The following is a 144179-nucleotide window of genomic DNA, read 5'->3' as shown; positions in this document are numbered from 1 at the left end:
TCAGTAAGAGATGTGTACACATGTTCTGAGATTGAGGAAACTACCTATTGTTAGGATATCTGTCATCATTGCATCATATAACATTTTACTTGCTTGTTTTATTTAAATTAAAAAAATGAGTCCTGGTTCTCTGTAGAAAAAAAAAAAAGATTAAACATTAATCACAGAATATCTAATTCCTCTACTTTCTGTGCTCCTCTTTAAAGAGGAGAGAATGTAGTTCTCCAGCTACCCTCAAGCGAATCATTTTAAAAAGAGGAAGAAGGGGCGCCTGGGTGGCTCAGTTGGTTAAGCATCCCTATTATTGATTTCAAGTTACATCATGATCTCAGAGTCCTGAGCTCAAGCCCTATGTCTGGCTCCATGCTCAGTGCGGAGTCAGCTTGGGATTCTCTCTCTCTTCTCTCTCTTCTCCCTCTCCTCGCCCCCTCCCCCAGGTGGCTCTCTCTAAAACAAACAAATAATTAAAATCTTTAAAAAAATAAAGAAGGAGAAGGAGAAGAAGCAGAAGAAGGGGAGGAGGAGGAAGAGGAAGAAGAAGAAGAGATTAGCTCAATCTTTTATAATAGCCAAGAAGTCCATGGAAATCAGTGAAAGAAAATTCATCCCTCAGGGCATTTGTGGGTGGCAGGGAAGCAGGTAGAAGAGAAGACAAAGGATACTCTCCCCAACTCCATTTTAACCAAATTCTCTTATCTGACATGATTAAATCATAGATCTCACTAAAGGAGTGTTTTCTGACCTTCTTTATCATCTTCTCAGACCCTAATGGCTAAGAAATTCTCTGAAAATCTGAGAGGTATCACTCTCCTTAACTGGTACTCTTCCTTTGTTTAGGGGGAAAAAAATGCCATAGAAGTGACAGTAACTCAGTTCTCCAGTGACTTTGCTCCCTGCTGACTGACCTCATTGGTAGGGGACAACAGTTTCTCTCACCTCATACGCTTCCTATTTAATATAGCATTGGCTCTGCCCTTGGCCTTCAGTAGTTTAAGCAAAGAGCCTCAGGACAGGAGATAGGAGCTTGAGGAGGCAAAAAACATAGTCCACAAAGGGCGGGCCCTTTCTGAATTATCACTCATTCTTCCCCAGCATGGTCCCTGTTTTTTTTTTCTTTTTTGAAAACATGAAGGATGTATAAAGGACACATAAAACTTTAGTCAATAGGTCCATTATTATGATTGGCTGAAAACCATAAAATGCATCCATCAAGCCATTGTGTTGCATCTTGTGTTAAATTATGGTGATAAATAGTCCTTTATCCGTGACGTCACCTACTAATCTATTCCAAAAACTATTCACCACTGCCATTATGCATCACTCATGTTCCTGCCAGCTTGCTGAAAAAAAATCTTCTACATGATAAAGCCACACACAATATTGTGCTTGATTCTGCAGATGCAAATATTGTCTGTTATTTTCATGTCATACTGTGAAACAATTGCTTCTTCGGTTCCCAAAGTTATCTCAAGTGTGCAGTAATGTCCTCAGCTCTCAGCTCCGGGCATTGTAACTCTTGTACTTTTAATTGTTTATAATTTACATCAGAACTGGATGGAGTCCGTTTGCACCCATCTTGCTTTGTAACAATGGGATGACATATTTTTGCCACCTTGCTCTGGATTGAATTTATCCAACTGACAAGCTTTAACATAGAAATTTGGTATGGATCACCTTAATATTCTCAGGAGTTACATAAAAGGACGTATGGCAGTTCCTATTAGGATGTCTGGGATTTGGATCAGATTTTACACAAAATGTCCTCATGAAATTAGACATTTTTTGTTCTCAGAAAATACTATTTATTACAATGAAATCAAAAGAGGAAAGTATGAGTGTATTTCAAATTCCAGTCTTAAGTCTAATAATCTGTTAAACACACACACACACACACACACACACACACACACACGATAGCATTATGTAGCTTTCTCTTCCTCATGTTGATGCTATAATATTAGGAGATCCTCCTCTTAAAAAAAAATCCCCCCAAAAACCAACTACTCTGACTCAAACAAGAAAAGATGAAATACAGGGTCAAAGAGACCACTCACTGGAATTTAATTCCAAAAGTGGAGCCTAATATGCTTAATTTACTTTTAGCTTTAATTCAAAGAATCTGGGGAATTGTCTCTTGCTGAGCAACACAATGGAGGTATCTTAGCTCCTCCTTATTGTTTTAATCACATATGAGATGATTGGCTCACAAAGAAGAAATAAACAACTGCTCAAGCTTAAATGAGTTATATCCCATACCCATCTGCTATGCTTATTTATGTACTTTATTTTTTTAATTGCTTTTTTGATGGATGCATGGAAAAGGATTCACTAATATGTTATTGGGGAGAAAATAAAACCAGATTTTTTCCCCCTTACTATTTTAAAAGCCCAGTAGAACTGGCAACAAAGTATCATTCACCTGAAAGTTTCTATTTAATGCACTTTCAATCCAACCAGACACAGAAAACAATAAAAAGTCACATCAATTCAAAAATAGTGGCTTTCTCCCTTCATTGACCTCCTCCCAATTATCATCACTTACAGAATCCAAAGGAGTCACATATTGCAGGAAAGAAAGAAGTTCTAAAAACTGAACAATCTTCAGCCAGTCTTGACGGAAGTTTGGCTTCAACTCAACACTCAAAGTAAACTACATTCCGTCATCTCCTACTCTAATGTTCACACTCACGTGTGGTGTCTGTACAAAGAGTGGCTCTTGCCTTCTAACAGCAGTGGAAGGGGCCTCATTCAAAGGCCATTGTTCCAGTTTCCTCTCTTTATATATTTTCTCCCTTCTAGCTCTTTCTCCTATTGCAAAAACTACATTTATTGTTGAGCAGAATCATATTTTAAGGACATCGAAATATCAAAGTTTGCTTATCCTCACTGCTGAAAACACACACACGCGCGCGCACACACACACACACACACACACTCACACCATTCTTTCTCACTCTCGCCTCACACCCATATACTGACAAATCCCTGAATCCTCACCATTGTATAGTAACTGCTGTTCTTGCCACCTTTTTGCTTCCTGGTGGGTCTGTAATTGTCATCTCATCCCTGGAGCAACATCAGGATCACTCAATAAATTGATTGTCAGGGGATATTTGAAGAACAGAACAGCTTGAGCTCTAGAAGCCAAGTGCCTTATGGCCTCCAGCCCAGAAAAAGGAAGCAATGAGGATGAACAAACCTCATCCCACTCCATTCCTATAACACATTAATGAGAATTAAGTAAGTGAATTTCATTCCCTATTTCTACTCAGACAGAAAACAACAACATGGAGAAAATTAAAGAATGAAATAAAACTATCCCTGACATTTCTTTTCATTTAGAAGAAAACTGGGAATAAGATAGCCAACTCCTGGTTTTAAAAAAGTTTGCTTCATGTGAACTTCCTCATGTACCAGCAATTTGCCACTTCTTATTTTATTTTGTTTTTTTTGTTGTTGTTGTTTGTTTGTTTGTTTGTTTGTTTTTTGCAGTTCTAGCAAGACTTCCCATTCAAAAATAATGCTGTGGCAGGAACTCTTACATTATTGTCCCTTATTGGAAATACTGTTTAAGTGGTGTATTCCGAAGCTTCCAACTCTTAAGATTCTAATATGCATCTCTTTTAGAATCCTGTTATAAAGGTGCCTTCCATGGTAGCGGCCTCTGTTGGAAGCATCTTGTATCTTTTGGTAGGAAAAAGCCTGAGGAGACTAAATCTACATTTCAAGGTAGCCTCTGAGCAGCCACATCTGATTATGCTTATGGGGAAAAGATCAAGTTTATGCAGAACTTCTGAACTCATACAAACCTTATTTCCTTTAGAAAATCATTGCAACAATCAATACAAGGAAGTCAGAACAGAGATAGGAAAGTAAGAAGTATCAGTGCAGTGTCCACTCTGTGGTTTAGCCATTGAAACTTATTAAATCATGCAAGATTGACTCTGTTAACCCCATTTTACAGACACGGAAATAGATACTGATAGAAATTAAGAAGATGAACAAAGTCAAGCAAATAGACTCCAAAATTTATATTTTTTCCATCTTCTTATGCTGCTTTTCAGATGTGATGAATCCTAAAATTAGAGCAGTGTTGGTGGAAATGGTGAAGAGGGAATGAAGGTAATACCATTTTGATAAAAATGAGAAGAAAAGATTGAATGTATTAATCTATATATGATCTATCAATGCAAACTCACAATTACACCTTTACTTCAATAATAAATCAACAAGTATTTATAAAAGGTGCTTTTGTGCCAAGCACTGGACCCATTCTGGAGTTATGGAAGTGCATAAGACACTACCTTGGAGCTTATAATCTAGTGAGGAAGACACTTAAAAGATCATTTCTAGGTTGTAAGTGCAGTTTGCATACAAGTTTAAAAAAAAAAAAAAAAAAGGTAGCACCAAAGTCGAGGTGCCAGGGAGGGAGAAGCATGTCAAGTAGAGGAAACAGCAGGCACAAAGTCACTGGGAAGGGTTTCTCATGAAGGTAGAATTGTAAAGCTACATAGCACACACTGGCCATTCTCTCCACCATTAAAATGTACATAAAGAAACAAATACATGACTAAACAAATATGTGAATAGACAAAATCCAAAGGCATAGCCATGTTTAAATACAAGTCAGACATTTCTGTGACCTAAAAACAAATGAGTATATAAATCTTTCAGGCCTTGTCTGGAAGCTATGGGTCTGTTGGAGCTGTGGTTGCCAGCAGAGGAAGCTAGAAATTCATGCTTCTGTGAGTAGATTGAGATTAAGAATGCCTCACATAAGACTAGACCCAGCTGCTGGACTACAAGAAAGCCCAGTGGTTAGTATCCCTTTTCCTGTTCAAGTTCAGGGTCAACTGGGAGAAAATGAAAAAGAGAGGGAGAAGTCATGAAGATAGATTTAAAAATGTATGCTCTATCACAGATAAAAGCTGGATTAGAGAGTGTAGCTTAGGTGTATAGCCAATTAGACTTCATAACAGTCCCTCTAATTAGACAGATTTGTCCACCTTGCAATATCAGAATAGAGATTATATCTTGGCCAAGAAAGCAGACCAAAATTTTCCCATCTCTGCCCACTCCTACTTGCAGGCAATTAAAAAAAAAAAAAAGAAAAGAAAAAGCCTAGAAGAGCGGAAGACACATATGCTCACCTCATATCAAAAAGTCTCTAAGCAAATAAGTCATTTCCTCTGTCCTGGGGAGGAGTGAACAATAGGATGGGGAAGCAGCTAGAAACATTACTTTAGTGGACTTCTCTATCACAGTCCTTTTTTCCCCAACAACATCCTCTCTCTAGGGCTATTATTTACAGAGTTTGGTATGTAAGAGGCTGGAAGCGGCAGACACAACCTCATAGCCCTGACTGACTCAGTGGCAACATCTGTTTTTATCCTTTTCATCGTGAGAAAAAAATGACACAGTGCCCATCAAAGATCTACTTGTGAACTGGAATCTGGGTGAGCAGGTAGAGACAACTTCAAAATAGGGAGGGACATTAGAGAGGGATGAACACAGAGCGACAGAAAGAAAATAAATGCCACTCAAGATCAGCCTGAAGGCTGATTCCAAGCCATATGAGAGACAAAAAGCTAGAAGAGCAAATTAAAAAAAACTCAGTAATTAGAAGAACACATCTTGAAAAATGAAAGTAATTGGACAATTTGTAAGTAGTTTTAAAATAATTATATTTAATATCCTCAAAGTGATAAAGATATAAATAACATTAAGAACAAATAACAAGGGAAAATAATATTTTAAAGAAGGGTAAATAGAAAATAAAGAAGAGTAAATAGAAATGAGAATGGATATCTGTTTGAAAAAAGACTTAAGAGTTTCAAAAATGTGAAACAGTATTTGAAATAAATAAAAGCAATAAACTGGATAAGCCCTAGACAAACACTAGCTGCAGAAAGAATTGAAGAATTGGAAAATATAATCAGAAAATATAAAAGATAAAAATAGGAAAGGACAGCTCTGAGACATTGAAAATTGAGGACCTTTACTACAGACTCATGGACATCCAAGCAGAAGAGAACTGGAGGAGTGACAGAAAAGCAGTATTGGGAAAGATGATAACTGAGAATTTTCCCAAACTGAATAAAGACCAGGTCTTCTCAAATTGAAAGTGCGTATCAAAAACAAAGCAAAGGGGTGCCTGGGTGGCTCAGTAGGTTAAGTGTCTACCTTTGGCTGAGGACAGGACCCTAGTGTCCTGGAATAGAGCCCTGTATTGGTCTTGCTGATCAGGAGAAGCCTGCTCCTCCCTCTCCCTCTGCTCCTCCCCGATCCGACCCCTGCTCGTGCTCTCTCTTTCTCAAATAAATAAAATCCTTAAAAATGAAAACAAAAAGCCAAGCGAGAAATAGAAAATAAATTTACACCAAAGAACATTACAAAGTTACCAAGGAAAGAGTGCAAGCATGATGATAGAGTGAAACATGAGGATTATGGTACTCATAAAGAGAGAGACATTGATTGGCAAGATATGAAAGCAGAACAAAGGATTGCATAATGAAGAGTCACAATAGGTAGTATTTTATCCCATACTTGAGAGGTATTGCCAAGAAAACTACACTGAGAGAGGGAAGTCTGGAAGGAATGATATCAACTGAGTTGGGAAAAAAAAAAAAAAAAAAGGATGCTAAGGCCTAAACCGGCACAACATGAGGGAGAATAGAGAGGAAAGCATGATTTGAATGTTATGATAGGATTTCACAAGTTGTTAGAAATGGGGAGTGGGGGGTGGGGAGAAAATGAGGACATCAAGAATTATTCTCAGGCTCTCATTAAGGGTGTTACCATTGGAGAGAGTGAATACACAACATGGAATACAAAAGACAAAACGGGTTCATGGGAGATGCTAAACTCAATATTATGCATGTGTAGTGTGGGGAACCTGGGGAGAAATTACTGACAAAATTATCCAGATATTTTGTTTTGCAAACTAGGGGACAGTTCTAGACTAGAATAAAGTCTTGGCCATCATCAACATAAAGATCTCTCCAATATTGTCTACAAAGGTCATCAATATCCCCAATTTACCAAGAGGATCTTATCAGTGGCAGCTCACTGGCTTTATGTGGAGCCATTTCCAGGGGAGGCAAGAGGTAAGGCATTGTCTGAGTAGGCTGTGTAAATGATAAGAAACAGATAAAAAGAGAAAAGGGGTTTTGATGACAGTGAACTTCAGCCGTAGGACCAGCCAGGCAGCCAGCAGGGCAATGCTGGTAACAAAAAAGCAAACAGGTAAAAGACTGGAAAACCAACCCATACTGCAGTGATGGATCAGGGCTGAAATGAAAATGGCGGTTGAAAAACAGGAAGTGTGAAGGAGCTGAAAGAATAAGGTTATAAAAACTAAGAAAGAAGGAAAAAACAATTGTCTGCACATGAGGCAGGCAATTGGAAACACCTGGCGAAGGTGAACTTTGTTTTGGCAGAACAGCAATAGCTGCTGATAAAAAAAATATTCAAGATAGGTTCCCAGGTTAATTTTGACCATGACTTTAACCTCTTACTGAGTGAGCACCAGAGACTCCATGCAGTCCTTACAAATAAGAACTACACTTGCCCACAGAATATAAGTGTATTGCTATTGATTTTGTTCCACTATGACAATATGTGAATGAATAATGAAATGAAAGTTAGGATTTTTGAAAGCTAACCAGAATAAATCTTTACTTTCCCAGGATGAATGGCTAAGTGGCTCTTTTCAACACTTGGATAATGGTTTCTAAATGAAGGAATGAATATCAAGAGCTTAGAGTGTTAACTCAAGCTAAGACTTTGAGGAGACCTTTGGAAATATTTAAAAAGATAGATTAGTGAAACAGTGAGGCAGAGATTAAGTGAACATGCTTTCAGATCTGTCATGTGGCATTGCATCTGCCAGGTTATTTATTTTGCAGTGCCTACCTCATGATGAATCAAAATCACCTTTAGGAGAATCCTTATTGAATAACATTGAAAAAAAGAGATAGTGGTCAGCAATGCAATTTAATTCTTCAAGCAATAAAAATATTTTAGTACTTTCTTAGAATTATAATTGCATAATTACTACTTGATATATTTTTTGGAGATTATTACTTTTTTAGTAAATAAGATTCCTACTGTATATACTTTTTTTCTCTTTTGTGCTCATTTCAGAATTCAAAGCCAAGATAAAGATATAGAGGTCTCTTAGAATACATCTTTTGCCTAAAATGATCCTTGAGGCAGAAAGGAGAAATGTACTGTTCCCCTAAGCAGTCAACATTTAGACTGGAGAATAAAGGAATTGTTTCAAACAAGGCACAGATTCCAGGGCTGTCATGGATGTCTGTGCATACTGTGCACTCCACACCTCTAGGAGGCACCATTCACATGGAGTCTTTGCGAATGGTGCCTCCTGAGGTCCTGCATGCATATCAGGTACAAGTACATCTGGTGGCCCTAAATTTTCCCCTCTTCTGCTACACTGTCTCTTAGATGGATAAGGCTTTATATGAGGAGAGTAGATAAAACCCTAAATTTGGAAGTAAACACATAGGGGTAAAAAAAATCAATTTTAATGTCATGATGGCTTTAGTTGGAAAGTCAGATAGATCTGGGGTTAAGTCTTAACTCTGCTACTTGGTAGCTCTATGAATTTAGACATACTATTTTAATTCTTTGAGGCCATTTCCTCTGTAAAGTAGGGATAATAATCCCTTCTTAATGGGAATTTTGGAAGGGTAAGATGTGATTATGCAGCAGCTTTCACAGTTCTTTTCTCAGAGTAAGCACGAATAAAATATTAGATGATGATGATGATGATGATGATGAGGTCATAGACCTCTATGTGAGCAACCTTTGTAGGTTCCTACCTCCATTTCCATTCCATTCCATTCCATTCCATTCCATTCCATGCCATTCCATTCATTCATCCAACAGATTTGTAGTAAAATCCCATTAGAAGCAAGCCACTTGCAATAAAGAATATAAAGATGAATCACAGAATGCTACCTGTATGGATAGGCACTCTAATAGGAGTGATCAGACATCATAACTACATGGAGTGGGAAGTCCTCATTGTAACTGAATGGCCACAGAACTGGGAAGCAATAAATCACTTTTGATTGGGATTAACTTAATACAGGGAATTAATTTAAGCTGGGCTTTGAAAGATGAATAAAGTTTTAATACCAAAGACTGAAAAAAGAAGCAGGCATTGTAAGTACAGGAAAGAGACACAATATAAAAAAGATATCACTATCATTTCTTCAGACTTTAGGATAATAACATTCTATCATATATTCAGACCCTAAAATGTCTAACCCAGAGGTTTTTAAATACATCTTCTTTCCATGTGTGCTACTAGTGAGTTCTTAAGAGCTGCTCAGGAGTTCCTGGGACAAATCGTTTGGTACTGCATAGTGGTTGGGGGGCTAGTGAGGACCATGGTACCATAGCCTATATACTTCCTAGCTGTACAATCTTAGCAGAGTCACGTATCATTTGTGAACTTTAGCGTCTTCATCCACAGAATGAGGATGATGACATTATCAATCTAACTCTGCAAAATGAGGTATCTAGAGAGCTGCAGCACAGTGCTGCTCTTACTATGCAAAGTGTTCAATAAAAGTTAACCATTGTTAATGTTTTATTTCTTAACTTGAATTATAGGAACCACACATAAGTATATAAAATATCTAACTACCAAATGCAAATAGTCCTGAAATTTACATTGTAGGCATTTTCCAATGATTTAAAAAAAAAACTTTAATTTTTGTCCTTCTTCTTTTGTCCTTCTAGAGTATCCCTCTAGAAAGTAGAAAAGGTACTGTGTTTTTAAAGTTACCACATCACATGGCTTTTGTTGAATTAAATATTCAATATATTATCTTTTCTAGAACTGTATTTATTCTTCTTGAGTGAACTGCTCAATAGATACTGGGATAGTCTGTGAGTGAGTGCAGTTTTGGCATCACTGTCTCCCTCATCCTGACCCTGGTCACTCCCTCACTCTGCTGAATTCTTTCTATGGACTTCAATGTACAGCCATGTTAATAGGCAACAGAAAATGAAGTGTGTGTGTCAAAAATAATTTTAACTCTAATAAATACAATGCCTAATAATATTCAATTTTGAGTATAAACACAGAAAAATATCCGAGGGGTAAAGGATTTTTTATTTTCCATTACCTCTTTTGACCGAGCATGAAATTCCATCTTTGGGAAAAAAAGAAAGGCTCTCATAGAAAGAACATGTGCAGCTGACTTCTGTGAAAGGTAACATGGAGACAAAAAGGCTGACGTCAATGATTGGCATTTGAGTGGGTACCAAGTCCCCCAAAAACTGATATATGATACAGTCCAGTTGGGTAAAGCAGAGCTTGGTAAGGGGTAAAAAGGTAAATGGAATTGCATAAAATGAAGCAGAACATCACACAGAAGTTAATTTCCCCTCAAATATATGTTCCAGGCTTGATCCCAAAGCATTTCCATTGTATTCCACATCACCCCAAATAGCAATATCCACTCTTCATTTGACCATTCATAACATTCATACTTAAATGACTCCATAAAACAAGATATTTTTCTTTAACTGGCAAAGGAAATCTCTTACCTTAATAACAATTTGAATTATAGCAATGGAAAGCCGAGAGAAAGAGAGGAAGGATAAAAGTTAAGAAGCAAGGAATAAAGTTAAGTATATTTTTAATTAATTTAGTCCAACAAAGAGGAAAATTCGGAAATCAAAACTAACTTAATTTTATCTGTATCCATATTAAATAAACACTATTTGCTTCCTATTACTTAGATAAAAAATAGCATTTGTGTCTCTTTTTAATAGTTGTGCCCCCAAAAGTACAGAACTGGAAGTCAGGAGTTCTGGGGTTGAGTCGTACTTCAGTCACTATCTGTGCTCCTGGGTATAAATCATGTAATATCACTAGGTCAGCTTTCTGTCAACTTGAGGTAGTGGAATTGGGCAACTGCTACATGTCCCAGAAATCTAACATCTAATAATGATCTCTTCTGTGTGGATTTATTTCATCTGCACCTACCTCTTCTTTTTCTCCATAGAGAAAATAATAGTACATCACAGTTAAACCAACAGGAATAAGATATTGTCCTTACCAATGGTACTACGTAGGGGTCACAGATGATAGGTCTTAGAAAGGTTTTTTTGTTTTTTGTTTTTTTAAAGATTTTATTTATTTATTTGAGAGAGAGACCATGAGAGGGGAGAGGTCAGAGGGAGAACAGACTCCCCACCAAGGAGGGAGCCTGATGTGGGACTCGATCCTGAGACTCCAGGATCATGACCTGAGCCGAAGGCAGTTGCTTAACCAACTGAGCCACCCAGATGCCCCGAAAGGGTTTTTTAAATATGTTTTTATTTTAATTGTATATATACTATAATTATACAAGTAAATGTATATACTGATATATAATTGATATAGAGCATTATATTAGTTTCAGGTATGCAACACAATGATTCCATATATGCATAATATACTGTGAAATAATTACTAATAGATCTAGTTAGCATCCATCACCACATATAGTTATAATTTTTCTTATGTAAAGTAAAAATATATATTCGTATTTCCTATACTTATTTAACTATATAAATATACATAATATAATACAGAGAAAAAGATATTTTAACTGTTGTAATTTTAATTATATATATATTTAATAATTTTGTACTTTTTAAAAATTTTATTTTTTTTTAGTCAGAAAGAGAGAGGACACAAGCAGGGGGAGCAGCAGAGGCAGAGGGAGAGGCAGGCTTCCCACTAAGCAGGGAACCTAATGAGGAACTTGATCCCAGGAACCCAGGATCATGACCTGAGCTGAAGGTCATGGTCATATATATATATATATATACATACACACACACACACACACACACACACACACACACACATACATATATATATATATATACACACACACAAAATTTAGATAAATATCCTTTTTTATTACTTGAATGACCATGATGTAACCTAATACAGCCACTAGTATTTGTGTCATTTGTTATATCACTGGGAAAAAGTAAAGGTTCAGAAAACTCTTTTAATGCTGTTGGTAAACATGAATGGCTACCCCATAACTAAAAATTCGTAAATGTAAAAAAAAAAAAAAAAAAAGCAATGATTGCCCCTTACGTCTTTGTGTATATTTTTTTAAACAGTTGTATAAGCCAAACTTATAAAAATTCAAATTTGAAAGCCACTGTTACACCATATACTTTATTTTCTAAAGTTAGTGCTTCTAAACTTGGGGGTCACATTCTTGTATTTGAGAAACACTGGTATATAATATATATCATATGAACAATTAAAGTATAATATAAATTTAATATTTCTTCCCATGTAGATTTTTTCTTAAGTATTTCTATTTAGGGGCGCCTGGGTGGCTCAGTGGGTTAAAGCCGCTGCCTTCGGCTCAGGTCATGATCCCAGCATCCTGGGATTGAGCCCCACATCGGGCTCTCTGCTCAGCAGGGAGCCTGCTTCCTCCCTTCTCTCTCTGCCTGCCTCTATGCCTACTTGTGATCTGTCTGTCAAATAAATAATAAAATAAGATCTTTAAAAAAAAAGATTTAAAAAAAAGTATTTTTATTTAAATAATTGAGAAAAAATAGTTTTTGTTCTAAACAACTCTATAAGACTCAAGAAAACCTCTAGGTACCAAAAGACAACTTTCACATGAGCTAAACACTGAAAAGTCAACAGAAAAAAAGAGTATGTTCTTTCTATAAAAGGGGAAAAACTGAGTATTATTCTATCAGATATAAAGGCCATGCTACTCTCCCATAAATAAACACTAATTCTATCTTCCTTGTTCTGAGTAACTCAATAGTGTGTTTGGGGATCATATTAACAATGTATCTCACAGAATAACAACTGCTTTCATCTGTAATATCATATTCATTTCTGAATATACATGTAACAATAAAATATGTCCTCTTATAGTTCCCTGACTTCTCTGTTCCTTTCAGGTGTTTCAAAATCTGAATTGCATTGCACAAGTTATCTAATAAACCTGATTCTCTTCCAAATATCCCAGCAGGCTGCCCTTCTCCCATAATGCCATCCAGATGGCCTTCAACCCACATGAAGCTATTAGAAACACAATAATATTCCTAAAGTCCTTGTCCCATCAACTCCCTCTTATGTTCTGTTTTTTTCCTCTGATCGTGCTTGATGAATTTTAGATGAGCTACAGGAAAAACTTTGTAAAAATCACAGGCTTAACGGAAAACCTCTACTATTTTTATGTTGGTGTGTCCTTATGGGTTTCCCCCTCAGAAAAATAATGAAGGAAGAAAAAAGTGATGAGCTGGATTATAAGACATTGCTAACCAATGAGGAAAAACTAGAGGCAACTGGCATGACTGAAACCAAAAAGATGGCTTTATGTCTACCAAATGCCCAGTAACACCGCACATTTAAGTGAGCACCTAGAAAGGAGGTTGCCTCAATATATCTCCCACAGATGAAAAAAGAATTATTTTCCAAAGGTTTATAGTAGTTCTTCATCTTTAAAAGGCAGACAAAAAGAAATAAGCCATAGCACAGTGAAGATTCCACAATGAGAGCTGTCAGCTACTGGAATGACAAAAAAGTGTTTGGGCCAACATCTCTGAGCTAACTAACTTTTGGTCAGGTTAGTCCTGACCAAAATGAGTATAGGTGAATTTTATGACAGCTCAAAATCTCTTCAGTCCTATATTTCTCTAAGTAAAAGAATGTGTCTGACTGGGCAGATTCATTAAAGGTCAGTACTTAGTGAGTTGTACTTACTAGTAGCTAGAAGTCTCTAGGACTTCTATTTCTTTGCCCAAGGAGTGCTCAAGAAGGAAAAAGTTCACCTTGAGGTCCCTAGACATCACCTTTATCCTTCTTACCCCACAGTCACACCCATTAGTGACAAGTGAAAGTAAATTCTAGATAGGTAAATGTACATAAACATCTAAATATACACAATTATGTAGTACTGCAGGGAAAGTCAATGGAGGCAGGTGTAAAACAGGGTCAAAAACTTCCTTACAATCCCGGTAACGAAAAATGAAACTGGATCCCAAACCATCATCATGCAGATGGGCTGGCTTTTGTCACTTGTTTTTAAAAATGTTCCTGAGCATAAAAACCAGCAATCAACAATTTCTTACTTTGGCCTAAGTACTGTGGGTGTTTTTCCAGTCCATTTGTTGACATATAGTTTACATGCTAATAATAGCTAATTATTTGGCAAAAACAACTAACAACCTATTTTCCCCCGATCTCACATAATTCAAGTGGCTTAGAAAAGATGATTCTCACACAGCAGTGGTTTACTTATTTCTCTAATGAATTACAGAAATTCAAAACTAGACTATTTGATCAAAATCTGAAGGCATTCTTTTATAGCATTTTAGTCTTCAAATGTTTAAGGAAGATACATAGCCTGCTTTCTACTTTTCCTTAAAAAAAATCAAAGCAGACACAAACTTGAAAACTGAAACATTGGAAGAATACTTTATTTTATCTTTGGTGTGTAAAAAAAAAAAAAACAAACAAATAAAACAAAAACCATTTAGGAATTACGTGTCATTTGCCCTGGTAAACAGCTTCAGTTCCTTTTCTTGTACCTCCACTTTTTGGGTGGTGGGGGTAGGGTGACTGCAAAATATGTCTGTAAAATATTTGACTGAATGACTTATTCTCATCTAGACATTTTTCTTATGTCATAGGAATCTCAAGCCTCCTTCCACCGCAAATCAGTTATGAAAAAGAACATTAAATGTACAGCAAGGTCGGAAACTAGTAGACAGAGGCTACATAGAAGCAGATGCTGACCCCTGAACCCTAGACCCCCTTATGACCTAACACCAGTCTTTTGATTCTCTTCTACCAAATGTCCTCAGTGTCTACTCTGCCCTTTTCCTAATCAGGGTTAATGACCTTTTTGCCATTCCAGGATGACCAGCTTTCCCAGAAACTATAATATTGGGCAAAGACTAATACATAGGTATGTTTTTATTTGAATACTGTCAACCTTCTTCTGTCATCCAACATTCTCTGTCAGGATTTCCAAACTTTAGCAATTCTTATCTCACCATCCTGGTTCGTGACATTTCTGTGCTACTATCTATACTATTACTATACTATTATTTACTCTATGTTAACTTTCCTAAAAATCTTATTCTTTTTTTTTTAATTTTTTTAAAATTTATTTATTTGTTAGAGAGAGAGCGAGCAAGCACAGGCAGACAGAGTGGTAGGCAGAGGCAGAGGGAGAAGCAGGCTCCCCGCCGAGCAAGGAGCCCGATGTGGGACTCGATCCCAGGACGCTGGGATCATGACCTGAGCTGAAGGCAGCCGCTTAACCAACTGAGCCACCCAGGCGTCCCTAAAAATCTTATTCTTAAAGGAAATTTTTCATCGCATTAAAAGTGGAAAACCAATATTTCTCTATTACAGTGGTCTCTAAAGTTTCTGGTTTACATATCCTGTAAGTACAATTTTTGAGCATGTATATCCAGTCATGTACTGTTTTATCTATAACAAGGTACCCATGTTACTATACAAATATACTTATATTTGTGTATGAACACAAATATATATGTGTATATATATGTACACACAAATAATGTATTTGTATATATTTGTACACAATTTGTATATTATGTACAAACATAAATATATACAAATATATTATTAACATTATAATAAACAGAAAAATGTAAAGGATAAGTTAAGAAAGGAAAATAAATAGAAGTTCAAATATTATCTTCTTGTACCAAAATAGATCATCTTGTATAATTCCTAGAGTTTGCAGTGTCAAATTTTGGTGATCATTTTCCTAATACACATTAAAATAAAAACAAACTATTAAAAGTTCTTAAAAACAACCTGAGGGTTTTGAAGGGGCGGGGGTGGGAGGGTGGGGGAACCAGGTGGTGGGTATTGGGGAGGGCACGGATTGCATGGAGCACTGGGTGTGGTGAAAAAACAATGAATACTGTTACGCTGAAAATAAATAAAAAATTTAATTAAAAAAAAAAAGTTCTTAAGAACTCTATATATTACCTAAGATCATCTAGAGTACCAGCAGTAGTATGAATATCACATTTTTCTATTTGCAGCAGAAATCATTAGCATCACAAAGAAACTTTTCATGTTCTTAAAAAGCACATTAGTCTTTTCATTTTCAAATCCTTAGCTTATTGGATGACTCCAACTTCTGAATGAGAAGATGAGAAGAGTGGCCCTCATGAAGCTAAAATGTTCATCCCATCCTTGTATCTTCCACATAGCCCATGCTGACAGCCACAGACAGAAATGTGATCATTATGCTGGATAAACAAAGGTCTACTTTCAAGAATTGTGTAAAGCAAAGATTCCACTTCCCAAAGGTTATCATTTCCAGTGCTTCAACAACCCCAAAAAAGGAAGATACTGATGCTAAGATCCAGAGAGGAGCCTACCAAGCGAAGTCTTTCTCAATTTATAGAATGGATAGAATTGACTTGGGCTTTGGGTTTTTGTTTGGTTGGTTTTTATTGGCTTTTTATAGCTTGAAAATCTTAGGAGAGAGTGCTTCAGAAACAACTAAATATTATTGACTACTGATCCAAGAGCCTAGGTTTGTTTGTTTGTTTGTTTGTTTTTTCCCAAATGAGAAAACTAAGGGTCAAATTGGTTGTGATTGATCTAAAACCACATGCTGGAGCCAAGATTCAGAAACCAAGTTTGCTTGTATTCAAAGCCCCAGCTCTGCCAGTACGTAACAGTGCCTCTTTGCTTATTCCCAAATAATGCTACAGACCATTTACAAAAAGCTTCCTTATATCTCATCTAGTTCATTGGTTTACTTCTGAATTTCACCTATTGCATGAGCAATGTTATAACAACAACAACAAACGAATGTTACTCAATAAAGAAACTCACCATATTAAAATTAACATAGCAACTATTTTCATTTTTCCATGTTCTCTCTGTTATCTATACCACAGGCACAAAATTAACTATAGATGTAATAATTAAAGATAAAGTTCATATTCAGATTTCTTAACATTACATCACACATGTCTTCCATATTTCTGTAACATCTTCAAAATGGCTATTTTAATGCCTGGATAATCCACAGATTTCATGAATTATGATGTCATTCTATCACTAGGCATTTAGATTTTTGCAATATCATTTTGGTACATGAAGCTTTCTTTTAGTTATTTCTTCATACTAAAAACTAGGAAAGAGAATATAACTCTTGCTTGATCTATCATTTTCTAAGTGCAGTACCCATGGCACTGTTGGCAGAGAGCCTGCCTAGCTCACCACAACTTTACCAAATTAGAAACTCTTTCTCCTTCCTCCCTCCCTCCCTCCCTCCCTTCCTTCCTTTGTCCTTCCTTCCTTTCTTTCTTCCCTTCCTCCCACCCTCCCTCTTCTTTTTCTAATTTAAGAGAAGTGAAAGTAAAAGCAAAAGCATTACTTTATTGTATGGCATTTCTCCTTTACTAAGGATGAACAAAGTTCTATATATTTACTTCCTAACGTGTTTCCTTTTTGTGAATTGTGACTTAATGCTATTTTCCCATTCATCATTTAATAGGATCAAATATTCCTTACTCAGACTATCTATGGTATGTTTGTTAAGCTTTATCACTCACAGATGTATGATCTTGCAAAAGTTATTCAGCTCCTTATTACTGGGTTCTGAATCTAGAAAATGAAATTTTCATCTCATAAAGTTGTTTGAAGAATTAAATGAACCAATACATACCAAATTCATAGAACATTTTTTGGTACAAAGGAAACCCTCAATAAACATGGCATATTTTGTCTAAAATAGTCAATATATTGTTTCTTTGTAAAGGCATCTCTCCAATCTGTGATGGTTCTCTATTGATTCCTTTATCTTTCTATACACTTATAAATTCATTAATCTTCCAGACAGCAAAATAATTCTGCTTATATTTAATTCTTGGTAGAATTACTCTAATTTAGGGGACTACATTATAGATTGATGGGCCATTTCAGGATTACAGAATTTTAAGTCCAGTCACAAGCTGTCAGGGTTGTACAGAGACACTTCATGGTTCTACAGGGCTGATCACCCACCCATGAATATCACTAGGGGCACTGAGGGTTATGGATCAATTTCAAGATGTGGGCTTTTACGCAAGGATCATCCTAGTGGGCCCACACACAGGCTATAGAAAGGATGATTATGTGCTATTTTTACAAAACATTTCTTAAACACTTCCTATATATATATGTTACTGAGCTATGAAGAGAAAAAAAGGTGAATTATCTGACTTCAGTGTTTCTTGAATTAATTCAATAAACGTTTCTTGAATGCTATGCTTTATAAATATCGACATTCACAATGAGAAGTACAGAAGTTGTGCAGGTTTAGAGTTTGGGGGTAAGAAAAAGGTTGAATTCAATTTTATAAATCTGAGATTCTGGGCCAGACAGACATATTGAGTAAGCAGTTGGAAAAATTGGACTGGAGATCAGATAAGGAGTATGGACTAGAACCAGAGACAGTAGCAAAGCCACAAGAATGGATGGGATCAAGCAGGGAAGTCTGTAGAAAAAAAGAAGAGCTCAAATGGAACCCAAGGAAGGCAGACTCATTGAAGAAGTGTCTGCAAAAGAGGTGAAAAGAAGTGGAGGTAAAAGGAAAAGCAGCAACTAAGTTGCCATGGATTTCAAGGGAGAACATTTTAGAAAGAAATGACCAACAGGATCAAAGCATTGTGAGAGATCAAAGAACACTGTAATTACAATTGGCCTTAAGTTTTATGAACATTGAAGAGAATTTGTGGCTATGACAAAAACACTTTCATCGGAGTGGTGAAAAATTAGAGTAGATCAAGGAATGAATGAGAGGTAAGAGAGTAGATAGAGAACACTGGTTTTAGAATTTTTGTTTTGAAGGGTGACTGATAGAGTAGTAGCTGAAGGAGTCATGAAATGGAAGGAGGGTTTTTGTCTAGTTTCTCTGTGTGTGTGTGTGTGTGTGTGTGTGTGTGTGTGTGTAAGATGGAAGATGCTTTAGCATACTGAAATGCTGATGGGATTCAGTTTAGTTGAGACAAAAATGTGTGTGTATGTGTATTTATAAAGTCTCAATATGTAGCAAACATCTATATCTATATTTATAAAGACATTAACATCTTATGTTTTTAGAAAGCTCAAAACACTGAAACACAGTAAAAAAAAAGCTAGATAAAAACATATAGGACTCTGATAATCAAAATGGATTTTACAAACTCATGTATTAAAATTTATAGGCACCAGTATTGAAAAAGAAGGGATATGTTGTCAAATATGCCAATCATAAGTTACTAGCTATGTGATTTGGGATGATTTCCCTCAACCCAGTAAAACTCAACTTATTCATCTCCTTAAAGAGGATAATATAATTTTTCTAGCACATTTTTTGTGCTAAACAAATAATAATACTGACCACTTACTGTTTACGGAACATGAGCCAGGCCTGTTTATGTCAGTGACATTAGTTATCAGAAACACTACAGATATTGTTGGAGGTGTATGTATATAGGATATAAGAATGGAATTTGAATGGGTATTGATCCCAGCATTGGCCCTGGAACTCATTTTTTGAAATAGCCCAAAATAGCATTTTGCTTTTTGATCATGACCATGATCACGACTATGTCTAAGTTGGGAATCCGGCAAGTAGAGCTAAGTTGAGTCCCTTCAAATTTTTTCTGGACTAATCCTTCCATGTCATGTAAAGAAACTCATTTTATCTTTTACACTTTGCACAAATTTTTATAATCCTTTTGTCTTTTGCCTTTTATTAGAAGAAAATTGGAATCCGTAATATATAATGGCTTATGAGATAGACCTAGATATGATATTCTTTTATACAATTTATAACTTAGGAATATTACTGCATAGCATCATATAATGACATCTTGGGTCTTCAAAGGTCATGTAGAAGGGTGTGAAGAGTTTTTAGTAAGTCTTCCACAAACAAGCAAACTAGAGATGCCCATGCTTTCTTCCATGCTTCCTGTGATAGATCCTGCTTACTCTGATAGTATAGCATAGCTCTAAATCTTTGATATCGTCATCCCTGTGTCACTTCTATATTATCATATTGCTCATTGTCAACTTTAATAGCCATAACCACTATGGATAGCAATTAAATTTCCATGCTTTTTTTCTGTTCTCCTTTCTCCCTCTTTCTTTTCTACTATCTACATTTTTATTATTATTATTAGTTTCAGAGGTAGAGATCAGTGATTCATCAGTCTTATATAATACCCAGTGCTCATCACATCATGTGCCCTCCTTAATGTCCTCTACCCAGTTACCTCATCCTGCCACCCCCTCTCCTCCAGCAACCCTCAGTTTGCCTACTATATATTTTTATAGATAAAATGTGGAGCACCACATTTGTCCATTGTTGTGGGAAATGGTTGATCTTCTATAAGCACCGCTATTTGTATAACTATCTCTAGAGTCAGTGGTGTTCCAAAAACTGACTAACAGAGCTGGAATTTTACTATAATAACAGTGATAATAGCTCTTGTTTATTGAGCATTTACTGTGTGCTCAACAGTGTTCCAAGAGCTTTATATACATATTAATCTGCACGTAACCTTATGAGTTAGGTGTCATGATCATCTCATTTTTTTCATGAGGCCACTGAAGTACAGACTGGTTAGTTTGAGTAGTTAATTTTCTTTGAGGCATCCAGCTAGTAAGTGGTTGAATAGTGTTAAGTAGTTCTCATGTGTTTTACTGTTTTGTGGCTACTGATGTGTCGTCATTTCTTTGAAGTCTATGATAGTCTCTCTCTCAGCTAAGCAAGCCTCATTATCATCATCTTAACTACTGCTCTTATTAAGTTGGGTGGGTTTCTTTAAAGGTACATGTCATGAGTTCAGAAAACCACCACTGAGCCTGTCCCTGAGATGGCATCCAGATCCATATTTTCAGTCAACCTCCTGAAATATATCACCATCTGCACCTAGTAGATGATTTTACACATAGTGGATGATTCTGAAGGTATCTGTTAATCAACTGATGGCTCTAGTGTTGGTTTTGAAATAATAAAGTTCATCACTTGCAAAGAAGTTTGTTATATTGTCTCTGAATTAATTGATAACAAAATAATGAACCAACAAAAAGCCATTAAATCTTCTTACACCACACAAAATGAGGGGCCTCATAAGAAAAGCTCAGAAGTTTAAGAACAATTTACTTATTGACGGATGAAAGAGTTTTAGGCATGCTCACAATTTAGCTTTTAATCAAGCCAAATGTTTGTCCAAATTTACTAGTGAAGATTATTAAGTTTTTTTCACTAATTTTAATTAATCACTGATTGACTATGAGAAATGTTTGATCTGGGGAACAGGATAGTTCTCTCACTTGAACTTTTTACCAATGAGCTAATCAACCTTTTGTCTATGATATTATGCTTCCAGGGACAGCCAAGCACCCAAAGATACATTGATGAAAAAAAAAAAAAAGAAAGAAAAGAAAAGAAAAGCTCAGTATTCAGGCAAATAGTATAGTATAAGATAGTTAAAAACACTAGATTTCTTTTTAAATATTTACTGTTTCCCCATTGAAAATTTTAAAAAATGATGATTTTTAGGACATTGGAAATGACAAGGAACAAACACTAAAAATGTCCTAAAATCATATATGTACCTACGTAGTAGGGTTATGTCTACCATGCATATAAAGTACTTGTCATAGTAGCTAACATATTGTAAGGATCAGTAAAGTTTCATTATTTTCTTTTTCATTTATTCATTCATTCGTCAGAGAGAGAGAGAGCACAGGTAGGCAGAGTGGCAGGCAGAGGCAGAGGGAGAAGCAGGCTCCCTGCCGAGCCAAGAACCCTACGTGGGACTCGATCCCAGGATGCTGGGATCGTGACCCGAGTTGAAAACAACCACTTCACCGACTGAGCCACCCAGGTATCCCAAGTTTCATTATTTTCACTGCTTTCATTTGTATCCCTTGTTTAGTGATATTCAAAATTTCTTTGTTTCAAATTGATGTACTTTGCCTATTTTTCTAAAAATGGGTTTATGTTTTGCTTGCTTATTTATTTCGAAATACATAAATACAATTTCATGATTCAAACACCAAAATTTGTAAAAATGTACTCATCAAAGCCCCTATTTCCCATCTCCATCCTGCATTAGATAAGGGTCTTTATCTTCAATTAGGTTATCACTCTCTTTTGTTTCTTTTTTATATTGCCCAAGGACAATAGTATGCACAAGCATGCCAAAACACACACATACACATACACATACCCACATTCATGTATGTATTATATATGTGATATGTGTATAAATATATTTTTTCCTTTTCTTTTACACAAATCATATCATATCATACACATTTTTCTATGTCTGTGTAATTCCTGCCCATTGGTCTTCTTTTTCAGAAATTTCCTAGATATTCTTGTTGATTTTCATATGAATTATACAATCAACTTGTCTAGTTTTTGGGAAAAAAAGACTTGGTATTTTTATCAGGATCATGTTAAATTTATAAGTAAACTCAGGAAGGATTAGCATCTTAATGATGTTCAGTCTTTCTATCTAAGAACATGCTATGCTTTTCCATTTGTTCATACAATTTTTGTGGCCTTCAAAAGTATTTTAATTTTTTTTTCATATAAGTCTTATACTTCTTGTTAAGCCCATTCCTACAAAGATGACGTTTATTATTATGATAAGAAAGGTATTTTTACCCATTCTACCTTCTCATTTGTTGTTTATAAACGTGAAAACTATTGACATCTGTATATTAATTTAGTACCCTGATGCTTGAATGATTTTATTGTTGTAGTAACTGTAGTTGATTTTCTTGGTTTTCAAAATATTTAATCATATCATTTGCATAATAATGCTTTTACTTTCTCATTTCCAATTTTTATTCTTTTTATTTCTTTCTCATCCATTTTTCACTGGCCAGTTTACCTAGTACAATAATAAACATTGATGGTGGACATACTTTCATTCTTTCTTTTTTTTTTTTTTTAGATTTATTCATTTATTTTATTTTATTTATTTATTTTTTTAAAGATTCTTTCTTTATTTATTTGACAGACAGAAATCACAAGTAGGCAGAGAGGCAGGCAGAGAGAAAGGAGGAAGCAGGCTCGCCGCAGAGCAGAGAGCCTGATGTAGGGCTTGATCCCAGGACCCCCGGATCATGACCTGAGCGGAAGGCAGAGGCTTTAACCCACTGAACCACCCAGGTGCCCCATAGATTTATTCATTTATTTTAGAAAGAGGGAGAGAGTGAGCAAGGGGTGGGGCAGAGAAAAAGGGAGAGAATCCTCAAGCAGACTCCCCGCTGAGCAGGGGGCCCCATCGCAGCACCATGAGATCATGATCTGGGCTGTAATCCAGAGTCGGACACTTAATTGACTAAGCCACCCAGGTGCCCCAACTTTTCCTTATTTCTAACAAAACTAGGAATGCTTCTGTGTCCCAGAAAGCATGATGATGGGTTTTGGTTTGAGATGGCCATATTCTTTTATTAAGTTTAAAAAAATTAGCAGGAATATTAAATCTTGTAACATGACATTTTAGTGTCTGTGGAAAGTGGTTATATAATTTTTCTTCTCTTAATATGATATTATTAAGATACCCTTATATTGAACCTTCCTAGTCATATGGTATTATTCTTTCAATATGCTGCTGGATTCCAAATGCTAATATTTATCTAGGACTTTTGTGTTGATATCCTAGAAAGATATGGATGTAGAATAGTGATTATCCTATCTAAGTATACATTTCAATGAATAGGGAGCTTTAAAAACAAAAATCTAAATGACAAAGCAATTCTGACCCACCTCCACCATAAACCAACCAATCACATCTGGGGAAGCTGGTGCAAGGCTGGCATATCATGTTATTTTTGTATACATTCAAATGATGTTGCTCCTTAAAAATCAGTGTTATGCTCACTTCTTAAAAATATTTTGGAATTTCTCCTTTCAATCTGTGATCTGAAATAGCTTAAACAGCATTGGAGTCATCTGCTTTTTAGAGATTTGGTGGTAATTCCCCTGTGAAACCATAAGCATAGAGAACTGAAAATGTTTTCTATTTCTTCTATGAAAAAATATCTGTTTACACATCATATTTCTTTTAGAGTTAACTTAAGTATGTTACTGCACCTGAAATTTTAAACTTATTTGCAAAATAACTAAGTAAGGTAGTTCAGTGGTCTCCTCTATTTTATTTTCCTCAATTTTGTAATTACACTACTTTCTTATTTCATGAATTTTATTTTAGCCTCTTTTACCTTTAGTGATTTAGCTGAGAGCTTAGCTATGTCATTTTTGTTTCTTGCCATTTTTATAACTCATTGATTTCTGCTGTTTCTTCTTATTTCTCACGTTCATTTTATTGTTCCTTCTTACATCAGATAATTAATTCTTATAGTCTTTATTATTAATTTTTTAAGAATTTAGGGCTATGAGTTTTCTTTGAACATTGTTTTAGCTATATCCTATCATTTTAGGTACTATAGAGTAATGATTATTATTTTATTTATATTTCTGTTGTGACCCCAGAGTTTGAGACATTTTCCTCCAGGACTCAGGAAATTTTATTTTCTGATTTTGTTCATAATTTTAGTTTTGCTGTTTTGTGATTAGAAAATGTTCACTTTGCTATTTATACATCTGGAGATAACTGCGGATTCCTTGGTTGCTTGGGATGTGAGCAGGGTAAGGGTTCATGGTTACTGGAAAAATAACATTCCCCCTCCATTTTTATGGAATAGAATTTAATACACAGCACATAAATGTACATTATTACTTTTTTTTCACTTCATCTAATCATGGACTCTACAGGTGAACTATTATTGCGTCTCCTTTTCTTTGCATGTACTATATATATTTTTTATATGTTGACACTATGGTACTGGTGCATAGAAAATTATAACAATTATATCTTCATCGCAAATTTCATCCTTCATCATTGCAAAGGGACTTTCTTCATCTTGTTTACGTAATGCCTTTGGCTTGAATTCCTTGTTGTTTGATAGTAATATCATGTTGTCTGTCTTTTCTGTTTACATTTGATGGCATGTCTTTGTCTATCCTTTTAATTTTTCTAAATCATTTTGATATATGTACCTTTTGCTTATTTCTATCATAAGTAGGAATGCGTCTAATGTTTTCTCAGAAAGCATGGTGCTGGGCTATATATGTCGGTGGTTCTCAATCAGAGATAATTTGGTATTCATAGGGTTATGTGGCAATGTCTGGGACACTTCTGGTTGACATAACTGAAGGGGGCAGGATGGTACTGGCATCTAGTGGGAATAATCTAGGGATGTTGCTAAACATCCTAAAACACACAGGGCAGTTCCCCACACACCCAAAGAATTCTCTAGTCCAAAATGTTAATAGTGATGAGAGAGAGAAACTCTGATATTATGACGGAGTTTGTTTTGGGGTCCAAACTGAAATCATTAGACTGCTAATAGTTGATTTTCACTGACTTACACTATTGCCATGGTAAATATATTTGCTCTTAGTTTTGTCATATGATTTTATATCTCTTCGTAGTCACTGTTTTTTAAATTATTCACTATGCGGTATGTTTCCTTTTGCATGTTTATAGTTGTTTTAATATTTAAGAACATGGTTTTTAATTTCTTTTAGTCATTACCTGTATAGCCTGTATCTTTAATATTTTTGGTCCTCTGAGGTTTTGGACTGTATCAAATAGTTTCCTACTATGAGGAATGAAAAAAGTCTCATGTTTTCTCTTCCTTGGCATCCCATCCTATTCCTCTACCACTTGATTTTTGTCAACAGTATTACATTTCTTAGTATTCATTCACCTTTGTACTAAGTGGTTATATTTCTGTAAGTCAGTGTAAGATAAGTAAGTAAGTAAGTCAGTCACAGATAATATTCACTAATTCACAACTATTATAGATGAACCAATGATCACATATTTTGTTTCCCATCTGCTTTCCTCTCCTATCTGTTTATTAATTAATTAATTAATTAATGTTTATAATGAGAGACTTGCTACTCAAAGGATGGTACAGGGACCAGCAGCATCAGTGTCAGCTGGGAGCTAGTTAGAAAGATAGAATCCCAAGCCTCACTGAGAACTAATTTTTCAGAATTTTCATTTTAACAAGATTCCTAGGTGATTTTTATATACCCTAAATTTGAGAATCACTAGATTTTTGCTTTCTATTACTCTATTTGCCATGTTAGTTTTAGCCTTAGTTCTGTTAAATAAATGGAATGTTCACAGTCAATCCTTTGCTCTGTTTCTCCAAGTTACCTTTTGTTTTCTTAAAATCCACTTTCTAGTAATTTCCTCGAGAAGAGCTCATTGTAAGAAGACACCTTGACTTCTTAAATGTTTTCAAAACAGTTGGCTTATAGTTTTTATACTAGGAGAATATGACTAGCTACAAAATAATTCATTCATATTTTCTTTCCTTAAGTATCTTGTAAATTTTAATTGTATTTTCTCTGAGGATTGAAGGTTACACTGCAGAGAAATCTGAGGCCAGGCTGATTTTTAATCTTAAAAATGACTTTTTAAATAATCTTTTTTGCCTGGCTGCTCAAGTCCTATAACTTTGCCATAACGTTGTTGGTACTGACCAAAGTGGGCCAATTTTCCTGGCACGGTTGTCCATTCAGTAGGTAAATTCATTCTTTCTTTTCAGGAAAATTTTCTCAAATTGTATCTCTAAATAGTGGTTCCATTTCATTAGTACAGTGTTTTCTTTCATAAGGAATCCAAACAAACATACGATGAGTCTCTTTTCCATGTCTTCTATTTCTACCATTTTCTTTCTGATCCTTTTTAAGCTCTTTTTTAATATCTATTTCATTTCATTCACTTGTCCTATTCCTACCCTCTGTGCCCTTGTCATGGCCTCTGTAGGGTCTCTTGGCTTTATGGTACTACTTCTCCCTTTACCTTCCTCTCTGCATCGTCCTTCAACCAAATCCCACACTTTTACTCCTCTTTCTATTAATAATTATGACTCAAGGAAAAAAAAATAATCTCTTAATTCCAAAGTAAGTATAATTTTGAATCTCAGTATTACCCTCTAAAGGAGTTACTGAAGTTTAAAAAAAAAAATCCTTCTAATCATTAAAATTCCTTTCAAAGATAGGAGAAATAACTTAAAGGAGAAGTGAGTAGATTATAAAGGAAGAGAGAACTGTGTGAAATACAGATCACGATATGTTAGACAATATAAAACACAACATAATGGACTGCTGCCAAAATAAACACTAACAACAATAAGCATAAACTAAAAACAACTAGGAGCAGTGTTATTTCATTGGCCACCCTGGCTTGCTCAGCATTGTGCAGAATTCATACAACACTTCATTTAATGCCCCCATAAACATCCAGGAAGTAGGTACCTTTATTAGCTCAGCTCTATAAATAAATAAAGTGGAGCTCAGGGAGGCTAAGAACGTGCCTTCAGTTAGCCTGGCATGGAGGGTGGGGAGAAGGATCAAACCCAGGTCTGCCTCATTCTAAAGCCTCTTCACTTAGCCACTTGCTCATTAGAGGGAATTGTTCAGAGAAGTGGGTATCTCAAGAAAAATCCTGCCCAGAAAAACTGGCTTCAATGTGCAAACAGATCAGTAGTCCATAACTGGATTTTCCAGCTGTTCCCAGAAGCTTAGCACAGGCATACAGCTATCATCAGTCACACAGCTGGCACTGGAAATCTTCTCTTCTCCTTCCCCAGCAGAGTGGACTTGTTATAAAAAGCATGGCCACAATGGCCACTGAGTATGCTGTTATAAGGCTGTACAAGATGGAAGAAGCCAAACCATGACATTAGGAAGCAGCAGAAGGAGGCAGGCAAGTTAGAGGAGCCATCAGTCAATCATTTGATGTTCAAGAAATAGTTCTTAAGAGCCTACCCTGTGCCAGACACTCTTAAACAGCTTGAGATTCACCAGCAAACAAAAGAGACAAAGATCCCTGTCTTCATGGAGCTTGCACTCAGGTGGGGGGAGACAGACAAAAACAGCAAACAGCAGATTAGGTATTGATTAGAATGTAGTAAATGCTGTGTAGAAAAAAACAAAGTAGGGGAGGTCGGGGAGGAGGGGTGAGCGCAGATAGAAAGCGTTAGAAGGGATCCCACCAAAACAGCTTCCACTGTGGAAGATGCATTCAAGTGCCAAGAATTTCAGAAGTGGTAGGAACACTTGCTCTGTTCTCACCTCTTTCCCTGTGGCAACTGCTAACGTCCTTATTGGCATCAGCTATCATGATGATGATCATCAAGATATTGTTATTATTATTATTATTATTATTGACTATCCTTTATTAAGCAATTATAATGTGTCAGGCACTATGATACAAACCATTTTACAAATATGATTTCATTTAGCATTCATTTCCCACTGCCTTTTCTTTTTATCTTTGATTGGCACTTGTGGATAATCTTGTTTGGCCCATGCCAGTGGCCATTGCGGGCCCCACAGTCTTTTCTTTTGTATTCCTCATCGGGCTGTGCCCAACTCTAGGGCCTCAAGCACAGCATGCACAGAGCATCCACATGCAGAACATATTTGCTGACGACTGAAAAACAAATACACATTCATAGAAAAACAGGACCAAAAATATGGTTGGAGGAATCAAATGGCAGGGGCCTGTGTGCACAATACCAAGAAAGCTGTGGGAAGAAGGGCAGCTAGTGCTCAGCGGGAAAACAAAGGCAGAAGCATCACTGACCACCAGCTCTTTGCACTCCCACTTTCCTCCTGTTGCCATGTTCTTTTCTTTTCCTTCTTTTCCCCTCCCACCCCCTTAGACATTTCACTTGCCAAGGATGCTGCCTGAACTGCTCCCGAGCAGTCTGTGCTCTCTCATAATTGATAAATGAAGGTGTTTTCCAATAACCTTATAAATCACAGCATGTAAATGGTTACGGTCGGGATGGGAAAGAAGAATCTGCTAGGTTCTAGAAGCCATGAGTACCTCGAAAATGAAGAATAACCCTTGCAAAATGACAAAGATAATTTCTTTTAGCATCATTGCCTGGCTAAGTATTAGCCATGAAATTACAGAAAAAGAAGAAGAAAAAAAAAAAACCACCAAACACCAACAACAGATATTCCTATTTTAAGAGAACAAAAAGGCATGATGTATTCCAAAACAGTTTGTGATCATTAAATTACATAACCTGTTATGTTTTATCCCTAAATGGCTTATTTTTCATTGTGTTTTATCCTGTTTGCCGCCTCGAGTTCTCTCAGAAGTAGGTGGAATAGAAATCTTAAATTAATTTTTTTATTACGTAAGAGAAAAAAAATAACATGCCAAAGAGGTCAAAATATAAAATTGTTTGGCTATTTATCACTCTGAGATATAAAGGCTTAACATTAACTTTTAAAAATATATGACTTCTATAATTGTTGAATCATTATTTTTGATTCAGCACTTAACATTCATAAGAGGCGCTTCTTAAATTTTGTGGGAAGCTTTGCTGAGTATTAAATATTTCCAAGATTGTTTACAGCCAAGAATTGTGGATTTTTGTATACAGCATGCTATTGTTATGATTTAACCTAAAGAAAGCCAAATTAAAACTGATTTACTAAATAGGTTAAGGATAGCATACTTATTCACGATTTCAACCCTATTTCATGCTTAGACAGGCAGATCTTAATTATACACAAAAGAATACAAATGTTATTAGCATGATAATAATTATTTAGAAGATGTCCTCTTTTTAAAAAAAATTAAACCAAGATTGTCATTCATGCCGCTACATTTTTCAACAGAATGACAGCTTTGCTAGTCATAGATATGTTCAAAGTACATATACAATATTCAAAGCTGTACAGCAGACATGTTATCTGCATGAGCTCGGATATGCAGTGCCAGCAACGTACTGCACACTAATCATTATGTCCTACCCACGGTACTACATGCAAATACAATCCTTTGTGACATTTTGTCAAATATTTTGAGGATTCTATACTCCTTATCACACCTCCATCCCCGTGTCCTCATCAACAATCAGGCATCCAGAAATCAGTTCCACGGATGGCACAGACTCTAGCCAGTCACAAGCATAACACCATGCCAAATTAATGGAAAGAAAATTAAAGATTTACATGCTAGTGGCTAACAGGCAGGGCACAGGCAAGGCAAACTCAAGTTTACATTTACCGCCTTGCTGAGCTGCGTACGGCAGAGACAGCCCTGGGAAAAGCAACTTCACCCTGTATTTGTGTAGCAAGAGATGTAAACATTACCTATAGTACCCAGCATATGACATAATGGGTAAATCAATTTAAAGGTCCTGCATTTGGAAAACCTACACCATGGGTCAATACCTATTGTCAATGAGCCCATATACGATCAGCCTGAGAAAATGTAGAAATGTTTCAGGACTAAAGAGTTGGCTACAGTACAAGCAATGCATTTTTGAACATTGATTTGCCAGAAGTGTATCTGTTGTCTGTTGCTCCAGGCTGGCATTTTTAATTATTTCTGGGACAAATGGATCAGTGATACACAGAAAATCTGTAGGGCTTCTTGTCAAATTAATAAAATAATAATGAAAGTAGTCATCTCAGACTGCAAACTGTCAAAAATCCTTCAGAGATCTATAGTAATCTACATGGTTAAACAAACTAAAATGCTCCTGCATGCTATTTCAAATCCGAAGTGCGGTGACATAAAATAGATTGTATAGTGTCCATTGTATACAATGACACCTACTGTGACAAAACCCAACTATGTTTAATGACCTTTTTAAATCTTATACCTAGAGTCCATAAAAGCATTGTAATTCAGTTGTAAAACACACTTTAATAATCAAAATGCAGCTGTTAAAATAGCATTGCTCATAATTCTAACTTGAGGCAATTTTTTTGTTTTTAATGCAGAAGAGCAGACCACAGTTTAAAATTCCTATGAGGTCACTATTGGCCATTACAGTGTTTTTTTGCAACTTAATAATAGATGTTTTAAAGTTTAAGTGCAGCCTCAGGCACTCATAAGCATTTATTACAAATCGCTGGTTGCCTCCCTTATGCAGAGAGGAATAACATTTACATACAGTAGCACGGATTAATAAGATAAAAAATTTGAAAAAGCCGTCAGTCAGGGAGCGAAACTGGTGCTAATAAAGCCCACTATATTCTTCGGAAATATCAAGCCGTCTGTTCCAATATTTTGCCATTCCCCATGAGGTATACAAATCCAAATCAGATAAGTCTCAGGCAATGCCAAAGACATGCTGCTCTGCTCTCCAGTGGCACCCGGCTGAATCTTTTATTTATCTTCAGAGCAATTGTACATTCTAGTATACTAAAGACTGAAATAAACTGAACATCACTCATCAGAAAGTTTCATAAAACGGGGCCCTCTCCTTCCTTGTTTGCTAAACCATGATTAGTGAGAAAAATGCACCGCAAAGTATGTATCATGGTAAGGAAATGTAATAGTAGGCATGGGACCTCTGTAAGCAAGGACTAGTTAAATAGAACCACATCTTGCTGGAGTTTAAAATGATGCTCACGTGAAATCAGACCTAGAAGAGAGAAAATTGCTTGAGGAAAGGGAGTCCACATGCCTTGCTGTCCTCCGTTCTGGAGTGGCTCAAACCCAAAGGTACAGGGAAAAGCGAAAGCAAAAGAGCACACATAATCTCACACGATGATTAAACTGCAAAGATCCTTGTTCTAACAAATCACTGTGCCACTCTCCCAAACTGCAGCCTAACAAAACTGCACATAAAATCATTTCTGCCCCTCGGAACGCTGCTAATTAAAAAGTATAGCCGTTAGTGTTCTGATTGGGGATGAGGCTGCCCATTATTTCCAGCCCAAGTGAACATTGATAAAAGAAATTTATTTATTTATACATAATTATTATTGTTACCCTACTGAACAGTGCTGGGGATTTAGAGAAATGAGACGCCACGGTTCTAATTTTTCTTCAAGAAGTCTGCCATATTAACTCCATTGAATAATTACTGAAAAGTAATACACTCGTGTAATATTACCTTATGCAAAATTGCATTAATCAAAAAGTGAGCCTGCTGCAATCAAGTAATTTGGGGGTGGGGAAGGCATACATGCATAGCATATTTTCCTCAGGACTTATTTTCCTTACAGCAGGGTATTAACTAATAGTTTTGTAGCAATGATCCCATGAAAAAAAGGGAACTAAATCAAAGGGGGGGGGGAGGGAAATGCAGCCCTGTTCTTACACAGAGAAGGCCACATAAATGCAAAGGAATGACCAGTTACTATCTTGACAGCTTCCCCCATTGCTCCGACTCCGTACACAATAAAATAAATCCTGCTTGACCTCTCCAAGGAGCCAGACCATTGTTCCCCACACGAAGAAGTAAACGTAGACGCTTAATTACACCCAGGCAGCTTTACAGAACATGGGCTTATGATACAAAATGATCAGTTTCCTGTTGTGATAGGTTTCCTTCGGAAATTAAGGAAAAGGAAAAAAAAAATGTATACGTGGGGCAGATCATTCCAGGTGTGCATGAAACGTGGCAAATTAGTAAGGGTTCTTGTGCATACATAATGTCTCATAACTACCGGAGTCCTAAAGCACTAATACAAGTGCAATCATTTTTATAGCCTTTTGTCTTGTAAGTTTTGCTGAGAAGAGTGGAAGGTGCCTCTCAGATTAGAATCTAGCCCTGTGCCATCACAAGGGACAAAACAGCTTTCATTAGAGATGTGCATTTCTTTATTTTTAAGAGGCTGGGTGGCAGGGAGGCAGGCTTGGCTGCTGGTTGTTTTGTTGTTGTTGTTTGGGTTGTTGCTTTTGCTGTATTTTTCTTAGTGGCTGTGGCTGTGAAGTGTGGTTTCTTCCACCAGCCTCTCCCAGGCTAGCTGTGAATAGTGCCCATTTTGAGATTAGGAGATTAGGTTATTCATCACTTGAGATGCTCCCCGCTGTGCCGCTACTATCAGAGCGCAGCCAAATCAAAACATCTCTGGAAGGCATTTCAGAATAATTGAATGCATCATAATTTCCCTATTAATACATATCTCATATTACAGATTATGCATGAAATGTTCACATTATCTGTTACTTTTTGTTAACGTCTTGCTCCTTGCCAGTAAATTTAATACACAGAGTGAATCAGCATGCTATGATGAAGGGATAGGTTACTGATAGCCATTTTTTTTCAGGATTCAGTAGAAAATTAAAGTAAATCGATCATTTTATAGCCCCACTGGAATGGCTACAAGGGCATGTTGCTAAGCAAATGGTAATTTAAATGTACTGTGTAATTTTTCTACGCAATTTACTGAAGGCAGATTTTATTTCTCAGTTAATATCAGATGCTCTTTATCTGATAGTGCATGATGTATCCGTGATAGACAAATTATTAATCTATGTTTTAATCAAACACTGCAGCTTGATAATGAGTCATGTAGGCACTATAGGAGTTAACACCTGGAAGAATATGACTATTATTAATACCTAAAAAAACACAGATGATTAATTCAACATTCACTTATATAAAAAGCATGTACTAAATTCTAACAAAAAGTAATCCAAGTAAATCCTAATACAATTTAACAAAAATCTCCACGTTCCATAATAAAAAGTATTTTCAAATTGATTGTGCATCTGGTCACAAAAGATGCCCTTGTTTAATATTTTAAGTTCTTGGTAATATTTTAAATGTAACATGGAGGCATATAACTAAGCACCGTAAAGACAATAAACATTTTAAGATAATATGTTGTCCATGGTAAAAACTTGTCTTCTTGGGCAAATTCAAACAGCAAGCTATTTCTTTTTCTTTTTCTTAAAAAGAAAATCACTTAACCTGTTATATCACGGAGGTCTCAATTTTATAACAAATCAAAAGTTCCATATTTTAAGACAAGAATACATGAAAGAATCTCTGATTGTTTGTGACACCCATCATTTTTGTGAAATTAAAGAGGAAAAAGAAGGAGGGCCCCATTTACCCTTCAGGTTGCCAAAGTAAAGGCAAGATCCTCCTGCTGCTGGTGTACAAAATGTATTATTGTCATTAATGAAAAAGTTAATGGGCCATTTTCTTATATATCAATTTACATTTTACAATTTGAGTATACAAATGATATGTACAGCAGAGAGCTGATTATTTTTGCTCAAGGAAATAGTTTTAATGTGTTTTTATGGACATCAAATGTTGTGAATAATGATGCATCCACAGAATGCAAATAGGATGACAGCTCTTGGGCTGTGATCAACAGTCCTTGGATAAAAGGTCTGCTGGGACAATCATGTTCTGTAGAGGGCCTGAACAGTAAAAAATGGGAAACAAGGAAGACACCGGGATATTTGAAAGGAAGATCAACGGATGGGATTTGGAATATGTTACTCACATATAGACATCAGATAATATTCTCAGTATTATGGGAAAAATGTATTTAAAAGAGAATGTGTCCATGTAGCAGTGAACTGCAGACAGACATTGCTGATTCTGGGTGATAAAATCAATTTCTGAAATTAGTTATGGCTCACCATATAAAAAATAAATTTTAATAACACATTTATACTATAGGTCAAATACCTTTGGTTTACTAACTTCTTTGTGTGGGGTTCACTTTTCCTTACCACTTAAAGGCAGTCAGTGCTGCAGGCCAAATAGAAATATATCCAGGAATACTACACAACACACTTCTTTGGAAGAGATATGAAGAATAATTTCTTGAATTGACACAAATTGAGTCCCTTTTCTAAGAAGCATGGAATAAGGTCAGATCTGCTATGAGACCACAGGGACAGTCTCTGAGTAACAGCCATTTCTTTTACTGGCCATTTGAACTTGTAGCCAGGTGCTATCTGTACCTTATAGCCCTATGTTCCATCTCAACACACCTGCACCTGTAAAGCAAACAACATATCATGGTGACTGGTGGAAGCCACACATGCCCACTCACTCATTACCCCAGAACCGGCCTCACCAATTTCTACCTAAGACTGGAGGGTTGCTACACAGGCCTGTAGACGGACAGACACTCATATGCCCAAGCACACGCACGCACACACACACACACACACACACACAAAAGCTCTGGCAGCAGAATGCCAAGCCATCTGAATAGAAGTGAAAACTTCAGTCAATCATTCATTTCCTCTTTTCAAAAGTTTGCATATTTGGGAAAGGGGACTCACTATTCCCTCATCAGTGAGAATTCTCATTTAAAAAAAAAAACAACTTTTTTTTTAAGATTTTATTTATTTATTTGACAGAGAGATAGAGAGCACAAGTATGCAGAGTGGCAGGCAGAGGAAGAAGAAGAAGCAGGCTCTCCGCTGAGCAGGGAGCCCGATGCAGGGCTCGATTCCAGGACCCTGGGATCATGACCTGAGCTGAAGGCAGATGCTTAAATGACTGAGCCACCCAGGTGACCCCCAACAAAAAAACCCAACTTTTAAACAAGAAAAAAATAGAAGTGATGCTGAGTTACTTACTTAAAAAAACAAACAAACAAACAACAACAAAAACCTCTGGGTAATAGTTTTCTAGGTAGCTAAAATGAGTTAATTTGAAAGAAATGCTTGCTTATAAAACCATATAAACACAAAACAAAATGTTTTACTAACATTTTTAACCTGTTTCTTATGAATCTGAAAGAGAAAGGGACCACAAACAGAAGACAACATGACCATAAAATAACATCCATGATAAGCTATATCAGGAAAAATTAAATTAAATGGGAACAAAAATCTTATACTAGTTACATTTTTTATTAAGACATGGGGATTTCCCAAACTAACATCAATGCAGCAAGACTGGAAAAGTATATTATGCCTTCGGTATATAATAAGAGACAGCTGAATGTAAAGAAATACTTATCCATATGTGAATATAAATAAGAAACATAATGGAGATGGACAAATTGCTCTTCCAGGATGAAATAGAGTGATGGAAATGAAAATGTATTGCTCTTGGAACCCAACGTGATTAAATCTTTTTCTTTCTCTTTCTTTTTTTCTTTCTTCCTTTCTTTTTTTTTCTTTCTTTCTTTCTTTTCTTTCTTTCTTTCTTTCTTCTTTCCAACACAAGAACTGACAAATTGGCAAAGCCTTTGTTCCAAGGTGTCTTTCTTATATCTTTTTTTTACCACTTCCTACTCTGTCACCCAAAAGTATTGCCTTTTAGCCAATGGTAAGCAAAATTCCCTGGGTTGCTCACATAAACCCTTCCTAGAAACTGCACAGTGAAAACCACCACAACCACCACAGAAATGAATCCCACCTTGGAAGCTTCCTTCCCCCAAACAAATACTGTTGTAAGTTGCAGGAAATTGGGGGACCCATATGTCTGCATTAAAACCTAGATAACTGGAAATATTTGAAATTTGAAACACTGAGCACAAAAATAATTAAATTTGGAAAGGCTCCTAGAAAATGATTTAAGCTCCCAACATTACTTCAAAGAGAGCGTCCTTCCCACCCACCTCTATCCAAAACAAAGTTACTTCTTTAACTTTTTCCTCTGGTCTGGAAATCAACATGCCTACATCCTCTTATATTTGAATTTATTTTCTCTGCCAAAATCCAGCATCAGTGCCTTTAGGCACACATAGGAAATGAAGTGGGTTGGATATGCTATCTTTAGCTATCCTTCTATGCATGACTAAAAGCTGAAGAGAGTTAACTGACCTCATATGTATATGAACTAATTGTATAATAAAACAACTTTCTCCTAAGAAACTACATATATAATTTCTTTTTATTTTTAAATATATATATGCATATATCTGGTTTTTTAATACTGACATATAAGGATAGGGTTTTTGAAGTATATATATTTCACAGCAACAGGTAATTTGGTTAATGGAATTTTACTAAATAGCTTAAACTATATTATTTTTATTATAGTTAAGTATATTATTTTTACTATAATTTAGAAATTATCAAGTTTATTTCCTCCACCTGATTATCCAAGAAATCAAAAGTGCCAATGGACCCTGAATTTTTTGTCAAAATTGGAAGGATAGCATATATAATTTAAGTTTCAGCAAAAGTTGTGTTTCACCTTTCCAGGGTAGGTCTAAAAATCTCACTCTTCGAATTAGGTATCACTTGAAAAAAAAATCAACACTCAACAGATTTTAATTCAGAAAGCCAGAAAATGATGCACTCAGGCACCTAAAGGAATTACATTTTACAAAAGTATCCAATGCTAATTTTTCCCATATGCTATATTAAAAAATTAACAGAATCAAAATTTTTAAAAAGTCACCTTCTATCCCAATTCCTACAAAACAATCTATAAGATTTATTCCAAGTCTTTCCCTTCCTAAACATACTTGTATTTTACATATTGTAGATAACACATACATTACACTTTTCCACTTATCACTATGGATTGGGCATTATTCCTGATTAGCATACCTGAATGATCTTTTAAGACACTGTCTTTTAAATAAATGAATAATTTCTCATTTGGAAGCAGTACTGTCATTTTATTTTGAAAGAGGAAGCTTTTACCCCCTTATAGAAAATAAGAAGTCAAAACCAGAAGGATCATTTCTGAAAGCTTAATATCCCCTGCATTGATGTCGGTACCCACGATTGAACAGGTTCCTGCTTATCAGTGAGTTGAGCGTGCTAGTTTGGAAGCCCAAACTTCCACTTCATTCATATTGTCAAACTGTAAGAGAACTTAACCAATCAAGAGCACCGAAAGTACAGAGGTTGCAGTCATGCCTGTCCATATCTAAGGGACAGAGCTCCCCGGACAAAAGGTTTCTCCAACCAAAGAACCATCTGCAAATTCCAAACTCTCCTTTTTGGAGCTATTCTCCAGGACACTAAAGTAGTACAGCAGCCAGGACCATTTGTGGGCACATTTTGTAGCCAAATGAAAGACACACAGAAAACATCTCACAAAAATGGACCAAATCAATAAAGCAAATAAACACTTCTCTTCAGCACTCAGCAGGTACAGACTTATTTTCCCACCATTCTAAAGTAAATCAGCAATCTATCTTGAAAAATAAAAAGAATATTTCACCACAAATTGACTGCATTTAATAAAATGCAAGCTCTCCTGCCCAGAGAAAATTTGAAATCAATAGTCAAATTCCCCATCTTCTTTTAAGTGAGAGAACCTAACATATAACTTCATTGTTGCTCCATGAATTATCCCATGGTTTTTCATGTTGTGGCAAGAATCCTGCCAATTCCTCACTTTTTAGGTAAAGAAGAAAAACAAAGGATGGGAAATAAATCAACAAATGACTGTCTCCTTTGGCAAATGGATGGATTACAAAGAAAAATAATTTCCTTGTTAAGAATATATTCAGGACACCAATATTTGAAATGTATTGTTAGAAGCGAATATCATTTTTTAAATGGAGAGAGTTTCCTTTCAAATGGATTTTTTAGCACTTTCTCTTAAAAAGAACAAAAAACAAAAAACAAAACCCAGCATGCAGTATTGAATTAGTTAAAGGGGAAAAAAAAAGTTTAATATGGTGCTTCAACTACCATGGTGGAATACTTCCAAACTGGCACCAAGATGGATACTGCAAACACAAACTGTAGGCAATGTTTTATGATTCCAGCCACCATGGTAATGCCTCTACTGAGTAAGCCTGGGAAGAAGAATGCACCTGAAGGGCCAGAGTTTCCTGGCCTTCTCTGTTGATGGGAATTTGCACAAGAGAAAGGTCCCAGGGCAAAATCTGTGGCACTTCGGTGCCCCCTTGTGTCCAATTTGGCACCAGCATGAACTATCCTGGGTCTGCATATAAAGTGGAGCAGAATTCCTTAGATCCCACAAGAGTGTGGGGTGGGGTGGAGAGGAATTCTAATTTTCTACTTCTGTGTCTGTGGAAAAGTCCGTTGCTGGTGCAATCAGAGATTTCCACGCTGCTGCTTCCTTGGAACACTTCAGATGCCCTCCACCTGAACCCGTTGGCTGAATTTCAACTGAAGGAAAACCAGAAAAAAAAAGTCTTGTATCCCTGGCTCCCGGAATCCCATAAACAAGGAAAATCATTTTAGATGGAAAAACGTTATGTCCTTATTACCAAGATAGAGAAAAATTGGAGATAGTGTTTAAAGTTTTTTTGATAGTCTTTCTTGGCCTCAAATCTCTCCTAAATTTTGAGACTTGCTAGATTATTTTAAATATTTTCATGACACTAACTATTTCATTCCTTCATCATGATTCTTTTTTTCTACATGCAAAGTGACTTTGTAGAAAATTGGGTCACCAATGGATGCAAGAACATCACGACATTCTCACTCACCTACGCACACCTTGAAGCATTAAAAACCAATTCTACATGTAATAAAGCTTGGAAATTTTTCAAATTTAATGTTGGGTTGAGGGCAAAGGACAATTCGCCCCATAAATACAAATTTGTTTCTGATGTTTATCTCTGTAGATGGTTCGACTGCAGATCCAGAATTGGATTGCAGTTCTGTCTGCAAGAATTACCTGGGAAGCATCTCCTCCTTCTCAACACATTTATTCACACAGCTCCAAAGACATTCCAGCGTGGAGGTTATATGCTTTCTTTGACAGAAACGACTGTTGGAGGTTTCAAACTTCATATTGCATCAAAGGACGGGAGGATAAGAGATCCAGTGATAAATCAGAGAAACAAAAGGTAGGGAAAGTAAAGCAGTGAGAAGGGAAGCACATGAATGAAAAAGGGAAAGAGAAGAAAGTGAATCAGGCCACAGATCTCGGTGAGAATGCCTTTTCTGTCTCAAGTGAAATAGAGTACAATTGTGACTCCCTTTTTGCTCTTTTTCTAGAAATCATTAGAAATATAAGTGGGAATTACAAGACTGCACTTGTGGCTGTCTTTACACTTTGGTAACACAGTGGGTCTCATGGACGATGGACATTTGTGTTTAACCTTCAAAGGCAGGTAAATCCCAGACTGTCCTACCACCACTGCTGTTCAGTGAATCCCTCCTGTGAATTTCCCCTGTATATTTCCAACACGATGAAGAGGAAAAACCCTTTGGGAACTCTTCAGGATAGTAAACTACTGATGAATAGTTCTTCCATTGAACATTTTCATTTTTTTAAAAGAGGCTACGGATTAAGGAAAGAGCAATGATCTTTTTTCTCCAATCTCAATCACAGCCTCCTTTACATCTTGCAACAAACAAGACTGTATGATTTCCATCTTTATCTGATGTCAACAGTGCATTTATTAAAAGGCATGATTTTCATTTGGTCAAAATGGTTTGTACTTCCCTGCCCATGCCCCCTGCAACTAATGACATTTATTTAAAAAGACTCACCCTAGAAAGGGCTGTGAATCTCTGGAGTAATAATTCACTGCCACAAATAGGGACTGAATGTATCACCTTGACCTCTATCATGGTACTTTCAACCCAGGATTTGCCACCTTGTCTTGATATACTGCTGTGTCTAGAATACTTGTAAGGTCAAAAGTAACGTATTCTACCTTTAGTAACGTACAAAAGTTTGTGAGTGATTTTCTTCACTACGTACATAAATGAGAGTAGCTGCAAAGTTATCCATGAGTAGAAACACTGTAAAGTGTGGGGCATCTGGGCAGCTCATTCGGTTAAGCATCTGACCCTTGATTTCAACTCAGGTAATGATCTCAGGGTTGTGTGGAGTGCCCTGTTGGGCTCAGCGCTAAGCAAGGAGTCTGCTTGAAATTCACTCTCTCCCTCTGCCCCTCCCCCCATTCCCCCTTCCTGTCTCTCTTTCTCTGTTTCTCTCTCAATTTCAAATAAATAAATCTTGGGGCACCTGGGTGATTCAGTCAGTTGAGTGTCCAACTCTTGCTTTCGGCGGCTCAGGTACTGATCTCATGGCTCATGGGATCGAGTCCTGCACACACTTAGTGAGTCTACTTGGATATTTTCTCCCTTTGCCGTTCCCCCGCTTATTCTCGCTCTCTCTCTCTCTCTCTCAAATAAATAAGTCCTTAAAAAATAAAATTAAATAAATCTTTTAAAAAAGAAAGAAACATTATAAATTGCACTCTGAGTTTTTGTTTTGGGAGATGAGAGAGAAAGTAGGGAGTTATAGTTGCTGCCTTTGATTATTTAATGGCTCTCCCTTGGCCAGAGACATACTTAGGAGTAATGACCAGGTAGAATATATACCAGAAAAGTTAAACCATTTTTCCTAATAAAAGAGAGCTTTAGCATGGAATTGGTCTGGGAAAGGGAAGGAATCAGTGAACTATAGCCCAGACAGAGAACACAAGAAATACTCCAAGTGTCTAGGTTTACGTATTCTAAGTTGAAGAACATGACAATGGTATTCCCCACTCTGCCTACAAACACCTACCCCCAGATAGTCACATAAGCTTTTCTCTTACTTCATTGAGATCTCTGCTCAAAAGCTGCCTTGCTAGAGAGTCCTTCCTGATTATCCTATCTAAAAAGTCCCAACTCAGACACTCTCGATCCCTAAATTCTGCTTTATCTTTCCCTATACCCCATTTTGCCCCAGGATAGCATACTACACCTGCTTACTGGCTATTTCCCTCAGTGGAACATAAATTCCATGATGGATTTGTCCACTGTCGTATCTCCGATGCACAAAAGAATGTCGGCACAGTAAATGCTCAGTAAATATCTGTGGAATGGTCAATTGATTGAACTTTAGGTATATCCAAGTAGGTATTTCCCACATGTAAACATATCTTTAAAAAGAATCTGGAGAATTTATACTCTAAAAAACTATCTTATGCTTCTCCAATTTATGAATGATATACCTGAAATACCTCAAAGCCCCAAAGTTAACATAGCACAGTATTTTGATTTATGGCTCTCAAACTTTGTCATATGTCTGAATCACCTACAGAACATGTTCAAAATCAGAGAGTTAGGCCCCAACCCCAAACTGAGTAAGAGGCTGCCTAATAATCTGAATTTCTATTAAGTTCCAGATACCATAGATACTGCTGGTTTGGGCACTACATGTGAATATCAGTTTTTCTCTAAAATTGAACAGTCATGGCAGCAGGGGATGGTTGTTAAGTACTTTAATAAATTAAAACACATACACATTATGGAGTACAATATAAAATGTCCCTGCATTTTTAAAATAAAAAAAAAATAACTTTTAAGAAATGCTTGCCTGCTGTGGGTGGACCAGGCATGGATTAAGAGTCTAACTCACCTGTGTCATAAAGGAGACTTGAGTACAAATGGTTGAAGAGAACTGGTAGAAGCCATGTAGGAGTCAAGATAGGAGTTTCATGAGTGCTACAAGTTTTTTGAATATAGTGAATCTCTCAAGATTTGATTCAGAAGGAAATAACAGGAGTCTGGTCTGTGGATGTGGAGGGTGGGAAGGTCCTCTATTAAGCTAACGATGACTTTGAAGTGGTCACAGGAAACACAGTTGAGGCTGGCAGTTGGTGGCGGGCAGCCAGGGGCTCAGGGTTGTCAGAGCTCACCACACAGAATGGGGCTGTAATGTCAAACTATCAGTTATCTGGGTCAGCCATCTGTGGGGCCTGTTGCTTTTAAATGGTCCTCTTGAAACTTTGGCTTTCATCTTTCTCTTACAACAGGGAAAGAGAAGAATCAAATGTAATTTAACGTCTTATAAAAAGGCAGATCCGAAGTTGTTCACCTGTCCTTGCTCACATCTCATTGCATGACTGTTATGATAGATCCTTACCAAGACTGATACAGGGCAACCTGCCACTAAAATCCAAGGCAAAGAGTCCTCTTCTGATTTCAAACTGTCAAAAAAATAAAATCCAGCCTTTTTGCATCAACTTACTCTGAATACATTTTCCAAATGCAGAGTGTACATGATAAGGACATAAACTGGATAAAAGCAGCAGGTGAGCAAGGGAAAGAAAATTTCAGTGTTTCTGGTAGGTGTGGGTTCTTTATCAAGTGATAGGCTACTTCAATGTGTACACATAAAATAAAATCTTGGCTCTGTGTATTCGTATAAATCTTTCAAAGGCCGAATATCCTTTACCATTAATGTCTTCTTAAGAGCCATTCCAGAAAATAGTGCCTGGGATCAGTCTGATACTTAGAACAATAAAATCTTTCCCTGACAAGTCTCCTAAGGCTGGTTTTTCATAGGAACCTATTCTGTTCCTGTGTAGGAACCTATTCTGTTCCTGTGTAGGAACCTATTCTCCACTTCCATTTCCCTACCATTCTTTGTGTACTCTCCCCCCAAATAAGAGCAAGGAATGTCTTCCATGGAGAGAGGCACCCACCTGCCCCTCTCTTCCATCTTAAATGTGCTACTTGGATTTATTTGAGGTTTGGTTAGATTTGAAGCTGTCCTCATACAAGTGCTATTTTCTACCCAAATCCTTCTAGCAGGAAACCTTCCTCCCATTCTGAAACTTTATTTATTTCTGTTATTCCAGATGTACGTGCCAATCAGTTTAGCTCCTGCCAATTCTTGTTTATTAATAATGCTAACGAAAGAACTGAAATTCTACCAGATTTCAATCTCTTTTTTCATGCCTCAATAATGAGTACTAAAAGAGATGAATTCTGATATTGTCTCAGCAACTCAAAGGACTAGGTACAATCAGAAATTTGACTGGCTTTTGCCTACCTTGCACAAACTCAGGAGGGCTATTCGTACTGCTAACTGCCACCGTATATGTGCAGGTAATTTGCATTTTCATTGTTCTTTATTTTATGTTATTAGTTATTCATGAGATGAATATCACATTCAACAACTAATCTATAAAGCTTTTGCTTTAAATAACAATGTGCCGTTTTTGTTGTAGGAGGTGGAATGGAGGATGGACGTCCCATTTAGAAATCTTGTACAAAGAATTGAAAAATGAATGACATGTAGGCTCTTCCTTGCCATATGTAAAATCGGGATCTCAAAGAGAGTGGCATTAGAGTTGGAAGAAACAGACTGTACTACATAGGTTTGTACATATAAGGGCCATATTAGCCAGCTGGACCTACTGAGAAAGGTCCCTCACCAGCCAGCCAAAGGGAAGAAAAGGTCAGGTTTAACCATACTATGTAATGAACCTGTAAATGACTAATTATTTCTCTCACCAAATAGCACAATCTGCATGTGAGGCGAAAACCAACACAGAAAGCATCTGAACTCATTTTTTTTTTCAGTTGGATATAGTCCAAGTTTCATACACATTGCTTTCTACTTTTCCCAATAAAAGCTCATGTCTATATTAACACAAATTGAAAAGAAAAAAAATGCAAAGATTCCATGCTCTTTCTTGGTTTCAGGAAAGAATACATGAATTCAGTAAAAACCATTCCGATTTGAATGTGAAGTCCCAGCTGTGTGGGGGATTTTGTACGTGTGTGCCTACACTGTGTACGTACATTTAGCTGTGCATCCTTACCTATCTTGATATGAATGCTGATATAGATAGCCCCTAGATAAGTTAGTCTGAAAAGCAGATCAATGATTTCATTTACCAAGAGGGGAGCATAGGGCCTTTACTATACTCAAAGGATTTCACCACAATCCCACTGTGGTTATCTAGGTAGGGGCTGCTTCACCTTTGAGGCAGTGACTTGCCAGGTCTTGACTTACTTAGGAAGGAGGTAACTATCTCTCCTAGGGAATAAAAAAAATCCGTAAGGAGAACTCCATGATTTTTTTCAATAATACAACTTTGAAACTCAGAAATTCTGATAGTGGTAACAGCAGTAATATGCCTAATATAATAGAGGAAATAAGGAAAAATAGCAATATAAGATTTAAGATTTTTGAAAAAGAGAGATACATCTTTTTCATCCCTTCATCTCTCCCAATGCTTGGTATTTGGTAAGTGTTGAAGAATACTGATAACCACAACGACACCTAACATTTATGGAAATTTCTATGTGCCAGGCATGGTTGTAAGTACTTCACAGGTTTCAGTTCATGTTGTCCTCAAAAAAGATCCCCTCAGGGAGCTACTACATCACCCCTGTTTTACAGATGAGGAAACTTGGGCATGGGGAGTTGAGGAAACTTGACTGAGGTCACACAGCTAGTTAATGGCAGAATTGCTTCATATTCAGTGGATCTGGCTCCAGAGCTCAACCTTGTAACTTTTATGCTAAACTACCTCTTACTGGACAGCAAAGAATTGTTGGACAGAATTGCCAAATTTAATTGAGGAGCTGAATTCTACTGTCTCAGACTGGAAATGTGAGCTAAGAGGAAATTGGAAAATCACAACTAAATTATAGGAATACTAAAAAATTACAAGACACACACATACACACACACACACACACACACACACACACACTCTCCCTGGAATTGATGATGATTTTATGTGTAATTTTTTGGCAGCTATAATAGTTAGTTTAACAACAGTTAGTTTAAAATGACTGATATTCCCTGAGAAAATTTAATCCTTCAAAACTTCAGAATCTTTTTGGCCAGTAAATTATTTGGCAACATTTCTAGACATTTCTCAATTGCAAACACATAACCAGTTAAGGATAAAAGGTGTGAAAATGCGGTGTGTTCCTTTGTCTCACCCTTTGCCCCTTCTTTCAGTACACAGCTCTTCAGTCCTTACCATGCCCAGCTGTCTCATTCTGGCCTGCATTCTCCGGGCAGCACCCTTTATCTTTAATCCTACCATACAAGAGAACTTAACATGTCATGTGTCTCATCCCCAAAACACTCTGAACTTTTGTAGATGACATTTTAGCTCTGGAACATTTTTTTCAAATGAGATTTAATGGAATGCCTCAAATCTCAAATGAATGAAGAGAAGTACAGGGAACCTGGTATCTCTTTGTTGAGCCCCCTCCCCCCACTTGTCCCTCCAAGTGTCCAAGAACCTGAACAGATCCCATACCACTTCTCAGTCCCAAACAGATATTTAAAGAAAAAAAAAAATGGTGGTGGAGATTCATCCATGGCATGTACATGGGTGTTTGAAGCAAGTCCCAAAGAAAAGCACGTACATGGTTGACTCCAAACCAGAAAGTTCAGTCCTGCCTTACCCCTGTTGTCCTGAGCCTCTGCTGGGCTTTTTGCTTTACCCACCAAGGGAACCAAATGAAGATAATAAGGAACTCTCCACCCCTCAGGACAAGGGCATTATTTTTTCTTTCTCCTCATTTCTCAGAGCTTAGACCCTTAGCTTCCTTTCTGCTATTCCTGCTACATCTCAAGCTGTTTGAACTCAACCTTCTGCAAAGCTACCCAGCATCTGGTTGTCATGTTTCCTTTCCAAAGGCCATGCTCCCTCCCTCAAAGAAAGGAAGGGGGGTGACTCCCATACAGGTTCTACCGCATGAGGAGCAGGGAATATTCCAAGCCTCGTCCCATGATGAGTCTACTCCTCCCTGAAGCCCTGTTGAGCCCAAAGGCCCACTGCAGGGCCAGTGAGTAGGAAACAAGAAGGTCCTATCCAGGAGGAATAGGAGATAAAAATAATCCTTTGAAAGGGAAACTCATTCTTTGTTTGGGACATACCTCTTGAAAAATTGTTGATGCTATCTAAATGCTTCAAAAGTTCTAAACTACTCCCCAATTATATACTTAGCTAAAAAACATTATACAATTAGGCATGTCATTGCAATAAAAAATAGAAAATACAGATGAAGAACAAGAAAAAATTGAGCTATAATCCCTCTAGGTATTTTTCCACGGACATATGCTTACAAAGTGTGATAATAGTATTTTATAGATTTCAATTTTATTGTAATCATCTTTCAATATCCATTATATACATCTAAAGCATCATTTGTAGAGTCTGTAGGATTTTTTTCCCCCTAAACTAATTCCCTATAGCCAAGCTTTTATATTGCTTCTGAGCTTCTCTGCTTTAACATCACTGCAATGACTGAGCAATAAGCAGATCGCAGATCCGTGGAGAGGAAGAGCTCTAGGTTCAGACATGGGTCCAAATCCTAAATAGCCATGCAACATGGACGCTTGGACATATTTTATAAAATCCTCCCGTGCCTTGTTTCACCATCTGTTTCAGGGGAGAGTAACTGTAAGAACATACCTCGTCGGACTGTTCTGAGCCTTAAGCGAAAAAATATCTATGTAAAGCACTGAGCATGGTGCCTGGCTCATCTTGAGCAGCCAGCAGAAGTTGGCTGTAATTAAATAACTCATCATCTGATTACTTCCTTAGAACCTATTCCTAGAAAGGGAACCAAAGGGTCCTAGGACCCACACATCCTTTAGGATTTTTATCCATATTGCTGATTGTCTTCCAATTTCTTCTCCCACCAGTGAGTAAGAGTGGAAATGAAAACCTACCTCCCCACATTCTCCCTCATTTGGGGACATAGTCCCTTTTTACAGAAGGCAGCATGGGAGAAAGGAAAGGGCCTTGAGCTTGGAGACAGAAAATCTGTGCTCTATTCCCAGGTTTTCTATGTATTCAGTAAGCATGTGACCTTAAACTCTCAGTTCTCTGACCCTCAGTGTCTTCACCTATTAAGAAAAGGGGGTTGGGAAAACAGGTACTAGTATTCACCCTAAAACGCCATATGGTAGAGGTTAATAAAGTAAGTTATGAAGGTACCTTATCAACGATATCAATGACACCTTGTCACCCACATATGAAGTAATTTAGCCCACCCAGGATTTGGCTCTAACTACCACTAGAATCTTTAGAAATAGTAGAGTTCTAATTCATTTCAATTTAATATTTACTGAACATCTATTATGTGTCATATACTAAGCAAAACACTGAAGCCAGAGACAGAAACAACAATGGAAATAGGTTCCATGTAAAAATGCACCTGAGACAGAATCCTCAGGAAGGCAAGGAAGGGTATAGATATTTAATACACAATCTTAAAAAAAATCAAGACAAATTTGAAAACTTTGTTTTATACTTTTTAATCTCATTGAAGTTTTATTTGTTTCTGTCCATGTTACCAAACTATCACCCTGAAGATATCTGCAGGCAAGAAGTTCAGGGATAAGGAGATATTCCTGTACAATCACAACATCAAACACAAAAAGGAAAAGAAAAGAAATACCACAAGAGAAATAAACATAAGAGTCTCCGCCTTGTTCTGTGTCTCAGAAAGTATGCCTCTGAGTTCCTCACATCCTCATACTTGATGATGGCATCTGTCCATGGGGATCTGGGTTTCTGTGGCCAGCGAGAAGGGCCAGTGCAAAAGAAGGATGCCTTGCAGGCCTGGTATGCACATCCCCATCTCCACCAGCCAGGAGAGACTAGCCTCACCCCCCAACTCCTGCCTCATTCTTATTCTCAGTCCTCACAAGCTCCTTTTCTGTCTTAATCAGCTCTGATCTGCTTTTAGCAGACAATAATAGGAATAAAGAGCAGCATAGATTTTGGCATGTGTGTGCTTTTTTTCCCCCTTAATCTTCTATCCAAAAAAGAAAAAGAAAAAAAAAAAAGTCCTCTCTCTTTTACAGGCTTCTATTGTTTTAGAAAAGAAAAAACGTTAAGGCAGGAAGAACTGGGACCATAACAGATGACATCTCCTTATAGCAAAGCTGCATATTTCATTATCGGCAGGACCGATCTTAATTTACAGTAGACACTGCTGGTCCTGCATTTTATGTTGGAATAATAGAAATGCTTCTTCGTGAAAGTCGTAACAAAAAACATAAATAGTATATCTTTTAATGATTAACATTGACTAATTCTACTGATACTGAGTAGCATGTGCTGAAGAGATGGATTATCTCTGAAACATAATTTTACTAAGCACTGCTATGTAATTTGTTAAGCATTTAGTAATAAGTATGTCTAATAAAATACGAAAAAAATATTTAGAAAATGAACCATAATTTTAATATAATTTTAATTAATGGGAGTGCAATTGCAGTGGTTTAAATTACATTCCCAGTGGTAAGAAGGCTTTCAAACCTAATTTGTAAGCCAAGATGGTGGCTCTAATGACTGGCAGCAAAGTTTCTTCAACAGATTTCATGGGGCATGATCCAAAGATAATAGGTTCTCAGCCCAATGACAATCCAATTACAATGCCAATCAAAGCCAACTTCATGCACTCTAATTATCAGATTTAGCTGTCAGCTCAAATACAAACATAACACTTTTATTTAAATAAAAATTTAATTTAGGAAAAAAAAAAGACGACTTCATGTGTGATTTATTGAGACTGCCAGAGCAATCTAACTTATTTCCCTGGTAATATAATAAAATCAGTCTTGTATTTAAAAAAAAAAAAAAAAGTGAAAACTTTTTCCTCCCCTACCCATTCTTCTGTATCTGCTATGCTATATTATTTAAGAGTTAATTTAAGCAAAAAAGCATAACCTAACATGGCAGCAGATATTTGCCAACTAGAAGTAGGTTAAATAGAGTAGCAAGGTTTCAATGAGACAAAATTCCAAGTGAATAAATGACAAAACCTAATTAGTTTTTACTAGTCATCAGGAGAAATTGTGTTTCGACTAAAATCCATTTATATGGGCCTGAAGCTGAGGACACTGGCTTTCTCTTATTTCTGCATTGAATGCAGAAATAGAAACATGGGCAGGACAGAAAGAAAGGTAAGGCAACAAGAACCACATTAGAATGATTTTTAAATGCTTGATATTCAAATCACAAACAGTAATAATCTAGAGCATCAGCAATGGGTAGCAAGTGCTCCCCACCACAGCCCAGTCCTGACTCAGCTTTTGTTACAGGTTTCCCTTTAGGCTTAAGAGTGAAAAGATTCTCTTGGAGCAGCATAGCCCAACAAAAATGCTGTGTGAACCATAAATACGAGCCATATGTATAATTTTAATTTTTCCACCAGCTACATTTTACAAACATGAAGAAGAAACAGAAAATTAATTTAATAATATATTTTATGGAACCTAATATATCCAAAATATTATTTTAACATCAAATCAGTATTTTTTTGAATTATGAATGAAAAGTTTTACAATTTTTTTCCTCATGGGAAACTTCCAAAATCGGTATATATTTTACATTTAAAGCACACCTCAATTCAGCCACATCACCATATGTGGTGAGTGGTCTGCACTGGGTAATGAAGTCTTAGAAGTTGTCCCAAAAAGAAGGCAAACAAGCAGTTGCCTTTAAGGTTTAACTGTATGGCTCTAAAGACCACCTAACCCTCTGGCAGTGGGGGGAAATATATATATATATATATATTTTTTTTTCTCATTTTCCAAAGAGCCTCCAGTATTTTATTTCTTAAGGCTGGATGGATATACTATATATGTATATGTATATGTATGTGTGTATATGTAATGAAGAGAAGTATTTAGGGAAATTTTTCTTTCCTAAAACAATTCTACTGAAGTGTAATATGAAAATATACAATCCTGCTAGAATATATATTTGCATAAAATTAAGACAGGCCCTGAAGATCCTTGGAAGGAAGGCAGGGGTGTGATACGATAGCAGTAATAGGGAGGTACAGGGGACCAAGGGTAAGCTTTGCCTTTACTAACTCTAAGGCCCTGTTTATAGATGGAAGTCTCTCAAAACCTTCCTCGGGATCTCCTTTGCTCAATGAGGGGGTGTTCTGGAAGCCCACACTTGGGGACATATTTGCTCATACTGACACTCTCCCAGGCTTCTTTTGACTTCCCACCTTTACTGCTGAAGCCAAGATGGAACCCTGAATGCCCACCTCCATACTTCCTAAATTCTCCTGTTAAAAAGGCACTTACATTTCCAAACCTACCACACAGTGTTAGACAAGAATCACAGCAGGTTAAAACAAAGAGTTAATTTGTTTCATCTTATATACTTGGAGTTGGGAGTCACTTGAATTTCACATGCAAATAGATGCAAACATATGCAAATCAGGGTTTCTCCAGATAAACTGAGTGGAAAAAAAAGCCTTATAGTATTAGTAATATTCAGGGATTTTTGTGGTATTTAAAAGGACATTATTTGCTTCCTCCAATTCCAAATGTGAGTATCTTTGTCAGTCCTGGCTGAATGAAACCAAAAATTACCAGTCTTTAAGGAACAATGATTTTTAAAAACATTGAACCAGATAGTCAGATTGAGATCAGGCTACATTTAAGCTTTAATCATTACATATTAAATGCAACTTTCCCAGGAAAAACTAAAACCTTCCTTACTAAAGGACAAAGGAGTTCTCCAAATAAATCTTTGCCCTAGGTCTGACAATAATATAATTGAAAGTGCTTCTAAGAACAGAAAGCACAATGACATACCTCAGGAATGAGAAGGCAACAGGAGAATATACAGTGGCATTGGTTATTATTTTCAGTATCAGCAACCTATATTATGGTACTTGGGCATGTATTATCTCACTCTATTTCCATAATCAATACATAGCCCTGTGGTAATTGATTTTGTTCTTACGGCAATGCCATGAGGTAGTATAACTGGTATTACCATCCTCTGTTTGGAGATGACTTTTTGAGTTCTAGCTCCTGACCTCAGCATGTCCAAAGTCAAGCACAATCATTCCCCATAAGACCCGTCCTTCAGGACTAATTTATCTGTCCATGACACTGTCATCTAACATTAAGTTTCATATTCAAACCCTCTGTCTTCTCTGGTTTTACCCTCAGATAAATACGCACCAAGTTATACTTTTAAAAGGATCAGACCCTAGTCCTTCACAGTTATAGAGAGAATCACCACTCAGGAGAGAAGTCTGGAACTTACGGCCTTCTACCCATACCCTGAGATTTACCTTCCCCTTGGGAATTCATGCTTTTACTAATGTCAAGATCACACAGAGGGGCCTTCACTACATGTTTTAATCCAACGTGGAAACATAACTTTTCTTCAGTTCTCCAAAGTCCAGCTCAAACAAAAAGGAAACAAGATCCTATGAAGGAAGGATAATGGAACTAGGAAATAAACACAGAAAATAATGAGCAACTAGATAGTCTAATGTATGAAATGCAGCTCAGGATCACCCTTGCCTAGCTCTCAAAATGCTGCCAGTGGTAAGTGGTCTTCTACTACCCCTGAAGAGTATACAGAACAAAGCTTCAGCACCACTGTCTCCCATAAATGGCTAGTCTGAAAGAATGAGATTAGAGACAGTCTTCTAGCCTGGTTGAGGTCTTTTCTATGAACTTCATTTCCCCACACAAGGACCTCAATTTCCCAAAAGTCTATTAGGGGGACCACCCTAGTCTCTACACTCACAGAGGACTGGGATTAACTTACAGCCTCCAAAAGAGCTTGGCAATCCAAAGCTAACTCAATAAATTTAAGGCACATGAAATGTGCACATGTGGTGGCAGAAGACAATTTCTTCATCCAAGTCCAGTATTTTTAAAATGTCTCTCAACTCTGTCCTCTTTCCTCCACAAAGCACTCCACAGACCTGTAAATCAGTCATTTCCATTTCCTCTCACAAAAAGGACTATGAAGCTTTTTAAATGATAAATATAACTCATGTTCATTTTAAGAAATCTGCAAGATAATCAGAAATTCAAAGACAAAAAAATTACCCATAATACTATGATCAATACCATCTCTTACCTGAATACATGAAGTAGTCTATTGATTCTTCCAGATTCCAGCCTCTCCCCACTGCCGTGTAGCCACAATATTGCCCCTGCATTGCATTCATTTCACATGGATGAGACATAATTTAATTCAGCAAAAATGTTTACTGATTAGCTTTAGGGTGTTAGAGACTGCTGGGGGAAAAAAAAAAATCAGACCGTGTCTTCACAGAGATTACAGTCATTTTACTTCCCTGCCTGGAGACCTGTGGCTCCCCACCACCTTTGGAATCTACTCCAGACACCTCAAACAACATCTTCACTTCTTTTTGATAGACATTGCTGGATTAATTGCCCACACCCCCGTGGCCTCGCGCATCCTTACATCTTGGGCTGCCCTCACTGCAATTCTGCCAAACATGCCTCTCCTTTGGTCACCATTATTTCCTCTACCTGGATCTCCATCCCCTACACTCATGACCACCACCACCACCCTGGGAAGACAGTGAACACTCAAACGATGTATGTTAAATAAAATATGACACTGTGCTATAATCCGAGAGCCAGAGATTTAAACAAGCTCCAAGCACTTATACATTTGATGAGGATAGGGTAAAACTGAAAACATATTTTTAAAAGTTATATTCACAAAAACTCTTTCAATATCAGGTACAACAAAAGGTACTATGTCTGTTAAAAGATGCAGGACAGAAAATATGCCATGGTCTCTTGTTTAGACTGGAGGAGCAAGTTGGAGGAAGTTCTACAATTCTGCCAGTACATTTTTTCATTTGAAAGAGGTGGGATTTCAGAAACTTGTGGACTAAAGGGAGTGTTTTGGAAGATGGTATCGAGAGGCTATTTCAAGCAAAGATGAAACTGTGTGAAAAAGTTGAGGTAAAAGTGGTATTTTGGGTTGAATAGGCAAAGATGCTCATAAAGAAAGGGGAGGAGAGGCTGGGGCCTGAAAGGCACTGGAGAATGTTCTAAGAGCCTGATGCCACTTTGATGATTTCTGCAGCATGGGAGGAATGTCTTAGATGTCCTGCTAGGGGGAAAAAAAAGTTTTCATTCTATGATAAAGTCCTCATTTGCACGACTGTCTTAAACTAATCTAGCATTTCAGCCGTGCCGATTTCACTTCTCTGGCTTTGCTCAGATGCTTCACCCCAGCTTCATTCTCTCCTTTCCACTCACTCCATTCCCCAGCTTTGTGGTCTCCTTGGGCAGCTGACCCTCTCCTTCATCTTCCAACTAGCGCCTTATCTCCTTCTTCTAGGTAAACACTCACTAATTAGGATTCTGATACACCTGGCTTGGTGTCAGGGCCTTCTGTTTACTTTCCTCCATGGAGTAGTCAAGAGTATAGGTAGGAATTCTGAGGACATTCCCACCCTCATTATTCCAGCCTCCTGAAAACAAGCTGATCAGTGGAAAACTTCAAGGATAAGTCTGGAAATCTAAATACCAATATGAAGAATACGTATGAGAGAATAAGAGCAGACCTATCATGTAAGTATTTTCAAAAATGGGTTTTATAAAGATATTAATTCTTTTTAGATGGACAACATCACTGATTTGAGGAGGATGTGTTCTACATTTTTTATAAAGACCTAAGCTTTTCCTCCCACCAGACAGGAGGATCTCACTAACTTCACTACGACTGCCTGTCCCACCCATTTGCCTCTTTCCTCCTGGATCTCCACCATATGATTTTTCTTCAGTCCTCATCTTCAGTACTTCTACTATATCCACAAACAAACAGAGAACTACCAGATTCTTCAAAATAAGCAAACAATCCAGTAAGCCTGCCTTTTGACCAATACATCTCTTTTCTGTCCACTAAAAACTTAGTGAACAATAATTAACAACAACTTCCTTATCCCCTTTTTCAAATATCTAAAATGTCATTGCTGCCTTCCCTCAAAATTCTATGGAATATAGAATCACTATCACTTTTCTAAGGGACAGATCACATTCCCACCTGCATGCCAAAAATCTGGACTAACTATCCTCTGAAAGTCAGAATATTAAATAATTGTCTTAGCCTTGTCTATTCTCCAATTGTAAATATGACAGTAACATCCTCCCCTTAAAGACTGTGCCATTCATTTCCAAGATGCCTAATATATATCACTTATATTGACACAATCTAGCCCATTGAACTGACATTAGTTCTATTCCCGGCGTTTCTAACAAGCCCTTGAAAACTGTGGGTTGCCAGACTTGAGCCCTCTCCTGACTCATGTCACCTTTTCCTTAATCCCCAGAATAAAAATACTGCCCACACTTCAAGTTGCTTTTCATGAAACATCTCTAGATTTTCCCATATGACCAAACTGCATGAATAGTTTCTGAATAGTGCATCATTTTCCAAGAGGTTTGGGTCCCTTGTATCCTAACTAGCTTTTACTAACCCCTTCCACCTGGGGACTAGACCATATACCCCATAAAAACGGCTACTGAATTCTCCAAAATGATTGTGTGAGACCCCAAGATCTCCACTACCAGGTGTTCACCATACTTCTGCTTCCATGACTGGATTTATTTTAATTCTACATTTGGCCTATTCATGGCAACCTTAGATAAAGTCCAGTTAGTTCCATTTCACTGGCCCCTTATCCAATATGGCTTTGGTTGCCTCATTCCTGGAGGCCTCATTGATTCCATCTGAATTGTGCTATGTACAAACTATCTCACTGCATTTTCTTTCCAAAGCAAATCATTCTGATGTCTCTGTCTTTGCTTATGAGAGCTGGCTCAAACTGGAGTCAGCTTTCCCTTTCTTTCCCTCCATATTGTCAATCTGTTTTCTAGTTTACAGGATCTATCACCCCATTCATCCATTATCTTCCTTTCATTCTTACTTTCCCTACTAAAGTTGACGTCCTCACTCCCTTTCAGAGTATTGAAAGAGAGCCTCTCTGGACACCCAAACCCCAAACCCTACTTCTCCCTGCCGCACTATCGATCTTTCTAAAGCAGACTCCCCATCATATCTCTCCCATATTCAGTGACCTTCAGTGAAAGTACATTCCCACAATTTAGAGAAATATTAATCTGCCGGCATTCAAAGTCCTTCCCAAATAGAAGTTACCTCTGTAGTTCCATATCTCACCACTCCAAATCATTTTCAAACTCAACCCAGAGAGTGCAGCTAACCATTTCTCCAACATGCTTCATGTTCCCATCTCTGTGCTGTTGTTTGTGCAATTACCTCTGCCTGGAGCATCTTTTCCTTAACCCCCGGAATAAAAATACTGCCCACACTTCAAGTTCCTTTTCATGAAACCTCTCTATATTTTCCTAAGCAAAACTGGTTTCTCCCTTATTAAAATCCCTATGACATCTGGTTTATCCCTCTCTTATGGCTCTAATAATTCTTCCTGCTTTCTATCTCTATTTTTCTTTGCTTTACCCATCTTAAAGTTCTTTAATCTCCCTTATGGCAGGTGTGGAAGGCAAAATTATAAAACGGACCCCCAAGATTCCTGGTCCTTGGTGCATACACACCTTCTCTGAGTTACTCAATAAAGAATAAATCTAATTATTGCTGTGCAAAGATTTTACAACTGCAGTTAAGGTCCCAAATCAGTTGACATTAAGATGATAGAAAGATTATCAGGGTGAGCCTGACCTAATCACATAAGCCTTTTAAATACAGAAATTTTCTCCATCAGTAAGACAAGTCAGAGAATCAAAGTGCAAAGGAGATTTGAGGCATGACAAGTTCTCACCGCAGATTTGAAGAGAGAGGGGGCCACAAGGCAGAGGATACTGGCAGCTTCTAGGAGTTGTGAGCGGCCTCCAGCAGGAAAGCCATCCAAAAAAATGGGAATCTTAGTCCTACAACCACAAAGAACTGAATTCTGCCAGGAAGGACCTAGGAAGTAGATTCTTCCCAGAACCTCCAGACAGAAACAGCCCAAATGACACCTTGATTTTACCTTAGTGAAACCCTGAGTAGAGAACCTATAGGAGCTAATTAATGGGCATTGATTCAAGCTGATAAATTTGTGATAGTTTATGAAACATCAATAAAAAACTAATACAGTAGGAATACCTTACTCAGGTTATTAGACCCACCAATGCCAAACTGAGTGGCTGGCGTACAGGAGTGTATCAATAAATATTTAACTCCCAACTGCATAAAAAATATTAGAGATGTAATCTTGTTAACAAGAACAAAGAGGCAAAATAAAAGGCAAACAGGTTGAAGCTTTTATGTCTTTAGTTAGGGAGAATTTTGAAAATCCTTAATTTATTAACTCTGAATGTGCTAGAATGTGAGTGACCAAGCACATTTTGAAAATCCTGAGTTTAGGTCCCTAGAACAAACTCAGTTCTGAGAATTTGTTTTTTTTTTTTTAAGAAACCTATTTTAAGAAATACACAATCATAGCCATTTTCTGAAAAACACTCTTGGTAACATCACTGTAGTGGCACCTATTTCTATACCTATGGCTGCAATGAACACCCTTGCCACCTACGTTTCCAAACCCAGAACTTCAGCTCTTAAATAAAATTACTGGTTTTGTTTTTGTTTTTTCAACACTACCACTCTTTTCCTGATAATGTTTTCATGGTTTTCTCTTTTCTGGTCTCAAAAAGTAATCAAACTTGAATACTGCTGACATCTGAACATCATATTAGTCCCCTTTTTCTTCAGACTAAATGCTAAACCTAACCTCATCACTGTACACCTACCACAGAGTCTGTGGAGAACAAGGCAGCCGCCCAGAAGATGGAGGGAGACCCACCTTCATGTCACATTCTCCATCTAAAGAGCTCCAAGGACCTGGGTGAGTCACTTAACAAGCTAAGATTCAGCTTTCTTGTTGGCTACAAGCTACCAACATTGACCTCTCAGACTGCTGTCATATACTAATGAAAAATGCAGAACAAAAGGCCTTGAAAAGTATAACGGGTAGAGCATTATAATTATGCAAAAGGAATCCCTAACCCTCCCATTGGCCGGTATACTCTGGTAATTGTTTTCAGTGAAACTATATGGGGAGATCTGTAGGCAGCTACCATGCACATTGGGCATCCATAACTTTTGCCTTGGTACAGTCAGACTATTATTTACCCAATAAACCATAACTGCAGTGGAGGCCCAACAATTCAGCATCTGAGAGGGATTTGCTGTGGAAGAAGTTATTATGGTCTATCAGATCAAAAATTCACTTTTAAAGAAGTGTCCAAATACAGATGTACACAATGGGCTCCAATCATTACAGACTATTTTGCCAAATAATACACATTTTGAAAATTACTGTAGCGCCTATCATATACCTCACTGTGTACTTATCCCACACGTAGAAGGGACTTTCGTGTTTAAAAAAGAGAGCAAAAAAGAGAAAATAAAAAGAAAAAAAGAGGATATAAGCCACCATTTCAAAATATAAAGATTATATTACAAGTGTAGAGAAACCCAAAAATCTAAAAAGTAGAGACAGTTATTTTCTTTCTAATTCACATTGTGTAGGTTTATTATTATTATTATTATTATTATTATTATTATTATCTTCATCATTATTACTATTTTTTACCCCAAGTCCCATCAGCTGAAAAGACACTGTTAGCCTTCACTCTAAATGTTCTGCATGTTGTCTCTTTATGTTACTTTAAAAGGTCTGAACAAAGAGCTTGACGTATTGCAGGCAATTTGGAAAAACACCAAAGTTACAATAGATGGTGAATATCTTTGCTTCTTTCAGTTTTGCTCCACAGAAAGAACCAAGGCATCCTTCTTTGATGTGTGTTTTGTTTTGTTTTTGCAATCACTTGTGTACACAGTGTGTTCATACAGAGTGATAAAGGCTCAGGTTCATGAGAATAATGATAAAATGAAAAGATTCAAAATTCTTAATGTTAAAAGGTTTGATTCAGATAAATACCTCAAATTTCATACACAGATTTAAGGAACTCAGATTTATCCAAAGTTTATTTGTATTAGTTAATGCTTTCCATTTACGGGTAGGAGAGTATACACTAAAAATAAAATCATTCTATGATCACCAAGTGAGCTCTGGAAATGTTCATATGATGGCTTTGTTTGTGTTGTTTTCCTATCCCCTCACCAAGGGGTGAGTGTGTGTGTGTGTGTGTGTGTGCACGTGTGTTCTCTTCTTTCTCTCTCTTCCCCTCCCTTCTCTCTCTTCTCATCTCTCTCTCAATCACTCCCTCTTTCTCTCAGACACACAAGAAAACATCATATTAACTATAGTGCCCCGAACATTAGTTTGCTTGACTCAAGGGCATTTCATAGCCGATCTCCATCTACTCATCTATTTCAGTATTTTTAAAGGAATTTCATAAAATATTTACTTACTATTCCCCCAAAGTTTAAAAATCAGAACCTGCTTTTTCCACTCTTTCTTTCCCTTTTATCAAGATGAGTATTTTTTTTCTCCCTGCCTAGAAATGATCTCTTCAAAAAGTCAGCAAAATATTTTGGCTGTCTTCAGCTGCACTTTGGGCTTCTCTGTTACAAATTGTATAAACATTTTCCAGACAGGGGAATTTGAAGGGTTTAAATTTTTTTTTTTTAAATGATGTCTGTATTCTAGCACATTCACATTTGCAAGAGGAAGATGGAAGCAAGGAAAGCTACCACAGAACATAATATGTCTAGAATCAGGGGACTATTGAGCTCTATGCAAATCTGAGAAGGGAAAATATCTTCCTCATACATTATCTACAGCAAGGATTCTGAGTTTCCCAGGCTGATGAAACAAATGCTCTCTTTGGATGTAGTCTGCCATTCATATTGAGCTCACATATTTTACTTCCTGAAACCAAACAAATACTGATAAACTACTTCAGTGAGCCTTTAATCAAAATTTCGGCAGTACGCAGTTGGCGACAGAAAGATCAGTCTGTGGAGCCTGAAACCCTTTCATCATCAAATATACAGAAATAATAATTATATTTATCTGTTTGGTTCAGGCTGCACACCAAGATTTACCCTTGCCCTAAGGACATAGAAATCATCACGCATTGTCATCTCTAAGGGAAAAAAAATCCTTAATAACTTAGAGGTTAAACGGTTCTCAATAGTTGTGGGGGCTGAGGAAAGGGAAATAAAAATAATACATTACTTTAAGCATTTTTCTCTTATAATGCTATAATAAGCTGTGTTGTATACTAACCAATTAGCACTTCTGGTAATAACCCTGAAAGCACTAGTAAGCATCTAGCCTGACCAATAAAAACATTTTTTTTAATAAAAACATTTTTGAGATGGGAGAGAAGAGATTGTCCCATAATTCTGTTTTCCTTTTAGCAGATATGTGTCCAGGTAAACATATTTCAATTCAACTTATTTCAAAAACAGTTGAAAATTAGGTTAAATGAACAGAGGAGTTGAGTTTGAAAAATGTTTTACTGTGGAAATAGTGTCTCTTCATGTGGATTCCTACAAAAGCAAAGACAGAGACAAGGACTCTGTGAACCGAGGTTATGGGGAGTTGAGTCCAGGAAGCTGGAGTCGAGGAACAGGGAGAACACATCAGGGAAGAAGGGAAAGCAGGCAAGGGTGGGTTGTGAGGCCATTAACACGGTGGACACCCCAGGCCTACTCCCTCTCAGGGGCCTCAGGAACTGAAAAGAAATGAACCTCAGAACTGTACCACTGCAGGATTAGAAGCCTGGGGCATTTATTCTCTGATTCAGCCCACGACAGAGAATTGCCCTGACCCTGAAGAACTTTGAATTCCCATTCTTCAAGGCTACCCCTAATCATGGCTAACCCAGCTAAGGCTTCAGAGAGAGCCCTGAAGTAGAGAAGCCGAGGGACACTTGAGGCCATAAGACATCAACATGCACAGGGACTACTTAGTGGGGCTGAGGGAGCCAAGGGAATGTCTGCGAGGGGACGAATATCATCTACTAGGCATTTCTTGCTCTAGAATACTTTGAGATCATTTTACGTTCCTCTCAAGAAGTAAGTATAAGCTATCAAGCCATGAAAAGACGTGGAAGAATCTTAAATGCATATTATTAAGTTTAGGAGGCCAATCTGAAAAAGCTGTGTGATCCCAGCTAGATAACATTTGCCAGGGGCTGGGCAGGGGGAGATGAACAGGTGGAGCACAGAGGATTTTTAGGGCAGTGAAAATACTCTGTATGCTATTACACTGATGGATATATGTCATTATGTATTTGTCCAAATCCACAGAATGTACACTGGGAGTGAATCATAATGTAGTATCAATGCAGGTTAGATGATTAGGATGTACCAATGAAGGTTCATCACTTGTAACAAATGCATCACTCTGGTGGGGATACTGGTAGTGGGGGAGGCCGTGCATATGTGGGGGCAGGGGGCATATGAGATATATGGGTAATTTCTACCTTCTCAATTTTTCTATGAACGTAAAATTGCTCTAAAAATAGTCAACGAATGAAAGTCAATATAAGAGCACTGAGCATTGTAATTAACACCACATATTATTTATGTGGAACTACCTTTGCAAAACACACATATATTCAAAGGAACTTCTTTTAATCTTCTCCTCACCCATTTGCCAAATACTGCCACTCTACTCCACTGGTCTTTTTTTAGGTCCTCTCCCCAACCCACAAATTTTGTATTTAAGTTCAATTTAATTAACATATACTGTATTATCAGTTTCAGAGGTAGAATTTAGTGATTCATCAGCTGCATACAACACCCAGTACTCATTACTTCAAGTGCCCTCCTTAATGTCCATCACCCAGTTCCCCCTTCCCTCCATCCTCCTCTCCTCCAGCAACCTTCAGTTTCTTCCCTAAAGTTAAGAGTCTCTTATGGTTTGTCTCCCTCTCTGTTTTCGTCTTATTTTATTTTTCTCTTTTGGGTCCTCCTTATCACATTTTCTTCTCACTCCCTTCAACAGTGAGTTTTCTTCCTCCTCAATTGTCTTTACCTTTCCACAATCTGTAAGAGTTGTGGAACATGCTCTATGGTCAATTAAGACATAAAAAGTAGCCCCAAGACTGCCATTAAACAATTTTGGGTCATTTGGCTTGCTAGAATATTAGCTATTAAAATAGCAAGAAGGTCTGTCTTACATGTTACAATGAATACTGGAAAAACATCTAAACTAAAATTCTGCTTTGGTCTATTTATGGAGAGGAATAAGGGACAGGAAGGGAAGGAGGGACAAGGAAAAAAAGAAAGAGAAGGAGGAGGAAGAGGGAGGGAGGATGGAAAGAAGTCTGTGATTTTGTTTGAAATGTTTTCTGGTTCATTTATGATGTATCCTATAAGCCCATTGCTTTGGGAAATATTTGCCCATTTTGACACTCTCGCTGGCCAAATACTGCCACCAGCTTCATTTTAATTACAGAATCTAAGGGTTACTAGGGTCTCCTGTTGGAACTTACTGCAATATCTACAGTTGCCACATCTCTAATTTAAGAGGACACACACCTGCTTTAATTACAGAGCCCTTGAGAGATAACAAGATATAAGTAACATGACCAGATGAGAGTCAATTGCTGAAATTGTTTCCTGATAAAATGTATTTAGTTCCAGAGGCTAAAGCTCACTAACTCTTTCCTATATGGCATCAAGGTGTCAACAGGAACACAGCTACTGGGAATAATTGAAATGCCTCTCTTCATTGAGAAACTGCCCATACAGTAAACAAAGCCCACACAACTCAGCAGTAGATGCAGAGTCATTTCTGGCTTGTTCTGTCATCGGTAAAGAACCCAGACACAAGAAAATCACATGGAATATCTCCGTGCCAATATTATCCAGCATTTATTTCTCCCCTCAGTGAACATAACCTCATGCATTAAACTACCATCCCTGTGATTTAGTCCTCAGGTTTTTGTTTTTGTATATAATCTTGAAAAAATTAACAAAAATGTATTTTACTGGTTTTCAACCTCCAGTCTTCCATTAATGGGTGAGAAGTTGAGTGGAGTGACATTCCACAGGGGCCAGGAACTGCAAGCAGAGCATTCAGGGCATATCCCAACTCTGTCTAAAGCGTCTCATCCCTAGAATAATATTCCTGCCATTTGGCGGATCTTACTGTTACCAACTTAACTCACTTCAAGAGTCAGGATAAGACTCAGTGGTTTAGGCCAAAAGAGTCTATTTTTTTTTAAAAGATTTTTTTATTTATTCATTTGACAGACAGAGATCACAAGTAAGCAGAGAGGCAGGCAGAGAGAGAGGAGGAAGCAGGCTCCCTGTTGAGCAGAGAGCCCGATGTGGGACTCGATCCACGACCTGAGCCGAAAGCAGAGGCTTTAACCCACTGAGCCACCCAGGTTCCCCAAAAGAGTCTATTTTGTGCTCACACAAAGGCTGCTGCTCTTCTAAGCACCTCTCCAAACCAGCTCCCAACATGAAGTAACTCAGAGATACAAGTTGTTTCCATGTTGGGTCCCTGCCATCTCAACCAGGGACCGTCCAGCGTTGCCATCCCTAGGTAAGGAAACCTGGAGGGTCATACATGGACAACTAAATGTATTGCCTGGAAGCGAACCAGTGTCTGTTCACAGCCCATGGGGCAGAATTAGTCACATGGCACTGCTAATTGTGGAAGGCCGGAAGCATCAGGTGTTCAGGAAGCAGTAACTGGCTTTGCCACACTTCTCAGTAACATACTCTTCACACCCACAACAAACTAACATTCCTCAAACACTATTTTTATCACATTCCTTCCTCAGTGAAATGCTCAGGAATATTTTCCCAGCACCTGGCATATTTATGTGACTTAACATTTAGTCATTTTTTCCCTCCAATAACGTGTAAGTCTCCAAGAGGCCATAATTAAGACAATATTTTTGAAAAGGGTAATATTGTGGTCATGATGAGATCCTGCAAGTTTGGCACAAGGAAAGGGTTCTGGGGAGAAGAGGATCGTAAGATCAGTGAGGGCAGAGCGTATGTTTGTCTTCTACATCACTGAATTCCCATCGTTATCACCTATTATGACATCAGGAAATATTCTTAAAATTTAATTGATCTGCGTGATTTTTCCTGTGGCTAGTTCTGTCTTCCGAAGCAAGTCTAAACTCCTTTCCACTACTGGCAGCCTTGATAGGGCTCCTCTTCTCCTTCTCTCCAAATGCCCCCACACACACATTCATAAGTAATACTTGGATTTACAACTTACAAGGCACTTCCACAAGTATTATTTTTTGAGCCATCAACTCCTCTGTAAGATATGCAAAGTAGGTATAATTATTCCATTTTATAGATAAAGAAGCAGAATGTCAGAAACATTAAATATTTCATATTGCCTCTAGCTTTTAGTCCAGGGCTCTTGTCACCATTCCCATGCTCCCCCTTATGCCGCTCACAGATCTGCTCCACCCATCTGCTCCTCCTACCCTGCCACCAAGTATTGCCTCCCTGCCCTTCTTCCTAGACCTGTTTCAAATTCTACCTCCTCCAGAATATCTCTTTGACTACTTTGAACCCGAATATTGTTGACCCTCCCGCCTCACCTCCTAATTCTGTTTGGGTCTATGATCTATAGAAGGATCATCATCCGCGTATGCTCTGAGTCTTCTCTCTAAAGAGACTGAAAACTCTTATGGGGAGGAATTATATCTTCCAATCATTTTCTATGCCCCTAAGCATCAGGCAGTGTGCTCGGTGCATAGTTGCCAACCATTTCCCTTACACATTGAAGCGAGAAGGAAAACCCAGAGTATCACCATGTTTATTGAAGAACCCAAACTTAAATGGCACCTGGGTTACCTTTGTTTTTACCCCCTCCGGAAATTGGTATTATATTGCCATTACAGAATTTAAAGCCATCCTAATTTTAGAGGGATCTTAAAAATGTTTTGCCCATGAATTCAAAGATTCTTATGAAGAATTAAACACCTATTTTTACTCTACAGAACATTCCATAAAGAGAATAAATGGGATAAGAATTATTACCAAATCTCTTAGTAACTAACTGAGAATAGAAAATACAAACTTCAAGACTTAACCACTGCCAGGATCCTCTCTCTCACAATAAATTTGGGGAAGGGAAATATTTTATAGGATGAGCAGTGGTCCTCAAGTGGCATCAAACCGGCAAAGCTATTCTGCCTTTATTTTGGGTACTGCATTCTATATAATAACTACCTATTATGTAAAATAACACTTACATTTATTTGTAGAAAGGCTTCCTATAGTCCAAGCATTCCAAAAATTGTTAAGGTTTAGCTCACCTGTACTTTAAATAATTTGTCTCCTCCTAACAACCCCTGATATCCAGACTCTGACTTAGTTCTCTAATGCTTGCTCCATTACAACATACTGCAACAGTAAGATATAGACACAGACAAAATACTGTTCCTCTAAGTTGCCTGTGGGATTTTGTGGGTGGTGAGGAAAACACATGACATTCTAGTTAAAGAGGGTAGTTGTAATTCTCTGTGCTTATCATCAACATCTTCAAAGCACACACTTCCGAGCCCAGCATTCTCTTGGCTTACACTCATAATTCTTTTTAACTTTACAGAGTGGGGAAGCTAGTGAATGGGGAAAGAGATAAAGAAGTGGGTAAGGTTGCTAAGGGGTTGAGTCAGATATGTATTTAGATATTCAGAAAAAGAATTTCACATTAGGATCAAGAAAAGGGTAACATACTGGCTTATTTCCCCCCATCAAAAAAAAAGATCGGATGCTAAGACAAAGTAGACCATAGGGAAGCCTAAGGTGTAGATGTTTTCAAATTATTCAGGGCATTTATGCTAATTGAACTGACAAAGAGTCTATGATTATTTTGGTTCCCCTCCTAAGAATATTAAAAGATCTGGGTTGACATAAAGGGGTATGCGTAAAAGTGAAGTTTTATTACAGATGTCAAATTTGTTAAAGTGATTCATGATAGATTACTTTATTGAAGCAAGTTTAATTACAAATCTTTTCAAATCTTTTTTCCCCTTAACTCAATAAAGAAAAGAAAGAAGGTATGGTTTATCTTCAAAGGGAAGGCAAAATGATTCGTGGGAACAATATGGCAAAAATTAATTTAATCCCTAGAAGTTTAAAATTAAAAAGGGGGGGGGGAGGAAAGGATCAGCAAAATATGGCTAAGCTGGTGGTGTAGATTACACCCAGCACTTTTTTGTTGAGACAGGATAAAGATTTATGTTCCATGGTAAAAGAATGTGTGTAGTGTGAATGATACTGAAAGGTAACTGAACAGAGGCTGATGTGGAGATAAGGGGGCAAATGCTCATAGAGCCATGTGTTGAGTCAGAGCTATGTGGAGGGAACAATGTTAAATGCCTCTGCACAGGCCCTGGAATGATCGCAGATGATCTTTTATAAGTGTATTCTTCACTTTTCCACTCTACACATCTGTTAGCTTTTTAAAAATTAAAACACATGTATTTCCAAATTTATACACAAATATCCTTGCATTATGAGATTTACTTTTAAAGAAATAAGTTGGGTGAAGGGTATTCACCCCACATCATTAAGGACCATTAGAATAAGTACTGGGTAACAAGTGGGACAGAAGGAATGCCTTGTTAATGCACTCACGGCTGAGGCATACCCCTTTGTTTCCTGATAAATTTTGTCCAGTTTTTCAGTTGCATTTGATGACGGAGCAGCTGGACTAGAGATGGGTAAAATGTAACAGACAGTGCCCACTGCAACAGAAACCATGTCATCCTTTCGAATTTTCCAAACCAGATGTGGTTTTTTTTTTTTTTTTTCATCTTTTGGATGTCCCATGTTTCTATTTCTCAAGTTGCATTATAGCAGTTTGCATTCATTTTTTTCTGTATCACAACTTTTTCCTCACTTGGGGGTTCCCCATGTCTCCATATACAGTGTCTTATGAAAATGAATTAAGCAATCATTAAGTTGAGTTGTTCCCTTCTCCTGCTGTTTTATAGCAAAGGTAAATGGTCTGACAATTAAAAGAACTATTACTGCTGTCTATTGTGTGCCCAGCTCGATGGGAAATGCAAGCGAAAAAGCCTCCTTACCCTCAACCTGCATACTAGTTGGATAATCAAGACAAAGAAGAAAGACTAAATGAGATTTGATTATGGATGTCAGCTCAGATGCCAAGTATAATGAAGGATCATTTGTGGAGCACAGGAAAATAACTGCAAAAGCAATCTGAGGAGTAACATACAGTGTGGGTTGAATTCATCACAGAAGGCTTCAAGGAGGAGATGGAGCAAAAGTTAGGCTTTGGAAAATGAAACGTGTACAGACAGACAGAAACTAAAAGGTGAAAGTTCACTGAGAACCAATTATGAGACAAGCTGTACTAAGTCAATGTGATTACACTCATTTCGTAATTGAGAGATATGGTACTGGGAGAGATTTACAGAGATTTAGTCCTATGTTTCCCAGGGACAAACCTCTACTAAGTGATATTGCTTATATTGAAATCTAGTCCTGTCTGACCCAATGTTTGAACACTTCACTACATGAAAAAGGGATAATAGGAGGAAGAAGAAATATAGATGGTGGAAACAGTTAGATGATCTGCTTGGCTGGCAAAGTAAAGCACCCTAAACATCCCTCATACCAGTTCCTTTGTTTTACAGTGTCTGTGGACCAAGGACAGTAGAAAACAAGGTTAGATCAGGAGAATCTTGCAAACAGGGCAAAGGAATACAGAAGCTTTGGAGATGAGCATGAGGTTTTAAGATAAATTTGTATGTCACAAGCTGAGCCCTTTTCTGTGGTATAGGGTTCTTCTAATCCAATCTATGCATAACCATCCCCTGCCTAAGGAGCTCTGAATATTTGGGCCACCAGAATTTCTGAGAGAGGAATAGAAGGCCAAATGATGAGCTGAAATCCTAGATGCTTCAATAGCTCTGAATGAGGTAGTGCTGCTCAAGACCCTTCTCCTTACCAAAAAGAGTTGGCTTTTGGAAGCCCCTCACCAAGAAATTAACCAATGTATTTTTGGAGTATTGGCTCCATGCCCAGCACTATGCTTATAAATCTACAAATCCACACTTGTGAGTATCATTTAAGAAACTGGCTTATGTAACATAATGTAGGGGTAAAGCACACAGGCTCTGGTGGCAGACTCTCTGGGTTTCATATCTCATCCTCTCACTTACCAGCAATGTGACCTTGGGCAATGTACCTCTTGGGCTTCAGTTTCCTGATCTATAAAATAAGGAAAATAATACTACCTACCTCACTGGGTTATTGTGAGGATTAATTTAGATTATCCAAGTAAAGCTCTTAGAAAACACCCGGAAGCTAGTAAGTACCTAATAAACATCAGGACTCAGGAGAAGGGGAGGAGGAGGTCAGGGCCACTGCTGCTGTTTGTTGGCCCTATTATAACTGGTCCATTTTAAATGCCTTCTTTGATTGTCTATAAACTCACAATAAGTCTCTGCAGATGCAAAAATATATAGCTATTCATAACTGTTTTGCTGGATCTGATTTATCAGTACAGTTAGTAGTATTGTAGAGAAATATGTTATAGGTGAGAACATAATCAGCTGAAATTCTTCCAGTTCTTTTAATAAACTTTATGCTCTAATGAACCACTGTATCATTCAGAACAGGCCAATATATGCTGTGGTAACAAATAAACCCTGAAATTTCCCTCTTTGCGATTTGGACAGTTCTCTCCTGGGCGACTCAGGAACTTGGGCCACTTCTCTCTTGCAATCATCTACCTAATTTCCTTCACTTCTAATACACAAATGGAGAGAGCAAGGGAAGGAGAGGGGGAAAGTAAAAGGAAGAAGACGACAGGCAGGGAGCAAGACACAGAGTAAGGATGTACAAGGCCCAACTGTTTTGGACTAGAGGTGACATATCACTTCTACTCACATCCCATCAATAAGAATTAGTCACATATAGACACCTACAAGGACAGAGGCTGGGAAATGAAAAGGAATGGGAATAGTTGTTAACTAACATTCTCTTAGGTGTTTCATCTCTCACTGCTAGGTTTGTAGTTAAAAATCCCTGAACTACAAGAAGTGAGGAAACTCATGGCCCACAGAGACCTCAGTGTTTGGTCCCACTTATGGTAAATAGATGTTTCTCAATCAAAAAAGTACAGAACTGAAATATTTTCATGGGTTGGTTCTAGGATACAGAAAAGACTTTCAATTAAAAAAAACAAAAACCCTTTAGTAAAGGACCTCAGCACCTATCTAACAGATGCTATGAGGAAAAAAAAAAAAGAGTCTTATGAAGACCCTGATTAAGAAGTTGGAAGCATTTTATTCTGCTTCAGCATATAGCTGAAGCAAAATGTTGCTATAAGGGAGCATTCATTGAGACACAGTTTTATGGGACCTGAATTTCTGCCTATCTCAACTGGGGAAAGACATTTCCTGTAAAATTATCTATATTAGGAATTTCCCTCTAACTGGGAATTTGAATCCTGAAGCAGAGTTTATCCTCATAAATATACCTAGATCATAACCTGCTGGTCAACCATTTCCACCTAACCTAAGAACATGTTTCTTTAAGCTAGGACTCTGGAATCAAGTGATTCATTAAAAAATAATTCCAATTAAAAAAAAAAATTCCAACTTTATTTTTTATTTTTATTTTTTTTTTTTTGGCCAAAAAGGACTTATTGACTCCTGGTGTCCCCCCCCCCACAAAGATTCTATCAACCAAACAAATTATATTAAACCATGATTAATTTTAAATATTTTGTAAATCAAACACACACACACACACACACACACCCCACACACACATGTGTATGGGTAAAAGCTCTCTCAATCACTCACAAACCAATTAAGACATGAGGGCAAAATAAAGAATTACTGTGTCTATAAAACTGCATTCTGTGCTTTGGATAAATAGACAAAGTTGAGCTACACCCCATATCACCATCACCACCACACACACACACACACGTACACACACAGAGGTTATAGTACTATGTTCAGGGAAATCTACCATAGACCAAAAAAGTGAAGGATTCTGCTTTCAAATTTTTTCAGAAGCATCTATAATTTTTCATTCTACTTTGAAGAAATTGGAATTGAAAATCATAAAAGCTAGATCATCGGCTTACTTTTTGCAAGAAAGACTATATGGAATCTCAATCATTGGACCCATTTTCAAAGTTTTAAGTTAAAATAAAATTTGCCCCATATATAGGTATTATTTTTACAACTCTTGATTTTCTCAACTTTTCTAATAATTTGAACAACTATCAGTCCCAACTGAGTTAAGTAAGAAGACATTTACCATATATGTATGTATAGATATTTCTGTCTTCAGTGTATAACATCATGACAAAATCAGAGGTACCACATTAAGTTTATTTCATTAAATTCAAAAGCAAGAAACTTGTCATTTTAAGTCTGCCTATGTACCCTTATCACAGGTGAATCTCAAATTTCAATTAAGTTCTTGGAAATATTATAAATAGATCAAGAATCTCCACTACTACGTCTAATGTCCTATGGAATTCTATAGTTTGGCACTAGGGAATTTCCCATTTGGGGCTTTACTAATTTAGCACAACAAATCACTATGGGTAAAACTTGTATCAAGCAATAAACAAAGATACATTTATATATTAACACTGTATATATTATACATACATATATATACACACACATATATATACTACACATATACATATACCATACACACATATATGGTGTATGTGTGTGTGTGTGTGCGTGTGTGTGTGTGTGTGGAGAGAGAGAGAGAGAGAAATATACCTGGGAAGGAGATAGATAGATAGATATAGATAGATAGATAGATATCTATATCTATCTATCTATCTCCTTCCCAGGTATATTTCTCTATTGATCACCTCCTTTTTAAGGGATTAGAAAGATCTTCCATACAGCTGAATAGAAGCAAAACCTCATTCTGGGTGAGCCCCAGGTCCCTTTAAGTTTCCATGTATTTCTCGGGACTATACTTTTTGGTGATGCACTGGGTCTTAAAGTTAATATCTGATGCCTCCTGGGCCTAAAACAGGGTACTCAATTCACTGGGGAGGTGGTTGTTTTATTCTCCTTCTTTTTGTTTATTTTCCAAATACAAGCTTATAAGAGTTCTCCAGCTAAAACGAAGTGACTCTCTGAAAGTAGGGCTTGGCTTCATATTTTTTTAAAGTTTCAAGGAATTTTATGTTGTCAGACTCTAAAGATTGGGATTCACAACTTCAAGCACACCATCTTGGCTAAATGCTCCCCCTGTGGTCTTGCTTTTTTTTCTAAGCTTACTATGTAGATTACTAGGCATTTTTGCTAGGCACAGGAGCATATATAAAGCAGAATAAGACACACACCCTGATTTTGATAAATTCAAGTAATATTTATAAGTAGATAAACATACTTCCAATACAACATGACTAGTCAAGTAATAGAAGTAGGTATACAATGTTACAGGATAAGAATACAAGGCAATCTATAGAATGGGAGAAGGTATTTGCAAATGACATATTTGATAAAGGGTTAGTATCCAAAATCTACAAAGAACTTATCAAGCTCCACATACCAAAATGAATAATCTAACTTAAAAATGGGCAGCTGACATGAATAGACATTTTTCAAAAGAAGGCATACAAATGGCCAACAGACACATGAAAAGATGCTCAACATCACTCATCATCAGGGAAATGCAAATCAAAACTACACCTGTCAGAATAGTTAAAATCAACAACACAAGAAACAACAGGTATTGGTGAGGATGTGGGGAAAGTTGAACCATCGTGCACTATTGGTGGGAATGCAAACTGGGGCAGCCACTCTGGAAAACAGTAAGGAAGTTCCTCAAAAAATTAAAAACAGAACTACCCTATGAGTCAGCAATCACTGTACTAGGTATTTACCCAAAGAATACAAAAATACTAATTCAAAGGGATATATGCACCCCCAGTATTTATAGCAGCATTATCTACAATAGCCAAATTATGGAAACAGCTCAAGTGTCCATCTACTGATGAATGGGTAAAGGAGATGTGAGAGAGATATATATATCTCTCACCTCTCCTTTATATATATATATATAATTATATATATAAATATATATATAATTATATATATATATAATTATATATATAAATATATATATAATTATATATTATATATATAATATATGGAATATAATATTCCATTTATATATTTATATATATCTATAGATAGATAGATATTTATATATATTATCTATATATATCTATCGATATATAATATATCTATAGATATCTATCTATCTATATAGAAATGGAATATTATTCAGCCATAAAAGAGAATGAAATCTTGCTATTTGCAACAACCTGGATAGAGCTAGAGAGGATTATGCTAGGTAAAATGAGCAAAGAATGATAAATACCATATGATTTCACTCACATGTGGAATTTAAGAAACAAAACAAATGAGCATCATGAAAAAAGAGAGACAAACCAAGAAAAAGACTCTTAACTACACAGAACTAGCTGATGGTTGTCAAAGGGGAGGTGGGTGGGAGGTGGGTCAAATAGGTGATGGGGATTAAGGAATGTACTTGTGATAAGTGCTGGGAGTTGTATGGAAGTGTTGAATCACTAAAGGTATGCCTGAAACTAGTATTGTACTGTGTGTTAATTAACTGGAATTTAAATAAAAACTTAAAAGAAAAATAAAAGAATATAAACCTGAAAAATATTCTCAGAGGCAGTGATGAAAGTTTACCCCAAGGAGCCCTCCACTCTCCCCTCTCCACCCACAGTGCTTGGAGATCCTATGATTCCTACCCCAAAAGATTTTGGGGTAAATGTCCACTTTTTTTTAATTTTTAAAGATTTTATTTATTTATTTGACAGAGATCACAAGTAGACAGAGAGGCAGGCAGAGAGAGAGGGGGAAGCAGGCTCCCTCCTGAGCAAAGAGCCCGATGTGGGGCTCGATCCCAGGACCCTGAAATCATGACCTGAGCTGAAGGCAGAGGCTTTAACCCACTGAGCCACCCAGGTGCCCCGTAAATGTCCACTTTTGGGACAAAACAGCCTTAGTGGGAAAAAACTGTCAACAAGGAGCAAAAGATTCCATTTTCCTCGTTATTTTCCCAGTTCCTCTTTTAAAAGAAACAAAAGCAAAAACTTACCCTTATGCCACAGCTGCAGGACAAGCAACAAAATCAACCATATTAAACATACAGAAGCTGTGGCTTACATTAAAAATGCTTAAATCCCAGCAATAAGGAACTTTCCAGAAAATTGTAATTAATTGTAATTGTAATTAATGGTTAAATTCAGACAAAAATTATTTAACATCTATTATATCTCTAAACTATTTTCTTGCCTGTGACATGGATTAAATAATCATATTAGTTTTAAATCAGAATAGGTACCACAGAGTGGAATAGATAGTGCTTACCATAATAATCTGAAAACAATGTATTTATTTATTTATTTATGCTTAACGAGCGAGCGAGAGAGAGAGAGAGAGAGAGAGAGAATGAGTGGGGTGAGGGGCAGATGGAAAGAATCCTAGAGCAGCCTCCCTGCTGAGTGTGGAGTCCCACATGGGGCTTGATCCCACCACAGATGAGATCATACCCTAAGTAGAAATCAAACATTTTTTTTTAAAAAACAGACCACCTTAAGGTACTGATATTCCATGTAACACTTTGGGAAATGCTGATCCAGTCTCATCATCCATCTGATTATCCAGCCTCAACTTGGAAAAGCCCAGGGATATCCAAGCCTACTTAATGTACCAAAAGCACTGATCATTACTGCTGGAAAGCTGCTGTTGTGGGTAATACTGGTTGTATTATTATTATTATTATTATCCAAAATCTGCCATCTTGAATCATCCTTTCCTTTGTCCTAGTTCTGCCTTTTATAGATCCTTGATTAATTAGTAAAGAGAAAGATTTGTTTATGGAAGGAGTGCCTAAATTAGATAGTCTAACACAGTGAAGTAACCAAATATTTTACATACAAATTGAAGCAGGAAAATCAATGTATTGTTTTTCCTTACATTATGACATTCAAACCTGACTTCATTGTAATACATCAGCTATGGCTCTGTAGTGGTGTTCTATGCAAGTGTGGCATGTCTAGGAGCCAGCCACTGCAGCCTGAGAGGTATGAGTGAGTGAGTTTTCTTTGTGTAGCCATAAAGATCCATCTCTAAGAAACTTGGAGACGTTTTTAGATTTTGTTTCCCGAGAAGAAACCACAGTTTTGGACTCAGTCTTAAAAAAAGACCTTTCCAATAAATATATTAAGATCATTAGAACAAAGCACAAACTGTTATCTTTCCTTGGAGACTTGAATTGAGCTACAGACGTGAAGTTCGTACTAACAGCCTGAGAAATGCAACTTGCAGCTTCCAGTCATCACTGGTCAAATGGAATTTAATGTGTACTTGATAAGCATCTCAAGGGGGGGACGAAAGGCACCCTCATTTTGCAGTCTTCATCAGCATTTGCTCCTGGATCGCCCTGTTTTTTTTTCTCCCTTAATAATCAAATAATTCTCTAGACTTTCATGATTTTGCTGTACATATCTTTTTGGCTACCTAATTAACACTGTGATTTCTGTTCTACATATGTTGTGTAATAGTTGATTCTGTCCTAGCCTTACAAAACATATTAAGCTTAATAAACATATTTATGAGAATTACTTTGTATAGTCCTTATGCAATCAGCCATGCTGGGTATGATGGCCCAAGACGATGAAAACCCATTGACTTTTTGTAGCAAATTAGTCTACCACCTAATCGGTGAACCCTGCTAAGCTTTTGAATTATGACAAGAACCAGCAGCTCAGTTAGAACACTCAAATGAATTATATCAATTCATAAACTTGTTCATGTCCAGATTTCATTAGCCACACATTAACAGCATTTTATGTTTATTACTGCTCTGACATAATCTATAAATAACTGAAATGCTAATCATAGTGTTCTGCCGGGCATCATCATTTAATCATAAAGAGATACATTATTATAAACTATAATAGATAATAACAAGTCTGGGTCAATGGCTGCATATTAAAAGATCACAATTATATCCTATAAGGGTATGTACCTCATACATTTGGTGACACATAGGTCCATATCTAATCACTTGCAAATGTTTCCCCTCTGACATACTTATGGTACAAGGTGACACAATTAAGAAAATATGCTTATAAAACAGTACAATCCTTGAACATCAAAGTAAACAGAGAACAATTAATAGTGGGAGAAAACATCTTCTTGCCAATGCCGATTCAATTAACTCTTTATTGGTAGGTTTGTTTTTCAGCAGAAGGGGAACTCATGCCCCTAACATACAGGAAAACCAAAAGAAAAAGAAGGGGAAAAAAGATGTGCAGCTTATCAGAATGCAACATAGCAAAGCTATTAAATAAAAGCTAAATTCAGTTACAATTGAGTTAAAATTGTAAAACAAAGCCTAACTACTGATTAGATCTTCTCCAAGTCCTATTAATGGTTTATTGCAAACTGTAACACAGTAATCTTATATTACAGTATAAAATAATTTCATGTAAGAATATTCACACTTCCTTGCAAGAGGTAATAACTTTCAAAGTCAGCAAAGCTACCAATTTCTAATGGCCCTGTTATTGTTGTTCAGGCCACGGACGCTGTTGTCACTGTCATGTTTTGACTACTTGATGACAGAGCACTGATCAAGTTTGGGTATAGATTTAACAAGATGATGGGGTCATTACCTTTGTAGCTTACGTGATTCTCATGTTTTTGCTTCAGGAGAATATCATGATGAAATACCAGCTGCTCCACAAATAATTTCTAAAACAGATTATCAGTGGAAAGAGTTTTGAATGAGAAAAGAGGATGACCCAGAGTCCAAGAATTAATGACAGATTATTAAACTGAAGTATTTTATACCGAGAATTAGCCACTAATTTAAAGCCTTAGTTGAACAGAACGCTGAGATAGAGTCTGTCATTGCAAGCACTTGCACCTCAGAGCTCAGGGTGAATCGAGGGAGATAAAGAAAGGAATGTAAAACACTATGGAAACCAACCTCTGGAGACTTAATATTCTGATCAGCTCACCTCCGAACATCTGGCTCTTAAATGTTCAAGCACAAAAACAAGAGAGCTAATGAAAGCAGCACATATTATCTCTCCCATCAATGTACCTCACAAACACCTGCTAAAATTAAAACAAATTGAATCTTGATTGCTGATTAAGTACCCCTTCTTTAGCTAGATATTCTGTCATTATTTGCCCTGGCGCACAATGTATAAACTGATGAATGGCGAGTGGTGGGCTGCAGCAGCAAAGGTGGATAAAAGGCGATTCAAAGTAGATGAATATAAATAGTAGCAGATTAACTTTGTGTACTCTAACCCAGCAAAAAAGTGAGTCTTCACCCCCCATCCCCCATCCAAGAATTAAAGTGATAAAACTACATTTAAAATAGAAAGGTAAGTCTGTGCATTTTAATACACCCCTTCCAAATGCAAAGTTCATTGTCAGGCAGGCCTTGCAGTGTTTAATTTACTCACCACAGCCTGGTGACTGAGCTCAAGAAGGACTCTTGACCTGTGTTACTAACTGCTTTTATTCAGTTTCTTAGCGGCTGCAAAAGCTTTATTTTTATTTATTTTTAATTTTTCTATTTTTTTGAATTTGCAGAAAACCTTTCCAGACATAGGCTGGTAATATCAAAAACAGAACCTTCCAAAACACAGTTGGTTTGTCCATATCTGAAACAAATACTTGAACTGTGGTTAAAAAAAAAAAAAGTTACACAATTTACTGCCAATAAACCAAGAGAGTATTCAGCATGCATACTTCAGTTAGAATAAAAATACCCATTTGAGTTTTCATCACACATATATAAATACCTTCCTATGTGAACACTGATGACAGATGTGTGGCTAATCTACCATGTTAACTTCATTTGAGAAATTGTGGTTTTGTTCAAACTTTATTAGCTAAACTCGAATTGATCCTGTTAAGTTTTAACTCAATATTTTACTTGGTTCAAGTATATTTCCAGAATTCATACAACTCAACAGCTCCCCTTTATTTGCAATACATTCACATAAATTTCCTGTTAAAATAATCAACTTCTATTTATTTCAATGTCTTTTGATTAAAACAAACCAAAAAAGTGGGGTGAGAGAGAAATAACAGTGTGTAAATCCTTCTTAACACCAAAACCTACACAACCTGGATTTATTTATTTATTTATTTATTATCTGACACAATAAGGTCACAACAGCACATATGTTTGGCATATGCATTTCATCATTGATGATTATGCTCTATCCAAAAAGTAGCCTCAATATGACAGGTTACTCCAGAATCTCCTATAGGACATTAAAACAAAAGGAAATAAGTGTCCATGAATCACTTATTGTTCCTTGATTTTTTTTTCTTTTGCATTCTAAATTATTTAAATATACTATTAGGCATCATATTGGAAAAAAACAGATGTTTTCTAATTATGAACTGATTTTACAGTGTGATGGTGTCACATATTTAAATTACAAATACACATTTTTAGCATTCCAGCTGTGCTTTACAAGAGTTTAATTTGCTTCTTCTGATATGTCACATTGCACCTGCCTTTTTAAAACTCCTATAAATGTAAAACATTGCTCAAACACAATTATTAAGACATGTTGAAGAATTCTAAAGATTCTGAATAGCTTATAGAAGATGAATTTTATATAAAGATTTAATAATGAATTTACCAAATGTGTATTTGGAGTAACATTTACAAATATTTTTAGAGGAATATGAATTTGTACTGATGATTTGTGTGTGTGTGTGTATATATATATACGAAAAATAGTATATAGAATTTGATTTTATTTTTATAGAACCTTTTATATTAATGATATCTTCAAGCACAACTACACAAACTTACATTTAAAATACCTGCTGTGTATTATACCATGAAAACAAAAATTCAACATCTATTAAATACCTATTGAAAAGGTGACTTTTATTGGATGAAAGAAGGCACTGTGCCCAGAGATTGAGCATTAGTTAAAACACTTTTCCTTCTCTTCTTAAGGACAACTCTATGACATAACCAGATTGATCAATCACTTCAGAAAAAAAAGTGTAAAAATTACAAGTTAACATTAATTTAAATCGTCCTAAAAAATCAGTGACCAAAGAGTCCACAGTAATGGGCCCATTTTTGCTAGATCATCTTTATTTCCTCACGAGGTAGGGTTTGTTAGAAACACTTGAGTTCTGTGGGAAACAGTTTACCAACATAAAGTTCAATGACAAATGTAGGGTTAAATTGTCATGCAGTGAATGTTAAATAAATTCACCTACATACATGAAAAAAGATATTCCCCTAGACAAGAGCACCAATAACGAAACAGTTCTCAATGTAAGGTGTTATAAAAAAGAGGACATGGACTATATTTATTCCTGGAATCTACAGAAATTTATTAAGCTTTAAAATAAATAAATTCAGAGAAATCTATATATGAAATCTACATATAAAAATCTATATAGAAGGATTATTTCTTTTACATTTATTAAACATATTCAAGGGGTATTTATTTCTTGATTTTTTCCTCTAAAAATATTTTTTCATAAATGTATATTCATATTAAAAATGACTGAGAAAAAATCTCAAAAAGAAATAAACCATATGTAACTTATTCACCCAATCTTGTTGTTTCAATATAATAAAAGAAGCTTTGCCTCTGCACTATTTTGAAGAATTGACATGTTTAAATGATAGTGTGGGGTGTTTTTCCCCCCTTTTCTATTTTCACAATAATGGCTGAAAATAAAGCATTTATAACCCTTTCAAATCTTAATATGGCTAAATGATTTATTTCTGTAAAAACTGATTTCACTGTCCTCAGAATAAAATATTCAAGACAAAGCCAACAAGAATGTATACACTGTGAAACTGGACCCCCCCACACACACTTCAGTGTGAGTAGCTAACATAATGGCGAATTGACTTTTTTTAAAGAGAAGTCTGAAGATTAAATGAGGATGGTAAAAGTATTACGGTAATAAATTTTACTAGCAAACAAATAAAATCACATTGTAAAACCTTTCCAAAAAAAGAGGCTTTAACTGCAATGCATAATCATATATAAAAACCTAAAATGGAAATTTTTATCCATTAAAGTGTGAACAAGCTAATTCAGAATAAATGGGAGGGCATTTGGAACGGTAAAGTGTTCAGCCAGCTTTCTTAGTGAACAAAGACCTTATTTTAATCATAAGGTTATTGACTGCAAAGCAAAGTGTTTCTGCTAAATACAGAACTTACAAAAGGACTCATCTGTAAGTCTTATTTTTCACAGGATTTAATCGTCTGTCACAGCCTGAGACAGCCTATCTTGACCAGATTTCTCCTCTTAAGTGTCCTGGGCCACCCATCCTACTCTCTGGACTCAGCCTTCTGGGTGAATACTAAGCAGTCCTTTTAGCCTCTCATGTCCTTCTTCAACTACAAATCAGCCCCTGAGTTCCAGGAAGCCACCTGTATGAAGACACGTAAAATGAGATGATGTACACCTTGGCTCTTCCGTTCTGGTTACCAACCCTTATTTATACACCATTCCCCAAATACTCATCCTGGCTCTAGATTTAGCGTCATGTTTCTCCCACTGAAGTGTGGCTATCTCAAGGCTGGAGGATATTAAAGTACCTCTGGATTTCTACCAAGTCCAAGAAATAAAAGGACAGAGACTCAGAGCAGTGTCCCCAATCATGCTTGGAAAAGGAGTCCTAGACTAAAGATGTACAACAGCAGGCAATATTTAATTCTTTCTAAAACTGACAACCAACACTACATTCAGTCTGCCATAAAATGACAGTGACAGACCTCAATCTAAGTCAGAAAGTCTCTTGCAGTTGCAGAAGCAGCTGCTCTATTCTGAACAGGGACAAGAATGTGAATTCAAAAGCTGCATGCATGAATGAGAGGTATCTTTAAAAATGGCTCCCTCGGGAGGCTCAAAGCTTCAGAGTCTAAAGATGGTTTTCCTGAAATGCTATTCTCAACACACAGCTGAGACCTCAAAGAACAGATTATTTAATTTAGGGAATAAACAGAATTGCAGGTTAATAAACAGAATTGCAAATATCTTCTAAATATCATCAGCTGACCCAAACTCCCAGATCCTCAGCTTCTTAACAGTCCCTGCCAATTCCCTTCCACATCTTCCCTCCAGCCATTATCATGGTAAGTCCTCTTGATTCTCTGATGTGAACACAATATTTGTATCCCATATTCTCACATGAATGTGGTGAGGTGACTGCCTTTGGATCCTCAGAAAGGCCTTAGTTCTGATCCTCTATTAACTACTTTATATAGAAGGTGTATTTGGGGCTCACTTTTTACTTTCAGCTTCTGGGGTGCTTCTATTTATGGATCATACCATGCTCTGTGTTAGGATTGGGGTTCCTCAGGGGCATCTAATGTATCCTTCCCTTCACAGACTTGAAACACAAGAGTGAAAAGGGGTAAGTTGCCATAGCAGTGGAAACTTGATATACTAATAAATAACGTGAAATATTCCAGGAGAAATCTCATCTCAAATCTCAAAGAGTGGACAGAGCCCTGAAATAAGACAAGGAGGTTAGAGGAAATGAAAGCTGGGGATTTTTAGTCACCTCTACTGTGTACCTCTTTCTACAACATGGTGGCTTTGCTGGTCATAAAAGCAGGAACTGAGTAGAGGCTGCTTTATGAGATAACCAGAGCTAGCCCATATTCACTGTGCCACCCTATCCCCAACCCCTGTCAGTCCCTCCTTTTCTATGTTCTTTTATCGACCTCAGTTTTAGTAAGGCACCATATAAAAGGTGGAATGGGCAGTAACATACTGAACCTGAAACAAAAGTGAATTAAGAAGAACTGCAGAAGAGATGCTACTTAGAGATTTTATGTATTACTTCTGGAATGAGAAAATCTGAATGATGCTTAAAAACATTCATATTGGGGCACCTGGGGGCTCAGTGGGTTAAGCCTCTGCCTTCGGCTCAGGTAATGGTCTCAGGGTCCTGGGATTGAGCCCTGCGTCGGGCTCTCTGCTCAGCGGGGAGCCTGCTTCCCGCTCTCTCTCTCTCTCTGCCTGTCTCTCTGCCTACTTGTGATCTCTGTCTGTCAAAAAAAACAAAAACAAAAACAAAAACATTCAGATTAAGAGGATCAAAATAGAACAGAAAATTCCTCCCTGTTCAAAGGATATCACAAGATAGATGACTGCTTGACAATGGATATTTGATCATCAGCTTAAGATCCGGGCGGAATTCTCATAACAAGGAAAACAGTGAGGTGTTCTAAGATCCATCTACCTGCCCAGCAAGGTATATTTACAAGCCTGGCCTGGATAGATTATACCTCAATCCTGGATAAGCAAACCAACAAAAAACAGTTTAGCAAAAGATTCTCCAATATAAAATCAGAGGACAATAGCACAGAAGAAAAAGAGAAAAAGCATACACACAAAAAGGCTTTTCTTTAACTAAAGGAAAAAAAAAAACCATCTCCTTAGTGTCCTCGATAAGATTTACGAAAACGTATCTTCAAAAGCAAGAGATGAATGGTAAAATGATCCAGAAACAGACTGGTTTGAAAAGTTAGTTGAGATGCATTTGGAGGTAATAAAGAAGCTGAATGAATTAAGAAAAGATTGAAAGGGATCCAGAATTGTTATTATACGTGATTCTACATTAAAGAAGCAATGCACAAAATGTGCAGAAGAAAATTTGTTCACTGACACTGAAGACAATACAAGGTACATTTCCAGAGCATAGAGGAAAAAGACAACAAAAAAACGAGTCATGAACCAAGGCTATAGAAAAAGAATAGAGAGCCCTTCTAAGGACTAATGTAAAAAAAGGGAGGGGGGAGTATAAAAAATAAAACAATATCTTATTTGTACCTGAAAAAAATATATAAATTATTTATAAAGAAGTAAACAAAGAGTCCAGATGGTTTTACACTTCCATTGGGCTTCATTAAATACTGACTGACATGAAACAATATCTACACAATTTTGTGGGGAAAAGTTTATGACCCAAGAATTCTATATACGAACAATTTGTGGTACATCTACAAAGGTAATGAAAAAATGTTCTCAGATACACAAGGGCTCAGAAAGAATATGATCCATATACCTTTAAGAAATACTCAAAAAATATATTTAAGCTAGGAGAGAATACAGAAAAAGAATTATATGAAAATAACAAAGTATTAATATAAAATAAATGGTGATAAATATTAAATCTAAAATTTTTTAAATGTAATAATTAAGATGAATGAATAGTTTTAGAAACGGCTCTTGTGAGAGAAGAAGCACAATGTTTAAAAAAACATTGTTTAACATTTATTATTCAGATCTGCCACCCCCGTTGTACTAACACAAACTGGGAATTGATTTAAAGAAAAGAAAGTAGTAAAGGAGGCAATTTCCTCATCTTACATAGTGGTTAATCAAAAGCAGCTTTCTGTCTATGTTGATAATCAGAGAAATACGGCCTAAAAAGTTTTATTTTAATATAAAGGTAGTTACCAGTGTTAGAAATAAATGTATACATTATAAATAACTGTAGGGAGAAAAAAGCAAACAGAAAGAAGGAAGGAATGAGGGAACTGAAGAAGGAAGGAAAAAAAAATCTATAAAGCAACTGGGTAAACAAAAGAAACAAGAAGCATAAAAACTGTTTCAAACAAATATGAGAAATAATATCAAATAGCAATTATGGCACAAAATATTAGCAGGTACAACTATTTTTTAAAGGAAACAAAATATTTAAGATGAGGTAAATCATTTTGTTGGACATTGCTGCTAATGGAAACATAGCTAACACAAAGGACAAAGACAGATAAAAAGAAAAGGGTATTTGTCAATATCACACACAATAAAAAGAAAGCTGGGGTCACAACTATCATATTAGACCTAGAAGAATTAAAATTAAAAACTTATATGGAACAAAAAAGAATCAAAATATAGTAAGTAAAATCTGCCATGCAGTTATAATAATAACAAAAATAAAATTCTATGCTCTGAGTAACATAGTATCTAAGTTAACAAAGAAAAATCTGTTAATTGTGGTGGGAGACATTAGGCTAAATTGAAATAAGTAAATGATTTAAAGAATTTAAGGAAATGGTAATAACAATCTATAATTTACTGAATTCTTTTTATGTGTGAGGCATTGTGCTAAATTCTTTAATATGTAGCTCATTAGCTGTTAATAACTCCATAAGGTCAGTTTATGGTCCTGTTCACACACTGAGAGACCAAGACCAAGACTTGCGTAATTTGTCAACTTTACATAATTGGTGGTGCCAAAGAAATACTTCAAACTATGTATGTCTCATATAAGAACTGAAAAAAGTTCCAGAAAATGCCCAAATATAAAGTAAATATATAACAATAAATCATTTTCTTCTATATGTACAATAACAGGATAGGGGAAAAAAAAATGTTTTTCCAAGTATAACAAAACCATGACGTTCTCCCCAGAGAGAAACTTACCAAAAAAAAAAAAAAAAAAAAAAGTACTCCGGAAAAATACATAGATTTTCACTGAAAAATCCTAAAAGAATACATAAACAGACCTTTTGTGTCTCAGATATAGAAGACTAAATTTAGTAAGAATGTCAATTCCTCTCTACTTCATGGGCTTGGTATTATCACAATTAAAATCTTTGCTTTTTTTTTTTTTAACTTGCCAAAGTGGTTTTAGAGTTCAGTTTAAAAAGAAATATAAGACCTTCTCTAGACTTATGCTATGTGTCTGGTGAGAACAGAGAACATATCCATCTTGCCTAGCATCCCTAGCCCAGAGGAAGAACTCCATAAATATTTATTGAATGAAAAATAGCTAAGAAAATTTTGAAAAATATTCTAATTAATGCTTCTAACTAAATGAAACAAATGTTTCTAACATTCTACCTAAAAATGTGGCTCAGTAAAGGTTAATACCCTGGATATAGAAAAAAAAAGTCTGAATTGATAAGAGGAATGTAGAATGTATTTGATGGTTCCAAGGAAAAAATGAGAAATAAAACCAATTTGTTTATGGGAATATTCATTCAAGAATTACTAATAATAATACAAATTTTACCCCTTCCTAATGGTAATAGAACAGCAAAATTAATTATATAATGTTCTATATAAAGAATAATGTATAGCCTTTTAATGTACTATTGAATATTTAATGAGTTTTATTCATTTATTCTTTCTACAAATGTTCATACTATAACGGTAAAAGAAAAATCAAAGTGCAAACATATAAACAGATCATGGCCTGATTTTTTTTTTAAATATATTGATTTGAGAAGCACTGAAAAAAAAAGGGGGGGGGAGAAATATATCAAAACATCAACAGTAATTATAACTGGGTTGTGGAATTACCCATTATATTTTATTTTCTTATTTAGATATTTCTAAATTTTCCATATTTTCTATACTGAGTTTACTAAACTCTTAGAATGAGAAAAAATGGTTCTCTAAAGACTAGTTTATTCAAGGTAATAGAGCCAGATTACTAAAAGTGAAAATAAATCTGGCCTTACTTTCTATTTTGGTGTCTCCAAATTTCAAGGGATGTCAATTTCCATATGCTGTAAAAATCCTGGAAAAATCTAATTTTCAATCTGTGGAACCAAAATAGGAACTTTCCTCCAAAGTAATGTTTTCTACAGTCTCTCTTACACTCTTCACCTGAGACTCAAAACACCAAATTGAAAATATGTGTTTTTAAAAAAAGGAGAGCAGGGGCGCCTGGGTGGCTCAGTGGGTTAAAGCCTCTGCCTTCGGCTCAGGTCATGATCCCAGGGTCCTGGGATCGAGCCCCGCATCGGGCTCTCTGCTCGGCGGGGAGCCTGCTTCCTCCTCTCTCTCTCTGCCTGCCTCTCTGCCTTCTTGTGATCCCTGTCTGTCAAATAAATAAAATCTTTAAAAAAAAAAAAAAAAAAAAAAAAAAAAGGAGAGCAATTTAAGATAATTTTTTAAAACACCCTTTTTCCTCTCAATGCTTGTGCAGTAAATATAAGAAAGAAAGGTTTCATTGATTCATAAAGGAGGGGAAAATGTCCATGAAGCACACAGACACATTAAGGGATGTTAAAAAAATAGTAGTCAGACCAAACTTCTCAATAGCAGGGTTAGCAAAATGATGAAAACATGAATAAGCAATATATACAATGCCTGGAAAGGTATTTCTTAATGCCTTTGATGCCCCTCAATAGAAAACAAAAACAAAAACAAAACAAAACACAAAGATATCCAAGAATTAAGTAAAGGCTCCTTATGTTTATTAACTGGAACATGATAGCTTGCCATTGAGAAGTGAACTGAAGATCATTTCACCAATTACATTGAGTCATCTTTGGAAAGTATCAGTGTTTGAGGAGAGAAACTAACAGTAACTATCCACTTGTTTCTGGAGTTTCTAGAAGATAATAAATAATTTGGATTACATATTCTAAATCCCTAGAAGAAATGAGAAACATGTGAAAATAGTCCCAATAAAGGATTAGTAACCTTTTAATGAAACTTTGTTCATCTATGTATAACCATGTCCTTATTTCAACACTTGTAGATAAGTCTTGATGCTGATGAGTTCATTTTAGGAATATATAACTTAACAACTTGTCAGGTTTAAAATAGGAACATGAATCTTACTCATGAGTCTTTTCATTTTTAATGGATAAGAGATGTAGTGGCTTTTGAAGCTTCCGGATAAGGAAGCCTGGACCAATTGAAGCTTTTAGGGACTGACTCTGTATGCACTCACATGCACAGAATTACCCTGGCAACCACCCCAGTGGGAGAGTCTACGATGGGAAATCTAATTTTCACTCAGCAGAGCTCTACAGATGCGGAAACCCCTAAATAACTTAAAGTCAGTATTAACAACAATACTTTAAAAAATAACATCCTAAGTTATATGGTACACTTATAGTTTGCTATTACTGGATTTGCTGTGATTGTCATAGCAGCTGAGACAGAAGCAGGAAAGTCATTATTCCTACTTTGCAGGTGAAGTCATCAGAGCTCAGAGGAATGGGCAATTTACAAGATCATACAGCTCAAACCATAGGTGGGACTAGAACCTGGGTCTTGGGAAGCCTTTTCTAGTATTCTTTCCACTAAATCATGTGGGTTTTCAAGGAAACAAGTTTCCAAATAAGGTCCCTCCTACTCTCCCTTGGGTAACTTTAATAAACTCAGTGTAAAACAAACAACAAATTGGCTGTTCCCAAGCAGATGGTGCTGCTCAGCTGCGGTTAAGCAAGGAGCCCTCCAACACGCCAAACTTTCACAAACATTACTTACTTACTATTTTATCATGCTGGTGAAAGCAGGCAATTCACATTCAGCGTCCCTGTTATAATAGCATGGGCCACAGTCCTGTTGACTGCCCTGCTCTCATCGGGCCAGCTCTCTGTGGAAGAGGAAGGTGTGGCATGCAGCTAGGGACAGTGTTGCCAGCAAGTTTTGCCCCAGAGGCAAAATCCTGAATCTAGACAGAATGGAAAAAAGCAATGGGAGGGCCAACATCCATTGGTATGCGGCAAATAAGTTACAGCTGTGCCATGAGCTAACAATGGCAATAGAATTTTGTAAAAATACAAAATTTATATTTGGAACTTTCGTGAAAATTCAAAGTTTAACGTTTTCCCTGATATTCGGCCTTCTTTTTCTTACTAGACTTAAACATAAAAAAATGTAATTACTTTTTTAACCAAGTAGCATATAGACACCTCCAAGTCTCTTCCAATATACCCTGATACCACGCAAATATTGTTATTTTTTCTGTACCCTAAGGCAAAAAAAAAAAAAAAAGGAAAACACTGGCATATTTATACACCTTTATAGAATACATTCTATGTGGCAGGCATAATCCCAGGTGCTGAGACGCAGCAAAGAAAAAACCAAAATCTGTATTCTCATGGCATTTACCTTCTGAGTAAGGAACTAGGGCAGTGAAAACATACACAAGAAATGCAGGGTAGTGATAAGGACCAAGAATGAAACTATAGCAGTAACTTTTCAAAAGTAAGAGTGACCACCAGGGGTGCTATTTGAGGGAGGGCAATGGGGAAAGACTCCCTAAGGGGGGACACTAGCAGGAAGAGGGTACAGGCAGTAGTAGCAGAAAACTCATAGTCCCTGAAAGGGTGGGTTCTTGGTGGTTCAAAAATGGCAGGGAATCCATGGTAGCTGGAGAGAATAAGGGAGAATGTGTAGAGGATAAAATATAGGAGTATATTTTAGAATATATATATTCTCCTATATATTCAGAATATAGGAGATCCAAAAAGGCAGTTGGAGTCAGAAAAGGTTGTAATAAGGCCCTAAGAGCAAGCTAAGCCAGAGACTTCTGGACAGAAATCCTAGTAAAATGTGAGCATCCCTGCACCCTGACTTAGACGGGACTTTGTCTCTCCTCCCAACCATGCCAGGGTTTCCCAATTAGCCCTTCTCAGTCCCTTCATCACCCATTCAACCACATCTACCTGGGTGACTGCCACAGTTTCAGATGCTCCCCAAAGACCTGCAAGAGAGAATGAAATCCCCTCATCACTGTATGAAGCCACCCCCATGCTCCACTCTACTCCATTCTTACATATGCTAACTCTAAAGACACTGGTTTATTTGCAATTTCCAAGTAGGCTATGCTCTCTCAAGCCTTCAGATACACGGTTCCCTGCGCTGTGGTGCCCTCTCTCCACCGACCCTGAACCCTGCTCATTAGGAAGTCTGCTGACTTCCTAATCTTTCTTCAAGCCCCACTTACCTAACAGTGCTCCAGGAAGCCGCCACCAACCACTTCAGAAACATTAGTCCCTCTTACCATAACACTTACCTACTCACCCACATCTATTCTATTCTCCTCCTCTAACCTTTATAGATGACCAAGTATGTGTCAGAGTTCTGGAATGAAGATATGAAGATGAATAAAATAGAGTCATGTTCTGGAAGGATTTGTGCTCTTGTCAAATAAAAATCGAAATATTTTTATAATATGTTATTATTATAAAAAATATTGTGACATGAAGTGCTCTGGGAAAATGAACTTTTTCTTTCCTGCTAGGGAGGAGCAGGTTTTAGGAAAAGGAGCAGAGAAGGGGCAGAGATCCTGAAGGATGAATAGAAACTTACCACTTGAAGGAGAAAGGGCAGGACACACCCCAGGAGGAGGCAGTAAGAGCACAAACTGGAGATGTGAGAGACTTGCTTCTGGGAGGAAAAGTGAGCAGTACACGGTGACTAAGCTCTGGTAGGGGCAGCTCCAGAGGTGTCAGAAAAGGCAGGTGGCAACAGATTCTGACGGGCCACAAGTTACTAGGCAATGACAGTTGTCAGAGGTTTAAAACCAGAAGTGACAACATCGGATGAGGGTTTTAGAGAAAAACAAACAAACAAACAAAAAAAAAAACAAACAAAAAAACCTTCCGGCAATATGCCGGATGAGGTCAAGGGAAAGGAAGTCTTCTGCAGCACTTACTTACCCAAATTATTCTGAAACTGAGCTTTTAATGCTTTTTGTATTTCATTTTGTTTTGTTTGCTTCTGGTAGAATTCTCAAGAGCCATGATAGTGTTTCTGTGTACACAACAGTCACCCAATGTTTGTCATATGAAGTGAGCAAGTGAGTGTGTGAGTGAGTGAATGAATGAATGAATGAATGAATACATATATAACGTGGGGAACTTTTTCTTTAATTTGAGAAAAATCTAATCTGGAGTCAAGTTTCCTGAAAGCGTGATGTCAGAATTATGTTGAAATACTTAATCTTGCCTCATTGTGGTATGAGGTCTTCCATGTAATTAGTTTTCCAAATAATTCAAATATTCGCTTCCTAACACCAAAAAGTATTTTTTTTAATGTCAATGAAATTCTTTTAAGACAAATTGCTGTTTTGCTTCCTTAACTAGAACCATGGAAAGTAATATTTTCTTGGAAGACTGAAGTTGACAGACATCTACTACAGCACTGAGGCAGTGTGGTACAACAGAATGACATCACAGTTTGGGAGTCACGCAAACCTAGAGAAAATTCTGGTATTGCCACTTACTAGCTGTGGTGGTTTGGATCATTTAGAATCTCAGCTTGAATTTACTCATCTATAAAATGGGAACAAGGATAACCTAATTTGTGGAATAAAGTTAGATGATATATGGAAAAGCACCTGACACATAGTAGATGTTCTAGAGACTACATTTATTGATATTAATACAATTATTACTTTATTAGTTTTATATTTTCCAAAAACATCAGGCTTCCAACTGTCATTTCAGATATCATTTGTCTACACCTTACAGACCTTCTTTCCTCAATCTTCCTTCTAATAGCTATTTCTAATCTTCAGTTATTATCAGACAATATATGTTCCTTAGTAAGCATGGATAAAACAATAAGTGTCTGAATGAAGGAAAGCCCAGGAGGATCACAGTTTGGGTGTGAAGGCTTTGTGAAAGCCAACTGGAATGCTCAGACATCTACCTTGCTAATGTTCCAATTCCAAATTGTTAATAACACCAAAAGACTGTCTTCTTCAGACTACCAGTGATGCGGTTATGTGGAAAGTAACAAAGGAACAAAGCTAGGTTGTTTGGAACAAATTATCTGTTGATAAAGGTACAAAGAGTTTGAGACAAAAAAAATAATTCATTAACAATTTAAAATGAAATACAAAACCTATGGTGAGGAAAAATGACATGAGAAACTAGAGGAAAGAACAAAGCCTCTAAACTATGATGAAAGACTTCAGTTATTGGGTAGGTAAAGGAAAAATAGAGTTTATTGGAAGTAATTTAGTGACTACTTATGGAATTACAATAAAGGTGACAAAAATCCCAGAATTTGTAAGGTAAATGTAAATATAAATATAAATCAATTACTGGCTTATTATTTCATTAAATTGAAGATGGAAAGGACCAATTCTTGAGTCACAGCATTTGCCTCCTGGGGTCCTAGATAGCTTTCCCTGTCAAATTAAAATAAAAAAGATAAATAAACATGAGAAATTAAGAATGTCGAAGTGTATGAAGGGAAAAGGAAAGAAGGGGGAAAATAATGTTTCACAATTATTATCCAGGCTAAGAGAAACAAAATTACTTGATCATAAATTCAAGATAATCTGGTTTTCTTTATGAGTTCCCATTTTATTAATGAAAGGAAGGTAACACCTTATTGTACCCGGGTGAATTAAAATGCCTATTTGAAGAAGCAATCCTCCATAGGGGTCTTTAATAGAATCTGTGAATGGTTCTAGAGCCAGATAATTTAGCTGTAAAAAGGCAATATTAATATTAACCTCTCCATGTGCACAGACCTACCTTGAGGGGCATAGGACAGGGAAATGTTAACAGAATGAACTAGGCACATCATTTCTTTAAAAAAAAAAAAAATCTGAACTATTTCAGGGGCAAAAATTGGATAAACCTCTTTTACAAAATTGCTTGCAATGTGCACTATTACCCCTTTATGCTTCTTGCTCCTAACAACACTGACCAGCAATTCAGCACCTCCACTGCTGCTCATATTATTTTCTGACTATGTATTCAGGGCATATGACTCGTAAGAAGTCTAATAGCAAAGCATTTAATCGAAATAAACGGAATAGAAAATGAATTTCCAAATGCAGAACAGCCTCTACAGGAGCCATGACAACACATTTCCAAATTAGAGGCAGGTGCTCACTAGGGTCCCTGGAGACTATGACTTAATAAAATAAAAACAGATAGTTTGAGGGAAGAGGCAAATGTATTTTACTTGAGCAACTAGTCAGCTGGTGAGAAATATAGATATAATAACAAATGGCTTTTCTCTTTGCTATGAGTTTTTTTATGGAAATGCCAGTACATTTCTCTCTGTCCTTTTTTAATTCCCAACACCAATCCCATCTCTGTCCTCATCACCATCTTCCAGATTACTGCAAACCTCCTACCACTGCTGTCTTCAAACCCTATCGAGCATCCTAGGTAGCAGCCAGATTCCTCTGCTTGATATCCTGTTCTGTCCACATCAGAGGATACCTTCAACTGCTCACCATGACTTGCAGATCTCCTAGATGAAGTTTCTTTAGCTGCCACATATGGCCTTTTACCAAAAGGACTTAATCTACACTTTTAGCTTTCTAACTCATTAATCCTCAAACTTGGACTTTTCTCAATGGTATGAGAATACCCAAATATCTCCATGCTCTTCATACTCTAGTTATATTTTTCCAACATCTAGATTTCCTTCTTTATCCCCATCTCCATATATCAAAATCCTACCCGTTCTTCAAGTCCTTATTCAAATGCCAAAACTTCCATGCTTCCCTCTAATTATTCCACAAAGAAGTAGGCTTCTACTCCTAAAACCAGCAGTATACTGTATGTTAACTAACTTGAAATTTTTTTTTTTTTTAAAGTAGGCTCTCCTAACTCCCAGCCTTTGGATACTTAACAAATTTCACCTTACACTACAATTATTTATAAATACATCTCATTTCATTCCCCACTTTCCAACAAGACAAGTTCTTGGAAGAAGCAGTGTAGCCTAGCTGGGAAAAAAAACAAACCAAACCAAAACAGCTTTTTAGCCCAGCAAAGCAAAGTTTGATACTAAGATCTTTTACCAATTAGCTATACAAACTCAAGCAAGGAATCAGCTTTCCTAAATTGTTTGCGCAGTTGTAAACAGGATGATAATTACGCATGTCTTAATTCATGCTATAAAGATAAATAACATTGTATGTACTGCTAGCACAATGCCAGGAATATACTAAGTGCTCAATAAATGATAGCTATTATTACTACTGGAAGTGGACACAGTTTATTATTAATCTATATGCTTGACAGCATAAATAATAATTAGCATGCCTTACATACGCTGGATATTCAACAAATGTGGTTTGAATGAAAGAATTAATGAATTAGTGAATGTCTCAAAGATTGTTTCTGATCCCATTGAATACTCTCAAAAGTTGGCAAATGGTTAAAGCCTGACCAGAGGAGGAACATAGTCACCAGATTCCTTTCCTTTGAAAATACCACTACTATTACCATCTTTAACCCTATTCAGCAACTTGTCCAATGGAGTAAAGTTGAGGTCCTGAATAATCCAGAAAAATCCACTCAAAAACATTTAAATTTGATGTTATAATGTGGTTTTGATATTTGTATTTAATTTAGGAATATTTATTATTATTTTATTAAATATTTATAATATTTATTATTTTATAGAATTCACAAGCCATCAAATTAAATTGTTTACAGATGACTCTCTGCTTGTAACTATTTCCTCTTCCATTTTCCCCCAAGAGAAATAACTCTCACCCCCATAAGTCGAAGCAAGGCACCTGCCTAATAGGAGTTACTTTTTAGTTTGGATGTTTTGTTGGCCGTATATGTTTTGTACCTTCTCAATATTGAGGGGGAGGTAATTGTGACAGATTGCATTTTCCAGAAATGAACACAGCAATATTCAAAGTCCTACACGCTCTTTCAGAATCTTTTCACTCCCCATGAAGAACTGGAGTCTATTTCCCCTTTCCCTTGAACATGTCAGGCTTATGATGCTCAGACCAAGAGAGAGCACAGATGTGATATAAATGACTGTCCAACTCAGAAGGCTACAGCTTCCGCCCAGGTCTCTCTTAGCATGCTAGCAGAAAGTTAAGATCACTTGGAGAGGTCACAGGAAAGTGTTCTGGTCAGTAATCCCAGCTAACCTACAGTCTAAAGTCTGCATCCAGTGCCAGAAATGTGAGTGAGCAAACTTCAAATGATTCCCAGCTTTCCAGTCTTCCAGTTGCGGCCCTACCCATTTTGGAATAGAGACAAGCTGTCCCCACCATGCCCTGACTGGAATTTCTGACCCACAGAATCAATAAGCCTAATAAATAATTGTTTTATGCTGGCAAATTTGGGGATAATTTGTTATGCAGCCATAGTAACTAGAACAGTAATTAGGTATCTTGTTGTTTTTTAAGTGTCCAGCTGGACTGTAGGTTTCATAAGTAGGGGAAAAATGAAAGGAAACAACAGATGAGTTGAACAAGTTATTTTAAACCCTTAGTACAATTGATTAGCATGTCAAAAATGTGGCAAGTCCATCCTGGAACAGTTAAAAGATAGCTGTATAATAATCAAAAATATATATAAGGTTTTGCTATATATACTATTTACTAGGAAGCCAGAAATAGACAAATGGACAATAACCAACCCAGTAAACTAGCAACATGCAGAGTTAATCCAGCACCCACAATTATTTAGCAACTGTCTGAAAAAGTCTGTTCTGTCTTTCTGGGAGTTTTGTAATGCTTTTTGGAACAAAGTTGGGAAACCATTAGGTCTTTCCCCCATTTTTCTCTTGTTTTATTGTCCAGCATGAAGCCTCATTTTATTACAACACATGAGAAATCTTGATCCTTAGTTACAATCTGAGAATATTACTGGAACACACCTATCATAAAAACTGCACACATATCTGGAAGGAACAATAAAGTCTTGTCTTTTCCCAATTTCTATTTTCTGGTTGATAAAATATTATTCCCATTACATAGATCTGATAAGTGAAGGCCAGAGGAATTCTGTATCTTATCAGCTTATTCAAGCTTCTGGAAAAGAGGACTAAAATTCAAGTCCCCTTTCTTTCTTTTTTTTTTTTTTTAACTGCAGTATCTTTCTCTAATGACACTACCTCTCAATAGAAGGATGAATGGTAGTTATACTATATAAACAAGAATGCAAAATTCTTCATTTTTCTATGAAGAAGTCAAATAAAATTGGTCAATAGGAGCCCTTTCCTCTTCTCAAGGTCTATGGGCTGTTATTTCTATCCTACCAATTCCAGCCAAAAGGCAAAGGGAGGTTGCTATTACTTTACAAAAAGGCTAAAAGAAGTTAACCCTCTCTGCTTCCTATTCCCACAGGAAAACCAACGGAAAAGGAGCCATTACTGTACAGTTTGTAGAATAGGATTACAATTAGTGGGGACTTCTTTTTTTTTTCTCCAGTTTTTCGTTTTGTTTTTTGGTCATCTGTCTACCTGTCATCTGTCAGTTGTGTCTCTCCACCTTGTTGCCCTGACTAGTTAAACCAGAATCTTCTATTTAGGCTCTGATATATCCAATATTTTATCTGGTTTCTTGCATTCAAAAAAGAAAGAGAAGAGAAAGTCATCTGTGGCCTCTTGTTTTCCCAAAGACTAATGAAATTCATTAAGCACCCCCTGACATTCTCATTTACTTTTAGACCATATTGCTCCCTGCCTGAAAAGGGGAATATTTGCTGACCTACTACAGGTTGAATATATACATAAAATCTGTAAATCACAAAGTATCTAAATACTTGCTACAGTTTCTCAATGCTCTAACCTTGAATAGAGAGAAAGCTTTAATGGAAAGAGGGAAAAGAAACCACCATCTCAAGCAAATTAAAAGCAATCTCCAGGCAAAGGACTATACCTGCAAAATAACTTTCCTTCTAGTATGAAATTTAGAATAGAGGAACAGAAGGAGCCCATTTCCAAAAGCAGCGGCTTCCAATTCGTTCATTTAGTTCACTCACTAAAATTCAAAAGTCAGTTCATTGTCGAATCCAGTCATTTTACCATAATATTGGGCTTTAACAAATTGAGATTTATTTTATGTATTTGTTCCTCTGTGCTGGATAAAAATAGCATTGAGTGAAAAAGCCACTCAGAAACTTAGGGGTAGACAGAATTGCCAAGAAACATAAGCTTAGATTCTGATGATACAAATGTATTTCAAGAAACTTCATTTCCACACAAAATCTATTTAACAATTTCTTAACAATTGAGCAATTAGTGAAGTCCTCATACTCTGGATGTGCACCAAGTAAGTGAAAGTTGATTAAGCTGAAATTTGTGGCAGGTCTCCTGGTATGAAGAGAGGATGTACTGATGCCCTTGTTAATTAGAAGACCCACTGTGGAAAGAACAATATGGTGCCAAAGCTGTGTGCTAAGTTTACAGCTTTATTATTAACTCACTGCACGTTCCTCAGGCCCAAATAACACACAGGGAAGACAAGCTAGAGTTCCCGCTTCCTTATGCCTTTCAGACTAAAGGTCCATTTTAAAACCTCAAAAGCCCCCAAACATCTTTGGGGGCCATAGTTGGGATGCTGGATGAGGATGAAGCTAACCAGAAATCATAGAGCTATGGTCTCTAAATGGCTCACTCTGCAACAGCCTCTTGTAGATTCTGACAGGAACATTTTCAAAATTCCCTAATGTGTACAAAAAGCACACTGAAGCAGTAAGAAACATTCTTCCTGCTTCCTTAGACAAGGTCCAAACAGCCTGGAAATGCTCACATGATGGTTTGAAATATACCATGAAAACCTTTTCTTACTAGTCAGATAACCTGTCAGCCATAGTAAGAACATAGGCAACTGATTAACTCACTTTCTGGAAGGCAGACGAGATTTTCTTTTTCTCTTAACCAAATAAATGATTTAAGTGGTTCAAACACATTTGACCAACAAATAATGAGATTATGTAATACTTTTGGTTAAAGAAATTCCACTCCCTAAATTTAGCCATTGTACTTTTATCATCAAGGCAAGGAGACATCAGAGGGAGGGGGGTGCTGGGGCGGCAGGGAGGGAAGAAGCCTCTGAGGAAATACTTCAAGAAAGAAAAAAAAATTCTGTATGCATTTCCCTTAAGTCTTGGGCTAAAAGAATCTTCCTGTGGGAGAAAGGGTCAGTGTGGAGGCACTCTTCTGCTCATAGGTTCCCACCTATGATGACAGGGACTCAATACGCACAAAGCTCTTCCAGGCAGGACTGGATTCACCGCTGAGTGGCGAGGGGCAAAGGAAGTGTACAGCCTTTTGCTTCTCTAAGGAGAGGAACGCTATCTGACCTCTTTAGGTGGCAAGATAGTTTTCTTATGAAAATGACCTTCGTGATGCCACTGTAGGGAATTATTATCAACTCACTTAAAAGTGACATGGGAACTACCCAATACTTCTTTGCTAACAAGTCTAGTGATAACAGTAGTCTCATTCTCAGTGTCTAGGTGAGGAAATGAGGAAGTAAAAGAGTTAACTCCTTATAAAAGTTACGTGACTAAGTGGCTGGAATACAAACCTACCATCCCTGGGTTCCTGACTCAATCCTCTCTGCTAGATAATTTGGCATATTTTCCTTTCTGGACTCTTTTATTTATTTTTTATTTTTAATAACACCTCCAGCAATCTGAAAAGAGACTCATTGTAACCTTAGTATGTCAACTAATCCTGGTAAGAGAAAGGGCTGAAGTAAACAGTAACATGATGGTTAGTGGATTCTGTCTGAATTTCATTTATCAGTATCCTTGATTAGCATAGACAGCAGAGAATTGTAGAAGGAGTTCTTCATTGATTTAATTTAATTTGACTAACAAAGGTTGTGTGTTCCAAGGACCTTAGAGCTCAATAAAATAGGAATATACCATCCACCATATCCTGTTCTAGAATAGCTATTTTTGATAAGCAATTTGGGTATTAAAATTTTTTAAAAAGCAGCAAGCCCTCAGCAGGAAATTGTGATGGAACATTATTCATGTGGAAGCCAAGAGAAACACAAAACAAAAAACATGAAGATTTCATCACTGTTGTTCTGAGTATGCATGGTGAATACCAACAAACATTTGTGGTGGACCTAGGTGACAGACAGCAAGTTACTTCTCTATGCTCCATTTTCACCTAAAAATTGCTGCACTTCTCAGGGCCCTAAAGCCACCTCCTCCCCAGAATTAGCCTGAACCACGCTGGTTAAAGAGGCCTATTCTTTCTCTTCCCCTTCTGAATTGTCATTAACACTCATGTAACATTCATCGCACTGCAACTTGCATGGTATTTATGTGTGCATGTTTATCTGTCTTATCAGCCTAAATGGGAAAAAACAAAAAAAAAAAAAGGAAAACTGGAAAAACAACAACAACAAAAAACCCCATGGATCTTGAAGTAAGGCACTCCAGACCTTAGGGGTGGCCTGCCATTGTGTGTTCTTAAGCAAGTTGCCTAACCTCTCCATGCCTCAGTTTCCTCACTTGAGTAACTGGGGTATCACTCATGTTCGGTGTGTACAGGGAATCGACAGGGTATACATGCAACAAGTGCTGAGCAGGGGCACTGACACCAGGGAGACTGTCAGTGAGTACCGGTTTCTCTCCCTTTCTCATAACAAGATTATCAACTCCCAGACTGGGATCACATCTTACATGTCAGCACAGCCTTGAAAGAGGCAGTCACTTCAAATATTTGTGGAATTTATATTTTGAATAATAATGAGAGAAGTATGAAGAGGTAGACGGCCAAAATAACAAGTGCAACTGAAAGAAACTGATATTTGGACATATGATAGTCTTGTTTACTTCAGAAAATGTAAGTAAATGATCCCTGGCAGCTGCTGGAGGAGAAGAGGAAAATAACAGTTTTATGTGAATGGGGATTATAGCACAAGCATTTGACATGGAGACTGGATGAAGTAGAAGGATGAGAGAGAAAATGGCAGGAGAATATGCATGGAGAAAGAATGGGTGAGGTGGTAATAGATGCTAGTGTTTGAAGGTGATAAAAAGTTAAAAAACCCATCTCTATTGTGTTTCTTTGAAAAAGAGACTATAATTTGTTATAAAAAATTTTAAACAGCATGTGGTGCCAAAAAACCATGGAAAAAAATTTTTAACAACTTACCACCTTCCTGACCAGATGATATCTTCCAAACTAAAAATGCAAAGAACTTCATTCAACCCCACAATTTGGCTAGGGAAGATTCTGAATAACTGAAAATCAAAATACACTAATCATACTCTATCTCACCTAGCCAATTAGTGGTGCTGGATTAAGAATTGTTTCCAGCTCCAAGGAAAAACAAATATAAAACTTAAAAGATGCATCCCCTTGTAATCCTTTTTAAATTTGTAAAAGGGAAGAAGAGACAAAGAGCTTGGAGATACTTAAGCTCACGAAATATGTGAGTGACAAAACCCAATAAAAACTATTATCTCATATCTGGACTCCACCTTAGAAATGCACTATTGAAACATTTTAGTGTTTTTCTGGACTCTTCCATAAGGACACCCTCCATAGATTACATTTTGTACCAACCACTTCCCTTGTTTAAAAAAAAAAAAAAAATCACACTGATAAGCACCCATTCAATTCACTCCTAAGCATCCCGCATGTTAATTTCTCAACAACACAAATTTAATTCCTCTCAGCATTATTCTCCTGTGGTGCGTACCCCTCCATATAAACAAAATGGGGATTCGTTGTCATGGTAACAGAGTGTGACTTTGATCAGCTTCAATGATCATTGGCAGTCACATGCCTTTGATAGATACCAAATTGTGAGTTAGGTTTGATTATCCAATTTTTCAATCTCTGATTCTACAAGAGGCTACTCCCATTTGCCAGGAGGAGTTGAGGGGGAAAAAAAAAAGAAACAAAAAACTGTGAGATAGCTGTACTTTAGAGACAACAGAGTGAAGTGCTTGGAGAATGTAAAATCAGTGAGGTAGTGAGTACCTTGAGAATGACTTTTGTTCACCTTCTACATAATTTGGTGCATGAGCCCTGCCCAGCCACCAGGAAAGAGAGGCTGCTTCCCTTTTCCTTTCATGGCAGATGTAGGTGATATTTAAGGTTGTGTGTGCAGGTGTTTTGGGGGTTGATTTGTGTGGGAAGAGGAGAGGTGGTAGCCTGTAGCTTGACAGAAGAGGAGGAAAAAAATCTGAACAATGTGTTGAAAAAGACTACAGTCTGAGCTGCACAGGACCAGCTGTTTTTGCTAATTAGAATAACAAAAATAGCACATGCTAAAATGTTTTTCTTTTTTTTCTCAAAAGCAATGAATGCTCTAGGAACTATAAGGAATGAGCTTTAAAATCCATTTAAATGGAGGAACATTTCAGGAACCATATGGGGAAGGAACTGAAAGGGAGAAGGAGAGTAGGGAAATAACATTTGATTTCAGCTGAATTTTTTTTTTTTGAAGGATGATAAATTGGGGCTATTTTTCCTTTTTCTTAACATTTAATAGGAAATGTTTTCATCATATCTAGATTTCACAAAATGCCAGTGCTTCTGTATCTTACAGGAATGATGTATGTAAGCACCATACCCATTCCTAACCAAGGGAGGGCAGGCACTGAAAAGAGTTGCATATGCTCTATCATCCATCCTGCATGTCTCATCTCCTCCCTCACGTTTTCTGTGAAGCCGTAAAGAGTAATTCAAAAACTTTGAATATAGGAATAACATTTGTGACAATGACAACATTCTGGACATCTGCACTGTTAGAGTACTTATAATAAAGTCACATGGCCATGGGGAAATTTCACAGAATTACAATCACAGTAATTTGCCAAGGTGTATAACTAGTTTGTTTTCAGCTGTTCTTCTCATGAATAATTATCAAGCAGGAATATCCTAAAGCTAGCACAAGCTGTCACTTAACCAAAATATTCAATATTTAACATCAAATTTAGAATTTCATAAATGAAAATAATTACTGTAAAAGCAAAATAATATACAGTGTGTATATTTGCATGCCTAAATGCACACAGCTACATGTTAGAATTCAGATTCCAAAGCATCCTTATCAAATGAAAGCATGTCTTCAAAGTTGAGGAGGAATAGAAAAGATGTAAGCACAAGTAAATCTCAGCCATTTTCAAGTACAGCTTGGTCTTCTGTACTTTTAGGACTGCCTCTCAATGCAAAGTGGAAAATGAAAACCAGCCTCTGCATATTGATGGTAGCTGATTACACTGTGTCAGAATCTTATTAGAGTTTTTAAATATTTGAAAACAAATACTATACAATGGGTAATGAGTTATGTTTTTATATTAATAAAAGTGCATCACTAAACATGTCTGCATTCATTTTCTGGAATGAGTATCAAGATTCAAGCTCAAGTATTTTCTAAAACTCTTTACCCCTATAGTCAGAATGTGAGAAGAATGTCACATCACCACATTATAACCAGTAACATATATATTTCTTTGTATTTAGGTATATGATATGAATTTTATTTCTATTTTTCAACTCTAGTGTTACCGTAAAAATTACTGAGTAGAGCAAATGAAGATTTCTTTCTCAATATCAGAAACCTATAAATGTGTTATGAGTTTACAAAATGAGTACTTTAAGTCATTCAAACAATTCTTGTACACATTAAGAATTTTTATTTTGGGGCACCTGGGTAGCTCAGGCTCTGTGCTCCGAGCTGAGTCTACTTGTTGCTCTCCTTCTGCTCCTCCCCCATCCCCACTCTTTCTCCCTCTCTCTGTCAAATAAATAAATAAAAATAAAATCTTAAAAAAAAAGACTTTTTTGTTTTACTATTTACTTTCCCATTAGCAGAAAACGTCTCAGTAATAGAGCTCAAGAATTTTTTCATTTAAAATAAAGATAAATGATTTTGGGAAAGAAACTCAAACATGAGAAGCATATCTAACTGAATTGTGGGTAATAGGTAGAAATTCCTTTGGGTGATAAATAATATTTTCACTTGGATAACACCATTTGGTTTTCTGAATAGAATATTAGTTTTCCCAAAACTTTAGGGAAATAATTCTACTTTGTCTCTCTTATGATTTATTTTAATCACACCTATATGAAATAGGTAAGAGAAATATATTACTTTGAACTAGGACTTGCTACAAGCATAACAAAGGTACAAAATGGCTTCCATTTTAACTCATGAATTATCATTAACTTTCAGATAATCACATGACTGTCTTAAGCATGAAAGTAGATAATTCTAGTGAAAGGTGTGTTTGTCTGAAAATCAAAAATAGGATAAGTTATGAAACTAGACCTATCAGATATTCCTATTTGGATTTATGCCAAATCTGATTTATGCTTTAGTTTTTTCATCACTAGAAATGTGATTATTTGGCACCATAAGAAAGATATTAGTACTACTGTAAATGTGTGTTAAGATAAGTAGATATAGGGGCACCTGGGTGGCTCAGATGGTTAAGTGTCTGCCTTTGGTCCAGGTCATGATCTCCGGGTCCTGGGATTGAGCCCCATGTCTGGCTCTCTGCTCAGCAGGAAGTCCGCTTCTCTCTTGCCTCCTGCCTCTCCCCCTGCTTATACTCTCTCTGTCTGTCTCTCTCTCTCTCAAATGAATAAATAAAATCCTTAAAAAAGAAGAAGTAGATATATTTGATCACAACCCAAACACATGAGTGATAACCTAAGGCAGGCAAAACACTGATCTGCAAATGATGAAATCAGAAATGGTTTATTTTTACATATCAGTTACTCTGATCATTGTATCAGACATGTGCCTGTACATGATTGGCAGATCCGAAGAATCAGTCTTCAATTACACACTCCTCCTTCCTCATCTATCTCTGCACTTAAGATTTTTAACCTGCCATTTCCCCTCCACCCCTGCTGATACTGTTTGACTTTATTCTTCCATCTTTACTTGTCTAGCTGATATTAGAGCTAATTGCTCTAATATCAATCTTTCTGCCAACCATCTTTCCTCATTCCATTCCACCATCCACAGAAATGGGGTTCTCATAAACCATGTTAGCTTACTCACCTGCACCTTATCACCATGTCCTGATCTCATGCTACTCTTATGTCTCTGGGCTTTTCCTTCTGCCTACCCCTGACCTCTCTACCTAGCCTCTGAATATCTATTTATACCTCAAGAGTCACTTCTTTGTATCTGTTTTCTCTGTATCTATTTTTCTCTCTATTACTCTTTCCTATTTCCCAAGGAGAAAAGTGGTTTCGACTCTGTTGGACCATTGATCTTTCAACTTAACTCTGCATTTCCAATCATAATACTCTGAAGCCAAAGCCATTTCTCTCATTCTACTAAATATGGCATATATTTTTAAATGTACATAGTAGGTGTTGAATTAATTAATTCTTAAGAAAACGGTCCTTGTATTTGTTGGAATGAACAAGTGAAAGTACTCCCAAATGCACTCATTATTTAGAACCATTAAATGTAGATAATAGAAGACTTCTGGTGTAAAATGGCATCTGGCCACCATCCCCTGGCACTGCCTCTCCCAATTGTCAATAACATACATATGAAAATGGAAAACTCTAACACAGAAAACGAAGACTGACAGGAAACTCAGTGCCAGAAATCTGGGAAAAATTTAGAGTGATTATAAGGCTGATGCATCAAGAGTGAGAAAACAGTCAGTAGCTGATCCAAGCATCACCTCATAAAACAGAATAATCTACCTCCTTGAAAGAGCAGTAGGTTCTCTCTCCTTTTCTTTTTTTTCCCCTGCTCCCATTGTCTGTGGCACAGCCCAGCTCAGAGATTTGGACCCGTTAATAAACAGGAAACAGAGCAGCCATTCTCCTCAAAATGGGTGCTGATTCTGGAGCAGACATAATACCATAATCTCTTCCTGTCCGCTCATATGTCTATACTTTTCAGATAGAAAAACCCTCAAAAAATAATGATTGAGGAAAAGAAAGGTAGGGGGATAGTTAGAGCACATTGCACCCTGGGAGATACTGCACCTACAAATGAAGTGTAGAAAGAAGAACTGGAAGAGTACTGCTCTCAATGAATCCTGCAGGTTATAATTTCAAGTAATTCCATTATTTTGGAGAGGTGGTGGGCAGTAGTAGAGGATTCCATCCAGTTAGACCAAGAATCATACTACATGAATGCCCCTGGTCACGGGAAATTAGGATGGAAAATGAACACATTCAGCTATAGTATGTGTAGAATGGTGGAAGAAGGAAAAATGGAAAATAATGCATCTGGAAAAAAGTTCTCATTTGCGTGATGGTAAGAGAAATAAAATAACAAGGGACCTGTTGTTAAACATGGTAAATTAAGCAAAATAAATAAATAATTTAAAAAATTCAGAAGTTTTATTATTTCTTGCTCTTATAGAAACCAGGAACAAGATTTAGAAAATTGTTTGCCATCCTCAATAGATGATTTAAAAAAAAAAGAAGAAGAAGAACGATCTGAGCTAAGTAGAAAATAGATTGGGATGAAAAGACTGCTAAGACTTGAATTAAAACGAAAAATTTCATGAATAGGAAAGCTAGGACATAAACCTTAGTGATGAGTCCTGAAATAATTAAACAGAAGTGTTAGCCCTAAATAGCTGTTGCAAATATGTTTTCAAATCTGAATCCAAATGTCAAAAATAATTCTTATAAAATAATAGATCTGAAGTAGAAATAATTTAATAATATCAGTCTAAGTCTAGTACCCCTCTGAGATGAACAAGTGGGAAATAGGGGATAGGGAAGGGAATTATAAAAGCATTCCTTGTGGATAAACAAAAGATATTATTTCTTTCTTCACTTTAATATTTGGAAAAACAGAAGTTGGATATTTTGAAAAATGAGTAGAATTTTATGTCTACCTTCCTAATCACTAGAGAAGATGAAAGCATACTCCATTAAAACAATAAGAAACACAAAAAGGTAACAAAAATTATAGAAACTCAAAAACTGAAGGAACGAGAGAAAACATAAAAAGGAAGATAACCATAAGAAAAAAAGACCCCATTTGTCAGTTTTGGAAAAAATCCGAAGTAGCTGGAAAACTAACAGACTGAGTAAAAAAATATACTCTATGGGCTGTTACCATGATACCTCTAATGTGGAAATACATATAAATGTCAAAAATAAGTAGAGATTTCTCAAGCAAATATAAATTAAATGGCCATAGAGATGGCAATGTTAACTTTGGACAATGTAGACTTTAAGACAGAAACCATCAAATGAGATAAAAGAAAGATGTTTTATATTGATAGAAGTTATGATCATGAAAATACAGCAGCAAAAACTCTTCATGTGTCAAACAATATAGCATTCAAATACATTAAGCTAAAACTGGCAGGCAAACATTAAGTGAAAAGTAGAAACAAAGTTGTCATGATAGATTTTAATACACCTAGGACAAATCAAGAATTTGAGTTCATGGAGAATTGGACGATTATAATTAAAATAAAGGTAACATGAAAAATTGGACTAATATAGCTAATAAGATATGTACTGAGCCACCTACTCTAAAAAATATAGAGTTTATTTGCCTTTGAAGAATCTATGTAGGACATATTTAAAAATTGATGATATTAACTCATAGGGGGAGGGGCAGCTCAATAAATTATCAAAAGAAACAGAAATAATAGAAATCAAATAATCTGACTACATGTCTTGCAACTGCAAATATTTTAATCAAGCCCAAGAGATTCCCCAATTACTTGAAAATGTGTGAGTGTGCATATGTACATACATGCTTGCACACACATATATATAAATATTCACATAAATATCTACACACATATATATCCTAAAATGTTACTATTACTGCATTTCTAGGATTTGATTTAAAATATTGGGAGAGAAAAAAGTTGGGGACACAGGTGAAACAAGTGCGGCAAAATGCTGATAACTGTTGAAGCCTTGTGATATATACACAGAAGTTGACAGAACTATTCTCTTTACATTGTATATGTGTGAAATTCCATATCAGATAAATACCCTTAAAAGTACCACATATCATAATTTATGGATTGCTTAGAAAGCTGAAAACTGGAGGTAAATTTATAATCCTAAAGCTATTACCACCACCAACAAAACCCTAAAAAAATCAAAAAGAAGAAAATATTAAAGATAAAAGTAGAAATAAGTAAAAATGTTAAAAAGCCAAAAATATCTTAAAATTAATAATTATAAGAGCCAATGTTTGCAAATGTTATTAAACAGTCAACAATTCCATCAAGAAAGAAGATGCAAGTACCCAAAACTTAAATAAGTAATGATAATAATGGGAAAGACATTTTAACATTAAAAAGAAAGGAAACTATAACAATGTTAATAATTAATTGCTAAGGAAAAAAGAAACCATAATAATCTAGAGGAAAGCCTATATGAATATTTAACATTTCATGGTACACAGTATTCTCTAAGGTTAAAACAACAGAAAGAATTAAAAAATAAAAAATAATTGAGTAATATATTTAATGATAAACTTTGTACCTATACATAAAAATTATCAAACACAAAATTAAAATTTAGATGACAAATGTGAGGGCCTGAATTAGCAGTGATAATAAAGAGAGAAAAGATTTGAGAAACATATTAAAATACATAAACATAGAGAAAACAGTTTATTTTTATTTGATAATAATGATAAGATGCCACAACTAACAGAGATGATACAGGGGAATAGAGGGAAGATGACAAGTTCAAATTCACACTTGTGATTTCAAGATTTACCTAAACATCCAGTTGGCAAGACATTGGATTTAGAATTTTAAAGCTCAAGGAAGAATTTTGGAGCTAGTGAGATGTATGAGCAGTCATCAACATGTAGTGATAGTAAGCATCTAGGAAGAATGAGTAAAACAAAAAGAGTAAAAGGTGGAAGTTTTAAAACTGGAGAAAACTTTCTCTTAGTGTTAGAACTATTTCCATGAAGGAAAGCAAGAATGAAAGCTGAAATAAGAACAAGGAGAAAAGAGTATTGTAGAAATCAAAGGAGTTAAAGAGCAAATGAGAAGTCAGGAAGCCTACTGAGAAGAAATAGACATCTGCTGGTCCCAGAGTTTGGGACATCACTTAGTGCCAGCTACAAGACATCCTGGACCTGGCTGCCCGGGATACATTTACTCTAGTCCTGGTCTAGAGCCAGAGATGAATTATACTAGCCTTATACTAGCCAATGGAATTAGACTCTTGGGACAACCAAAAATCCTGTCATTTTAAATTACCAAATATTGGCTGTGGAGAACCAATGACTTCATATTGCCCTAGTACAAATTTCTGGGCTTGCTACCTATCTTCTAATCTGACTATGGATTGGTTAAGCACAACCTGATTGTGGCACACTGCTCATCTGAGATAATGACATGATGGCTGCAAGTTGCACAGGTGTCCAATGAAATCACAATGCCATCTACTGACAATGGTAGAACAGAGGGATGGATCATCACTTACACCCAAGGGGCTGTATTCTCTTCAGTCAGATACCTATTTTCTTCTACCCAAGTAATTTTCAAAAAGGGAGCAATTCTCTGCACAAAGTTAGGACCAGTCAAAAAAGTAGGAATTAGAGTAAATATTTCAAGATACTGTCCACCAAGGGGCACAGCTTAGCAGTTAGGGTATGCCCAGCAGTTAGAAATAAGGTTCAAGCCGAATTACTTAATGAGGTGGAGAGGCAGTAAAACAAATTCCAAAAGCCAAACTTCAGTGATGTAGTTTGAAAAGTTCATAGTTTATAGTTAAGCTCAATAAAATGGACGTGGTGGTGATCACTCTAAGGATCACCTTCCTATAACAATGACTACTCTTATTGTGCCATCTTTGAATAATAATAATAATCACAATTAATCATGATAATAGCCAAGACATATTGAGGATTTATAGGTCCCAGGGACCAGTCTAACCAATAAGATAAGCAGCCAAAATTCAAATTGGGTGATCAGGCTTCAGAGCCAACATGTTCAGCTCCAAGTTTCTAATGCCTCCCTGCCACTCCTACACTGAAGAGAATGAGGATTTGACCTGAGGTAACAGTTTAAATCTGGTCTCTGCCACATACAAACTGCAAGGGCCTGGCCAATTTCTCTACAAATCCCTCAGACCCTTTGTATATCATTACAAATAGGTAATGCCTATTTGTAGGTAATTCCAGCAAGGTGCTGTTAAGAACGGGATGAGAACATACGCAAGGCACTTAACAGAAGGATAGTAAGCCCTCCACAAAGGGCAACTGCAGGTGATAATAATGAGGAAGATGAGGAATAGGAAAAGGGAGTGGAGGAGAATAATCACTATCCTTACCAGCACTGGAACTATTTCTTTGTTTTATGGTTGTGATTATATTAGTTTTCTACTGATCTTATAACAAATTACCATAAACATCATAGCTTAAAACAACAAAAAGGTATCTCGTTACAATTCTGTAAGTGACAAGTCTATTACATGTCTCATTGGGTCTAAATCAAGGTGCTTGGAGGGCTCTATTCCTTTCTGTAGTGCTTCTAGGGGAGAGTCTGTTTTCTCGCCTTCTCCAGCTTCTACAGGCTGCCCACACCCCTTGACTCGTGGCTTCCTTCTGTGTTCAAAGCCAGCAATGGTGAGTGGAATCCTTCTCACATTGTTACCACTCCAATCTCCTTTCCCTCTTCTACTTTTAAGGATCCCTGTAAATACACTGGGCCCATCCATGCAGATAGTCCAGAATAATCTCCTATTTTCAGATCAACTGACAACCTTGATTCCATCGTCTACTTTAATTCTTTTTTGTCATATAAACTAATACATTCACAGGTTTTAGAGATCTGAACATGCATATCTTTTGGCAGCCATTATTCTGCCCACCACAGGGGCATTTTCAAGAAATTCTTTAGCTACTTGAGGCCTATACAGGGCCATACTGAGCTAACAAAACCCCTCTAAACACCATCCGTAAAGCATATTAAGGATGAGGCATTCTACCACCACATTAATGTGCAACCACCCCTGGGCTTTATTTATTTATTTCTAAAAGAAATCTGCATATGTGGGGTGACTGTATTCCTACAGATTGGTGCAGTTAAAAAGATGAACTGCTGAAAAGCTGAGTCTGTATTTTTCCTATTCCAAAATTCTGAATTTTGCCTATTTCTGGCAAATTCGATAAGAAAGGGAAATGACCAAAATAATAATAAAATAAATAATAAAAATATTCAGTGAAACTTGCACATCAAAACGCACCTGAAATAGAAAGATTATCTGCTCAACTAAGGTTCATCAACACACATATATTTCATTTTATATTATTTTCACAAAAACATATTTCTGTATAATCTTCATCCATAACACTACTTCATTCCTATCACTTTCTTAATCAAAAGGCACCCATGGTTTTCCATTATATATGGAAAAGAACTAAACATTCCTAGTTCATCATTTAACAGTCTTACCATTAGATAAGCCCACTCCCCCAATCGATAAGCAAACTTCTAATTACTATGTGCCAGAGAGAAATAACCTTGGGCTACACCACTTTTGCCTACTAGAGTGCCCCACCATACACTGTTACCTAATTATCTGAATTCTTCCTATTCCTCAAGACCCATTTAAATATATTCTGTGATGCTTTTCCTGATAGGTCCGCTAACCCTTGCTCCCTTGCTCCTCTAAAATTTCAGTAACAATAAATACTGGTACTTTCCTCTGTCATTTGTCATTGACAAACGTCTATGGACAAGATCTAATGTACACACACTTTCAAAATATTTGAAATGATTGGCTGATTGATCTATTTAACTTTGGGATTTGGAATATCCCACAATATTATCTCTGCAAAATTTTCTAAACCAGTTCTGACTTTTGAGATTTTTTCCAACACATCCTCTAAAAGTGTATTTCTAAAAAGTATTATGCAATTTCACAGACCCAAATGAACATTTAAAATGGGATAAATTACAATAAAATAGTGCAGTACTTTCCTGCCACCAGATCGCAGGGATACTATTATACTAATAAATAAAAATGGATATGATAAACTGTTTTCAATTATGCACTATTTGGAACTATATTAAGTATTCTAATAAGAGGAGAAAATGGCAATATAAAAATGCTTATGGAGAAATGCAACAAAATAAACATTTAATGAAAGGTTCAGAGGGGAGAAATGTATCCTCTTCTATTCTTTTTCTGAGAAACAAAGCTTCTCAATACAAGAGACCAATTCAAATGCAGAATGGGGACGGAGAAGGAGCACAGAATAAAGAAAGTCAACCGCTAAAGAGGTGAGGACTCCTGAACAAGTCATACAACATCTCTGTGTCTCCCTTTACACACCTATAAAGCAGAGAACATTGAGCTATATAGTTTCCAAGACTGATTCATCCTCAGAAATTCTAAGATAATTTGATGTAAGGAATCATCATCTAGGTAAACCCCATAGTTCATAACTAATTTCAAATAACCTTTGTCTTTTTCACAAAACATCAACACATTAGAGTTATTCAGAGTTAAAAAAATTATCTTTAAGTTCATTAAAATTAAATCATAATAAAATTTTACTTTTTACCTAAAGGAACGAAATAAAGCAATTGTTCTTAAAAATACAACACAACCTTAATTTTGAAGTAGATGTTCTGAGTTTATTTTATCATATTAAATAAACATTATTTAAATTCTCTATTTTAATTTCCATGAAACTATTGTATAACGCTGAATGGACCCCTGCTTTCATAAAACAACACATTTCCATGTAATTCTCCCCATGTGATCTTTCTATTTGTGAGATAGTTACTGAATTCAAACGCTTGCTTATGAGCATGAGCATTTTTGCTGCCTTCTCTATTTATTCAAATGGGTTTGTTGACCACATATTATTTGAAAGATTTGTCAACCACATATTACAAACATACCAAAGAATCTCTTTTTTTGTACCACAAGGTGGCATCTTCTTATTTTCATATAAACCTCTGAATAATTAACATAATTTGAATAATTCTATACACCTGAACTATTTTTTAAAATTTTGAGACAACCATTTAACAGCTGTGCAAATATATGGCAATTCTGTTAGTTAATACAAGTAGGACTTGTGGATATTTATGTTCCTGGAATATTCAGAATATTGAATCTTTAACAGAATGATGAGCTGTTCACAGCAAAAATTCAATAAACATTGTCCTCTAAATGTTGAGTTCATAAAAATTAGTAATACAAAGCATACACTGTAAAATATATGTATTTAAATAGAAACTTCCTTAGAAATGACACAAATGCAGAACAGACCAAATACAGACCAATTTATTAATTGCTTTAATTCTGAGATTAAATAAGTAATGCACTTATTATGCAGTGCCTACCCTGTGCACTTATTATGCAGTGCCTACCCTGTGGCTACCACAATGCCAGGCACTTTAACCTACCTTTTCATAAAGTTTCATGAAAAATTTCCCCACATATATTAATTCTGTACCCAGAAACAGTAGTCCAGTACTTCTTAAACATTCATTGACTATATAAATCTAGGGAGCTTGATAAAATGTAAAATTCCAAGCCCGATTCATAGAAACTTTAAGTCTAAAACAGGACAATACATGATAAAAACCTGTAAGCATTAATAAGGACTTCTACCACATTAAATTAAACTGTAAGATAATCCCTAGAAAAGTAATCTCAAATAGAGAGACTACTAATCTAAAATAAATTGGTGAATATATGAAACATATTGATAAAACCCTAAGCTTGCTTCTGAAAATCATGATTCTTAATACGGCTCCCTTGAAATTTCACATCACTATTTCCTGTCCCACATCTAGTGATGAAATATTGAAGATGGTAGTAATTAGCTTTTTTAAGATGGGAAAACAGGAGACTATCCAGGGTAAGACTTATGTCAGTCACTACAGGGTCTTGTAGCCAGGTTACCCAATAACTTACAATTTTGTAAAGAATAAGTGGAATTGAGGACACAAAAATCACAGTGATAATTACATTAAGGCCACAGAAGAGCACTGTGCTAGGGAGTGGTCATCAATTTTCTGCCTCAGATTATGTGCTGATTGTAAGATCTGGTCATTGACAGCTTCTTACCCATGGACATATGCTGCCCTAGCTCATAAATACCCCTGCAGTTAAAACACTGTAGTGTGATCACTTACTAAGAATGCAAGCATTGTCTGTGAAGAAAAATGTCCAAATCTATGAAAACATTGCTAATAAGATCATAGATCTGCACTGGAAAGAGTTCCCAGAACCATAATTGCCATCCCACAGGCATGCTCCCTTGTATACCCCTTATACATACACATTCACGTACGTGAAAGCCTCAGGCAACTGCTGTTACATTTAACTCTGCTTTTTGATAGAAAGCCAAATAATGTTGTGGATCTACTGTGATGTATACTGGACCTACCAGATGTAAAGTGTGTAAGTTCTTCCTTCCCAGCCTTTTCAGTCTTTTGCATGCCATTTCCCCATGTTTAGAAGGATAGAAAAGTTCCATTTTAAACAAAATTGCAAACTGAAAAGTAATCCCTGCCTCACACCATACATCAAATTTAATTTCAAAGGTTAAAAAACAAAAAAAACCAAAAACAAAAACAAAACTGTAATGGTAACAGAAGACATAATCCCAGGGTAGGAAAATTATAATATATGAAACCAAAAGCATGGCATAACAAAATATTAATGGATTTGGTTACTCAAAAATAAAAACAAAAACTTCAGTATATCAAAAAAATTATATACAAAATCAAAAGGCAATTAATAAATTAGAGGAAACATTTGCAAAATATATGATAACCAAAGTGACTACATAATGTTGTATACAGTTTTTATAATAGGAATATGACAAGCATCTTAGGGGAAATTGAATGGACAATTCACAAAGAAATACACATGTCACTAAACTTAAGGATTTTATTCAACATCACTAAAAATCAAGGAAATGCAGATTACAACAATAAAAGATTTTCTAAATCTTCAGATAGGATTTTTTTTTTTTTAATTCTAACACCTAATACTAAAAAGAGGAAGGAAAACAAGCCTCTGAAATATTGCCATTGAGAATGTAAAATGGCACAATATTTCTGGAAGGCAATCTAGCAATGCATGTAAAAAGTTTTTAATGTGCACATTTTTAACTAGTAAATGCATGTGTAGTAATGTATTCAAAGGATAAATGTGAAAAGATATAATATCCTTCTAAAATTGAAAACCTAAGAGTCCAACAATTCCTTCAATTGGTTATATTGCAGCTATTAAATATGAGTTGCAGAAGAAATCATTTTAATAAAGTGAGATGATGTTTATACTCTTCAGAGAATAATGAGTTAGGAGATAAACACTGTATTCTCAACTTCGGAAGAAGAAAAGATATATAAATATAAGAGGAAGACTCTAGGGATAAACATTGAAATGTTAGCAGAGATCACTTGCAGGTGCTTGATTACAAGTGCTTTTTAAATATTCATTTTCAGTTTATTTTTATTTTCTAAAATTTCCTCAATGAATGTGATGGTTAATTTTATATGTCAACATAGCTAAGCTATGGTGCCCAGTTGTTTGGTCAAGCACCAGTCTAGATGTTGCTGCAAAGGTATCTTTTAGACATGTTAACATTTACAATCAGTAGACTTTAAGGAAAGCAGACTACCCTCTGTTGGGCCTCATCCAAACAGATGAAGACCTTAAAAGCAAAGACTTAGGTTCCCCACAGAAGAAAGAATCCTGTCTCAAGACTGCAACATCGACTCCTGCCTGAGTTTCCAGTCTGCCAGCCCAACCTACAAGTTTCAGACTTGCCAGTCCCCTGCAACAATCATGTGAGTCAATTCCTCAAAATAAATCTGAGTCTCTTACTGTATATGTATGTGTATATACTGTATACACACACACACACACACACACACACACATTCTGTTTCTCTGGAGAACACTGACTAATGCTATGAGCATGTACTAGTTCTCTGGCATAAGAAAAAAATGAGCAGGCAGATCTTTAAAAATTAAAGAATGAATTAGAAATGAGAAAAAAAAATACTAAATTCTCTTTGAGACAAAGCAATATACCCAAGAAAAAAAAAAGATCATGTTTCTCTACTTATTATTTAAGGGTCACTGTCTATCATGCATAGGTTGGACAAAGATGTGAAGAAAAACGTTATTTTTGCCTGGCCTAATCACATCTCTACCATCTCTATTATGTGGGATGACGAAATTTGTCACTTGTCTGCTATTTACAGGTGAAATTTTAATAATTTATACTGTATAACCATTTGCTGATAAGATAAACTACAGTCCTGAAGGTATTTTACTTGAAAAATAAGAAACATTTTCTATTTTGTTGCCTTTTCATATTAATATCTGCTAGTCTATCATGCTAATTAATAAATGTAGCAGGCATTGTAAGTCTCACGGTTTTTTTCTAATTTTGTTTAATTTATCAAATGGAAAATAATCTAGCAAAGAGTCATTAATTTAATTTCTTCTGAGAGGGAATCATTACTAGATATGTTAAATTTTCAACAATGTAGCTTCAAAACAGCTGTAGCCATGGAAAATTTTTATAGTTTTAATTGAACATCTGTGCATTTTAATTGATTAATTTGAAGAAAATACAAGAAAAAAGAAAGAACAGTAGGTAATATGAATTTAACAAACCACTTTTTGTTTTCTCTGCTACTCGGTTAACAATTTTTCAGTATAAACAAACCAGATTATCAAACAACATTAAATAATTCCCATGGCTATCAATATATTTATACTAACTTAGAAGATTAGACAAGAATTTTATGAGAGGATGGTTTTCAATCAAAAACATGAACAGGGATACATACATGAACATACATCGTGATTAGGGTCTCTGTGTCTATGGAAAATGTTGGGGTAAGTCACTCAGGATAACATCCAAGAAATGTAAAAATTCTTCAACACTCCCACCACTGCTGCCACTACTAGGCACATAACGATGAACAGAACCAAAGATATTTCATTACTTTTTCCAACACCCAAAGATCATCCTTCTCAGGATTTCTTTTCTTTTTTAAATGTATTGCTTTCTTACTAACTCACATTTTCTTATACCTAACCCATTTTACTCTCAAAACTTAATTATCACAGGTATGGCAATTGTCCCAGATTTCTCATCTTTTGCCAGTATTTGGAGACAATGTGGCTCTGGAACTTTTACTGTGATTATCATTGCTATTAACTGGTAAGCACACTGTAGTAAGATCTAAAGATATTTCTGTCAACATCATTCAGAAACTGAGGAAAAGGATAGACACAAAGAGAAAAAAGAAAAAAGCATTGCCATAGGAGGAAACAAAAGCAAATGTCTCTTTTAGTTTAAAGGGAAGAGTTCCAATAACTTTGCATAACGCTGCACCAAAATAATCATCATAGTAGTAAGATTTAATGATATATGTATATTAGTTCAGAAATTAGTCCAATTGAAAAAGATGTTAGTCTTTGTCACTTCTGTGTTAGAAGAATATGTAGAGAATAATACGCCCATATTAGAAACTGATCTATTTCCTAGCCACTTTTGAAACCACATGACCAGCCATGCTGGGCAGCCCACTGTTTGAGTTATAGTAGTTGCTCATTTAATGTTTGAATATATTTTGAACGTTTTCCATTTACAAAGTGAATATGCCAATTACAGATTAGTCTAATGTATCCATTCATGAAAGTAACAAAGGATAGATACCTGGCAATGAATTTTTAGCTACTGATTCTCTACTTAGATGAGTATAATACAAGAGTGTTTCACAACAGTTTATCACTACCTAAGCTGTAAGCAAGTTATTGTCTTTTATCAAGCTGGCATCCCTGCCATTATACCTATGCAAAAATCTCCCCCTCTTGGACAACAATTCACATTCTCAGCATTTTTATAATTTAAATGTACAGTTGACCCTTGGACAACATGGGTTTGAACTGTGGGTTTTTACAGTTATAGTACTTAAATACATTTTCTCTTCCTTATGATTTTCTTAATATTTTCTTTTCTCTAGCTTACTTTATTATAAGAATAGAGTGTATAGGAAGCCTGGCTCAGTCGTTAAGCGTCTGCCTTTGGCTCAGGTCATGATCCCAGGGTCCTGGGATGGAGCCCCACATCAGGCTCCCTGCTCAGCAGGAAGCCTGCTTCTCCCTCTCCCACTCCCCCTGCTTGTGTTCCCTCTCTCAATCTCTCTATCAAATAAATAAATAAAATCTTAAAAAAAAAAGGATAGAGTATATAATACATATGATACAAAAATATGTGTTAATTGACTGTTTATGTTATTGGTAAGGCTTTTGGTCAACAGTAGGCTTTTAGTAGTTAAGTTTCAGGGAGGTCAAAAGTTATACTCAGATTTTCAACTGTGCAGGAAGGCGCCCCTAACCCTCATGTTATTCAAGGGTCAAATGTATTACCAATTCTTAACTTCAAATATGAAAGATATTCAAATTAGTAGGTCATCTATTTCAAACTGGTAGTGTTGTACAGTGTATGCAGGTAGACATTTAACATATTTTTAAAGATAATTATTATCTGTGGTGAGAGAAAAAACTATTCACCGGAAATTTCTTTCAGGTTGAGCACAACCTTTGTTGAAAGTAACTCTCTGATAAAATTAAAACAAAACTAAACACAGGGATGACACTGCATGTGAATGGAAATTTTCTTAATGAAATGCCTCCACCTCAAGTGAAAGGGGTGGGTACAGAGTATAGAAAAGAAATTGTCAAAAGACCCTATAGGCTACAAAATATCATACCTTCTCCTCTGTCACTCCTGTCCTTTCCCCACAACACAAATACACATGTATGCATAAATTTAACAAATGCTTGAAGCTGTGTGTGTGTGTGTGTATGTGTGTGTGTGTGTGTGTGTGTGTGTAAACCAATGAAGCACTGGGTTTGGGGTCCCAATTTTCCTATGCAGCATGAAAAAATGACTTAGATTCAGGAGCATGAAAAGTCAGAGGAAATGAGATAAAGGAACCCACCAAAGGTTGAAAAAGGATATTTATTATTCCAGGAGGTAGAGTTGGTCTTCTTAAGTCAGGAGACCTTACATCACTGTGTTACATAGCTATAGAACAAAAGCTGAATTCCAGACTTGAAGAGTACTTGGCAGGAATATTGTAGAGGGGATTTAAGTTTCAAAAAAAGAGGTTTTTTTTTAAAGACCTTTCCAAAATGGGAATGCTATGTTTCTATGATTATATCTCTAGTTAAGAGAAATGATTAGCATATTAGCCTTCTAATTATACTTCAGTACTATAAACTAATAAAGAAGCTTAGATCAAGGCTGATTTACATAAAGGTACTCCATTGTTTCACCTTGTGGTTCTAGAACAAAATCTCATAAAACGGAAACACTTTCTGTTTTTCATAGGCACAACTATTAGAATTCCAACTATGATATATGTCACAATTACAAAATATATGGAAGTAGAGAGATCCAAACTTCCAAGAAAATTTTGGCAATAAGGACATCTAGCTTATATTTTTAGGTCCAGAAAGCCACAATGCAGTGGGTCCAAATATTTACGTAAGCAAAGACTACTTTGGGGGTGTCTGGGTGGTTCAGTCAGTTAAGTGTCTAACTCTTCATTTTGGCTCATGTCATGATCTCAGGGTCCTGAGACTGAGCCCCACACTGGGTGTGGAGCTTGCTTAAGATTTTCCCTTTCCCTCTCCCTCTGCCCCTACCCACCCCACTGTTCATGCAGTGAGCACATGTGAAGACTACTTTTATTTTGCTTTTCCCTGTGGTTCTGTGTTTATTTTTTATAAAATGTGGATTCTTTAGCATAAAAATGTATGGACAGGGCAATGGAACATAATATAGTATAAATAAGAGGTTAGTAATTCAATAAAGCAACATTTACAAATTATTAGGATAAGTTATTAAACAAAAATATTGTAAAATATAAATATATAAATATATATTTATAAGATAAATTTATAAAATATATTTATAAGAAATGAATTTCTTATAAAATGCAATTTTCCAGAAGTGACATAGAAGAAATAGAAAATTTGCATAGCCCCATATCAACTAAATAAATTTAAATTGTTATTGAAATCTTTCCCCAAGGAAAATACCAGACCCATCTGGTTTCACTGGTGAATTCTATCAAATATTTTTTAAAAGTAATTGCAACTATCTTACACAAACTTTTCCCAAAAATAAGGGAAGGGAGGTCACCTTCCAAATCATTTTATGAGCCAACATAATAACTCTTCCATCAAAACCTGGCAAAGATATTCTCAGGAAAATAAAAACAAAATACTACAAACTGATACTTCTCATGAATAAACACAGAAGAATCCCTTACAAAATATTAGCAAACTGAGTCCAACAATACATTAAAAGATAATACATCATAATCAAGTAGTTATGATAGTAATTCATAGCTAGTACACTTAAGGCTGTTTTCATGTTTGAACATAAATCAATGAAATTCATTATGTCAACCGAATAAAACAAAAAAAGCAGGAGATAGATGCAGGAGAAAAAAAAAGACAAAATATAACATTCATTCATGATAAAAACTCTCTTAAAACTAGAAAGGAAGGGAACTACCTCAGTCAGTGTGATAGAGGGTATCAGCTAAAAACCCACAACTAACATCAGATTTAATGGTTATGTATTGAATACTTTCTTTCTAAGTCTGGAAGGTAAAGGTTTCTGCTTTCACCACTTGATTTTACTGGAGGTCCTATATAGTGTAATAAGACAAGAGAAAGAAATAAAAGACCTAAAATTGGAAAGGAATAGGTAAAATGGTCTTTATTCAGACAATATAATTATATACATAGAAAACTCTACCAAGAAAATCTACTAAGTCTAATAAGGTCTTAGGATACAATTTTAAAAATCAATTGTAGTTCTATATATATGCAACAAACACTGAAAAAAATCAATTTCAAAAAAGCAATGTAGTTAACAATAGCAATACAAGTGGTCTCCCTGGGATTACTTCCCAAATAAACTGTCTCCCATCACCTTTGTTTCAGGCTCACATAGACAGCTAATATCAAACAAAATACATGTGATAATATATGGACAAATCCTGAAGTGTGAATATATATTAAAAATCAGGAATTGCAGATTGTTTTTATTTTTTCATTTTACTTAATCATATTATCTAATTTTCCCAAATAATTTTTACATGTGTATAATAAGAGAAAATAGTTATCAACCTTTAAAGCTCTATTAAGAAAAATAGCCAAGCGATTTCACCATTTATGATGAGTGAGCTAATTTGCCAAATATTATTGACTAAGGTATTAAGATTTAATATATCAATTTTAAGAAATTTAAATGACAACGTAATCGTTAATAATGGCTATTTGGCTAAACATTATAAATATTTTACATACTCTTCTGAGGTCAAAAAATCATAATATCTTTTCATAAATTAATATTAAAATAGATAATATTCAGAAATATTCATCAACAAAACACAAAAATATCATTATTCATTTTTTCATATGTTATTCAACATGTATTTCTTGAATATCAACTGTATGGAAGTACTATTCTAAGTGAGTTATAAAACACAAAAACTATTGAGTGCCAGACTTGTCATAAATATTTCACATGTATCATATCCTTTCCCCGTAATAACATTAATGAGCAGACACTAACATGGTCTCTATTTCATGTGGGAAAACTGAGCCACACAGAATGAAGCAACCAGTGTGAAACGACACAACAGTGGGTGTTGGTGACAGCATCCAGACTGGTGAATCTAATCCCAGAGTCTGCAGTCTTAACCAACATGCTGAACACAATGCTCAGTGGTAAGCACTGTAAAAAAAGGTTCATGTTTTCATGAAGCTCACATGTTAGTAGTGAATACAGGAAAAAGGCAAATAAATGAAGGAAATAATCAGACAATTATAAGCTCTGAAGGAAATAAAATATAAGCAACAGCAGGGGATGCGTGTTGGGTAAGGCTAAGGGAGGCAGCATCCAAACTGAGATCTGAATGACACGAAAGAGCCAGTCCCATATAAATCTTTGAAAAGAGTGTTTCAGGCAGACAAAACATCTATGCAAAGGCCCTGAGCAAGAGTAGCGTTGATGTCCCTGAAATGAAGGGATGAAGGTACAGAAGACTTGAGAAAAGTAGGCTCTCTCAGACAATGAGAAAAATTTTAGCTTTTATCCTCAGTCTTATGGAAAGCCACTGGAAGGATTTAGGAAGAAGTCAGCACCATGATATTACTTGTGTTTTTAAAATACAGTTTTATGGAGCACAGATGATAAGGGAAGCATGAAGGGAGACAGAGAGACCAGGAGGCTATTGCAGTGGGATAAGGGAGAGATAGGCAGGTGGTTTAGGCATAGTGGCTAAGGTGGGGAAAGAAAAGGTAGATAGAAGCAGACCAGATCCAATATGTTCCAGAGACAGACCCAGCAGGACTTTCTAAGTGGATAGGTATGGTAGGTGAAGGCAGAGCAGAAGCAAAGATGACAACTAAGTTTTTGGCTTGAGAAACTTCAGATGGTGGGAATACTTACTGAAATAAAATGACTGGAGAATGAGAGAGCCTGAGGATGAAGAACAAGCTAGATTTTAGATGATTATTTACATCTAAAGTGAGATGTCGAATATGCAGTTGGAAAAGTGAAATGAAGTGTGTGAGAAGGGCCAAACTGGAGATGGGAATTTGGCAGCCACCAGCAGAGATAGACACTAAAGCCTCTGGATTGGGTGAAGTCACAAGGGGGAGTGTAGGTGGAGTGGCCAGGAGCCCAAAGGCAAGCCCCAGGCACTATAACAAACAAGGGACTGACAGGCAGGAGCCAGTCTGGGAAGGAGCAGCCCCTCAGGCCACAGGAAACTGAGTTTCGTTAAAGGAAACAAAAGATAAGCAATAATGCTAGAGATCCAGGATAGAGGGCTCATCTGGGTCAAACTCTGTCTCAAGGTTCAATGAAGGAGAATAGGATCTTACTATAGACCAACAAAAAGGTCTTGCAAATCCTATATAAATTTAAATCACTCATTTTTACAGAAAACTCTGAAATCACGCCCCCAAAGAACACTCATATGAAGAATTTTACAAAGTTAAACATCTTTTATGAATGGAGAGTACATCTCTTAAATAATCAAATGAGTAAACCAAGAGTCTCATATATCAGCTTGCTTAAAACAGGATCTAACTTATAGTACACCAAATTATGTGTGAGATCACCTTACAGTTTGGACTCAATTACAGATTGAGTAATTAAGGCTGAAGTAACTTTTCCAATGTCAGCTAGAATCCTAGCTTGGTCATAACTAGAGACCAGTTCTTACTCTGGTGATACAGTAAATACCTCAGGGCTCTGTCCTTAGAGCCTCATGGTAAAGTTTATTCCCTCTCTTCAGTCTATTATCCATTTACCTAATACATTCATCCTGCCAATAAAAGACAAGAAAAACAAGATAAAGTCACAAGAAAAGAATGAAGGAGAAATAGAAGAAGAGATAATCACAGCTGAAAACTTAGCTTAAAAAAGTGAGTATGAATTTTAAGAAACTAAACAAAGGAGCATAGACAAAAAGAGAGAGAGGGGTTGGAGAGAGGCAAACCAAGAAACAGATTAATTACAGAGAACAAACTGATGGTTACCAGAGGAAAGGTGGATAGGGAGATGGGTAAAATAGGAGACGGTACTAAGGAGTGCACTTGTGATGAACACTGGGTGTTGTATGGAAGTACTGAATCATTAAACTGTACACCTGAAACTAATATCACATTGTATGTTAACTAACTGGAATCTAAATAAAAACTTCAAAAAAACAAAAAGTTAGTATGAATGACTTTTGAGTTTCCTAGCAGCACAGGCAAAAAGGAATTCACCATGGGTTACAAAATCTCTGTTATCTAAAAAAGGAACACACCAGATAGGCAAGAGACATTTCTTCTCTCGATCCTTAAATCCAACAGATTTTCTTACAGGTGTTCATTTTAGGGAAACTGAACCATATAATGATCAGAGAGCAATTCTGCCAACGGTAAAGAAATATTCATCTGATCGCACTTAGGATTTTCCATTTAAAATGTGGTCAACAGCTCAGTGTTCCCTGGTATGAGACTGTTGTACAGTTCACGGTCATCTCAGCTTTTTTAAACAACTCTAAGAGTTGGCCAGTGACTTGAGAACCATGACATGAACTTTTACGAGTGTCACATAAGCTCAAGAGAAATAAGACCTACTGTATACTCTGTACAAATGACCTATATCACATCTCTCTTAGATGCAGAACATCTACATGAAATAAAATCTTGGCAAAAATTTCAACACATTGCTTGCCCCGCAGCGCTAATTTTTGTCCCTTCACAAGCAAATTGCCCTGGATTTTAACTAATGAAAAACCAGTTTGTTTTTAGAAAACATACTCATTATCAGCTAATATAACAGAAATGACCAGGAAGAGCCATGATTTAATATGGATTAAATGTGAATACAACTTAGAAGCTTTCTTCTTGTTGAATTAGATAATCAAAACTATTAAACTGTATTTCAAAATGCTTTTCATAATCCCAGGACCATTAATGTCATGTTCAAATCACTGTGGATTTTTGTTGTTGTTGTTGCTTTTACTATTCATAGGGATACAATGAGTCATTGGCACATTTCCAGTGCAAGATGCATTTGAATAATACATGACATGCCCTTTAGCTAGCATCATGATGCCAGATTTAAAACAAGGTAAGAAGTTTCCTCCATGTACACTTGCAGTGTTCAGCTGTTCATAATCTATAGCGTTAACAATTTATCATCAAACCCAGTGACTTGCTGCCAACTTATCAAAGTGGCCACTGGATGCATATGATCAAGTCTGAGCATCTGGCTCTCCTCTGTTCCTGACATTAGCACAGACAACAGAATCAGTGGACTATTGAATGCAATTACAGTAAGCGAGACAGACAATAAAGATTGATAGCGCCTTCTCTTTTTATCACACACAAAACTAGTGGGGGTTAAAGCTTTGCCTTGAGCTGCCTTCATTTAACAATGATTGAAAATATGCAATTGTGTTGGTAAAACACTGTAGCCTGTACCACTTCATTTACTGGACACATTATCAAATTAAATGAAAAGTGAACTGCCAAAAGCAACAGTTATTATATATTAATGATGAATATTTACTTAGCATTGTTCACAAATCATACAGAGAACAGAATCCTTCTTGTTATCTTCTTTGCAGGTTACAGCTGAGTAGGCTTAACATTTCTATGTTTACGTTAAGTCTTCTGTCTACAAACCTCTAAATACAGACTTGCACGATTGGTTTTGTGACTATCCATGTGATTACAATGTGTAATTAATAAAATGCTCTAGTTGTAGATGAATCCTAATTATTGAAGAGCCCCCCCCCCCCTTTTAACAGTTCCCATTCTTGTAGCTTTCTTTGTAGCAAGAGACACTTAGCCAGGAGTAGATGCTGTAACCAGAAGGTTAGGAACTCCAGCATCACTAGGATTCCAAAATATGGAATGTGAAGAAGACCCTCAAGATACAAACCACAAATATATATTTTGTATTTTTCTCCAAAGATTTTTATTTTAGTACCCAAGAGGGTTATAACAGTTCACCCATAATCGGACCTCCAAAATAAGACACACACAAGGGCAGAAGGCAAAATGGATCAGTATAGAAGGAACTATTGAGCAGACAAGGGAAAATGGATCCTGTCTCTCAGTTCATATGGGAGGAAATTGCATTCTAAGCTAATACCAGTAAATCTGGGAACACAAAAGTAAGTGTCTTATTGTTAAGTAGACAAACATTTGGTGTGCATACCGGTGTGTCAGAAAGACTTGACGGCAGGCAGACATGATTGTTCAAAGTTATGTAGATTAATTCAAGGTTCTTTTTAAAAACACACACACACACACATCTGGCCCTTCCTTTCCAACAACAGGTACAGGAAAAGAAGGAGCTCATATATGAAATGGAATCAGGTCTCTTTCTAAGACTGCAATAGCCTGAAAAATTCTGTAACGTATCCCAAACAAAAAGAAAAGAAGAGGTAAAAGAAGAGGTGGAAAACCAGTCATGGGCTTTCTAAAACCACCCCACTGCTTATTCTGTAAACAATTAAATACATACTCAGAAGTGTTGACTTTGGAATTAGAGCATCGACCATATGCAGTTAATAGAAATAGCAGCATGAAGTATAGGATATTCAGCAAGTGTGGAAAACTCACCAAAGTAATAGCATCACCACCGTGGATTAAGAATCTGGAAGCCAAAAAGGAGCACTGAATCAGTATTCATGAATGTAAAGGAAACAATTAAGTTCTCTAGAATTTACCTTCAAGCAAAATTTAACTGAAATCACTCTTTCTAGGCATATTAAAATTCTAAGGTTCTCGTAACCTTTAAATCCTTTGGAGATGAGAAGCCTTTGGCAGTTACTCTCAAACCCAAGTAACTGCCAGACTTATCTCAGGAGCTTCGTAAAATGCTAACCCCTGGATCCTAATCTTTGGGATTTTCTTTTCAATACATTTTGGGTGGAGCAACAGTATGCACTATTGAATATCTGGCCAATATATGGAAAGCAGAAGGAAAACCTATCTCCTATAAAGACACAGTCTGTGGTCTGTCTTTCTATCCATTCATATATTTTTATCAATATAAAAGTCAATCATAGTTTCTAAAATCAATAATATTTTCAATCACTGAGGGGAGGCGCATCATAAAAATTTAAATGAAAAAGAAATATATGTTGATGACTAAAAATCAACACACTCCGTACAATTCAAATAAGAACATGAAAGACTGCTCTTGCTAGGCCCTCAACAGCTGCCCCTCACAGAGTTAATTACTATTAAATATAGATGTGTCTTTACAGTCTCTTTATATATTCACTTATAATTTATTTGTGCATGCATTTTTCATAATCAAAATTGGACTACACATACTGTTCTATAAATTAACTTTTTCACTTCATGTTATTCTGATTTATATCTAGATCTATCTAAAATTATCTATTTTTCAGGGCGCCTGGGTGGCACAGTCAGTTAAGCGACAGACTAAGTTTTAGCTCAGGCTATAATCTCAGGGTTGTGGGATCGAGCCCTGCATTGGGCTCTATGCTCAGCATGGAGTCTGCTGGAGATTCTCTCTCCTTCTATCTCTGACCATCCTGTTCACACTATCTCTAAATAAAATCTTTAGAAATAAATAAATAAAATTATCAATTTTTCTCATTATTTTTAATGGTTATATAGTAGTCCATAGTATAAATAACCATAAATATTTTAGACTTCACCTTGCTTTCACTATTGTCCTAATGTATTAGTTGGTTTTAATTGTGCAAAAAAAATGCTCTATGAAAATCCTTACATTCTATCTTCATTTGCGTGTTTTTTTTGCAGTACAGAAATGGAATTTTTGCATAAAAGATAGGAGAATTAAAAATTTTAATAGATATTGAAAAATTGCCTTTCCAAAGGGCTATATCATTTTCTACTCTTACTCACAAAAAAGTACAAAAAGGTCCATTTCTTCACAACTCACGGATGCTAAATATTTTTCATAATTAAAAATTTTGCCAATTTAACATATTTAAAAGAGTATCTTGGGGCAGCTTGGTAGCTCAGTAAGTTGGGCATCTGTCTTCAGCTCAGGTCATGATCCCAGGGTTCTGGATCAAGGCCCAAGTTGGGCTCCCTGCTCAGTGAAGAGAGCCTGTTTCTCCCTCTCCCTCTGTTGCACGCCCTGCTTGTGCTCTCTCTCTGTCAAATAAATAAATAAAATATTTTTCAAATAAGAGTATCTTACCTTTAATTTTTATTTTCAGCTCATTTCATAGGTTTATTAGTCATTCTCATTTCTTCCATGAACTAACTTCCTGTTTATATCCTATACCCATTTTTTCATTGTGTGATTGATCTTTTTCCTACTACTTTCTAAAAGTTTTTAACTTTGTATGTAATTTAAATCAGAGATTTTGTTTGTTCCTTAGAATGGTCTTTCCCAATTGACAATTATAAAAATAATCTCTTGTGTTATATTTTCATATTTTTACAGTTATATACAGTATTAAATATGTGTTTAAAAAATACTTCAGGGGGCGCCTGGGTGGCTCTGTGGGTTGAGCCTCTGCCTTCAGCTCAGGTTATGATCTCAGGGTCCTGGGATCGAGGCCCGCATTGGGCTCTCTGCTCAGCGGGGAGCCTGCTTCCCCATCCCTCTGCCTGCCTCTCTGCCTATTTGTGATCTCTCTCTCTCTGCATCAAATAAATAAATGAAATCTTTAAAAAAATAAAAAAATAAAAAAATAAAAAATAAAAAATACGTCAGGTGATTCTTATCATCATCCAGATACAGCAATTACTGCACTGTTTGCAATGAAGCCTAAATAAATAACCAAAAGAGTTGGGTTCGAATCCTGGCAATCCTTTTTACTTCATTATTTATCTGTTAACTTGAGATAATATACCCATCTCATAGGATTATGGAGAGAATTAAATAAGATAAAAAATATAAAGAGCCTAGCATGGGGTCTCCCATAGAGAAAATGTTCAATAAACATCCCATTAGTATCCTTGGCATTATTATTTTAACAGAGCTCCAACTCCTTGTTTTTATATCCAATTCAAAGTGCCTTTCTACTTCCCAAGCTTCTCTCAAAACTAAGGGCTGTGTCTTGGGGCACCTGGGTGGCTCAGTGGGTTAAGCCTCTGCCTTCGGCTCGGGTCATGATCCCAGAGTCCTGGGATCGAGCCCCACATCGGGCTCTCTGCTCAGCAGGGAGCCTGCTTCTCCCTTCCTATCTGCCTGCCTCTCTGCCTACTTGTGATTTCTCTCTCTGTCAAATAAAAAATTACATAATTAAAAAAAAAAAAAAAAAAACTAAGGGCTGTGTCTTGAAGTAGATTTTCACATGGGACAATTCCCTTTATGAAGCCAACAGCTCATTAAGGAAATCAACCTAAAACAATAGGTAACAATAGATATTTCCTTAGTTAGAGGACTATTTCTAAAGTAGTTGAACCCTGAGGGCCTTAAGAATAAAGTGCTGGCTGATGCAAGTTGATTACAGTACAGCATATTGAGTACTGCTGGCAACACTTGACCTAATCCTGAGAACGTGTTTGGCACTTAACTATACATTTCACAAAGACTTATGAATACACTCTGTTTGACAGCCTTGTCCTGAATGTCCTGTGGCCTCTGCTCTGTCTGGGACTCCCAGACTCAGGCTGAGCCTCTGTCCAGTGGACAGGGAGAGGGTCTGGAGGCTTGTCTCACTCAGAGATCAGAGAGACACACACCGGGTATGTGCCACTCATGCTTCACAGACTGAGCTTCTCCAGAGGAAAACAAGCCAGGCTCCTGGGACACTCAGGCTGCCAGAAGACCCCATGCCCTCTTTTCCAATGTCCCTCTGACTCATTACTTTTTGACCAAGGATCTTTGGATCTTTGGAGGACAGGAGATAACATTAAAGCCTGCTTTTGTTTTATCTACGCTTTGTGAGTCCAACTCTCTATCAAAGTCCACCTGAACTAACAGAAAAAGAACTTGCTCCTAGCTCCATCTCTAACAATCTATAATGAGAGGAAATTCAGGAAGAGTATTTTGGCCAGCACCAGTGGACAGTATAGCTTTCTGTGTTTGCGGGTTTTGTTGTTGTTATTGTTACTAGGTCAATTATTATTGAGCAATCTCTTAGGTCTGCTAGGGCTGCTATAACAATGTATCATAGACTGGGTGGCTTGATCAACAGAAATTTATTTCTCATAGTTCTGGAGCCTGGGAAGTCCAAGATCAAGGTATCTGGTGATGGCTCACTTTCCAGTTTGTAGATAGCTGCCTTTTGGCTGTATCACTTTTCCTTGGTGGTGCTCCTAAAGAGACAAAAATCTCTTTCCTCTCACCTTGTAAGGGCACTAAGCCTAGCATGAGAGCCCCACCCTCATGATCTAATCTAAACCTAATTACTTCCCCAAAGGTCCTGCCTCCAAATACCATCACACTGTGGTTAGGACTTTACCATAAGAATTTGAGAAGCACATAAACATTCAGACCATAATTAGCACTTACTGTGAGTTCGGTGCCATGCTATGCACTTCACACATATCATCTCAATTAATCCTCCCAGCAACTCTTTGAAACAGTTCTACTTATTATTTACAATATACAGAGGCAGACCCAATCAAGGGAATAGTGTGGCTGAGCAACTTGCTCAGAGTCAGAGTGAGTTAGTATGTGTGGCACTGACTTGAAAACCTGCTTTCTTAGCCCCCGTGATAAAACCAGGCCCTGCTGCCATGCTAGCCTATTAGGAGAAAGAGATGACCTTCTCTTTTTAAAAAAATTCAGGCAAAATTTGTGGGTTTTTTTTTTTTTCTTAAATAAGCTTTTTTTTTTTTCTCTTTCCCCAACCCTCACTTCTTAAAACAACAAAACACAACCACCTACATTAATTGTAATAAATTACCTTCAATCAGTTCTAAGTAAACATGCAGAAAAGAATGAAGCTTAGGGGAATGAATCTCTAAGATAGCAGAAATGAATGGAAAAATATCATTCTACCAAATATTTTGGAAGCCTAGTTGTTAGAGGATGAATTGTGTGCTCCCAAGTTCCTATTTGTTAAAGCCCTAACCCTCTCAGAATGTAATCATATTTGGAGATAATGTCTTTAAAGAAATTATTAAGTTAAAACCAGGACTTTAGGGTTAGCCCTAATCCAATATGACTGGTATCCTTATAGGAAGAGGAAATTTGGACACAAAGAGACACCAGATACATGTACAGGCAGAGGAACAACTGTGTGAGGACACAGGGAGAAGACAGACATTTTGCAAGCCAAGGAGAGAGGCCTTAGAAGAAACCAACCCTGCTGACCAACCTGAATCTCAGACTTCCAGCCTCTAAAATTTTGAGAAAATAAGTCTCTGTTACTTAAGCCATCTGGTGTGGCATTTTGTGATGGCAGTCCTAGAAAAATAATACACCAGAGTTTTTGTCAAAGAAACGGGGTGATAGCATGTGTGTGTGTGTGTGGGGGGGATCCAAAATGCAGGAGTCACCAGGAATTTTGCCTTAAATCATGGTTTCTATACAGGCTACTATTACGTTGCAAGAATTTTTTTACGGGATTAAAGTGGGAGTCTAAAGGGTACAAAGATAATATTAGCCGTGAGGAAAGTTAACTATTTGCTCTTGAAAATACCTCTAATCAGGACTTTTGAAATTCCCTATATATAAATAGTCAGGTACCTTCTCCCTCTTTGGCTCTCCCTCTTGTTCTAAACATTTCATTCACCATCCCTATTGTGATTGGCCTGTGTACTGCACAGGACAGGTGTGCTGATTACATATGAATACATTGACTACAGAGAAATGAGTGCAATAGAAACATGGCATGAGCTACCAACATCCAGTTCAGATTACATATTGGTTGAGTAGGACAAGAAGCAAGAATCAACTAATTTCTGCTACGTGTGGTTTACCCACTCACATTACCTCATCACAGCCATGTCTCCTCTTTGCCATCAGTCAATGGGCTGGGAGCAAAATCAAACCCTGACCTGAGCTGGAATGTACTCCCGATCACAGTCATGCTCCCCGAGGAGCTGTGGGATAACTGGCTTTATGCCAGGAGAAGTAAGCATTCCCTCATTTCTGCTCACTAACAACCTTTCCTTTCTCTTGTTTGCATCTTAATGACCTAAGCCCTTTACAAGAGGTTCACCTCTTTTTGAGGGGGGGGACATGAACCCCAAAATGGCAGATAACCCAAAGAAATAAATAAAATTTAGATAAAAATAAAATCTATCTACTAACATGTGTACATATGAATGTGTATCTCACTGGCATGCACCAGATTGGACTAAATGGCAGGAATTTCCCAAGGGAAGATAACCTCCAGATACTGCTACAAAGGCTTTATTCCCCACACTCCGCAAATTATTTAATTTAAACACTGCTTGATATGACTCTCTGAGGAGAAGAGTGTTTTCCCAGATCCATTTTTAATTTGTTGGTGTATATATATGCATGTGTGCATATAGAATTGACCTGACAAACGCATACACTCCTTCAGAGAGTCTAAGCACAAGCGTCTGATTGCACAATCAGGGACTTTAAGTTGCTGTCTAAAAGTAGGAAAATGATGAGATATATGTGTAATTTCTTCTCCTTTTTTGGTGAGAAAAAGGCAGAGGTTCAGTTGTTTATCGGCTAAGGTCCCCACTCTGGACATTTTCCATTTTCCTGGAAGACACAACTAAATATTTTTTAGAAACAATTTTTTTTAAAGATTTTTATTATTTATTCACTTGATAGAGATCATGAGTAGGCAGAGAGGCAGGCAGAGAGAGAGAGGAGGAAGCAGGCTCCCCGCAGAGCAGAGAGCCTGATGTGGGGCTCGATCCCAGGACCCCAAGATCATGACCTGAGCTAAAGGCAGAGGCTTAACCCACTGAGCCACCCAGGTGCCCCAATATTTTTTAAAATCGTGTGTGTGTGTGTGTGTGTGTGTGTGTGTGTGTGTGTGTACATGTGTATGTACCTCCACCACGATTAATTTCTCACAAAGAAAATGGTCACATTCATTGATGTATTTTACTAAGGGAGGAAAAGCAATGCAAAAATTAAAGAATCGGTTTTCATCAGCATTGGGTAGTGCAGTATCATGGGCCACGGAGATAATTCATAGCATTCTTTTAATCTTTCTGCTCCTTCCACTAGCCTACCTTCCACTGTTTTTCTACTACATATTAATAAGGGAAGGATACCCAGTGAAACAAAACCCTGAGTGTATTATTATGTATTTTGCCAAACTTCATCATGAAAAATTTTGCTTTTTTAAAGAGTTTATAGGTCCCATTAAAGGATTCAAATTAATTTCTCCCCTAGACAGAATTTCTTTATATAAGGTTCCACAGAAGGGCTAACCCTGCCACGAATGCAAACCTGGGTACATAGGGTCCACACTGGAGAGTCTTGTTATCTTGGCTAAATCAATTTAAAAGCAAATAAGCATTAGGCAATAATTTCAATATTAACTTACTCTTCTTACTTCTTCATCACAGCAAGCTAAAGTATGTGAACTCCCTTTCACCCTTCACCTAGGCTTCCTCTATTCTCTCCCTATGTGGTGCCCTTCACACAAGTAAAGTGACTCCTTCCTCCCACCAGCCTAGTTATTTATTGACATAAGCTTGCATTCTGGGGCATTATCAGCTTAATGCATAATTCAAAATCTCTCGGTTATGGCCTGCACTTTTGCCTTATCCCCTGCTTTCTGAATGAAAGATAAGGGGAAGTATTTCCAAAGTGGGCACACAAAAGTACTCCCGAACATTAACATTGCCTCCTTCCCCTCCCTTGCATGTCAGCCCTCCCCCACCCCTCAGAAAAATGTGCACCTTGCAGCTCACACACAACATACTCACGAAGGTACCATACTAAGAAGAAAACAATCCCAGAGATCGTCTTAAAGCTTACACTGAGTGAGGATCCAAGAACCTTTGGGATGAAGGGTCTCTAAAGTGGAAAAACCAGTTATTACCTTAACAGTCACATTCTAGACTGGCAGTCAGATGTTTTCAGCAAAGCAATAGTTTCAAATCTCTGTAATTCAAAAAAAGAAACACCAGCTTTAGAATTTTTTTTTTTTTCCAGTGAGGCAGTGGAAGCTGTGTGTGTGGTGGAGTGGGAGAGAAGAGGGTGAATGGGAAGAGGGAGCAGATGGAAAAGGCTTCTTAACATGTTGGAGGAAAGGGGAAAAGAACCCAAAGGAAGGGGGAGGGGAGAGCAGGGCAAAAGGGAAAGAGAGAGGATGAAGGGTTAGGGTACAAACTGACTGGGGGACAGGAGAGGGAGAGAGACAAAAGTTTGTGAGGGTTTCAAGATCAGCTGTCTCAGGTTAATGCAGATAAGAATCAATGCAGTCAAAGTGGCTCAAGTGATTTTTTTCCCATAGTGAATTGACTGCTTCTGACTGAATTGATTAAATTAACTAGTTGTTGTTGTTGTTGTTGTTTTTAATGATGTGTGAAGAGAGAAAATGAGTGCATAAGCCCACCTACAAATACACAGAACCAGGTAGTCTGTATGCTCGATTTGAACACATTAACAACTTTACCAAAACAAAAAAAAATACACACACTCATATATATGTATGCATATGTGTCTGTGTGGAAATGTTGAATTTTGTCAAAATTGCCACTGTTGTCTCCCAGAATATTCATAAGCATATACAATATACATACATACATACATACATACATACATATTCTGCGTTGCATTCTTCCTATGGTCCAAAAATTTTTTGTCTTTTTGGAAAGCAGTTTATCCTTGACAAAGTAGGTATGCTGTATAAATTCATCCAGTACAATGTGTCAGCACCATTTTTAAAAGTAAGGTTCACCTCCCCTAATGCACTTTTGTCAAAGTCAGAATATGATACTAAAAATCATAAGGTCTCCAATATCATTGGACTTATTACTAAATATGGGCTTCTAGTAGATGTTTTTTACATGCATTTCAAGTCCACCAAGCAATAATTCCTCCTTTTTTATAAACATATAGACATGAATTATTAAAAAATTAAAGACATTTAGAATAATGGTCCTTTATACGCAAAGTATTTATTTCAACTTTCATCATTCATAGTTTATTGCATTGATTTTTTTTCATCAGTTTACTTAGTATTAGGCTTCCACTGAACTCATCAATAAGAAATGAATTTTGGTAACTTTCAAATCCACTATATTACTTTTCCTTTTATTTGTAGTGAATTTTTCTTCTCTCCATGGTATTACGGCAATAAGTCAGTCATTATTTCTTTATGTTTTCCCTTCTTTCTTTAGTATTTCATTTCCCTTTACAGCACATCTTGTGATCACAAAGAAAACAGAGACACTTATTTCTTTTAACAGTTGAAATTGCTGCAAGTGATTTAGCTGTCATTTAATTTGATTCCTCTCTTCTGTCTGTGGAGAAATATGTTTAATGTACTGGAAATTATGTTAATAAGAAAAAGCATTATCTCATTTAATGAAACAAATATACAAATATTTCAAAATAAAATAAAGAGGCAATCTTCACTGAGAAAAATGTCTCTTACGGTTTGCATAAAATAAATGAGAAAAAATCATGCATACATTGAAACACTGACAAAAATTACACCTACATTCAAAAGGGGACAGGAAGCTTGGTAACCGAATTACCCACAATTTAGCCAAATTATTTTTTTTGAAAAATATGGGCACAGCATAAGGATCAAATTATTAATTTTATATTTCCAATTACTTAAAGAAGATTATTTTATTTCCCTAGAATGGACACTAGGTTTTTGAAAAGTTTTCTTTGTATTTTTTCTCTTCTATTCCAATTGGTCTTTCAATGATTGCTATTGCTTGAATTAATCATTATCAGCAATCTCATTGAAAATATGACCCAACCTGTGTAACTATAAGAAAGGTTAGAATTCCTTTGATTTTGCTAATCAAAACAGAGTCAATGAACTCGTTCCAAAGCTTTTGTATATTAAAATTTATCTAATGCACAAAAAGGTTAAATAAATATTGTTAGTGATTTGAGCAAAACTTGAAGCAATTATGTAATAAAAGCATGACCACAGTAACAGAAACACATAATTAGCAATTTAATTACTGGCATGAAGACAAGCTAAAGATGTCAATAAAAAAAAAATCTTTAGTGACAAGCCGATTTTATTCTCTTTACTATAATTTGTAAGAAATATTCACCACCTGATGGGCAAAACCATTTCTATACAAAATACCTACCCCTCCACACAGTAAAATACCCAATTTAAAATATTTCTGATTTCATATCATTGCATAGCGAATCATTACATTTTCTTCCATTTAGATTAGCACTTTTTTTTTCAAAAATACAGTATTTCCAGTCAGCAAGTAAAGAACATTATTTTTTTTTAAATGAGTTAAAGTAGCAGGTGTTCTTTGTTTCAATTTCATTTTTTTTCCAGCTTCAATAATATGCTTGACAGAAATGCTCCCCCATATATGACATTCCAAATATCCTATCTTTTCTCATCTTCTAAGTTTCAGCTGAGAAGCACATATAAACCATGGACTGTTTTAAAAAGAGAGAAATTACAACTATAGTAGAAGTAGTCAAGCTAATTGGACATTCCTCTTGGTCTTTCACAATTTCTTTTTCTCCCTCGTATCTGTATTTAGAGTTTTAAGGTGGGAGGTAAAGGAGTGATATGATCCACCTTTACTTTTTCATTATGATTCCAACTTTCTGATTTTTAAACAGTCCCAAACTACTTATTTTAAAGTGTTCAATGAATGCTTACTACCTTATATGTCACTGGTATTTAACCAGTAGCAGAAAACAGATATCTCAAGATAGAACCATCCTGAAAGAAGCTCCATCTTATGATAAAAAGTGAATCATCTTGGCTGGTGTTCAACAGCCACTTGCACAAGCCGAGTGCATGGAGTGAAATCAGGAAAGCCAGACTTGCTAAGAAGTTTGGTCTATAAATACCCTTGGGGCATGATGGAATATGCTTGAAAAATAAACTCCGGCCACTAAGAACATAACAAATACTAATTCTTAATAACACTGCCTTTTATAATTAACCTACTGACTCTAATCATTTTGACACATAGTTCTAATCAGATATGCTAATTAAATATTCAATTCTTGACAGAAGAGTATATAATACTCAAAGTTTCTAAGGAAATTGAAAGTGTTTTAAAAGGTATATTTTACTTAGCTGTAACTTTATAAATGCAGAGAAAGCAAATAATTGGGAGATAACTTTTGGAACCTCTTGGCTAACATACTAGTTACTACAACCATTCATTTCTTACATATATTTGGATTAAAGGTCCCTTGTTTCCATAAAAAGTTCCCTTTTCCAGGGAGTTTTTGATCACTGTACCTTAAATTATTTATCACCACCAGCTTCTAAGTTTCTGCTTTAACCATAAACCTAAACTTACCTGGATTTTTTTAATTGTCATCATCCAGGTTTGAAACTCTCTTTCCTTCTACAGGTACAAGGTGTCATTACTAGGTCAGTTAATTTACAAACGTCCATGGAAGACCACCAATATTAGCCATTATGGAAGATATTTAAGCAGTGGTACCTGCCTTTGTGAAGCTTACAGTCTAGTTAAGAAGATGGTGTGCCCAAAGGTAATGCTGCCTCATAATTCAAGTGTAGTTATGATAAATAACCAAACAGCTGATAAATACAAGAAAGTTCATAGAATAAAGGGAGCACAGTGCCTTTGTGGCCAGGCCCCCTTTATAAGTGAGTACCAGGGAGATAATTTTATAAAGCTTTAAAATGCATATCTCATTTTAGCTAAGAGCGAAACAGCCCCTCATAGAGGTGAAGAAACTCAAAGAAGTTAATAATTTACCCAAGCAAACATGCATTCAAATGGGAACTCAATTACAGTTCTGTTGACTCTAAGTTCAAAGCATGAGGAAGAACACATTTGAGATGAAGGAATGATCAAAGAAGTATGTCAGGCAGAGGGGAATGGAAGAGATTTGTGAAACATGTGCAGGACAAAGGTGGTTTGCTTGCCTACAGAGAGCAATAGGAACAATGAGTGAAAGACTGGAAATAAAAAAGTTGGGAGCAACAGAAAATTGGGAATGTGTTCTCTAGGCAGTGAGAAGACTTTGGTAGTTTCTGAACAGAATGATGGCATGATAAATGCAGAATGAAGTATGAACTGAAAAGATGAGAGAAAAGACAAAAAGTGAATGCTGTTGATTCTCCACTCAGACTCCTTTACCAGAGGGCAGCCATCCCCCAGCTGCTGGTAGTGTTGGCTGCTAAAGCCCTTGGCTGCCCCCTTTTCTACAGAATTGTTCCCAGCCTTGAAGATCTACTTTACCGGAGAGGTTAAAAGACCCTTGACTATCAAACCCATACAAGGACTGCCCGAAATGGGAGATACAAAAGCCAGCTCCTCCAGCGTAAGGGGCATCGACTTTGCAGGCAAGCTGAAACTAGACTCTAGCTTATACCACATGCCCTACCCTACTTTCTCACTCCCTTTCCTCCCCACAATCCATCCTTGTCTCAGACTCTGCTGCTAGGGAACCTGACCGGAGAGGAGGCAGTGAGAGCCTGAACTATCTTCCTCCTTCTTGGGGGGGAAGAATGACTCACACGATGTTAACAGGAGAGTGACAGCAGCTTTATTTACCCAGAAAATAACCAGTGCACAGGAAGAGCAACCAGGGCAAACATGAAGGCCATCTAGATGTGTTTTTACTTTTCTGGGCTCCTTGTCTTTTTTAATTGCTTAAAGATGAAATTTGATGGTGTTACTGGGGAAAAGTTTATAACTCAACCACTCTAGTCTGCATGGGAGATACAATGAAGCCTCCACTTTGAGTGGATATGGCGGGGGCGGGGGGGCGGAGAGGAATATTATTTTATTATAGTAACCCACTAGATACTTTGGTTTTCCCTGTCCAAATCCCAACTGAGTATTGCACAGCTCAGTAAATCATTAACTTCCATTTCTCACAAAATGGGAAACATTCCGGCTGTCTACAAAAAATACACTCTAAATTTAAATCTCTCCAAACTGTGGAATCAAAAAAGAAGAAGTAATATTTTATAATACTAGAAAACAAAAACATTTTAAGTTTTTTTCTTTAAATATAATAATCAGATTTCTCTTGTACCGAACATAAATACTTCAGTACCTTGTATTCTTATACGATGCATTGATACTCTCCATTACACCATTTAGGGATATTAAATATTATTTGTGTCTAGGGGAACTTTCCTATTCTCCTCTAAATGAAAACAAAAACAAAGACAAAAACAAAACCCACCCTGGTGCTATTTAGGATGATTATTTGCCACAAAAAGAAATGAACTTTCAGAGCATAAATTCTAGAATACCTCACAACAGTTCTATAATGAGGGAGGGAAGCACAGAGGGGAAGGGAGAGAGGAAAGAGAGGGACAGGGATGACCCAAGGGAGAATATGAACATGTTGTGCCTAAACCACAAAACTTCATGAGCTAATATAGCTTGAATTTTCTTTTCTCCTTAATGAGAAACCTTCAGTTTTCATGAGAGATTTCTTTAAAACAATTAGGATCTAATATTCAACCTTTCTCCCTCTTTTCCTATATTGATAACTACCTGATAGCCAATCTTTTTTTCCTATCATGGAGTCTGGTAACAAATGTACACTCAGAACAAATGTCCTATCTGTGCAGTGAGATCAGATGATTATTTGTAAAAATTAATAGAGATGTCAAAGTGAATGCTAAAACTCAACAATAGTGTCCTCAAACTTGAGCAAGCTTAACCAGGGAAGCCTGTGAAAATACAGATTCATACTGTGCCACACTTTCACCATCTTGGATTCAGTAGATCTGAGGGCTGGGCAGATATCTCTGTTTAGTAAGCACCATGTGTCATTCTGGTACAGATGCCTGCAGAACAGACCTTAAAAGCCACTCCTATACTGATCCCATACTAGTCTTTGAACCTTATGTGTAGTTCATAATCTTCCTTCTACAAAACCTCTTCTCTAGGCTAGATGAGTGTGTTATGGTGATGCCACATGCCACTAAAGGAGACACAGAATCTAAAAAGGGAAACTGAATTGTTTTGGTAGGGGAAGGGGGCATGGAGATAATGAATTTGAGATTGGAAGGGTATAGTTTTAGGTACTGTATGTTTGACTGCTCCTAAGTCACAAAATTCCTTGCTTTAAACAACGACAGGTATCTTGAAATGTACTCCCACACGGAGGGAGAACATCCCCAGTCAACAGAATAAAAGACAAACCCTGAACATTGATATTGCCCTTGAAATACAGCTATCAACTTCCCCTGAATAAATATTGGTCCTTAAATTATATCATACTGTTTGGAGATTAAACTTAGTTCTCAGATCAGTTTTGAGAATGGACTCTAATTATTTACAGTGAAGCATTTAAAAATTGAGTAACCTTTGCCTAAATGCACAATTAGCTAAGCGTAAACAACACGTTTGTTGCTAGCTTGTTTTCCCTCAAAAAGAAATACTCAGAAAAACATATTTCACTTTCCTTTGGGATAAGGTAATCCCTCTTTAGCATTATGTAGGACATTACTGTGCAACAACAGGGATACACAGTTCCTCTTATTTCTGGCAGTTTCTTAAAATAAACATTAAGGTCCACTAAAATGAACCCCAGTAGTAACGGCAATGATGAAAATGAAAGAGGCAAACCTTAACACATTTAAATGTAAAGACAAATTAATAGTAAATGCTTTCCCAAAACACTATCTCTGGGGCAAGTATAATGAAGCTGAAATTCAAAGGGCTGGCATACTGTGGGTTGTGTGGAAAGAGGTGCCATGGAGAAAGGTGCTTTTTTTTTCTTTATTGAATGTAATCCAATAAAGATTTGGCAGACTACATATTTAAAAGGTTGGGAATGCTTGCAGAAATTGATTCATTCACACTGTTGTGAATCATTTAGCACACACTTCAGAGAGAGTTTAGCATCTTGGTCTCTGCCTCCCACTTTCTAAGAAAGGCTGTTAATCAAAATGGAAGACTCATAGAGGTAGCCTTGGGAATGGGACAAAAGGATGAGAAGGAAGACACACCATGTGGCAAGATTTTCTCCTCTAAGGGCAGTTTGGTCTTTTTTTTGTTTTTCTTTGAGGGTGGAATGTTTAATGCACCTAAATTAATATATAGATTCTCAGACTGGGGTCATGCTTTTGATACTGCCTATTTTGATACTGCCTATTTGATACTGCCTATTTCATTTAAATGTAGCTCTTCTCCAAATTGTAAGATTATGGAGTAAAAAAGAGCATAATTACAAAATATCTAAATTAAATGATTAAAAATCCTCTATATTTGCAAAAATGTTGTCATGATTACAAAAAATTAAGTTTTTTTCTTTAAAGAAAAAAATTTTATATGCCATCTTAACACATTTTTTTAAAATAATAAGTCTACTAATCCAGTGGTGGACTTTAGACTAGGACATTAGAAACATACCATGTAAAAGCTGAAGTTCATACATATGCACATACATGAAACTAACAATTTAATAAGGTCAATAAAATTTGCTATATTTCTTTTATTTTCAAAATGCCAGTAAATTTACTAGTACTTTAAAAATAAAAGATGACAAATTACCAGTTACATAAAATGTACAAGTGAAAAATTGCTAATGGTTAGGGTTGATAAATGATGTTTTCAAATAATTAAACAAAAAAATCATAGTAAAGAAAAAAAAACACAGAGTAAGTATGTATTTACTTTCAGAAAGATGGACAAAAACAAATGTCAGCATTTATAAAGCCAAAGTAAGATGAGCAACAGCACTGGATGGAACCCGGAAGTGCACTAACCGCACCTTTTGCATCGAATTCCTCATCCACTCAACCATGGCCACTAGTCACAAGGTTACACTCCTGGATATGCGCCCTAGCCCCAGAAAGGTCTTGTCTCACGATTACAGCAATATAAGAAAGCTGAACATATAATAAAGATGATCATCACATTCATCTAGGAAAAAATAGTAATAGGAAGGGAAAAGTGAAGAGGAGGAATTTATTTTTTAAGTATCTGCAAAGAACACACAAGTAATTCAATCAAATAACAGCTCATTTAAAGGTCACTTACATTTGGTTTTAAGATGCGTAATATACCTACTGATAATCCACTTTAATCTATCCCTTTGGTAGATAGAAACAAAAGTAATGAGAGACAAATTTATTGCTTTGTCATTTGGCCCAAAGCAGAAACTGTGATCCTTAATTCTTAAAACACTTCTTTCATGCCTTCAATACATGAATCTGTTAAGTTCTTTACTCTCATAACCATCCTATTCCTATCACCATTTTAACGATGATGATGAGTGGAGAGAGTGGGTGAGCAACTCCTCAGGCTTTGCACATTCAACGCCCTGTAGTCACCAGTTCTTGCTCTAAATCAAAGGCAGGGAGAAGACATGCAGGGCAGCCATCGTTTTCATATTCAACTTGGTCAGAGCGTCTGTTCTCAAGCCTCGGTCAAGTGCCTCATTCTCAGTGTAAGTAGGTTACAAAATTGAATTTCATACCATAGAGTCTCCTTCCCTCCATGTATATAATTAATTTTCATTTGTGTAAGAGTAGCAATCTGTGACTAAAAATGTGGAGTCTGAGAAAGTGATTCCTGTAAGACTGAGGATGAACTTGTATGTTGTTTCATTTTAAATAGTGGTTCTCAACCTGGCTGCACAATTAGAATTAAAAAAAAAAAAAAAAATCCTTGCCCAGGCCCTATCCCCAGAGACGCTGACTTAATGGGCTAGGGTGGGGCCCAGGCACTGATTTATTTATTTATTTATTTCCCCTCAAAAGCTCCCCAGGTGACTTTAATGTGCAGCCAGGGTTGAGACCCACGGATTTTACAGCCTGAGTACTGCAGCCAATGTAGAACTACATTTCTAACTTATGCTATACAATGGATTTAACGCTGGTAAGCAAATGGATCTTAGTTTACAAGCAATAAAATGGGAATAATGATAAGTATTACATACCAAAGCTAAAGAATTAAATTAGAAACTTTTTTTCTTATCCCTTTCAGATATCAGTTTACCTGAAGCTCCAGGCATGCATTTTGATATCTTAGAGAAGAGGAAGTAAAACATGAGTAAAAAAATAAAAGAATATTATTAGCACCAGTTCTTGAAAAAAAAATGAATCTTCTCCAATTAGACATGGGGAACAAATGTATTTGATAAATATATGTTAAAAGCTAGCTTAGAATTATTTTTAAATGCATTTTTTCAACATCTCATTTCAAGTTCACATTTACTTTCATACTTTTACATTTACATTTACATTTACATTTACATTTACATTTACTTCGAGGCAACGAGGTATTGTTATAAGATGGATGGATTCATCTCCCAACATATTAGGATAATGACACTGCCCGTATTCAGGCTTCAACCTTTACCTGAGAAATTTCTGCTAGGAAAAAATCCAGCCCTGAGAGACATGTGTCAAAACTTAATTGTTCAACTTCTCAAGTAAAAAGTTACAAAAATATGATAGCAGACCACCATTTTCTTTTAATTTTTAAGGAAAAGTATTCCAAATATTAACAACGTTCAAAAGTATTCTCGCTTTGGGGTGCCTGGGTGGCTCAGTGGGTTAAAGCCTCTGCCTTTGGCTCAGGTCATGATCCCAGAGTGCCGGGATCAAGCCCAACATCGGGCTCTCTGCTCAGCAGGGATCCTGCTTCCCCTTCTCTCTCTGCCTGTCTCTCTGCCTACTTGTGATCTCTGTCTGTCAAATAAATAAATAAAATATTTTTTTAAAAAAGTATTCTCGCTTCACTGATGTTTTTTAGGATCCCAGTTATAGCACGGTGTTAATAGCAGCATGGTGAATGCCTTAAAGTAAAATCAGCAGGGCAGGTATTTCATTAAACAGATGCCTTTTTAACTCTAGTGGTAGGACTGGATGACATGATAATTATGTTATATAGAGATTTATTACATTTTCATATCAGGCAACATCCCTTGGCCTATATTTGTATCTGTGATATACCTGAGGTTTTCACGGAATGCAAGACGAGTACAAGAGTGATGAGGAGCTCAAACACAATGCTTGACCTAAATACATTATGTAGCACTGGGTATCTGTTAAATAGGTCAGCTGGGCTCTTAAAAGTTATGCAAAACTTATTTCTGCCACACAAGAGATATGTCACTAGTCAAGCTGTATAAAAATCAGCTTTCTAGGCAGGAAGAAAATGCTCCTCTTCACTGGTGGGAAAAAACCTCTTTTACCATACATAAAATGTCTTAAATACTATACTACCCTTGTCATATGTCTCTAGGCCACAGAAAGTAATAAAAGCAATGAGGCTGATGAAATGCTAACAATTCCAGGATTCCTTTAAGTGGATGGGAGTTCTGTGAGCAGTGCTACAGAAATTCTTATTCTTCCAGCAAAAGCAAATGGGATTTCGAAGGTGCACAAGGCTTAGCTAAACCAAAGTGATGCCTATTGTCACAGGATGCAGACCTGACTGATGGCTTTTTTAGTAGTGACGAAACATGGAAAGTTCTCTCATCAGGAATAAGATGGTTCTACCTGTATCTCCACTCCTACTTTAGTCAAAGCTGTCTTATTCTTGTTCACTGTGGCTCCACTACCTGCCTTAGGTGTACATGCCATTATTTTTAAAATATCAAAGAAATCTAAGGCTCGCAAAACTCTTCCCCTGCTCAAATAAATGATATGTGATGGTTCTAAGGTCTCTGCCTGACCACTAGGCACTAAAAACAGAACCAGTAGTTCTCAAAGGTAGTACTAGGGATCAGCAGCATCAACACCAACTGAGAAATTATTTAAAATGCAAATTACAACCTACCCCCCCACCCCGGAGATCCATGAATTAGAAACTCTGGAGTTGGGGTGAGGTGATCAGTGCTTTAATGGGCCTTCAAGTTTGAGAATCCCTGAACTGAACCATCAGTAACTCAGCTTGCGGGTAGACATAACAGTTTCAACTTAACAAAATAATTCTTAGTCATCCTTACAATTAGGGACAAAAATCAAGGTACAGAATATTCTCCATCCTCATATTAGCCAACATCAACCTCTTCCTCCAAATAAACTTTTTTTATAAACAGTAGACAAGTCCAATATTTATAAGAAGTCTAAAACCCTTTTCAACTTGAACTTAAAATCTCTCTCAGGCTTTTCTGCTTCTGGAAATATGAATTATGGCAGTGCACTTGTTCAGAAGAAATAAAGTATGTGGAAAATAACAGCAAACTGTTCAAATTACTCACTAATCATACAGCTGAACCGTTAGGGATTAAAAAAATTCTACAGAAGTTAATAAGGATGGTAATTCATAGTAAGATGCCATTTGTGGGCATTAAAAAAAACCAACCAACAAACAAAAACACTTTCTTGAAGAGTGACCCTTCACAGGTAGGCACTCAGAATATAAATTCCCCAAATCCACGTAGATTAGTGAGCATAATAATACACACTGTTCGAATGTTTGGTCCTGATCAGTAGCTCGTATATGCTAAAATAAATCCTTCTCAAAGAAGTACTGAGATTTTACCTCTCAGCTTATTACCTTCCACACACTCTTCGTAGGTTTAGTTTAATGTATTTGAGTTCCATTTCTGAGAACACAAACTCTTATGATTTTTGCACGATTGAAAGACATTCATTAAAAAGACAGGAAATGAAGTATATGCAAATTTGAAGCAAGCTAATAAAATAAATTTCTTTAAAGAAAAAAAAACCTATCTGTTCCCAGCAACACACTGAAAACAAAACTCTGAGCAAAACAGATCGCAGCTGCTCAACTAAACTGCAATACGCTCTGGGAAATGGCATCCACCTTATCCCATACACCTGTTTGCCAACAGTGAGGCAACAGCAAAATCTGCATGAGGAAATTCAAAGGCAAAAAGTAAACAAGATTCTTCATTCTGCATTATCACACTAGACTCTAAAACAGGTTTTTACTACTAGCTTCTTGCTGATATACTGAACTTCACGGAGGTTAGTCACATACTGCAGGTAGCTTCTGAGTCAAATTCAGTTCCTCTGGGACAAGTGATTATTTTCTTCTCTTTCTGACCTAGTGAATGCAGCAATGCTCCACACATACAGCATTTCTGCCCTAAAGGCATTTATGTCCCACCACCTTACCCCCTAATGCTTATAATAATGCTAGGCAAAGTGACAAAAATAAGTCTGCCCTTAGTTTGCATATCGAAAACAAAATACATACAATGCTGCTGCTGTTTTTATTGCTTTGTTATTTCATCATTATTCACCACAGTTTTTGCCTTCATTTGCAGAGTTTGGATTTTAATGTAATGGCCATTCAATAAAAATGTTGCTTTTAAGGGTTTGCATATCATCCCATTTTCTCTTCAACCCTTCAGCAACCATATGGCAAGCAATCAGGTCTGCAATCACTAGGTCCATATTATGTAGAGCATGATTTCGGCATTATGCTATTACCCATCTGTTTCTGTAGAAAAAGACATGAACCCGTGTATAAGAGGTCAGTGGTTTCATTGCACACCGTATTCCAGAAATCTATCTCTGTTCACTTGAGATCACTTTTGTGATTTACTCTAGTCTCCAGGCCAGACTTTCTCTCCCTCTCCCCCTTTTTTTTTTTTAAAGAAATACAGACTATCAGCACAATTTGTCTGTCTGCCTATTGTATAAAATTATTTGTAACTGTCAGAGTAGGCACTTAAACTTTCTTACTTAAGGATATTTATCCAGAGATTCTGCACTTAAAAAAAAAAAAAATGTGGGTGGTGGAGAGAAGAGAAATCAATCTCACCTGATTTTACATTTTTAACTGTCTACATAATAAAGATGACAGAATTTTCAGGCAGAAGCAGACACAGAAGAAGAAAAAGTTCAGGCTCCTGCCTCCAATTTGAAGGCTCCTGGCACCAGCCTAGACTAACCAATTCTTCTGGGCTCAAGGAAAGATTCCCACATATGTATATATGTATATTTTATATCTGTATATATGCCTGCCCTGTGGGTTCACATACATAATTTTTGAATGGTAGACCTAATTTGAGTGTTCAGTGTTAATTCAGTGGAATGCGTACTTCGGTATTTCACAGTTGGAGCACTATAATGAACTTCAGTTGCAATCAGTTATGCCTATGAAAAGACTCAAAGTTTAGAATTCCTTATATTGTAATAAGTCAATGACTTTGTTAAGTAAAACTTGCTACAAAATACTTCCACTGTCTTTTATACTGGCTCAAGCTATTACTGGCTTGAAATTGATTTAGGAAGCAGGACAGGAACACACCAAATGGGTATGAAGCCCCAGGCACAGAATCTTTTTCGAAATCAATTTTGAGGCCATCAGGAGTGACTCAGAGCAGATATGCTTTTCTGCCCTATCCAGTGGTTCTAAACCTGGCTGCATGTTGCAATCAGCTGGAGATTTTTAAGAATTCTGATTCCTGGGTCCAAAGATGCTAACTTAATTAATCTGGGTACAGCATAGACAGCCAGATTTTTAAAAGCTCCCCAAGTATTTTTATTGTATAACCCAGCTTCAGAACCTCTGGTCCAATAAGACATAACTAAATAAAGATCATCTTACCTCATTTCACTATTCAAAAAAATCCAGTGACAAGGTAGGGTGTAAATACTATAAAAAATAATGCAAACTGTAAAATGTTCAAGGTATAAGAAGGTAAAAAAATTACAGGCTGACAATCATCAGTTGTAAAATAAATGCTATTCAGTGGTAGAAAGAATAGAGGCAAGACTTCTATATAGGTTTGGCCTGCAGTTTTACCTATAACTTTTAAGAAACTTGAATGCCATAAAACATGCATAAACAGTGTTAATGCTGGAACTTTAGTAAGATGCTGCCAAATTTAATTAAAATTCTATAATTAATAAAGTTGATTACAATGTAATAGTTGAAAAAAACTAAAGCCAAATTGCTCAGTGTTTATTATATACGTAGTAATAATTATTCACTTAAAAATTATATAGAAAAAGGCTACACGTCCCTTTCACAGATAACTTCTATGACCATAAACTCAAAGTTTTGGTACATGTTGTATTTTGAAATTAACATTCTAAGGGCAAATACTTTGGAAAACAAAACTGAATTATTCACTGGTTTTTAAAAGATAAAGTTTCAATTACATTAATGTTTAACACAATTGGCACAAGCAAGAAAGTCTAGAATTAAGGCTGATGCCCAGAGCCTAATTAACTCACAGAACTGAACCAGAAGATATATGGATACACAGCAAGTTGGTTTATACTGAGGCTGTTGGGATTCTTTCTGGAAAATACCCTGCCCACCCCAACAACCAGTTTACAAACAAATGAATGAATAATAGATAAATAAGAAAAACCTGCCAACCCTTTCTGATCAGGAAAAGCAGAAAGGATCAATGAGAAAATTATAGTTTCTCCTTCTCTTGTCTTCCAACACAACTTCCTTCACTGCTGTGCTTTTTTGCCCAAGGTTCATGCTTTCAAACCTCTCAACCCTTCTCCACACATCAAAATCTATCACAATTCATCCAAAGAGTGAATGCAGGAAAAGAATTACAATGTAATGTCACTCAAATGATCTCTATATAATCAAGACCCAAAGGCTTAAGTGGCTGGAACTTGAATAGCAGTGCTGAAGTACCAACGTGAGTGGAACTGTACCAGGGCATGGTGAAAACACATCCCTAGGTAGACTAACTCTATGTTCCCATGGCCATGGTCACAGCCACCCACAAAAACACATCTTTATGCAGCAGAAGCAGTTGGTAGGACTCTCATCTTACTGGTGGATGTGCCCCTATTTGCACTGAAAATGACAAACTCAGTCATCTCACTTCTGTGGGATGACATCAGCACGAGGGAAGCTGATCCATAGATTCTAGTG

The sequence above is a fragment of the Martes martes genome (assembly GCF_963455335.1).
Source record: "Martes martes genome assembly, chromosome: 9".
In the NCBI taxonomy this organism is placed as follows: domain Eukaryota; kingdom Metazoa; phylum Chordata; class Mammalia; order Carnivora; family Mustelidae; genus Martes; species Martes martes.
Note: the sequence above shows the minus strand (reverse complement) of the source record.